Source organism: Astatotilapia calliptera, chromosome 16, assembly GCF_900246225.1.
Source record: "Astatotilapia calliptera chromosome 16, fAstCal1.2, whole genome shotgun sequence".
Lineage (NCBI taxonomy): Eukaryota > Metazoa > Chordata > Actinopteri > Cichliformes > Cichlidae > Astatotilapia > Astatotilapia calliptera.
This window is the reverse complement of record NC_039317.1, coordinates 14337306-14460125: the sequence shown is the minus strand read 5'-3', so window position 1 is coordinate 14460125 and position 122820 is coordinate 14337306. Positions and strand designations below refer to the sequence as shown.

The 122820-nt window shown below is 41.4% G+C and overlaps 8 protein-coding genes across 16 annotated transcripts; 3 read left to right on the top strand and 5 right to left on the bottom strand.

Annotated features, from left to right (window-relative positions):
- Positions 1-6891: 6891 nt before the first annotated feature.
- Positions 6892-20961, top strand: ildr1b (immunoglobulin-like domain containing receptor 1b). The gene is made up of 8 exons (XM_026145749.1): positions 6892-7161; positions 12892-13062; positions 15224-15373; positions 15473-15592; positions 15704-15850; positions 17547-17672; positions 19094-19962; positions 20483-20961. The coding sequence occupies exons 1-8, from the start codon at positions 7113-7115 to the stop codon at positions 20519-20521; spliced, it is 1671 nt and encodes a 556-aa protein (XP_026001534.1). The 5' UTR covers positions 6892-7112; the 3' UTR covers positions 20522-20961.
- Positions 20962-25919: 4958 nt separating this feature from the next.
- On the bottom strand, positions 25920-35079 carry cracdla (cracd like a). Of its 3 annotated transcripts, XM_026145721.1 has the most exons (11): positions 33401-35079; positions 32803-32978; positions 31869-31928; positions 31529-31673; positions 31296-31431; positions 31053-31205; positions 29510-29761; positions 28320-29394; positions 26872-27788; positions 26378-26492; positions 25920-26273 (listed from the first exon to the last, which is right to left on the bottom strand). In XM_026145721.1, exons 3-11 carry the CDS (start codon positions 31915-31917, stop codon positions 26077-26079), a joined length of 3039 nt encoding a protein of 1012 aa, XP_026001506.1. In that variant the 5' UTR covers positions 31918-31928; positions 32803-32978; positions 33401-35079; the 3' UTR covers positions 25920-26076. The 3 variants fall into 3 exon arrangements, with proteins under 3 accessions (XP_026001506.1, XP_026001505.1, XP_026001507.1); XM_026145720.1 differs by lacking the exon at positions 33401-35079 and having other exon boundaries at positions 32803-33304; XM_026145722.1 differs by lacking the exons at positions 25920-26273; positions 33401-35079 and having other exon boundaries at positions 26392-26492; positions 26865-27788; positions 32803-33307.
- A 922-nt stretch (positions 35080-36001) lies between these two features.
- mitd1 (MIT, microtubule interacting and transport, domain containing 1) lies at positions 36002-39014 on the bottom strand. The gene is made up of 7 exons (XM_026145122.1): positions 38706-39014; positions 38499-38600; positions 37771-37907; positions 37013-37099; positions 36801-36913; positions 36583-36643; positions 36002-36492 (listed from the first exon to the last, which is right to left on the bottom strand). The coding sequence occupies exons 1-7, from the start codon at positions 38848-38850 to the stop codon at positions 36397-36399; spliced, it is 741 nt and encodes a 246-aa protein (XP_026000907.1). The 5' UTR covers positions 38851-39014; the 3' UTR covers positions 36002-36396.
- Positions 39015-39174: 160 nt separating this feature from the next.
- On the top strand, positions 39175-42272 carry mrpl30 (mitochondrial ribosomal protein L30). Its single transcript, XM_026145125.1, has 5 exons — positions 39175-39463; positions 40860-40946; positions 41274-41420; positions 41765-41838; positions 41986-42272. Exons 1-5 carry the CDS (start codon positions 39422-39424, stop codon positions 42116-42118), a joined length of 483 nt encoding a protein of 160 aa, XP_026000910.1. The 5' UTR covers positions 39175-39421; the 3' UTR covers positions 42119-42272.
- Positions 42273-43442: 1170 nt separating this feature from the next.
- On the bottom strand, positions 43443-46196 carry txndc9 (thioredoxin domain containing 9). Of its 2 annotated transcripts, none has more exons than XM_026145123.1 (5): positions 46087-46196; positions 45108-45293; positions 44649-44767; positions 44101-44355; positions 43443-44012 (listed from the first exon to the last, which is right to left on the bottom strand). In XM_026145123.1, the coding sequence occupies exons 2-5, from the start codon at positions 45279-45281 to the stop codon at positions 43898-43900; spliced, it is 663 nt and encodes a 220-aa protein (XP_026000908.1). In that variant the 5' UTR covers positions 45282-45293; positions 46087-46196; the 3' UTR covers positions 43443-43897. The 2 variants fall into 2 exon arrangements, with proteins under 2 accessions (XP_026000908.1, XP_026000909.1); XM_026145124.1 differs by lacking the exon at positions 46087-46196 and adding an exon at positions 45682-45816.
- An 854-nt stretch (positions 46197-47050) lies between these two features.
- rev1 (REV1 DNA directed polymerase) lies at positions 47051-60169 on the bottom strand. 4 transcript variants are annotated; one of them, XM_026145100.1, is made up of 23 exons: positions 59934-60169; positions 58062-58647; positions 56886-56960; positions 56212-56344; positions 55351-55519; positions 54800-55255; positions 53442-54298; positions 52933-53031; positions 52714-52830; positions 52500-52626; positions 52294-52422; positions 52047-52201; positions 51842-51961; positions 51527-51747; positions 51238-51410; positions 50883-51112; positions 50613-50803; positions 50262-50528; positions 49840-49939; positions 49485-49690; positions 49232-49382; positions 49022-49124; positions 47051-48903 (listed from the first exon to the last, which is right to left on the bottom strand). In XM_026145100.1, the coding sequence occupies exons 3-23, from the start codon at positions 56949-56951 to the stop codon at positions 48792-48794; spliced, it is 4182 nt and encodes a 1393-aa protein (XP_026000885.1). In that variant the 5' UTR covers positions 56952-56960; positions 58062-58647; positions 59934-60169; the 3' UTR covers positions 47051-48791. The 4 variants fall into 4 exon arrangements, with proteins under 4 accessions (XP_026000885.1, XP_026000887.1, XP_026000886.1 ...); XM_026145102.1 differs by having other exon boundaries at positions 53451-54298; positions 59934-60168; XM_026145101.1 differs by lacking the exon at positions 58062-58647.
- A 1324-nt stretch (positions 60170-61493) lies between these two features.
- On the bottom strand, positions 61494-79694 carry aff3 (AF4/FMR2 family, member 3). 2 transcript variants are annotated; one of them, XM_026145782.1, is made up of 19 exons: positions 79476-79694; positions 77584-77628; positions 74151-74228; positions 73253-73286; positions 73086-73143; positions 70673-70724; positions 70401-70435; positions 70064-70253; positions 66030-68006; positions 65766-65884; positions 65487-65652; positions 65298-65401; positions 64702-64765; positions 63140-63276; positions 62978-63049; positions 62781-62874; positions 62640-62689; positions 62323-62528; positions 61494-62207 (listed from the first exon to the last, which is right to left on the bottom strand). In XM_026145782.1, the coding sequence occupies exons 1-19, from the start codon at positions 79545-79547 to the stop codon at positions 62086-62088; spliced, it is 3675 nt and encodes a 1224-aa protein (XP_026001567.1). In that variant the 5' UTR covers positions 79548-79694; the 3' UTR covers positions 61494-62085. The 2 variants fall into 2 exon arrangements, with proteins under 2 accessions (XP_026001567.1, XP_026001568.1); XM_026145783.1 differs by lacking the exons at positions 70401-70435; positions 73253-73286; positions 74151-74228; positions 77584-77628; positions 79476-79694.
- A 6134-nt stretch (positions 79695-85828) lies between these two features.
- arhgef7a (Rho guanine nucleotide exchange factor (GEF) 7a) lies at positions 85829-121785 on the top strand. 2 transcript variants are annotated; one of them, XM_026144494.1, is made up of 24 exons: positions 85829-86119; positions 86233-86478; positions 91675-91758; positions 97701-97785; positions 97883-98016; positions 99602-99803; positions 101917-102005; positions 102702-102796; positions 102991-103086; positions 103337-103459; positions 105662-105800; positions 105887-105946; positions 106060-106206; positions 106569-106655; positions 106770-106848; positions 106936-107075; positions 108967-109188; positions 109336-109429; positions 109738-109827; positions 110256-110435; positions 112140-112146; positions 114329-114418; positions 120717-120771; positions 120918-121785. In XM_026144494.1, the coding sequence occupies exons 2-24, from the start codon at positions 86314-86316 to the stop codon at positions 121038-121040; spliced, it is 2586 nt and encodes an 861-aa protein (XP_026000279.1). In that variant the 5' UTR covers positions 85829-86119; positions 86233-86313; the 3' UTR covers positions 121041-121785. The 2 variants fall into 2 exon arrangements, with proteins under 2 accessions (XP_026000279.1, XP_026000278.1); XM_026144493.1 differs by lacking the exons at positions 110256-110435; positions 112140-112146 and having other exon boundaries at positions 85835-86119; positions 114319-114418.
- Positions 121786-122820: the final 1035 nt, after the last annotated feature.

Genomic DNA, 122820 nt, shown 5'->3' with positions numbered 1-122820 from the left:
GCTTCAGTAATGTTGAGGTTCGATTTCTGAGGATGCCAATCCATGACTGATAGTGTTTTTCTATTGAGGTATGCTTTTACTGCATTTGCGGCGTGTTTGAGATCATTGTCATGCTGAAAAATTAAGCCAGATGTTCTCCAGATGGTTCTGTACAGTGAGACAAACTCAAACAGATGGTTGATTTCTATCATTTTTGTCAAGATCCACAGCACTGGCACCCGCTTCAGATGTTATCAGTCCAGCCCAAACGATGACAGAGTTTCAATCTGTATTTTACAGCTGGGTGTAAAAACTCACTATTGCACCTCTCTCCTGACCTATCAGTTGATTTGAACCAGCATTGTTTGATTTATCACTTCATAAGACCTGTTGCCGCTGATTTTCAGTCCAGTTGTTGCCCAGCCCATTTCCCTTCCTTTAAGGTGGCTTCTAGACAGCCACCCTTTGACTGGGACTGTTTCTGTTGAGGCTTCAATAAAAAGTAGACTCGAGGTCCAGATTTGCAAATCAGTTCCCATGTCAGGTCTTTCCTATTTCTTAAGGGTATGACTTTCAGATGCTGTTTATCTCTTTTATATACTTTTCAGGTCTGGTAATTATTTGTCTGTTTGACATTTTTCATAGATTTAACTAAAGAAATGGAAAGAAATTATGTGTTTTGCTTAGTTTTCTGTTATGTTTAGACAAAATTGGCTTATTCTTGATTCCAGTCACTTTTTTATTCTTAAAAATTACTAGAATGCTCCTTGAAGGAGGGTGGCTCCAGACTTTTTTACAGTACTAGTTACTCTAAAAAGTAGATGAGATTATGCCAATTCACCAACAAAACAGAAAGTACTCCAGCCTGACAGAAAATTGCATTCAACACTAATGTATCATCACTCAGCATGTGTATATCTGATCCCTAAATTATTCATTCATTGTTAACCTTCGCATATAAAAATTAAGTTGATATGTTTTCTTACACATATATTTTCACTCACGTCACAGTTTTCTGATTTTAATTGATATTTGCATTTTATTGCTCTTTCAGGCATATTTATGTGGTTTTAAACCTGCAGTCAATGAATCTAAAGCATTTAATCAGGCATGTGTCTGGCATGTGCAGCCAGTGTTTAATAAATTCAGATTTAATACATGTAAAGTGGTGCTACACGAGAGCCTGGAAACTGATTTGTTTTGAATGAGCTGTTTTCCATAGTGCTGAAAGAATTTTTTCACTTTCACTTGAGAATCACACTTCACCTCCAGACAGACAGACAGATAAAGTCATTATTTGTATTATAATAATAATACATTGTATCACTGGATCATCATTATAAGAAGATAAAAAGTACAAAGTAGCACAACGTAGAAATACCCTCTTATATTAAGTATTGTATTTGAGTAAATGCACTTTATATCATCATGTAAGCAGTGTCACTTATTATAATGTAAATTTCTATTGTCACCACAGAATTTGATCTTTGAGTGCTCATTGAGTCTGATAATGCATGTGTACCTTGGATGAAGCCTGTGTTTTTCTTATCAGAGCTTATTAAATATACAGAGCTGAGTAAACACTGACAACATTCAGTATAAAAATACACACAGTGGTGCTCATATGAGGCATGTGTTGGACTAATATAAACAGTTTCAGGGTTTGTGTGTCTTTCTGCTCCTTTTCCTTTGTGTAAAGTTATTTTGTGTTGTGTAGAATGATTTTGCTTGTTTGTGGATGTATTTTGTCTCTATTTTTTTGTTGTTCTCACTGTGAGTATTTCTTTACGTTAGAACAAAATGAAAGAAAAAAAAGTGCAGACAAAACCATAACTGGATAACATTTGGTAATGTAATATAACACGGGCCGCAAATAACAGTGTAAATGTTTTGTATACACTGGAGACTCACAAAGACAAAGGTACTTCATGTCCTCAGCAGGTACTGATAAAGAAGGAATTGAAAAATTAGCATGTAGTGAGCTTCAGAGTGAAGCCAGGAACATTTTTAAAGCTCTTTATTCATGAAGCTTTGTTTTTCACTGAATTTCAAGCACACTTGAATGAGCTGAGCTCAGCACTTGAGTCCACCTCAGGCACGCTTGTCTTCTGTTTTTACCATGAAGTCTGCAGTGGTGTACATCCTCAAAAGGAAAAGTAAACATCATTCAAAGAGCTCAAATGCTTCTACAACATGGCTCATCTGTGAACTTTACACTCTGGCTGCATGCCATAAATGATAAATGGAATGGAACTGACCTGCTTCTCCCTCACTCACTTTACACAGTATCCAAGCTTCCTTTTATACAGTGAGGGAAAACAGACTTAAAACTCCCATCATGGATCTTAACTTTAACATAAAGAATGCCTCCATCTAGGGTGTAAACTATAGTATAATGTAATACAATAAAGTATTGTATTGTATAAGGATACCATGAAGCAATCTGGCCATTCTCCTCTGACCTCTGACATCAACAGGGTATTTTCTCATCGAGAACTGCTGTTCACCAATATTTTATATCTCTGATAAACCTTAGAGATTGTGCAGGAAAATCCCAGTAGATCAACAGTTTCTGAAATACGTCCCGCATTCTGATACTTAGTTTGAACTTCGGCAGGTTGTCTTGACCTACATACCTAAATGCGCTGAGCGGCTGATTAGATATTTGCAACAGGTATAACTAAAAAAGTGGACAGGAAGTATATAACCACCATAATATGTAAACTGGGCCAATAGTTATAGCAAGTCACATATCCTAGTATTTTTTTTTTTCTTTTCTCCTTTTCCTCTCTCTTACATTCATTTCTTAGGTGCTGGGTGATTTAGATATTATCACCATCATATATTCTCAATTATCCCCCACTCCAATTATTAGTAATATCAGAGGATAATCCACAGCTCAGTCAATAATGAATCAGTGATCATTACTGCATATGTAAACTTCTTTTTATGATGCTTTATATATTATATTATATGAAGTAGCATCCTAATGATTAGGATGATCAGCTGAGGTGAGTATAATTCAATTCAATTCAATTCAGTTTTATTTATACAGCACCAAATCACAACAACAGTCGCCTCAAGGTGCTTTATATTGTAAGGTAGGTACCCTACAATAATACGTACAGAGAAACACCCAAAAATCATATGACTTCCCATGAGCAAGCATTTTGGCAACAGTGGGAAGGAAAAACTCCCTTTTAACAGGAAGAAACCTCTGGCAGAACCAGGCTCAGGGAGGGGTGGGGCCATCTGCTGCGACCGGTTGGGGTTAGAGAAGGAAGGCGGGATAAAGGACATGCTGTGGAAGGCAGAGATTAATAAGTATGATTCGATGCAGAGATTGCAAACTGGAAGCCGGTTCCACAGAAGAGGGGCCTGAAAACTGAAGGCTGTCCCTCCCATTCTACTTTTAAATACTCCAGGAACAACAAGTAAGCCTGCAGTGCAAGAGTGAAGTGCTCTAATGGGGTCATATGGTACTATAAGGTCATTAAGATAGGATGGGGCCTGTGTGTGAGGAGCAGGATTTTGAATTCAATTCTGGATTTAACAGGAAGCCAATGAAGGGAAGCCAATATAGGAGAAATATGCTCTCTCTTTCTAGTCCCTGTCAGTACTCTTGCTGCAGCATTTTGGATAAACTGAAGGCTTTTTTGAGAGATTTTAGGACATTGTGATAATAATGAATTACAGTAGTGCAGCCTAGAAGTAATAAATGCATGAACTAGTTTTTCAGCATCACTCTCAGACAGGATATTTCTCATTTTAGAGATGTTGCGCAAATGGAAAAAAGCAGTCCTACATATTTGTTTAATATGTGCATTGAATGTCCTGGTCAAAAATGACTCCAAGGTCACTCACAGTGTTACTGGATGCCAAGGTAATGCCATCCAAAGTAAGAATCAGGTTAGATACCATGTTTCTAAGATTTTCAGGGCCGAGTACAATAACCTTAGCTTTATCTGAATTAAGGAGCAAAAAGTTAGCGGCCATCCAGGTCTTTATGTCTTTAAGACATTCCTAGCAGTGAAAATGTACAGTATGCTATGCCTTCTGACGATACTGCCTAAGGGAAGCATGTATAATGTAAGTAGAATTGGTCCTAGCACTGAACCCTGTGGAACTCCATAATTAACCTCAGTGTGTGAAGAGGAGTCTGTTAGATAGATATGATACAAACAACTGCAGAGCAGTACCTGTAATACTTACAGCATGTTCTAATCGTTCTAATAGTATATTATGGTCAACAGTATTGAAAGCTGCACTGAGGTCTAGCAGGACAGAGATGAGTCCACTGTCAGAGGCCATAAGAAGATCATTTGTAACCTTCACTAAAGCTGTTTCTGTGCTGTGATGGGCTCTGAAACTTGACTGAAACTCTTCAAATAAGCCATTCCTCTGCAGATGATCTATGAGATCTTTGACAGCTACTCTTTCAAGAATTTTTGATATGAAACAAATGAAGATTGACCACTGGGTCAAGACATGGCCTTTTAAGCAACAGTTTAACTACAGCCAGCTTGAAAGCCCTTGGTATGTAGCTGATTATTAGAGATAGCTTGAAGCATTAATTAATGGCAGGACTTCTTTGAGCAGTCTTGTAGGAATGGTGTCTAAAAGACATGTTGATAGTTTGGAGGAAGTAATTACTGAAATTAACTCAGAAAGATCATTTGGAGAAAAAGACTCTAAATGAATGTCAGTGATGCTGACAGTAGCTGCAGATAATATTACATCTGTGAGATGATTATGGGTAATTTTTTCTCTAATGGTTAAAATTTTATTTGTGAAGAAGTTAATGAAGTCATTACTAGTTAACATTAAAGAGTTGGCTCAACAGTGCTCTGACTTTTTGTCAGCCTGGCTACAGTGCTGAAGAGAAACCTAGGGTTGTTCTTATTTTCTTCAATTAATGATGAATAGTAAGATTTTTCTAGCTTTACGGAGTTCTTTCTTATAAAGCAGCAAACTGATTCTCTAGGCTAAAGGATGATCTTCTATATTTGCTCTAAATTTGCCCATTTCCTCTCCAGCTCTTCCTCTCCAGTTGTCTATGAGTTATCTGCTTTAAGCTATGTGTTTGAGAGTTATACCAGGGAGTCAAGTAGGGGAGACTGGGGATAGTTGTAACATTTTTGACATTTCTGTCTGTAAATTGAAGCTCTTTTAAGGTAGTGGATTCAAAATGTAATGCAAAGTATTTACATGTCTCTGCTATTAAATAGTGCAGCTATTTTCTCTGCAGCACAATTACCCATTGCCTGGTATGGCCTCAAACACAAAGAGTGAAATGTTACAATTAACCCAGTCTGGGTTAGTTGTAACAAATCCTGGGGTAAAATGTAACACAATGAAATAAGGGTACTAACAAAACATTAACATGTAATCTTTGTTTATTTAACACATGAATGCACTTAGAGCCATTTATGTAGCTATGTGTGTGTGTGACAGAATGCAGAAATCTAGCTTTTGAACATATTCCAACCCCCCAAAAAAGACAAATTATGGATGTTGCATCTTCAAAAAATAAAAATACAATAATTGAGCCTTACACCGGAGTATCGTTGCACTGGTTTACTGAACCTTTCTTTCAGGGCATGTACAGAACATGAGCATCCATTTTCTACTGCCTCCTACAGGACACACACTTCTTCCACTTCCTTACACATTAATGTAACACAGAACTAATACTGCCTCTCCTGGCATTACCATTGTAACAACACACTCATTCTGTTTCTTTCAGAAGAATAACAGGAACTTAGGATGTAGGTATCTATGAATAATAACTATTATGTATACTCATATATTTATATAACCACTTATTTCTTGCGATACCACAATGGAAATTTCTGCAACTGAATATTTCATTCATTTTGGTTGGTCTTCCTTGAGTTTGGCCTCATTGGCTCAGTGGGCATTATAACCTACAACTCTTGCACCAATTTTGAACATAACAATGAAGCTGAAAAAATGTAGTTGTTCACCAGCATCACAATTCCATTACTTTTTATCATACCTTGGTGTGGTTTGCAAAGTGCTTCAGAAAGATGAGGAAATCTGTTTCTTGCACCCATCCTGATTTATTTCCACTACCAGTATTTCCTACTGGTCCATCTCTGACACAGTGGTCTGCATAATGTATGTGTGGTGTGGGAACGCAAACAGTGGAGGAATTGTGTTGCCAATGGCATTAACCGCATATACAAAAGCGACCAGTGAACCTCTCTCTGCTGATGTCGTTGCCCCAACTTGTTTAATATAAGTTAAAGTAATAGTGCGTTAAGTTGTAACATCTGCATTATTGTTACAACTAACCCAGACTGTTGCTGTTACAACTGACCCAGACTCCTATAGCCATGAACTAGCTAACATTACAGCCAACGACTAAAACATTAGCACTAAAGACCTACACAGAATATATCCCCATAGACATACAAATAACATAATTTAAGTTTGATGAGTTTAACTGCAAAGCAGATAATGCTATTAGAAATTGAAATAAAGTAGAAAAACGTACTTTTTGGTATACAAATTACTTTTTTTCATGTTAAATTGTCTGTGTTTGACAAAATGTGCTGATTTTTCACATGTAATAGCAGAACTGAATTGGGCATGCACAGGATGAGTCACATCATTTGAAACTTAGCCCTGATTGGAGAAATTGGAAGTGTTACAACTGACCCACGTTACAACTATCCCCGGTCTCCCCTACTTCTGATTGAGGGACTATTTTTCACCTGAGCTATAGTATCCAGTGTCATAGAACGTATATTAAGCTTATCTCGGTATCGTCCTATTTCTTTCTTTCTCTTTCCTTGTTGCGGCACCTGCCAAAGGGGGCGGGGCCACTGATGTCACCTGGAGCAGTGTGGAGGAACGGGCCAGCGGGGAGGGGGGATGATTCGCCTCTTTACTGGAAGGTTGTCGGTTGTTACGTTGTAACTACGGTACTCGCCTCTCATCGCAAACGAGCCGCACAGCCGAGCGGGCTGACGTTGTAGCTTAACTGAAGTCTCGTTAGTATGTGCAGCGGCGCGTGCGAGGCGGTTTCCTACAAACATTCCGGATTTTTGTGGATTTTCAGTCAGTAAAAGAAGTCGAGCTTCCGCGGGAGGATACAGAGCAGCAAGATGCGAAATATGATCCTGATGGCGCTTCTGCTGGTTCGCCTGCCAACAGGTGAGGCTTTAAAGGTTTCTCCAGCAAACGCACTTTCTTCCTCATACATGTCGCTCTAAATGGAGATGTGTGTCGACTAAAGCAAAAAAGTCGAAACTAGCAGTAATTTTTAAAAGTTAATTATTGGCAGGTGTAAACAGGACAAGGCCGACCTGTGGTCACGTGACCGCTCCACTACTTTTCCGTGGGGGGTTTGTTTAAGTTGCTGTAAACAAAAGAGGGCCAAAGCGACGTTTATGTTAACCCCTCTCTTTTGAGTTTTTATTGATTTTTAAAGGAAAGGAACTTTCAGCTAACAGTTTATTAATAATAATAATTTACTAACAGCGGTCATCTATAATTGAGGACTTATTTGGATTAATGAGTCAAAATAACAGATACAGACCATTTTAAACTTTTAAAATCCGATTATTCTAACCTTAAACCACTGGTTCGCCTTTTTCTGTAGTGCCAAGATGTTCATATGGGCTAATAGACTGTGTTCAACAGGATCTATGAAGGGATTTTATCAATAGAATTTAAAAATTACCTGTTTGGCAAGAGTGCTTATGGCTGAAATTATATACCACACAGGGACCTGGAAAAACTTATCCATGCTTTTGTGACCTCCAGGTTAGATTATTGTAATTCTCTCTACTGTGGTCTCCAAGCCTTCTCTCTTCGAAGGCTGCAACTCGTTCAGAATGCTGCGGCTCGCCTTCTTACTGGCACTAGAAAAATTTGACCCTATTACTCCGGCTCTTGTTGATCTACACTGGTTACCAATCAAATATCGCATTGAGTTTAAAATCTTGCTACTCACTTTTAAAATCCTGAATAACATTGCGCCCAGCTACCTCACTGACCTCCTCAATTTGTACACTCCTTGTCGTGCATTAAGATCATCAGGTCAATTACTCCTGGCCCAACCTAAGTGTAGACTGAACACCAGAGGCGATCGTGCCTTTGCTTCAGCTGCACCCAACCTTTGGAATAGCCTCCCTGCTTCTATTCGAGCCTTAGACTCTATCCAGTCCTTTAAATCAAGATTAAAAGCATATCTATTTGACTTGGCTTTCCCGACCAGTTAATACCCTTTTAAATCTTTTAATTTTTAAACTTTTAAATCTTTTATTAGATTTTATTAAATGTATTATTTTTATTAATTTTACTGCTGTTTTTGTCTTCGTAGCATATTTTGTATTTATCTAACTCTCCTGGTCTGTTAGTGCCTCTATCCTGTCTGTGCTTGTGCCCGATGTGTACCCTGTTTTTGACTTATGTTGACTCTCCATATTACTGTGAAGCACTTTGGTGTGCCTTCGGGTTTTTAAATGTGCTATATAAATAAAATTGTATTGTATTGTAATTGTATAAAATAGCTTGATATCGTTCATGAAACAGGTTCCCATGATCACAGGTGTGGCTCAGTGTAATACTGTGCAAGCTTTACACTGAATGTATCACATTATGTCAGCACACAGTAAAAAATAATCTTTGTCAGATAAGTAGCACTGCAGCTGACTTAATTATCACGTATCATCTTTTTAACATGCTTTCCACTTGTATCACAGACTGGTTAATATACCCATCATGACTTCCTGTAACTGTCCAAAATGACAGTTAATCTAAACATGTTTTGTTTGATTTTTTTTTAAAGACAAAGGGGAGCAGGAAATAATTGCAAATATTCTGTGGAGAACAGAACATGTGGAGAACACTCCACCGCTAGTGAAACTGTTTTTAAACTGTTGGTCAATGAAAACAAGTAATTTGAAGATGCCTTGTTTATTGGAACTGTAGTATTTTGTGCCATAGATTGTTAACGCAGCTATGATTTAAAGGAAAAAAGTACCAAATACTTTTAAGAGCTCAATGATCACAAACACTTTTCAGCTCAAACTTAATAAAAGAAGCAACTTCAACTATAAGTAGAAATATGAACATAGTCTCTGCTCCTAAGTATCTTCCTACTGGGTTTTGCTCATTTACACGTTAGCCTGACATGTGGGAACCAGAAAATCTACAACCTGTAATTCAGTATCATGTATTCAGTATTCATTATTTGCATAGTGTGTTGGCCAGAGGGGCCGATGGCGCGATATGGCAGCCTGGCTTCTGTCAGTCTGCCCCAGGGCAGCTGTGGCTACAACTGTAGCCTCCACCAGTGTGTGAATGTGAGAGTGAATGAATAGTGGAATTGTACAGCGCTTTGAGGTTCTCGAAAAGCGCTATATAAATGCAATCCATTATTATTATTATTATTATTATTATTATTATTATAGTGAGGAGATAAATTCATATTCATATTATTATTATTAGAAAGTGTCTTCTTCAGTTTAAAAATGGCTCTGTGATGAGAAGATATTAAGTTTTGGATTGAACAATCTCTAAAAAGAAGACTCGCAATATTAACTGCAGAAATGGTTTAAAGACATTTTTCACATAGTTCCTAACATTTAGTGCATCAACAAATTTTAGTTTATAACAAAGATAATGTTATCTTCCCCACCAGAGAGGTGACACCTCTCTGGTGGGGAAGGAGCCTGAGTTAGTGCGTGAGGTTGAGAGGTACCGGCTAGATATAGTCGGGCTCACCTCTACACATGGCTTGGGCTCTGGAACCAGTCTCCTGGAGAGGGGCTGGACTCTGTCTCAGTCTGGAGTTGCCCCTGGTGAGAGGCGGCGGGCTGGGGTGGGTATCCTAATATCCCCTTGCTACCGGTACGTTGGGGTTTTTCCCGGTGGACGAGAGGGTTTGTTCCCTGCGCCTTAGGGTCGGGGAACGGGTCCTGACTGTCATCTGCGCTTATGCGCCGAGTGGCAGTTCAGAGTACCCAGCCTTCTTAGAGTCCCTGGGGGGGGTGCTGGAGGGTTCTCCACCTGGAGACTCTGTTGTCCTGCTGGGAGACTTCAATGCTCACGTGGGTAACGACAGCGAGACCTGGAGGGGCGTGATTGGGAGGAACGGCCTCCCTGATCTGAACCCGAGCGGTGCCATGGCGGTTTGGCCATAACGAACACCCTGTTCAGCAGATCTGCGACCATATGTTCTGGACACTCGGGTAAAGAGAGGGGCTGAGCTGTCAACTGATCACCACCTGGTGGTGAGTTGGATCAGGTGGCGGCGGAGGACGCTGGACAGACCTGGTGCACCTAAACGCGTAGTGAGGGTGTGCTGGGAACGTCTAGCAGAGGCCCCAGTCCGCGAGATCTTCAACGCACACCTCCGGCAGAGCTTCAACAGCATTCCGAGGGAGACTGGGGACATTGAGTCCGAATGGACCATGTTCAGCGTCTCCATTGCCGAAGCTGCTGCATTGAGCTGCGGCCGCAAGGTGGTTGGTGCCTGCCGTGGTGGTAATCCCCGAACCAAATGGTGGACACCAGAGGTGAAGGGAGCCACCAGGCTGAAGAAGGAGTCCTATCGGGCTTGGTTAGCCTGTGGGACTCCGGAGGCAGCCGACAGGTATCGACAGGCCAAGCGGAATGCGGCTCGGGCAGTGGCTGAAGCAAAAACTCGGGTGAGTTCGGAGAGGCCATGGAAAAAGACTTTCGGACTGCCTCGAAGAGATTCTGGCAAACCGTCAGACGTCTCAGGAGGGGAAAGCAGTGCTCTACCTGCACTGTGTATAGTGCTGGCAGAGCGCTGCTGACGTCGACTGAGAAAATTGTCAGGCGGTGGAAGGAATACTTCGAGGACCTCCTTAATCCCACTGACACGTCTTCCGAGGAGGAAGCAGAGTCTGGGGATGAGGGGAATGACCCGCCAATTTCCGGGGGCGAGGTCACTGAGGCAGTTAAACAACTCCTTGGTGGCAGAGCCCCTGGTGTTGATGAGGTCCGCCCCGAGTTCCTGAAGGCTCTGGACGTTGTATGGCTGTCCTGGTTGACACGCCTCTGCAATGTTGCGTGGAGATCAGGGGCAGTACCTGTGGACTGGCAGACCGGGGTGGTGGTCCCCATCTTTAAGAAAGGGGACCGGAGGGTGTGTTCCAACTACAGGGGGATCACACTCCTCAGCCTCCCTGGGAAAGTCTATGCCAGGGTGCTGGAAAGGAGAGTTCGTCCGTTAGTCGAACCTCGGATACAGGAGGAACAATGCGGTTTTCGTCCTGGTCGCGGAACACTGGACCAGCTCTTTATCCTCTCGAGGATACTTGAGGGTGCATGGGAGTTTGCCCAACCAGTCTACATGTGTTTTGTGGACTTGGAGAAGTCATTCGACCGTGTCCCTCGGGGTGTCCTGTGGGAGGTGTTGCGGGAATATGGGGTGTCTGGCCCATTGCTACGGGCCATTCGATCCCTATACAACCGTTGCAAGAGCTTGGTTCGCATTGCCGGCAATAAGTCGGACTCGTTCCTGGTGGGTGATGGGCTCCGCCAGGGCTGCCCTTTGTCTCCGGTTCTGTTCATAATTTTTATGGACAGGATTTCTAGGCGCAGCCAAGTGGCGGAGGGCTTTCGCTTTGGTGGCCTCAGAATCTCATCTCTGATTTTTGCAGATGATGTGGTTCTGTTGGCTTCATCGGGTGAGGGCCTCCAGCTCGCACTGGAACGGTTCGCAGCCGAGTGTGAAGCAGCGGGAATGAGGATCAGCACCTCCAAATCTGAGGCCATGGTTCTCAGCCGGAAAAGGGTGGAGTGCCCACTCCGGGTCGGGGATGAGTTCCTGCCCCAAGTGGAGGAGTTCAAGTATCTCGGGGTCTTGTTCGCGAGTGATGGGAGAAGGGAGCCGGAGATCGACAGACGGATTGGGGCTGCAGCTGCAGTAATGCGGACGCTGCACCGGTCCGTCGTGGTGAAGAGGGAGCTGAGTGTAAAAGCGAAGCTCTCAATTTACCGGTCGATCTACGTCCCTACCCTCACCTATGGCCACGAGCTGTGGGTAGTGACCGAAAGAACGAGATCGCGGATACAAGCGGCAGAAATGAGCTTCCTCCGAAGGGTGGCTGGCCTCTCCCTTAGAGATAGGGTGAGAAGTTCGGCCATCCGGGAGGGGCTCAGAGTAGAGCAGCTGCTGCTCCACATCGAAAGGAGCCAGCTGAGGTGGTTCGGGCATCTGACAAGGATGCCCCCTGGGAGCCTCCTGGGTGAGGTGTTCCAGGCATGTCCCACCGGGAGGAGGCCCCGGGGCAGACCCAGGACATGCTGGAGAGATTATATCTCTCGGCTGGCCTGGGAACGCCTTGGTATTCCCCCGGATAAGCTGGAGGAGGTGGCTGGGGAGAGGGAGGTCTGGGCCTCTTTGCTTAGGCTGCTGCCCCCGCGACCCGGCCCCGGACAAAGCGGATGAAGATGGATGGATGGATGGACGGAACAAAGATAATAAACTGTGGAAAATAACTGATTGGGGACTTGTATTTTGAGATATAAATCTACTGAGTAAAGCTGGCATCGTTCAAGGATAACTGAGGAGAAAGTTTTTACCTTTAACTTTAACTGATACATTTGTCCATCAGCAGATGTTTTTTGTCATCAGCTTGTTTTCCAAAACTTGCCATTATAGATCGTGACTGAAGGCTGTTATTATTTGTAATAATAGAGTACAATCTGCGCACAGTTAAGCATTTCAAGCGTAAACTGTTAACCAGTTTGGTCAGATTCTTTTCAATCCATCACTCAGCAGCCATCGCACGAAGTCTTTTTTTTGGCTGATGGAATATCAATTCCAATTGTGTGTGTGTCAAATCAGTTGTTGCTGTTTAAGTTTTTAAAGTCCAATCTCACCATTCTCCCTTCCTGTGTCAGAGCTGCTGTCCGTTACAGTGAATGTTCCAGAGACGGAGAGGAGGACGATGCTGTTTGCCTCTGTGATTCTGCGCTGTGACTACTCAACCTCAGCGAACCAGCAGGACGTCCTGGTCTCCTGGAAGTTCAAATCCTTCTGTAAAGACCCCGTACTGGATTACTACTCCACAGGTGAGGCTACAGGTGGAAGAAGAGGATGGTACGTTGTTGATACACGTACTTTAAAATGAGCAGATATTAACAGATTAGACTCTTTCTGTGCTTTGTTGGTGTGTTCATAGTTTGTAGTTTCATTTTGTCAGCATCCACGCCTGAAGCACTTTCCAGCTTTGTAATGGCCACAGCGTTTGTTTTATTAGAATCACCTTCAATCTTCAGTTAAAATACTTTTATAATTTTGTGTTGACAAAAACTGCAACGTGACTTGCTGGTGAAGGCGTATACCAGCGAGGCAGTAATTTCTGCTTTTACAGTTCTAGTCTTCAGCCCGACTGGATGAATGACTCCTGTGGATCACCTTGTTTAATATTTAACTGAAACTTTGACCCCTTTTTCTTTCCTTTTGTTGCTCAAATCTTTGCCGCACAGGATTCAGGATATGAGCTCCCTTTTCTGGTCTCAGAATCCTGTGTTTCTATTATTGTAGACCAAAGGATTCAAATATGCAAGTCTTTTATAAATTACCAAAAATGTATTCAATATTGACTTAGATCCTGATACAAACCAGTCTTAACAGCAAAGTAAATCAGTTGTAGCTATCTGTGCACAAAAAGGTAAGTCAATATTTCAAAATGTTATCAAACAGTATGTTTTCCTTATTTTCATATATATATATATATATATATATATATATATATATATATATATATATATATATATATATATAACATTTTCAATAATTAAAAACTAATCTGAGACAAGCCCGCTCTGCAAGTTAACTGACACTGAAATGAATTAAAAGCGAGTGAGTAATCAAAATGAAATAAAAATAAAAACTAATTAGAAAATATAAAAATGTAATAATTTTGATAAATAATATGTTTCTAATATTATTGTTTTCATCTTCCATTCAAAATTAGCCGCTCTGCTCCCGGTACCCATCAGTGGGGTTAGTCAGATGCTGCCACTTTCACGTCAGCAAGCAGGGGAAACGATGGGTTTACTTAGCGAGCTGATAACCAGATTCACTGAATGCTTATCCAGATTGCCAGTGTTAGTTTAAGTGACTCCAGATAACAGAAAGATAACTTAGGTATGTTGATCTTGCTTTGTAGTATAGGGCCCTGGTTGTGAGAGCCTTGAGCCCCGGGTGAGAGGTGGGGAGCACCCTGAACACGACACAAGTTATTCAAAAAGTTACTAATTAAAATTTAATTCAGCTGGACAACATTTCAAATAAGTCAACAGTAATTTTCAAAAATATTTTGACAAACAGAAAGATGCACAGTGGATCCAAACATTGCATATCTGAGTTTTAACTTTGGGCTAAGTATTACTACGGTTGTTAGTAAAGGACCCAAATGCAAAACCTAAGAAAACAAAAAACAACCTTTTTAGGTTCATGGTTAAATTCAAAGTACAAAATCCACAGCGAGATAACAAATGACATCCAAAGTTTCCAGGGAACAACCCCAGGGATACAGTGACAGCACAATAAAAGAAAAAGTGTAATCAGGATTATTTATACACAGAGGACTGATGGGGGATGGGACACAGATGAGAAGTGAGATGTGAAAACTAATCAACAAAAGGTGAAAGCAACCAGGGTATCAGGGGAGGACAGACAGGGAACAAAACTAATCTTCAAGTAAAACAGGAGTTAACCTCCAGCATGTGCTTAAGAAGCACAAAACAAGAAAACATAAAGAGACCAAGAAAATACAAATACAAATAGAGGGGAAACCATTATGAATATCAAAGAATACAAAAACAAAAAACCCACAACTCGACACCGCTGAAAATCCCAGGGTCCATACCAGAGATCATGACAAGCGTGCAGTGGTTCCATTGTGTTTGCCCTGTTTCAGTGTGGTGTGCATATAGACACACCCGATCCTTGCATTCCTTTTCACACCAACACATACAGAATTACAGACATGTCTAATTTCAGCCTGCAAGGCTCTGCATTATGCATATTTTCATAAAAATTTAAATAAAAATTGTATTTTTTTTATTTTACACAGGTTTGAGGCATCAGCTGTGTGTTTTTAATCTTTGTGTGTACTGTTTAATTTTCCTTCATATTTTTAATTCCTATCAGACTGTTTTTCAGTGGTTTAAGCAGCATATGTACTTATATTCCTATTTAAATAATTTCCTTTTTTTCCTAAAGCCTATCAGGCAGCTCTGCAGCTCGGTCAGGACCCCTCCAATGACTGCCCGGACCGCCAGCGCACCGTTCGTACTGTCATCCAGAAACGGGGCATCAATGAGCCCATCCTGGGTGCGGAATACAGGAACCGCAGAATTACAATTCGAAACAGTATGTTTGATTACATCATAACTATAATGCTGCAGTACAGTCTAAATGTATTTCAATTTCTTTCACATTTCAGACTAATGTGATGTTTTCTGACAACAGCTGCTGATCTGGTCATCACTGAGGTGATGTGGTGGGATAACGGTGTGTATTTTTGCACCATTGATGCTCCCGGTGACACAACAGGGGACTCGGATCGTGAAGTCAAGCTCATCGTTTTCCGTAAGTCCCCTCAGTCGCTTCAAGTCGAGTTATTTGAGGTAGTAAAATGTAAAATATACTGCTATATCAGTAATGTTGTCAGTAATTATGTTTTACTGTCACTTGCTCCAGACTGGCTGACGGTCCTGTTAATCATCATCGGTGGTCTCCTGCTCATCATGCTCTTTTGCATATGCTGCTGTCAGTGCTGCCCGCAGAATTGTTGCTGCTACGTCCGCTGCCCTTGTTGCCCTCGGACATGCTGCTGTCCAGAAAAAGGTAGAAGAAATGCTTTTTTTGATTGTACATTTTTAGCTGTAGCTCTACATGTGGAAGATTCACTTCACTAAATCATGAGAAAGAAACTTCTGTTGCCAGAAAAGTATTCAAACATGTAACTATGTGGCAAAGTAGAAATACTGCAGCTGAATAGGCTTCAGCTGGAAATCTACGTCATAGCTCATCAAGTACACTGCCATTCCAATTGTAGAACGATCGCGCTGCGTTCTCGGGAAGTCCGGACTCCTGTGTGAACTTCCGAAGTCCAGACTAGCGAAAAGGCGAGTACAGACTTGCGTACTTGAGTATTTAGAAACGGCCTAACAGTCTGCAGTCTATGGACTAACCTCAGCCAACGCCAGCTAACAGTGTTAGCTTGGTGGCGAGTAGCCTTCATTAATAGTGATAAAAATCACACAACAATAGTACACCGAAGATACTGAAGTTTCACCCATCCCATTCTTGTTATGATGTGGTGTCCAAGTAAGAAATGCTGGCTCTGGGTCCATGTAACTGACGCCACCAACATTAACAGGACGCTTACATTAGAGCCTGTTATTGTGTGTTTTGTTTGGATTTCCAGCAATCAGAATCAGAGAAAATGTATTAATCCTGAATGGAAACTGAGAAAAAAAAGTCCGCAGGTTGCACTCAAACCCAGGCCGGCCTCTCTCAGCTATACGACATATGATTACATGCTCATCCAACTGAGCCTGCACCCAACTGTTTTTAATCACCTAAATTGGAGAAGGCATAGAGTGGGCATAGGCTAACATATGAAACAAGAAATGACCGCCGTGTATTCTATTTATTTCCACAAAGTAACTGTATTCTGATTACCACCTATTTAAACGGAAACTGTAACGGAATACAGTTACTCATATTTTTTATTTTAAATACGTAACGCTGGTACATGTATTCCGTTACTCCCCAACACTGTATATGAAACACTGGGATACGACTACATGGTAAATAACACATAGCCACTTAAAAGTATAAATGTGGGCAATGACGTCGGCGACTTACGTAGATCTCTGCAATGGCTCCCTGCAGAAGTCTAAATCAGGCATTAGTTAAAAGTTTAATGTTTCACAAGTTTTTAATAAACATGTATTTGTACCATCGGAGGAAACCACAGTGCATGGAGAGAACCCATACGCCGTATCTCATTATTACTGCATAAACCATTTTGCAATTTTAAACTGATTAATTATTTTTAAGTAAGCCTGTAGTCTAAGATAAAGAGAGTTATTATGAGTAGATATAGATCAAACTAATTTAAAATCCATAGAGAAAAATTTCTAAATGTTTGACGAGGACATGAATTGTAAATGGTATGCAGCACTGTTCTTTTGAAGGTCGCCGCAGCTGCCAGATGTGTCATTGTGTTTCATATAATCCTGTGTGTGTGCGCAGCCCTGTGTGCTCTCGAAAATATGTGAAATATGCACTCTGCAAACACATTGTAATTATGTGCCCTTCTCACGGCATGCTACAAAAGAGGAAATACATTAGTAAAGAAATGTAAGCTGAAATTCCCCTCAGTTTGTTTTAAGACAGAATATTTACTGAGATGGTCCAGTGTACTTTAAAAACAAGCAGTATTATTATTACCCTCTGCTGTAAATCAGTATCTGCTGGTTAAGTACCTATATCAGTCTTTTTGAACTGCTTGCTCCATGTGCTTTGACTTCAGCTGTGATGGAGCACAAGATGCTGAAAGAAGCTCGGAAAGCTATGTTACCCTGGATGAATGGTCAGCCCATTTATGCTCCCATCAGCTCCAATGCTTCCTCCCAGGGCGTTCCCATTCTGTATTCAGGTGAGTGAGGGGAAGCACAATAAGACTTGTCCTTAATCCTTTATTTGCAATGACGTAAAATAAACCCCCAAACAATGTGGAATTCTGAATATGGGCATCAGAGCTTTTATTCACTTCAGCTGGTGAAGGTAGTAGACCTGCAATAGAAACCTTTGAAGCAGGCTTGTATTGCAGTCATGCCCTTATTATTATTTATTTATTTTACCTCTGGTTGTAATGTGGTTTGTTTCCACCACGTGAACTCTTTTTTTGCAAGAAGCCTCAATTGTTGGAATCTGCTTATGCTGCCCTGTCTGTATCTGTGTTACTCTAACAGCGTTAAAACCATAGACTGTACATAAAAGACGATTCAAAGCTCCCTCATTGGTTTGTGCACTCTTGCTTTTTCACACCTGTTTGTATTTTTTTAAATCTGGTTTTGATATTAGTCAGAAACGGAGGGCACTGCATGTTCGTACAACATGCATCGTGATAATTTAGCACTGACCTGAAACATATTCTGCTTCATCTTCTCTTTTACTTTAAAGCTGATGATAAATCACAAAATAAACTTCATGTTGTATTCAGGAAGTGTTGAAACAAGGGATTGAGCACGTAAACAGAAAAATGTTTACTAAGGCAATAAAGCAAGAATAGTTATTCGGTAAAATTATATACAGTCTGATTTCTCTTTGCAGTCAGAGGAGTTGCCCCCTGCTGGCCAATAGAAAGAATACTGGTTTAAGAATCTTCTGTACTGGCTTTGTCTTTTTTATACAGTCTGTGTTTAATACTGGTTCAACACTTCATGTGAGCATTTCAGTGGTCACAATGCCTTTCATTGTAAAACGTTTACATGCAACACATATGCACCGGCCCTACAAGCACTGACAGCAGCCCATTCGTTCATTTTCATTACTGACACTGGATTGCTCAATCAAATCTCTTAATGTAATTGGGCCCACCCCTGCCTTCCCTGTGCACTCATGCACCTTGCAGAACAGACATCTCACGGCATGAGAATAGTTTCTTTCCCCAGGCTGTTGGACTATATGCTACAATAACAACCTTATTTAGTCAGCCTATAACAACATTGCACACCAGATTCAGTTAAAGCACTTAATCGTAGGCTTACTTATTTCTTATTTTCTAGTTGTACTCTGTATATCTGTATCTCTAGGTAGTTAGTATATATTCCTTTTCTGTGTTTTTGTAATATATATAAATATATATCTATACATATACTGCAAATACCATATGTTCTATTTCTGTACCACTGTTTTTTGCATCATGACACTGCGACAAATTCCTTGTTTGTGTACAAATTTGGCAATACTCCTCTAAACAATACTCCTCCCTTCAAATGTCCAGAGAATAACTTGAGTTCATGTAGGTTCAACAGTTGTTGTTTATCTTCTTAATCGCTGTCAGTTTGGTTTCAGATTCATACTCAGACTACCCAAACAAGCACAACTTTGCCATGGCTCCCATGCAGCTGTCACCCATGGGCCTACAGCAGCAGCCGCCACCTCCTCCTTTACACTATGGCAACAGCAGTGTGCGTGGCAGCATTCATGGTAACAACCAGGTGTTGGAATACTTCGAGAATCAAGTGAGAGGGCTTGATGTCATTGCACCAGGGATGGCTCCTCATGCTGTCCAGAATGTGCCTCCATTACAGGCTCAGCATGCTCCTCCACAAGTTTCCTACACACCAGGGCCTCCGAGTGTGTTGTCAGCACTGGATGAGATGGGGACGAGAGGGATGGAGAGAAGAGTGATCACCCTGCCTCCTATTATCCAGCGTGTACCCAGCTTTTCTTCACGCAGGGGCCCTGGTGGTGGAGATGGAGCTAGGGGGGCTCTCAGGATATCCAGCCAGTCCAGTGGGAGTACAAACCGCTCAGCAGGTGGTCTCCACCGCAACAGTCGTGGATCAAGAGACAGATACAGAAGTGCGTCTCCTCCCAGGCGGGGAATCCTGCGTGATTACATTGATGATTCGGATAGGGACAACAGGCGGGGAAGAGCATCTCACAGGAGTTCAAGGAATGAGAGAGGGAGTTCGTCCAGGCACCGTGCCCGAAGTCGCGATGACCTCATGGATGAGCTACAAAGCAGAGCTCCTCGTAGGCAGAGGAGCTACTCACCTCCCCTGCACCGCAACGGGTCCTGGAGCTCAGATGAAGAGGACAGTATGAGAAGAAAAGGAGGAAAAGGGAAGGACTGGTCAGAGTTGCCTCCCAGCTACCACTCCATCGACATTCAGCCTCCACGCAGTAACAACCAGAAGAACTACGACCGCCTTTCTGTAAGATCCACACACAGCTAGTGACACACTCTGACCCAGTGGTGTGTTGTTTTATTCTTCTTTTATCTTGCATGGCTTTTAATATCCCAGCCACACCTTTAGGTTGGCAGTATCAGTCAGTGCACCACTGTGATCCTACAACGACTCCAGAGTTATTGTATTTTAACTGAAATATGTTTAGAATCCTGACCGAGGACACAGAAAATGGATACATTTCATACACTGAAATGATGTAGTTTATGAAATGGTTTGAAGAGGTTTTATGCAAAACTATGAGAAAACTATAAAAGCGGGCAATTTCACAGAACTGCATTTAGGGGTTTTTAATTAATTGCAAATTAAGCAAAAGACTGATTTGTAAAGATTACAAATATACCTGAAGGTGTGGATGAAGTGCCATTCATTTAGTCTTAACTACTTTCATTTTTTATTTTCTTCTAATGTCTTGGTGCTTTTCTCTACCTGTGTGCGTAACCTCATCTTAAATTCTAATTTCACCTTTTTCACTTTTCTCTCGTAGGATCGAAGCTCCCATAGCAACACCACTGTAGTCATCTGAAACATTTCTGTCTTTTGATCTTTTCTTGAAAACGGTAAAAATGAAGATAAAGAAGTTGGTGCCTGTTTGGTCACCTGGAAGGAACAAAGATGTTGTTGATTCATTTAGTAGTGTAAATATACTGTATGAGTATAATTGTACCCTGTGGGTGATGGTGTATACTGCAGGTGATGTGCAGCTGCATGAAATCATATTATTGATTGTTATTAATATGATTGTATGTGATTCTTGTCCTAGTTCTCTTGAATTGTCTTACGTGTGGTGATGGATTTTTTGGGTTAAGTACATTTGTCGTTGTAAAAAGGTGCCTGTGCTGAAAAAGATCCAGGACTCGCAGAAGAGATCCCTACTTTCTAGTTTTACTTCCTGGTTAAGCATAAGTTTAATAAAGATACAGTGGTTATTTGTTTTTATTTTTGTTTTGCTGTCAAGTTTGTTTTTTTACAGTAATTTCTTTTTTGCCTTCCACTATTTAAAAATTGTATATATATATATATATATATATATATATTGTATATATATATATATATATATATATATATATTGTATATATATATATATATATATATATATATATATATATATATATATATATATATATATATATATAATTTTTTTTTATTTTTTTTTTATATCCATTGTACGTGGATAAAGCAGTAACGGTAGCAATGGAAACTACATTTGCGGGAAGATGGACTGTTTTTTATATCTGGATGCACCCACACCAAAATATAATTGTGACTGGATTTTTTTTAATAGAGATGTAGCTTTGTTGTAAAGTATGTGTTTTTAATAAAATCTTTACAATACTGCCTGCATGACGTGGATTTTATTTCATTAGTCCTGTTGTAGTAGCCCATTACCTCAGGGATGAGTGGATTACGTGGACATTTGGAATACTAAAGTCACATATCAGTTTGCATTATGAACTAGTATAGTTTGCAGTGGCAATGTTTTAGTCACATTAGTCATTACAACAGCACAATCGAACTGCCTGAGAAAAGAGAGTAAAATATTAAACCATGTAGGAGGAAAGTAATTCAAGTTTTTAGTACATCTGATGAATGGCCGGATATAGCACCTATTTACAGTGACTGAGCACTGCAACCCTCATTCACCCAATCACACACAGATTCCTACAAGCAGGTTTTTCCTAACCCTTGTCTAACATTTGCACTCGCACTCTGATGGATGCATCGGGGGCAATTCGGGGTTCAGTATTTTCCCAGAGGATACTTCAGCATGCAGATAGGAGGAGCCAGGGATCAAACCACAAACCTTCAGATTTTTAGATGGCCCACTTTACCACCACAGTCTCCGCAAAGCTGAAGAAATGCCAGGTGCTTTGGATCTACAAAGGTGGCTAATGTTCAGTTTTTGAATTGTTAAAAGGGAAAAAAAGGAATATGAATGTATACATCAAGAATTAAACAGTAATAAATAGAGATGTACCGATTCGATATTAAGTATCGGTATTGGTCAGATAAACTAAATTACTGGATCGGATATCGGAGAGAAATAAAAAATGTAATCCGATCCATTAAATATCAAAAAAGCACCTCACAAAACTTGCGACATGGCGCAACTCGGCTCATAACCGTAGCAGGTCGGAGCAGTGTGCTCATGTGATAGAGCGGCTGTGTGTATTTGTAGCCTCGCTACCAAACCAGCATTTCATCTCTGAGGAAGTTATCCCAGAGAGAAGTAAAGCAAGTGTGTAAGTTCATCTCTGAATGTTTGTAAAGCATTCCAGCGTTAAGCTTAACAACCGATATATGGAGCGACTGGCTCTCTCTCCCCCTCCCTCTCCTGCTGCTACTTCAATCGTGAAACTGATCAATGATCAGCTGATCGGCTTTTCTGTCGCGAGTCCGTCTCTCTTGTTTGTTTATTGCCCACTTCGCGCCAGAAAGAGGAAACCAGCGGCTGAACAACAGCAGCACGTTTAAGCTTGATAAGCTGTTGTTAGAATTTATTTAATATTACTTTCTACACCAGGATCTTTTTCTACGTAGCTGACGGCTGGTAAGTGTGCAGGGGCGGATCTAGCAAAGTTTAGCCAAGGGGGGCCGATAGGGCATTTACAGGGAAAGGGGGGGGGGGGGCACAAAGACATACTCTTCTTTCTTATTCTCATTTAAAATGTCTAGTTTTTAATAATTAATTATCTGAATCTTACACCCAAAGTTTTAATATGATGTAAAATGTATAGAAGTCCATTACTGTATATAGTAACTATTAAGCCTAATATACACTAGTAAGCTATAGTACTTTTTCCTTTGGGAAGGTACCATCTGTGCAGTCTGCAATTCTGTTGAAGAAAGATGTTGAATCTATTTAATTATTCTTGAAAAATAATGGCTTTCTGTGCATTCTTTTCCACACTGCATCAAATTAATGTTGATTACGTCGATTAAGCATCATGAGGTGGAGGGTGGTTCCCTATTTTTTATTTTTTTTTTAGTGGGAGTTTGCAACCCTATTAATTAGGTTGCTTATTCTTTAAAATACCAGAATAGGGAGGATGGAGTAGGTTTAAGTTTATTAGATTGATCAGTATTGCTGAACTATGAAATATTTTGGGTGCAGTGTATTTTTTGCATACAGGTATAACAGAATAGCTTTAGTGTTTGTTTGTTTTTTTAAAACTTGAATCTGAACTTATACAAAATGCAGCAAGATATTAAAAAAACAGTTTTAATTAAAAAACACACTATATCGGATTCATATCGGTATCGGACAATATTCAAATTTATGATATCGGTATCGGACATAAAAAGGTGGTATCGTGCCATCTCTAGTAATAAACAAACATGGCACCGTCTCTCTAATTCAAAGATATTGATTTTGTCAAACTATAGCTAGGAGTGATATTACTCTTTATACACATGGCTGAGACAATGACTGTGTAAAAGAAGGTTTCCTGGATGTGTCATTTGTCATAATTTTATTAACCCACAGGACCCCAAATCCACATTATAATCAACAGCTACATTCACCCTGGGAAAAAACGAGTGAGGGAGCCAAACTGGCTCTGGATGTCCCGGTTACTTCACAGTAAATAAGACACAAACACTCTTTAACTCACAATAGAAGTGAAGACCAATGACGTTACATCAGGTTTTATTTAACCTTGTCTTTGTTTAATCTTTGCTAAAGAACATGTGCTCTTTTGCTGGTGACTTCACTTGGTGTTAAAGACAGAAGCTGTACTCTAATATTAAAACAAGTAACTATATTCAGCATTTAGAGTGGACCTATAGGAGGTCTGAATCCAAGTAATGCAAAGAGAAAAGAATCATTTAAAGTTCATTCCTTCAAACGTGGAAGTCTGACTTCATGTTCTGAAGTTCTTACTTTTTTTACTCTTTCAATCTGCTCTTCTGCTAACAAGTGACAGTGAACTGTTGTTACATCAGTTAATGTCCTATAATTATCTGGAGTCTAATGCACAGGTGAGTTGTGTTGTTGTTGTGGGTGGCTGGCATGGTGCAGAACTGAATAGCAGACTGACGTGAGTGAGTCAGTTGTATTGTGAGTGCCTGGGCTGCAGGATGGTTAAGGTTGTGATTACCTTGGCAGTGAGTTTTATAATTATGATGATATTCAGGTGCCACACAGAGGACACATGACTGATGACTGGGAACAGAACTTTTGCAAAACTTACCTGGAAGAACACGCAACCTGACTGGGTTTGTGTGACGCAAAGAAAACTGTTTTGTGCCAGCAAACATAGCTGAGTCCTGTAGAAAAAGAAATGGCTTCTCCAGAGGCGTTATGTGGCAGCCAGATAACAGAGCCATGTGGGGATGAAAATCAAATCCAGGTAGAGCAGATTCTTTTTTTCCACTATAGATTCTCCATTAAAGCTGAAAATACCGGCATGATTGTCTGACAACCAGGTGCACAAGATTTTGGAGTAGAGTATTTATAACCTATAGCTAACAATACTTGTTGGCTTCTTTTTCATCTCCCACTTTAACTACAAGATTGTATCAGCATCAGTCGGGTTTGTTATTCCCTCCCTAATAATAATTTCCTTTAAATTGTTTAACCTTAAATTCAGAAAATGTATTGTCGTGACAGAGTTATACTTAAGGCCAGTCTGTGTGCTAAATATTTCAGAATGTAAAGCTCATTTAAAAAAAAAGTGTTACTCTGCGTTTCCCCAGACAACACTAATTTCACAGCTGAGCTGCTGTCTCCTGGGAGCCCAGTGCATTATGGGTTACATCCCAGTGTAAAAACTGTGACATCAGATAACCTTTTTCATACTCTGCAGTCTCCTGATGTCAAAGAGAAGTCCTGTACTTGTTCTTATTATTTGACGCTGCAATTATTACAAAATATATGACTGTAAAAAGGATTGAAAGTATAAACTGCCTAATTGAAAAAAAATTCAAAAGTTGTTTTATACATTAAAACTTATGAACTTCCAAATCTAGCCTCATTTATCTAGCAGACATTAGGAAGTCTAAATGTTCACACTGAGAATCTCTGATGCACAAACAAGGCTGACAGCGACGTCACCCACATAGTCCCAGGAGATGACTCACCTGTGTGGGTGTAGCATGGGCTAACATGAATTATTAACAATGGTACGGGGTTATTATAAGTCATGTTAACAGTGTAAGGCCATGAGAGGTCCTGAAAATGTCAGCTTTAATTGACTTTTTATTTTTTATTACTTTTAAATCACACCCATCTTTTTTAAAGTGTGAAAATAAGGTACCTGTTGATTTCAGACTTTTTAATAAAAAATACCATTTTTGAATCCATGTTTGCTGTAATGCTGTAGAGCTTAGTACAAGGTCTCAGATCTGGCCTGCAGGTGGGGCTGTGGACTAAGTTAGTGAAGAAGTAAACGTCCAGGAAACATCGGCAGACAAGAGGTTAATCTAACAGGTAGCTCGGGACATTTTTCAGCGTTGACTGTCGCTCTCCACATACTGTGTGTTATAAGAAGTTTATTTTTAGCAGTTTGATGGACAATTTCAGGAGATATTCAGGTGATACCAAGTGAATGACTATACTGCGATGTAATTTGACCATTTCGTTTTACTTGAAGTTTAAGTCATTCAATGACAACAACAAACTCGTCCTTACAAATTTATTATTTAACATAAACTTTTAAGAGCTGTGAAATGCTCAATCACATGAAATATTCGTCCTTAACTGAATAACAGCGATCATGATGAACTTTCAGAAGATATTCTGCTTCCCTCACTCTCAATTAAATAGGAGGATTAGGGCCACCGGGAAAAAAAGTGGGCAAAAGTCAGAATTCTGACCTTAATGTGAGAATTCTGACTTTTTACTCAAAATTCTTTTACCTCAAAATTGTTACTTTACGGTCAGAATTCTGACTTTTTCCTCAGAATTCTGGAAAAGAAGAAAAAAAGACGTGCCCACTTTCTTTTTTCCAGTAGCCCTAATCCTCTTCCGTAATTAAACATTAACACTTAAATCCAAATTAAAACGGCATCAAACAACCGGCTGTCTGACAGAAGCGGTTTTAGTCTTTATGATGGGCTCTTCATCGACTCGTGTCCTTCTTAGTCCATGGTCTTATCACTCCAGGCCATTGACTTCCTCTTGGCCAATTCCATCCAGGACGGCTGACCGCTGTCAGACATGGATTGCAGCACTGAGGGCAGTGTGGGTGATGATGACGGTGATGAAGAAGACGCTGCATTTTTCCGTGACCATCTGTCCTCACGCGACCTTTCTGCAACGTTGGTGGGGCTTAACTCTAAAAAACGAAACGCAGAAAAAATCTAGGTCAAATGGGTTCATTAAGAATATTAAAAAGGTGTTTGTACAGCAATGATTTATTATCACTCTGAGCAAACACACCTGCAAGGTTTACTGCTTGTCTTTCATCTGTATCTTTGATCACAGGTGCGTTTTTTGCCAAGGTAGGGGATTCACCTGATCCCTGCATGTCTGTATGCGTTTTCCTCAATTCCACCTAAGAACACACATTCAGGACAATCTTGTCAGTTCAAAAAATCCCTATTATCTGTTCATGGCCTGCATTTCAACCACCGTGAGAAAGTGCCATAAAAAGTCCAGAAACAATCATAAATTTAACCTGCTAATAAACCCAGTCAAAATCATCAGTTCCATTGCAATAAAACAATATGTTGGTAGCCACCAGGACACCAAATGAATGACGGACACATGCTAGGCTACTGTTATAGTTGCCAAATAGAGACTTAGAGATTTTTTAAACATTTATATTTTCAAATGGGCATTGATCTGACTGCCACAGACAGCAAGGGGAGGTCAGGCAGCACTGTGAGGATGGCAAATGATATGAAAGATAGTTATAAAGAAGTACCACAAACCCCCTTGGGTCCAGGTGGTGTGGTCCACTCTCCCCGTCTCTCTAAAAAAGCAGCCTTCTCGCTTACAGAACCAGACCAAAATGCTCTTCGGCTTGTGAGTGGCGGAGCCTCTTTTTGCTCACTGGCTTCTCTCTCCCCTCTTCCTGAGGCAAAAGCTGAAGCAGAACCAACAGCTGACGAGGCTGCGGGAGCTGAAGTCTGCGCTGAAGGTGTGGGCTTGAGCTGCTGGGCAGACTGGAGACCTCGATTGCTCCAGGAGGATTGCTGCTGGCCTGAGGAAAGGTAAGACTGCGCAAGAGACTGTGTGGCGCTGCCTTGTGCAAACTGAAACGAGGTGTCTGTTTGTGAAGGGGAGCGCAAAGGAGAATGGGTTGTCCACGGATTGGTGGTTACCACTGAATGTGAGGCAGACTTAGTTGTGTTCATCTGGTCTTCACTGGTGTGTTTTGACATTTGTGGATCTCTGGAGGCATTGGACAGCACAGGAGATGCCTTCTGTTGCAGAAATCCTGGTGATGTTTTGACAGTCTGTGCTTGGCTTCTGCTTTGATTCGTTTCTGCCGATGGCTGCTTTGCAGCTTGCACAGTCTGTGTCCGTACTTGTGTAAAAGTCTCTGTTGGATTTGTGGGCTGCGCTTGTGCCTGCGGTCGTGCTGAAGATTGCATGTTTGCCTGTAAATTTCCTGCAAAATCTCTGGGGAATCTACTAATGAAAAGCTGTTGAAGGCTCTTGGTTTTTTCCATGGCCAGAGCCATCCAGGACACCTCAGATGAGGTCGCCTGCGGGGCAGGTTGAGGCTCCCGGGGTGTAGCTTCTGCTTCTTTTAGGTTTGCAGGCGTCGTCTGAACGTCGGACGTTTCGCTGGCAAATGGAGCATTATGTTTGACTGGAGGAGAGAAGCCAGATGGGGTTTGATCTAAGGGAGACACACAAATCTGTTAGATACGCTCGGCAGCACTGTTACCGTTAAAGTTTGCCCGGGTGGTATCTTAATGAGTACAAAGTTCCCCTGTGATCAGTAAAAATCTTATCTTCCTAGAGTGATTATTTACCATGTTAAACAGCAACAACGGTGCACATCTGTGTAATATTAACTCTGTAATCAAAGAGATAATGGCTGTGAGACGCTGCTTCACTATCAGTGTAAATTTAAAGCAGATCTCCAAATTAAACATCAGCTTCTATAATCAGTGTGATTCCAGCGTGATATTTTGACATTATGTCAGCGTTATGCTATATTATTACATATTTATTTCAATCTAGTCTTCATTTTATTTTATTTTATTTTATTTTTACTTTACACATTTTGCCTAAATTCTTTAGCTTTTTCCTTTTAGTTCTAATTTACTTAGCTGGATTTTTCTGAATTTGCAAGACATTTTTAAAAACTATTTTAAGTACTTTCAAACCTTCTACATGGCAATGTTAGGAGCTCTGAAAGACTCACCAGCTGGTCTGACCTCTCCAGAGGAGGATGGCATCCAAGACGCATTTTCTTGCAACTTTTTTTCACTTATTTCTTGGCATTTTTGGTCACCTTGGTCCTCACCCAGTGCTGACTTTGAATGTCTGTTAGAAGATGTATCAAGCCGAAATCGAAGTGAATGAGATGTGGAGCGCAGTTTGACACCGAAAGCTGTTTTTCCTTGTTCCTCCTGGGGCTCCTTTGCTTCCACCGCCTCTTCCACCTCTTCCTGGCTGCTCTCGATCTCCTCCGCCTCAGCAGCGCCTGTGTCTGCAGGTGCATCTTTATATGCTGTCACTGATTCCACCTTTTTGAAGCTGTCACTCCTGTCCCAGGGAACAGCTGAGGTTTTAGGTGGTGCGCCTTCTTGACGAAACCTTCCTAAAGCAAAAGGATGCTCTCTTGGCTCTTTAACTTCCTCCTTTTCCCTGTTTTTCTCCTCCATTTCCCTACTGATCCTGTTCCTGGCTTCAGCTTGTTCCAAAACTCCCAAAAAACTGCCCGATCGGGGTCTTTCTCCATCTCTGTTTTTCGATGCAGTGACAGAAAAGTGGAAAGAGCCAGATCCTTGGGCATATCGTTTAATTCCTCTTGTGGGTTCGCTATCACCTTGAACCTCCTGGCTAGCAGAGGAACACCTGAATGCCATTCCTGAGGCATTATCATCATGAGGCATTAGTTGCTTCTCCAAATCCCCTTGTCTTTGTTCCTTCAGTCCTGACTCTATGAAGGACGAGTGTGGACGTTCACCAGATGCTGAACCCACACGTCTGCGAGGTTTAACTCGAGGTACTTGGGAGGCTACAGTCTCAGGAAGAACGTAGTCCTGTTTGGAGAAACTTTGACTTGTTGGTTTGGGTACCGCCTCTGATGTGACCGGTGCCATTTCTGCACATTTTGAAGGAAGACGCTGATGTACAATGGGAACAGCAACTTTTTCTTCTTCTTTTGTTTCCACTGTTACTTCTTCTTGAGCACCAAGATGGTGTTTTAGTTCTTTGACAGGCTCGGGTCGGTCAATGTTGTTCATGGTGTCTAAATGAGACTGAGAGACAGTCTGAAGATAAATAAAAAAAGAGCGAGAGATATGAAGGGCAGGAAAGTGAAGTGGCGGTGCACTATTTGCTTATACAAAGAGCATACAAGAGAGAGAAATAACTACAGCAACTTACCGCGGCAGCTTTCATCTTAGTGCTGGCCCTCTGGTTTCTGGGTTTGATAGACATTCGGTGGCGTGCGGCAGAAGTGTCTAATCGGGAAGCGAACTGAGCCGGTGTTCTAAAATCCGACGGGACCTCAGCAGCAGAAGGAGAAACAGAGGGGACGGAAAGAGGAAAAGCATGGGATGGAGTCGAGGGAAGAGATTTGATAGGTGCAGGTTTGGGGATGGGTGAGAGAGTGCGAGATGTTGGCTGAGATATCGCCTGCAAAGAAAAAAAGGCCAACAAAATCGCTGTACAATCCTGCAAACAATGGGCTAAGAGAAAGAACTACAAAATACAGTGTTTTGGATTATTATGTCAATGTATCACACATGGTTGTGTTAGGATGCCTGGGTCGTTGACCCAGGGGTTTTGAGTTTATTATATTATTTATACTTTCTAGTCTTTGGTTTCTTTGAGTTCTGTCTTATAGTTTATGTCTCTGTCTTCTCTAGCTGCTCTGTCTCCCCTGTCAGCTGTATCCCCTTGTCTAGTTCGCGTCTCTGTGTGTCCTTAGTGACTATATCCCCATGTCCAGTCAGTGTCTGTGTCTGCGCTGGTCCCACGTCTCTGTTCCCTCTGTTGCAGTGCGTGCGAGTCTGTGTCTTTGTTCAGTCTGTGTTATGTGTTTCCTGTTTTACTTTGAAAGTCCATGTCTGATGTTAATGTGTCTGGTTTTGCTTCCCCTTGTCTCGTTAGGCCTGATTTGCCCCAGCTGTGTTTCCCTCCTGTTACCCATTCCTTGATTGCTCCCTCTGTGTATTTAAGCCCAGTGTTTCTCTGTGTCCGTGTCGCGATCTACCGTTTTCCTAGCTGTGTGTTCTGTCATTCCTCCAGTTTAAGTTTGTTTTGAGTTTTTTAGTTATGTTATATTTTTGAGTACCTAATTAAAGCCTTTTTGAGTTCACGACTGTCTCCGGAGTCTGCACCTTGGGTCCTATTCCTGTCTGCACACAGCCTCACCTAACAGGTTGTTGATAACCTCTATTACCTATCTGATATTCTATATGGAGTGGAGCCAAAGAGGGGCCAGGCTTGCAGGGACACAGTTTAACAGTGCACCTTACATAAGAACCCTCTGGCTCCATCACTGATTCGACTTTTGGAAACAGCATTTCAGATGACAGATTCCTCTCTTGAAGTTTCTGTCCAGTCAATCCCACGTACACCGTAAATCCTCAGGATTTACGGTGCATTAATCTGTGTCTTAAAATAGTCCCCAACATATGCACCACTTTCTCCTGCTTAAATAAAACGTTTTACAGCGACCAGCTGTTTTAGGGTTTGCTATATACTGTTTTCTTAAATGATGCTATATAGGTATTTATAACCCCACTTTTTTCAGTTATAACTATAATAGGAAAAAATGGGGGTACAGCGCTGGCCTTTTTTTATGGGATATGCTGAGAATAAAAACATATGATCAGAACACTTTATGCTTGCTTGTTAAATTTAAACAAATGCAAATCCTGCTTTTGAATCCACGCATCATCTAATCAGCAGGATTATGCACCTTTGTAAGGGTTTCCTGAGATGTATTGTCTTCTCCTGAATCATGAGGAGGACTGTGAGGAAGTGACTCCTGGCTGCTCAGATCTGGTGGACGTCTCATTGGCAGGACCATAGGAGGTGGGCCCAAATGCATTTTCTGCTGCTGAAGCGTCATCTGTGATGACAGAGCGCAGCACGAGGATTTTAATAGAGTCACTGTTACCATAAGTTTAAACAACAGGCCTAAAATAAAGAAGTGCCGTACCTGGAGAGCTTTGATTTTGCTGTGAACGTTCTCCTGAGATAAGACCCTGGTGGGTTCAGGCTCTGTCATGACCAGGTCATCCAGAAAGATGCTGTCGTGGGACAGTGCCCGCGATCCCATGATGGCCTGTGCGCATCTAAGTGGAGCCAGAAGAAGGACGAGTCAAAGTAAGGACAAGTAAGTGAACCTGAAAGAGAATTTTTCGAAAGGCGTCGTGTCACGTAAACACTCACACCAAATCTTCTTCTGATCCGAGATCTTTTCCTGCAGTGATGTCACTGGCTGACTGGCTGAGTTTGGTATTTCCTTCTCCGCCTGCTCTCTTACTTTTCCCAAAGAGACGAGTTTTCAGATCCTTGATCTTGGATCTTTTACGTCCTAACAGAGATTGAGACCGAGACAGATCCAGGTCACAGCATTTCACGCGCACGTGAACAAGGAGAACTCACGTGCTCTCACACACTCTCTATTTTCTGTTTTCGAGACGTTCTATCAATGAGCATCTCTTTCATATTTCACTTCATGACGATGTGTTAGCACTCTCAGGTTAAACTACGAGACAGATCACCTCACCTGCGACGTCCTCTGCGCTTTCTTCTGCGTCTCCCGAGAAAGACTCCATCGGTCTGATCCCTAAAAGAAAAAAAAAGTGTAGAGCAGATGACAGTTAAGTGTTCAGTGGAAAACACTTCGCTTGTTGTCTTTGCAGGAGTAAACATGGACTCGAGGTTCAAAGGTTTATTACTGTTCATTATCAGTTGGGAGGGCTGGGTGAGGACAGTCTGTTGTCAAGATGAACAACGTCTTAATCGATGTTACATGTGGCATTGCCAAGAAAAAACACCCCAGGTACTGCAGAGTAGCAAGAACGTGGATTTGAAGCATGGCATCGCACTGTACAGCACATATGATGAACAAAGCAAAAGCTAAAATCTTCCTTCACTGCTTTACCATCTTACTGAGTTGGCGTGCTACTCTATGCTAAAGTCAGTTCCAATTTTTTTCATGAAGACCGGCCTGACATTAGTATATCCCACCTTTTGCAGGGTGCTGGTGTATCTAAGGAACTGTTGTCAACAGAGCATGAGGCTGTATAACTGCCTGATAAGACAAGATGTGCCAGGTTATGGACAAACAAGCAAAGTCCACACTGCACCTCTCATGTCACCGATTACACCCTTTTCACTCGATCCTCAAAAAAGTTGCGATCAGTTTAAGCAAATCGATTTAAACAGTATGTAAACCTCAGACTTGATTTCCTCTCCGCAGTGAAGTGCTCCCTGCGGTTTCACCGTTCACTGAGCTGAACTATAGCTCCCAGAGAAACAGAGGATAATCCGGTGGATTATTGACATTGCAGAGAGATTCTTGTAAGATTTCACAACGCCGTAATGATCCACAACGCTGCAACATTTCTCCACCAGGTGACATTCCCTGGGGGAAAACACACACGCACTCCAGATGGGGAAGGAGGAAGAAAAAAAAAGAAAACAACGGCTGAACTTACCAAAAATCTAAAACCAAGCACCTCAACTTGTCCCTCCTGATCGTCCTCCTCTCTTCACGGAGCGGTCTTGTATCAGCTGTGTCCCTGCCTTAATGATTAAACCTCAGACATACCACATCTGCAGACGTAGGGAGATACCGAGGGAAGGGAGTGAGGGAGGTGGGAAAAAAAACAGGCTGGGAGAAAAGAAAGAAAGGGAGAGAGAGAGAGAGAAGGTCACTTCCTGACAGGGTGAGCAAATGCACAAGAGAAAAGAGGACAGATGAGAATGTGTGTGTGTGAGAGAGAGAGAGTGAGAGAAAGAGAGCGAGAGAGATACTCTATTACATTAGTGGCACACTGTGGCCCTCTGTGCTAAGCTCCTTATAAAACGTTAACCTGATTTTAGACCCAGAAATGAGAGTAGAGGGTAAAAAAATAAAAAATAAAGCTCCAGCTGGAAAGAGGACATGAATATAGGAATTATGGCTCATAGAGCTGTTTACATATTGCACAGGCTCGCTCACGCCCTTCCGATGATCAAAGAGCGGAGGCTATGGGTGTGCTGTGAGCGTTCAGAAATGAAATAAATAAATAAAAACAAACAGGAATCAGCCACCTCCCAGCACGTCACATCATTTTCACCCAAGACTGTTTGGCCACAGTCCTGAAGGTGCGGTCTTTGAAATGTTCGCCTGGGACCTTTGCTCCTCTATAACTCCCGCACACATTTTTCACGATTTGTGAGACGACGCCTTGTTTCGCAGCAACGAGATGACACATTGTTCCTGCGAGTCCTACTTCCTGCGCGTTCACACAGGACAGTACTGGGAGATGGGAGAGCTAATCTAGGCCACTGGGCTACAATCGGCGAGAGGGAGGGCCTGCAGGAATTGGCATGCGAACGCTTGCATCTGCATCCATGTGTCTGGAAGCTTGGCTGAGCAGCATCTCCAATGAGTCTCCTTACAGATAAATCCTCGTCTCTCCCACCAGAACCCACATCCAGCTGGGTAACATCTGGATTACATCCAACGGGACACATGCACCGTGATAAGAGCCCACAGTGACATAACAGTCTGGGATGTGGTTTTATTTAATTCCCTCATTCATAGATTTATTGTCCATAATCTACACATAAAGGAGAATACACACACAGGCTTATTTTTATCTTATAATAGGGATGTAATGTGATTATGGCTAATATCTGCTATCATAGGGAGGCTGTTTGTAGATAATAAAGCATCATACACGTTTATTGCACTTTCTGCTTTTGTCATCACAGCATTTGTCCCCCTGACAGAAAGAAAGCAAAGGTACTGATTTTTAGCAGTATATGGCAGTCTCTGATTCATGTGGTGTTGCGATGGATTATAATTTCTTCCTCTCACAGGCCAGATGAGGGCTGTGCATATCGAGATTAAGGCCGATAGATAATCCGATCACAGCGCTGTTTGAAGTCACGAGGGTTACCATTCATTCTAGCAAATGTGAAAAAAATGTGAGGGAATTTTCTTTGGGGTTTTTCATTTTTTCACTTTTATAGACGACTTTTTTTTGGCAAGATGTTTCCATTGATTCACCCAAGAACAATTGGCCGATATCTGAAACCACTGAACAAGCTTTCCCCTGCAGCTTATCTGTATTTAGTTTGGGATTCTGGATTCAGATAAGAGTTTGATGGTAATCGTTAACTAGACATCAGTGTCTTACATGCATGAAATGTTGCACCAATACAGAGCCAGCAGAAACAGAAGAAGCTATGGCTACAATATAGCTTTGGGACATAAAAATCAGTCAAAGATATTAAACATGTACATCTCCGGTAATTGTAAGTGTTAATAACCTTATCCAGAATTCAATAATTGTGGAAATATGTAGGTTTTTAAGGAATCATGAGTTCAGTGCTCCATGACTGCTCAATCTGCTGATCAGTGTAATATGTATGAAAGCTATGAAGCAGGTGGTGAATGTGCCTTAAGCTTAGACTTTGTTGTAATAAGAGTCAGAATGGGATTTGCAATGTTTGTGAACTTGTTACAGATGTAAAGACCTATGTCTGAATCAAATACAGTGTGTATAAGTGAATGAGTGGTTTTTGATGGATATAATCTGACTGTGTGGAGACTATGACAAGGTCTGATCTGCACTGACCTGCATCTGCTCTTTTTTTTTTTTTAAGTCAGATTTTTATTGTTGGCAAATGTTTAGTTGAATCAGAGGACTCAGTCTTGTCTATCAACGCTTCATCAGACAAGCTACGATAAAATTTGACCAATCAGGAGTTGGCAGTTCGTCTTGTAATCAGAAGGTTGCCGGTTCGAGCCCTGGCTCCGACAGTCTCGGTCATTGTGTCCTTGGGCAAGACACTTCTACCCGTTGCCTACTGGTGGTGGTCAGAGGGCCCGGTGGCGCCAGTGTCCGGCAGCCTCGCCTCTGTCAGTGCGCCCCAGGGCAGCTGTGGCTACAATGTAGCTTGCCATCACCAGTGTGTGGATGACTGAATGTAGTGTAAAGCGCTTTGGGGTCCTTAGGGACTAAGTAAAGTGCTAAACAAATACAGGCCATTTACCATTTTTTAGTCAGTTTTCCAAGTTCACAAAATCTTTTCAGTTAGTTTAATTTTTTTCCAAGTCTAGTTTTTGTTTTTTAGTTCAATAAAATGTTTTAATTCTAGGTTTTAGAGTAATCCTCCACCCTAACCCTATAATAACCTGGAAAACAACCAGCTGATTACCATAAACACTTTCTGTAAGTGCACCTTTCTGTGTAACTCTACCCACTCTCGTCCTCTTGGTCACTGTTTTCATTTTATCTGTGTCTTGGACTTTTTTATTCTGTAGAAAACAAGAAAGCATCTCACAATCTTTCAGCACACTTTGGTCAGTTTTAATATTTATTCTGCATTTATGTATTATAAATAGTTTAAAAACTGTTACATTTTATTCATTTTTCAGTACAAAACGATATTCAGGGCCATGTTTGGTTTCTTTAATCTACTAATAGAATCAGGACGGTACATTTCCAGTCAACTGAAAAGGGCCTAATGTTTCATTACCTAGAGGTCCAATTACCCATCATAAGCAATTCATTTAAAAAGGGCCTAAAGTTGGCAATCCTGTAACACATTTTACTATTAATGCGTTTTAAATATGTTTTGGTTTTGTATTTTTAAATTTAAATTTGATTTAAACAAAAATACATTTTTAATTGTGTAAAGTAATCTAGAAAAAAATGTTTTGAAATAATTAATTTCCCCCCAAAAAGGTCTCTGTAGAATTACAATCTGTGGAAGTAAAAAAAAAAAAAAGATAAAAATATCCATATTTTTCATAAATATCATAGAAAACGGAAAAAAAAAAATCATAGAAAACTGAAGAACTGAAAACTGAACTTAAAAATTCACCAATAGCAGCGGCAGTACAGTTAGCAGAAATTTAAGACGTTCCAGTGCAGCAGAAATCAAACAGTAACCCATCTTGTTATAAAAGTCAGTCCCCAGACACCCGCAAGCTAAAGCAAATCCTACAATACTGTAGATCTGCTTGTGTTTGGAAGGCAGGTAAGTAAATTAAACGGCTTGGCAAAAAAATAATCATTTTAGCTTTGTGAGTCTCATAGAGTTTTTGTGTGTTTGGTGTGGAAAATGTCTACGGTGGTCTCCTGGCACTGCCTGAGGTCATAGTCACAGTATCCAACAGAGAATCGGCCCTGCGAGACAAACGACAGAAAGATCTCGTTCACTTTAGCCACTCCATACTTACAGATGAATACTAATAAGTATATAATGCGTAGTCTCACTTTAGGTCTCTTGAAGTAATCCAACCCTCTTCCAATTTTTACGATCCAACCATTATCGAACCTAAAAATAAAATCAGGTTTAATTTACTGGGATAAAAGAGACCGTATTTTGAGCAATGGAGTGTTAATGTAGAAGTGAACATCAGATGTCACAAGGATGAACTTCCTCATGCTGCACGTATGTGGCTGCTGTAAATGAGGAAAATCTGCAGGTGTACCTGATCTCCCGGTCATGGATAGTGGAGGAGTACTGCAGGTCTAGAGTCACTCCGTGAGCGCTGAGACTCTCTTTCAACTCGGCCAGAGCGCCGCTCTGCTGGCCACTATCAGCCTGCGGGACGGGAAATGACAGTATAAACTAAACAGAGAAGACAGCAGTGGCTGCTCAGCTTTGACTATAAAATGCAGCTCTATTGTGTGAGTAACTCACTTCATCCTGCGACGTGAGGAGGTGGATCTTGTTCACCTTGCAGGGGGCTTTTAGCAGCATCTCACAGAACCGAAGGAAGTTGTACAACTGTTTGTGAGAGGAAAGGCGAGGGCTTTGTTTGGCATATTATATAAGGTTGGTACAGTTTAGGGCTGATTTTTAAATCATAAACATAAAATTACAATTATTTATTATAAAGTCCTAGTCAAACTAATAAGGAGAAAGCTGCTTGCTTGCAGCTTGCAACACATGATCAGAGAAAAAAAAGATTTTCAGTATATGCGTTCAGGCTTTTATCAAACACATCATCCACATCATAACTGAATGTGTTCCTCCTTTTCCCATACACGACCTCTACAAAAAGTTTAATTAAAGTCAGCTTAGCAGTCTTTTCATAACCTACCAGACAGATTTTTATAACATTTGTTTGTTTAACTTCAACTAATCTGTGATAGTTCTATTAATCAATAAATCTTTCAGCCATCTAAATGTTGAAGGCTTTCTGGCCACAGAGAGACCCTGGCGCAGACCAGGACATGTTAAAGAGATTATGTCCCCCCTGTCGGCTGCTCCTGCTACCCAAGGCGGAAAATGTATACGTGTATTGCAGACTTAGTCCTCTAGTATCATTCTATTGGTATCAAATTAATGGATAAACTCATTAAAGATAAGCTCCAACCTCTGAACAAAGCCTGATAAAAGACTGATGACAGAGTGGAATGAATAAAAACCCCAGTTAATGAGGACAAAACTCTTACTTGGTGGGTGTGCCGTATGTACGGGTCCTCCACCCAGACTTCAGTGAGAGCGCTGCTGATGTATGGCTTGAACAGAACCTCATAGCTGTAACCAGTAGCATCCTCTGATATTCTTATCTGCTCGTGGTACTTCCCATCTATCAGGGAAGATAAGAGAAACACAAATTTTGAAAACCCCCTTCTTTAGCTGTGGCTCTTACCATATATTTTCCCCCTAAATCTAAAAACTTAACCAGCACAGTCCTACACTGGAATAGGATCCTGCCTATAAGAGATACTAGACATAATTAGATTTATACATAAATGTAAGGGATATAACAAAACAATAAACAAGATTTTGGTTGTTGAGAAGATCGCACAGTCAATATTCAGCTAGAGCTGGATTACAGGGCAAAGTGGGCTTCAGCAACCCAAATCAACAGGGTCAGTAAGATTGTGCAAATTATTAATTTGGTCATATGCAACACTGAAGCACCTTGTTCACCTGATTTGAGTTCTTGCTTGTGTCAAAATTACCACAAAGTTCTACTTCTTGTTCCCTTTCGGGGTCGCTACATCTACCTCTGCCCCTTGGAGCTCCACTGTTACACCTGTCTCCCTCTCATTTACACACAGGTGCTACAGGTCTAACAGTCAAAACCACTGCAAACAAGAGGCTCAGTCGATCAGGGTAATTCATCTTTGCCCGGCCCACTTTGCCCTTTTTTGCTCCATTACTGGCAAATTACCTTCCTTCATCTGATTCACATGAACTTTGATTTGCTCTGCTCTGTCCATGTAGCCCTTTATCTTCTCTCTGTAGTGTCCTCTCTTTGAGTCATCTTTTACAGCTGCTCACAGGACAAAGAGAACATTAAAAAAAAGACGTTCAGCGTAATTCAGGGCAATGTTTAAAATATGTAATTATTAATATTTATTTATTTTTAAAGGAGGACCTTTTAACGCGTCCATAAGCAGCTGGATGCCTTCCTGGTAGCAGATGAGAGACTCCTGGAAACGTTCGCTCTGGTCCAGCTCCACCGCTCGCTTCAAGACAGACACGGCGGACGCCTCCATTCCCGACAGGTGGTTTTGTGTCATTGTTCTGTCTTTCAACTGTCTTTTAAGACCTATATAACTCTAAATAAACCTCACGTTTCACCAGTGACAGGAAAGAAGCTGAGAGAAGTAGCTCTACCCACGAGTGCCCCATAAAAATAACTCCCGGAGAAACGTAATGACCTTGGTTAGAAAATTGATGGTTATGTATTTTTTTTTTTTATAAAAACACACAGTTAAAGTATTTTCAGTTTTTATTAAGTCCAAATTTATTCAAACAACATATTTATCACACTAGAAAAATTAGGGTAGGAACAATGTGCAAATTGCGGTGCTCTCGAAGAGGCGATGCTCTTTTAATGTAACTCCCCGACGTTTCCGGTTAAGACGGCGGAGAGAGAGGGCTTGACAGCAGCGTGACTCTCCTGTTTCACTGCTGTTTTCAGTGCCGAATTAATGTTTAAATGTGCGAACTTGGTAAATTTGGTATGATTATAGGTCAGTTTTTCATAGCGGTTAGTTAGGCTCGAGTTCCGTGTTATTTAGCGGTTAGCAAGGCTGTAACCTTGTCTCGTAGCCCCTGTTAGCTAAAGAGCAGCAGAAGGAACACAACATGTCAGCTGTCTGTCGCAGTTTGAGCTTTTTATCAGTAAAGGTGGGTACATCACTGCACGTTTTTAATGTTTCAGACTTGAACTGTCTACAAAGTGTTTCGTACATCTTGAAGTTGACATACGGGCTCATTTAGTTTAACGCTGCTTGAGGAAAAATCCAGCTAAACCTGAAACCCAAATCAGGGATGGGACTTGGAGAATAGTTACTGGATTTTTCTAGGTTTACTGGATTTATTTATTTTGTTTGCTAGATGACTGCAGTGCTGAATTTTAGGACGCGAAACTTTCAAATATAATGACCAATGTCCTGGATACATATACAACGTGCTCAGTTATGTAAAAAAAGAAAAGAAAATGAGGCCATTGTAACTAACTCAGCATTAATGAAACTCACTTGTTGTGTGAAGCCACTGGGCTTCTCTGCACCACTATCCAGTCAGCTGTGATGTGCACTAGGCTACATTTGCTGCAGAAAGTGCTCCAAGTATTAAAGTTAGAACTTTAATACTAATATTGTCATCTAAGATTCAGTTCAGGTTTATTTTATATATAGCACCAGTTCACATCAAAAATCGCTTCAATATGCTTTAATTCAATTCAATTCAATTTTATTTATATAGCGCCAAATCAAAACAAAAGTCGCCTCAAGGCGCTTTATGCCGTAAGGTAAAGACTCTAGAGTTCAACTAGCCCCCATGAACAAGCACTTTGTGATGGTGGGAAGGAAAAACTCCCTTTTAACAGGAAGAAACCTCTGACAGAACCACCTCATGGAGGGGCAGGCATATGCTGTGACTGGAGAGGGTGATAAGAGGAAATGGAAGAGAGAGGGGAAAAAAGCAAAGAGGTAGGAAAAAGCAGACTAAGGGAGAGAGGGAAGGCAAAAATGTATGTATGCAATAATGACTTGGTGCAGTGGTGTGTAAACAGAAGGGGAGTGAAAAGAGACAAGTGGAAGTGCTCAGGTGTATCAGATGTATGTAAGGAGGAAGAATTTTATATCCAATTCTAGATTTAACAGGGATCCAGAGATGAAAAGCTAATATGGGAGGAATGTGCTCCAACTTCCCTTTTGCTATTAGCTGTTTGGAGTAACACAAATCCAACAACCTGACCAGAGTCAGGCAAAGCATAAATCAGTAAACGGATAACTACACATGACAAATGTTAGGGAAATCTGTTCATATTTTGTGGATCTGAAAGATAAAAACAAAATATCTGCTGATGTGTCAGAATATCAGATTTTTAAATCATTAAAAAAACAAAAACAAAAACTTTTGTTCCCTAAAGAAAAGAATATCTACCACCAGTAACAGCAATCTATCTCTGAGACTTAACTCTACAGAACTTTTTAGATTTTCTACATATATAAGTAAACACATTTTCCTTGATACTGGGCTTTGCTTTTTACCTTCTCTCTGTTTGCATATGTTACAGACCCTGACAGAAGCTCCAGTTTTGTCACCTTGTGCATGGTATGTGTCAGCAAGAAGCAAATTCTCCAAATCCAGAATCCCACCAGAGGTAAGAATAAATTTAGAATCTATAATGTTGTACATTTGTAAAGTAATTAGCAACACTCAAAGTATGTAACGTCTTGTGGCCCTACCCATGTGTGTGTCAAAATATAATTCTTTTACATTAATATTTATTTGGATTAAGTAAGTTTGGGTATAATTCCAGCAGGTCCAGTAGACACAATGGTTTAGGTGGATTATTAGCTACTCAGCATTTTTTTTTTTTTTTTTTTTTTTTTTTTTTTTTTATTTAAAGTGTTGCTTTAGGCCCGTCATTACAGATGAATCCTGCCATGGAATAATGATAATCCTTTATTCTGTATTTTCTTAACAGATTTTTGCTGAGCGATCGAAAGAGCACGAGAAATATGGTGGCGATCCAGACCAGCCGCACAAGCTGCACATAGTGACGCGGGTCAAAAGTGCGCTGCGAAGGCCATACTGGGAGAAAGAGATAATAAAACACCTCGGGCTTCAAAAGGTAAAATTTCTGTCATGGTACAGGACCCCAAACTGGGTTCCCTTTTTGTAAAGGCTACAGATCGTTTTTGTTTTCCTTTTGGATTAACTTAATGTAACCGGATCATGTTCAATGGTTTTTTTTTTTTGTTTTTTTTTTTGCACATACAACAAAACACTGCTGTCAGCTTTAGTTCAGGAATTTCCATGTAATTCTTTGCGTCTTTCAGCATCTTTCAACAGTGACTTGTACCCTGAAGGAGCTCTGATCAGGATAAATGATCTGTACAGAGTGTGTCACCTCATGCAGACGCTCACAGCCTTTATCTTTTGGAATAATTTTCTCTGCCTTTGTCTCGCACTTAGGCTCACGTCCCTGTAATTCATAAAAATACTCCTGCAGTCAACAGCCAACTGAAGTTTGTCAAGCACCTTGTAAGGTAGGATTAATTAACCAAAAGTAGTAACACATCACTCTTAAAGTACTATTAAAAAAAGGTGAGTTTTTTTTCAAATTGAGGTTGCCTGAGATGCCTACATATCTATACTGTTATATCTCCTTTGCCATCTCTTTCTGATACCTTCAGGATACAGCCACTAAAGACTCCCTATGGGCTCCCTGCTGAGCATGACATGGCCGATGCATACATCAACAGCAAAGGAGAACTTATTGTACACCACCTCCTCCAACCTGTAGACAACAAGGCAATCGAATCTTAGCTCCACTGTTGCGTGTGTGAATGTCCTGGAAAATGTCCTGTTGTCATTCTCTCTGCAGTGAGAGAAAGCTGTGGCACCAACCAGACTTCTTGATTGCTGTTTCCTGTGTTTTGATGCTGAGCTGCAGATGAATATGATTAAATGTTCTCATCAACCTGTCTCTCAAATGATTGAGCAAAGTGCCATCCTGATGAAGCAGGAATACTGACATTAACGTCGCATCTGAAAAATTCAACTCTGTGCAAACCCACTGTTCTAAGTTTGAGTTAATTCAGGAATTACTCAAACTTTTCCAGAAAACTTGATTTATTTTTATTTTTTCTACATATCAACAGTTTAGCAATTTGAATACCAGCATATTAATTTTACAGACAGCTAGTAATTTGGTAAAAAGTGTAATTTGGGTTCTGAGATAATTCAACAACAGTTAGTGGTTCAGATTGTTAAAATTAAAAATGACTTCCTAAATCCCAAAGACAAGTTTTTTGCTCACCACCTCAATTGTATCAGACTGCCAAACAGTTATTTATAGAAATCGAGGGCCCCCTTTTGTGTTGCGGTTTTTAGTTTTGTAGTAATGCTCAACGTGCTCAGCATAGCACCAGCCAGTCTCATCAGCTACAAATAATCCACGCCCATAAAATGTTTTTAGATGGTTATAGTTTTCAGTTTAAAGACAAAAACAGCAAATGGGAACTCCACCTATTTTGTTTTCTAAGAACAAAGGCTCACATAAAAACATTGCCAGTAATTATACTGGCCACTTCATTAGGTACATATGGTACACTGCTTGCTAATCCAAATATTTAATCAGCCAATCACATGGCAGCAACTCCATGCATTTAGACATGGTCATTACAGCCTGCTGCAGTATCAGAATGCCTCAAGGTGATTGAGTGTGCCATGGTTGTTTATGCCAGACAGTGTAGTCTTGAGTATTTCAGAAACTGCTTATATTCTGGGATTTTCCAACACAACCTTCTCCAAGGTTGTGTACCAACAGAGCATCATTTAAACACTACAACCTACCCAAGTGTTGTTGATCACAGTCCACAAATCTTCTGATGCTTCCATCTGTGTAATCTTGTGAATATAGACCAAAATCTCTGAGGAATATTTCAAGCACCATGTTCAACCTATGCTATGAAGAATTTAGATTGTTCTGAAGACAAAAGTATCCAGTGAGTTTAAGGATGTATTATTTTCATCCATAAAGGCAACATACAACTCTTGCAAATACGCTGCCTCTAACCCTGAAGAAGTAACACAAAAAATACACAAGCAGTTTTTTTCCCCATCTTTTTCTTGTTTTTATTAAGTCTGCATTAGTTAGGTCAAACTCATGCTACCATGAAATGTCATGTAAAAATTTATTTTGCTCTTCAAAGATGATCTTGGCACTCACATGCACCATGAACTTGGTTCCAACACGAGACGTACAAAGGTTACAGGAAAGTGCGTGAGACAGCTGTCTACAATAAATGATTACACCTGTAAATCAAGAAAAACAAAATACAGCTAACAGCTAGTGGTTGCTCAGTGTGCTCCCTTGTTCATGAACCATACATTTTATTACTCAGATATTCCAATATAAATCATGGTGGATAAGTCCTTAAATAAGGCTGAAACAAACATGCTTTTTAAATAAAATGAATCAGTGGATTGCGTTAATTAAAAAAATAGAAATTACTAAGAGGGAAAAAAGGAAGTGGGCTGTCTGCTGGAGTTTTAGTAATGAGGTAGCCCTGAGAGAGTAAACCCGAACACTGTCAAGCCTCTTCAGTCATCATCAGAATCAGAGTCGTAACCTCGCCCTCTGATGGTTTTCTTCTCCACTTTTGTGAACTTTGTTCCTGATCTCTGTGTCGCTGTTGGGGGCTCCCTCAGGTTGCCACTAGAAACAGGAAAAAGGGATCATGTTAGATAAAACGTTTTCATTCACAACACATAAGGTGCTCGAGTGAGTCTACTGCACATCTCACCTGTAGTTAATAACGTCCGCACAGCCAAGTCTCCATTCGAGCATCTCTGTGGTGAACTCGTCCGTGTTTCCCAGGTCAGTGAATCCGACCACATAGTCCTTTGTTTTTCCATCAATAAGCAAAGCCAGAGTCGGAATAACTTTGATGCGCAGCCTCTCTGTCAGAAATGGGGCTTTCTCTGCATTCAGTTTGATGAATTTGGTCTCAACGTGCTTCTTTGCCAAGATGGCCAAGTGTTTGTCGAGGATCTTACATCTAAGGACAGAGCGACAAGTTCAGATGTCTGACATCAACAGATTAATATCTTGGCGACTGAGTAAAAAAAAAACTGACGCTAAACAAGGCACAATGTTGATTGTTAAAGGTCAAATTCCCACACTTCACACGTAGGAAATGTCATTTTGTCTGAAAAGATGATTTTAATAAATAAATTCATTAATTTGCAGAACATATTAATTTTCTATAAACTACCTCTGATTCTTTGTTTTGTTTTTTGGACTACATTACATTTCTAATTCATGGTCCTGTTGCATCATTTAGTGACTTACCTGAAGGTTGAATTTCTGTAGAAATGGCACACGACATTCTTGCTGTCTTTCACTTCACTGAAAAAGTCTTTCTCACTGGATATGTCTCTGTACTCCCCATGACCTTTAGACAACCACTCCTGAAAAGCAAAACAAAAGATTACAAATACAAGAAAAGCTATTATAGTGGAGTACAATGAAAACACTCTTTAAAGGGTTTGAATAATAGACCCAAATGCTGTGTAGCCTAACTTCAGAGCAAGGCAGTCTATAAACATGACACCAGGTGTTTTATTATGATCCTTCAAAGAACTGAGTGACTTCAGTACAAATTGTAGTGTCGAAAGTTTCATTTTTTAGACTAGGTTCTGCTGATGGTGCGGATAAGAAGTGAATCTTCTCAGTGATTCAAATTATTTTATCTGCTTTAAGAAATTAACACAGCAAAATGTTACAGTGATTATAAATTGTCCCACACACCTGCTTCTGTTTTTGGGCCTTTTTTAGTGCCTCTAATCGCCTTTCCTTCAGCCTCTCCAAATCATCTTCATCCATTTCATTCAGCTTGGCCAACTGGGCATCCACCTGCTCCTCCACCAGATTGGCTGACTGCTCCAAAACTTTTGCTATGATTTCCATTGATTGGTTAGCCATGGCTGCCTGACTCTGTTTGAAAATGGGCAGATAAACAATGGTGAGACATGACACCAGACAGCAGGACAATAACAACATCACAGTGCCTAATATCGATATCAGCTGATACAGGCTTTCTGCAAATGTCAGTGGCTGATGTGTATCCGTCATGTGACATCCACACTGCACTGGCTACAAGTTCAAAGGTAGCGTGATGGAGCGCATGACGACTAGGAAATAGTTAACTTATTCATACGACTTATTTATAAGCTTTCTTTTGCGCAAAGACGCAAAATAAAGAGAAAGGAATCTCGACATCGCCTTTGTTCCCAAATTTTATAATGGGGAAAACCCTGTTTTACCCCTACACTGTGAGCTGGTGTGATATGTACAACAATGTAACGTTAGCAACGTTGCTTACACAGAAACTGGTCCGAGAGCTCCTCTTTTAGCTAGCTAACGCCGCAGACAAAGCCAGTAACGGCAGGGGGCACACCTTGTTTCTGCCCGGTGGTGCCTACAGTTAGCTGGTACAGGCACAGACCGTAACTGGGTACCTCTTACGTATCTACAGCTAACTTATACAAACTAAGAAACGTAGCTACACGTACTTCTACACGCCAGCAGTTCAACAAAAATCTCCCTATAAACTCTCAGTCTGCGTTTGCTTGCTATCTTAACTAGCTAGCATTAGCCCCGCCATTGTTAACAAACGTTACAGCAACAGTTTTGGAAACAGTTGTATTGATCCTTTTTTTTTAATGAACGTCAACTGTGCATTTTGTCGAAAATATAAAGTATAACCAAGCTGCTATTAAATTATTACCTAGTAAAGTGACAGATGCTCGTCAACACCTCAGCCCGCGCACGAAACGTTTCTCTGCGGATACAACGTCACAGCGGGCCCGTCTGACGTCGTGGGAAGTACATCCGGGAAACTCGTGAAATACTACGGGTTAATTTTTATTTATTAATTTATTTTGTGTGTGTGTGTGTGTGTGTGTGTGTGTGTGTGTGTGTGTGTGTGTTATATTTTTTCACGTTGTACTGCTGCTTTTGTTTATAGCGACCCAAAAGCTCAGTTGTCATCTGATGTATTAAAGAAAAAATATATTGTTTGCAGTAAATCCCGTGCTGAAGAATATTTGTAGTTTATATGCAAAACCAAAACATCATGAATGAAGTCGAAATTTCGAGGTAAGACTTGAAATAGCATTTTAAGAGGGGCGGGGGAATCGAAATTCTATTTTGAGAATCAAGTCGAAATGTGAAGATTAAAGCTGTTGCCATGGCTTATACCCGCTACAGCTCCAAAAGCAACCTCCTTTGTCCTATATATTCATTGATGATATCATCAATTCTTCATATAATCCCCCATCTTCAAGCCATCTGTCACTCCTGCTGCACACCTCACCACTGTCTCACTGTCCTGCACCACCTTCACATACTTCTTTACCACTTACTCTTTAGTGAGGTACCACAGTTCCTCTCCTGCCATCCTATCATATGCCTTCTCTAGACCCCCCCCCCCCCCCCCAAAAAAAAAAAAAATGGTGTGGCTTGTCAACTTTATCCCATTTAAACAATACAAAATAAGTTATTAAATTCAATGTTTTTTGGCATCAAAATAATATACATCTCTAACAGACATGTCTAGCATATTTATATGCTCATCACTGTCAGACCTGGGAATAACACAACAGACACACTGAAGATAATTTTCATAACCATATTCTATCAGCTGAAAGTCCTTTTGAAGGCCAGTTTATAGAAAGGCAAAGACAAATAAATGAATACAGAATTTACAGTTTATTACCAAGGTTTAGAAAACTTACAAACAAGTTTCACAGCTTCAGGTCTTCAGGCACGAGCCAGATTAGACAAGACAGGCCAATTTATTATTATTATTTTTATTTTAACTTCTGGCCATTCCCCTCGGGAAACACGTGAGAGGTGAAGAGAGGCAACGTCTTGAAAGTGAATCACACATTCTAAATTACATTCATTTCAACAAGTTTCAAAAGATGACCGATTGATTTGGTTTGCATATCAGAATTATCTTTTAAAACACGCATTTTAACTGCAAGCAAATTATCCTCCATGGTGCGATCACAAGTCAAGCAGCTGCATCTGCTGTTAAAGTCAAACCTCACACAAATACTGCGACACAGCTGCAAGCTGTACAAAGTGTCTCGAGGGTGTGAATCAGACACTGTGGGTGACAGAGTTAAAAATCAGATCGCCTCTTCCTATGCACATTCAGCATAAACACTAAATGCTTTATTTAATGTTACGTGGTCTTGAAGGGACATCTCATTGTTATGTGAGAAAAAATAGAAATGCATAGGCTACTCATTGATTGCCATGACCCCTGTCGACATCCTCCTATATCAGAGTGCTACTGAGAATCAACAATTAACCTCACCTCAAGTGCTTTGGCCAGCTTCTGACTTCCATGTTGGAACATTTAGAAACATTTAAAGAGTTACAATTTAGAGACAGTTACTAAGAATCCACTACCGGTAAACAATACAAGAGGTAATTTTTCTACATACATGTTTTTTTCTTTTAAAACTTTAGACAAAGATCTTTAAAACATTATTTACACAGTATAATAACAGCGTTTGGCACTTCTTTTTTTGGAAAGAAACGAGAAACAAGAGAAAAAAAAAAGAAAAAGCAACACTGCTGCACGCAGCAGTAGATGCTTCACAGATAAGTGCTAGTGGCAAAGAGCACCGATAAAACAATGATGGGGAAAACCCCCCCCCAAAAAATTCTCCAATCATTTCTGAAAATGTCTTATGTATAAAGAATGCTACAAGGTAAGCGGTTTGTAAAACTGCTGAAATATACTTTTTGTTTTAACATGATCACGTATCCAAGCGAGGAAAATTTAACATACCAGATTCTAACGCTCAAGACGGGGAAAACCCCAAAATGAAAACAAAAAATACATTTCGAAATCAGGCCTGGATGGAACGGATGTTATTGTTTGTCTCAGAGTCCAGCTACGACTCAGAGATCTAACAGCAGCCTTCGTTGGTATCGAGCCAGAAAGCCGTCTCCAGATCTGACTCTCTGTGACTCTCTAACCCAAAATGACCCTGAACTGTCTCTGGAAACAGATCTCTGGAGCAGATCTACAGCACCAATGCTCAGGTCACCACAGGAGTATGCGATCTAATACCAGCTGAAAGTTTTGCAGTGCTACAAAAAACAGATACCCTTAATGCTTTTTTTGCCCTTAATAAAATCTTGCATATGAAAATGAGTCGTAGGAAAATAAGAGTGAATGAAAGTGAGTTTCCAAAAAGCTGCTACTATCATCATTGTTCTGTGATAAAAACAACCGCTTTGTCCAAAATACTTCAAAATACTGTCATGGCTCTTTCTCATAAAAGTGTAGCCATTATTTGTATCTTTCATAAGTCAGAATTTAGACATCATGATTTGTATTGTGAAATTAACAAATCAAAAAAGTGTTGTTTACAACGATCGCATGTAGCGAGGAGAGCACCCCGTCTTTCTTCATGCTATCTTCAGAGTGCTGCCGTAAGTCTGCTGCAAAACCACCTGCACGTTGTCTAAGATGAAGTCAAAAGCCATACTCCAAACAGACTCCACTGACTGCTGCATGAGCCTGCAGGGAAAAACAAAAACAAAAAAACGAAGCTCAAGCGTAACAAGCAAGTGAAACCTTGAAAACAAAGAAAGAGGAAGACAGTTAAATTGAGGAATCTTAACTCCACAGAACTAACCTTTTCATGTATTTCATAGTCAAATCCAACTTCTCCAAATCTTTGTCCTCAATTAAGTCAGTGCAATATTTCACCACCTGCAAGATGTCCTCCTCCATGGGTTCTAAAAAAATAAACAAAAAATAAATAGATAAAGATGCACTTTTGGAAACCCATAAAAATCAACAACAACAGCACCACAGGAAACGCCATCATAACACATCTGTGTACCTGTTATGGTGGTAACCCATTCCCGTAGTAGTGTTTTAATGTCTGTCAAGTCACAGGCTCCTGCCAGTGCAGGAGGAGGACGAGCAGCCAATTTAACCACAGCTGGTGGGATCTCTGGTTTCGAAACTGATGTTGAGGGACCATTTTCAGTCTGGGAATGAAAAGAAGTTGCAATTTTTAAAGATAAGTCAACTAAATCACATGTTTTCACGTGTTGGCAGCATCATATGCATAGAGCAGAGGACAAACTTGCCTTTCGATTGTTTATTGGTTCCTGTGATTTTCCAGTAGGTGGCAGGCTTTTGGCTGGGCTGTTTGTTGTTGGACGCTTCTTGAGTGGAGAAGCTCCTTTTTTAAGAGGACTGACTGCGTTTTTTCTCTTGTAGCAAAGCTTTACACGACCACTGCCGATTCCGGCCCCAGACTGTTTTAGCTGCAGCAGTGGATTCTTCTGCTCCACTGCAGAGAAACCAGAAGGGCAAAAAAACAAAAAACAAACAAGAAACAAAATAAAATCAAATAATAAAATCAGGGTTAAAAAAATAAAAAGTAAAAACAACCAATCAAAAGGAAAAGCACTCCTTCAGGAAATTCATCTGCTGACTTACACATTTTCACCTGAGGGTGGATACCAGTTGCGCGGCTGTAGGCAGCCTTCAGCTCCTCCTGTAATTCTTTGGGAAGGGCAGCAAACACATCTGGATCGACCTGCAGTCAGACAGATGGGAAGCTCACTTACTACCAACAATGAAACCAGCTTTTGTTTTCTTTAACTTGTGGGACCATCTGCTTCAGTCACAACTCATGTGTTCATGGCACATTTCCAGTAGAGAAAAGCGCTTTGTGCTGTTTAAAGGCTCCAATAAGCAAAATTGCTACAAGCCAGCAAGGCACTACATGTTTCTGTGGAATGGAGTACAACAGAAACTACAGTTTCCAATTTTTCCTGATTTTCTCTCTACTTTAGACTGTAAAATTAAACCACCGGCAAACCATCACCAAAAAAAAAAAAAATCTATAGCATACACACCTGTGAGAAGTTGGGCAGTTCCAGTACAATTCCTGGACTTTCTGGCTGGTTTGGAATCTGCAGGACCAACGTTCCTACAGGTGGATAATTCAGTGCAGGTACGGTTGCAAGGGGAGGACGAGGGGGAGAGGCTGGATGAGAAATGAGAGGGGAAAGCTGCAGAACAGGGGAATGGCATTTATTTGGCCTCCCATCTCTCCTGGTCCACGACTGCTCCACTTGTTCTCTCAGCTCTGCAGGCAGGGCCTCCAACACAGAACGATCCACCTTGGACAAAATTAGGAGACAGTTAGAGGCATGTTACCGTTTAGGTTTTGTTTTACCAGTCAGACATTTCACTCCAGTCCTGACCTGTGAAGGGGAGGGGACTTCGATACTGAAGTTGAGACGTGTCCGAGAATGCTTTGGAGTTTGTCTGCACGCTGGTTGTTCCTTGCTTGTTCCGGGTACTGGCTCAGCAGGTGACAAAGGATATGGCGCGGAGTTTGCTGTTGGGACTGTTGTAGAGGAAGTAGTCTTCTCCTGAAGCGCGTCTGCAGCATCTGTAATAATATTACAAGACGTAAGTGATTTTTACAGACAGCAATGAAGACAAGCGGAACCAAAAAACACCGAACGCGCCTCGGTTAGTAGATCTGGCACTCGATGCCTGGCCTAACAGCATCTCTTTGATGGAGCGTCCTCGCAGGCCTCGGCAGTCCTGTGTTGCAGACTGATGTCCCTCAAGAAGCTGAACCTGAATGCCAACTCCTCTCAAGTCTTGCACCTCTACCTTCATGGCGTGGAACAGCTTGATGACTGCAGCAGCGATTAGCTGACCACTGTCAGTGGACTGAGCGAGCATCACGGTCCTGATGAAAAGGGAGACAGATAAAGATAAGCTTACAAAGAAACAGTGGTAAGGATAAACAACAGAGGAGAAAATATGAAGATTTAGTTGTAACACACAAGGACAGCATAACGATCTCTTTCTTACTTGGCTAAATGATCACATATGCCATGGCCACCGTATTTAGCAGGTTCAAGTGGCGCTCCAATTTTGCGAACCATGACTTTCAGAGTGACTCTTCGACCCCGCAGACCTGCTTCTTGTAAACGTTTTTGCACTTCCATGGACAAATTAGTGAGGAAACACTCCGTCTCATCAACCTGGTAAATGATACATAAGAGGATTAGAAGGGGAAAAAAAAAAAAAAAAAAAAAAAAAGCTGCCATGTTGAAGTAGAACACATGACACAGAAGGGAGGACAAATAGCAGGTCTAACCCGAGTAAAGCGGATGTTGTAGTTCATCTCAGCAGAGACAGATTTCCTTTCCTTTTCATAGCGGACTGGCCGGTCGTCTAGACCCCTACAGAAGCGGAACAGAGTCTGTCCAGTACGGGGTCCAAACTTCTTTTGCAGCTTAGACAGAGAAACTTGTTGGAGGTCACCACAGGACCGCACACCCATGAGGGCCAGCTTTCTCCCCATAACAGGCCCAACACCTTGAAAAAGTAGCATCACCATCATTTGACTGAATATTTTACCACACAGAATTGATATCAGTGGATTGTCCAGAAGGTGGTGCTGCACACCTACCAGGCAAGCTTGTCACCGGGAGGTCCCTGATAAAATCGTCCACTTCTTCAGACTTTAGGAAATACTGGCCGTCAGGTTTGGCCTTACGAGTCGCCAGCCGAGCCAAAAGGATGTTGGACCCTGAAGAGACCAGATTAGTCAGACTTTGTAAAATGCAGCGGCCGCCTTGATCTATTTTACAGTACGAACTAGGCAAACAAATTACCCATGCCCACTGAAGCACAGCATCCCGTTTTCTCCTTGATGTCTGCTCTGACCGCTTTGGCTAGATCTTCAGGGCTGGCGCCCACTTCAGCTAGCAGTGCAGAGCCATCTATCAACACTTCATCACAGCTGAGGGCCTCGATGTCATGGGTATAACTGAAAAGAGTAAAATCATGAATAAGTTATGCATATTAAGAATTAAGGGAGAACATAATTAGTGTGAGTAAAAGATAGCGCTGTTTTTCTACCTGGCCAGAGTCTCATACATATTGAGGGCCACCTCTTTATAGGCCTCAAAATCATATGGGACAGACTGCAGTGCGGGGCACAGCTGTTTTGCTTTCCCAAAAAACATGCCGTTTCTTACGCCCGCTTGCCTGTGGAAGAAAGAATATATGTTCATATTCTTATTGTTACGAAACTAAGGCAGACCTGATCTGTTTTTATAGGTTACCTGGCCTCATAACTGCAGGATGCAATCTCTGCCATTGAGAGAGCAACAGCATCCTGCTCTACTCCATTGGTACGAGAGTCAGGGCTTTCTTGTGAAGGAGTTGTGTGTATCTCATCCTCTGCGCTCTCTGAAAGGTGAACAGAGAGGGGACGCTTAGTTACAGAAGGGCTGGACATGTAAAAGCCTGTGAAAGCCACTGTTATGACAATCTCACCAGCTTGTGGATGTGTGTATTTTTTCTGGTAGTATTCCATCTCCAGCTGAGGGTTAGCTCCTGGTCTCACAGGCCCTCTGCCCTGTCCACGATTACTGGTCACAGCTACAGGCTTACCTGGAAGAACCAATTTTAAACACGAGCAGCGAGTGTGTTACATCCATATTTTTTTTTTAAATTTACTGATAGCACATTTAAACAGACAAAAACGTGGCTTGCCTTTAAGATCTGGTCGATTTCGAATCCCCACAGACACAAAGAAACAGTCCATGTCCACATGGAGGATACAAGATTTAACACTGACTTGGGCTGATGAACCTGACACATAACAAATACATACAAATATTGTCAATGGGCAGTTTTTCAGATTTAAATAAAATATTAATGCACAATTGTGGTGCATGTATGCAGTGCCTCAATGATGTCGACGGCCTACCAATTAAAGGTATTCACTGCTATACTCAATATATACCAGGTTTTCTAGCATACAAGCATATAAGTCATACAACTGCAAAAAAAAAAAAGGTAATTGTAGAATTATAAATCATGATATACTGCTAAGCTTTTTTTCCCCCTTTATAGGGGATCTAGACCTTGACTGACATACAACCAAGGTCCCCAGCTGGAGCAGGCAAGGGCACATCTTTTATCCCTGGTCCAAAGTCTTTAGGCAACATAAAGAAAAGAAGCCCTCAGAAATGTACAGAAAACAAACACAGCAACCCTACCTTTCCTACCTTTAGTGTCTATAGATCGCTGGGCCGCAGATTTCCTCAAACGCTCTTTCCCAGGAAGGCTGGCGCCCCCTGCTCCTTTTCGTTTGCTGTGCAGTTCATTGACGTACTCAGAAAAGCCACTCCTCCACGTGGAGATCTGGTGCAAACGTGAGTGAGAGTAGAACTCGGAGATCAAACTGCCCGTATGTTCTAGCAGCTGTGCTGAAGACTTGGATGATGATGACGATGACTCGTCCATGGGAGGTTCAGATTTGAATGTTACATTATTTGTGCTGAGGGAGGCAGAGTCAGATGTAAAGGCGTTGTGGTGACTTCCGTTTAGTCGAACTGGAGAATGTGAAAGAGAGCGAGATGCAGGAGAAAGAGTCTTTTCAGAAATCATATCGACCTGAAGGGGTGCTTGAAGCTGCTTTGGGAAGAGGTGGCTTTCAGTGGCTTTTATAGCCTCTTGATAGGTTGGTGGTGGAGGCTTAAGTCTTTTCTCATTGGCTCTTTGTGAGCTGGATTGCTGCACGAGGACAAGGGACTGGTCAGATTGCTTTGGAGGGCTTTGGGGAAACTCGTAGGGGTCAGGCTTGGCCTGGAACTGTACAGAAGGACTTTGAGGTTTATCTGGTGAACTCCTAACCCTGCATTTGGACAGGCTGTTGATCAAAAATGGTTGATTTGTAACAGGGGACAGGTCCTCTGAATTTAAGGCACCATTAACAATGTGAGTGTGTCCATTGGTCAAGGGGGCATCCTTCACATCTGAGGCCCCAGCGAGATGAGGTTCTTCTTTGCTACACTCTTGGATTTCATTCATTTTCGAATGGCTCACATCCACTGAGGTCTGCAAGTTTCTATTTCTGTGATAAAAAGGACATGAAGAGTTTTTAATCAATGACATTTAAAAAAAACTTCAAGCTCTTTAAAGATTTCTGTTCAAAACCTTAAAATGTAAAGTTAGTTTAAAAAAAAAAATCTACAGAACTTACTGAGCTATTACCTAAAGTGGACCTATTTTTCACATTTTCAGATCCTTATTTGTGTTACTTGAGTCTACCAGAGTTGCTTGATTCTCAATTCAAATGAAACCTCATTTATCTTACACGATCTGAAATTAGTTGTGCTAACACATCTCCCTTTAAGCCAACTTCATTCTGAAAAAGACTATCTGAACATCGAATGTGTGCACAACAGGAGCCTTGTGTCAAACATATTATAAAGGATAGGCCACCTCTATGACATCAGAGTGGTCTGAAAGGAGAACAAATGTCTGAAATATAGTGTTTCGATGCTAAATAATGAATAAGGAAAAATGCACAAGAGGTCCACTTTAAGTGTAACTACTTACTTTACATACTCACGTTTTTAATTCTGCTTCCTGTGGGGAAGCAGACTGCGGAGACTTGTGTGGGTGCTTTGTGGAGTTTGGATTAAGCAGCAGGTGTGTGTGCAAAGGGCTTCTGTGGCTGGGATCTGTAATGAGGTGGCCGGATGCAGAGTGACTCGGTTCGGGGTTAACAAAGCGAGCTGGAGAGCTGTGCTGAATGGACTCAGGTTGAGGTCGGGATTGGTTGGGGATGTGGACGGGGATGGGGGTGCTCTGAGCGCTGCATAAAGACTTCTTATGATTGAGAACAGGGGGTTTAATTTTGCATTGCGGCAGATTTAGTTTTAGATGGGTACTTGATTGAAGCACCCCATGGCTCGGTCCAGGAATCTCTGAGGTCTGACGAAGAGTCATGCCAGGGAAGAGCGGGCCTTTGTGTTTGCCATACAGCTGGTACTGTAGATATGGCAGGAGGTGCCCAGCTTTGATACTGTTTTAAACAAATGACAAGATAAACAAGGTTTTCAGCTAATACTGTACAACAAAATATGAAATATAAACATTATCATCTTGCAATGAACAGACCTGTCAGTGATCCACTCTGGCCTGATGACCTTCTCCCCTTTGAGCTCCTGAATTTTGCTGTTAGGCAAGTTAGTGGCGATGATGTGGGTGGTTTTGGAGCGTGAATAGTAGACATGAAACTGACCCCCATGCAGCATCATCAGTCTGCGTAGTTCATCTGCACTGGGATCTGCTCCCAAAAATATGAAAGTGTGGCAAAAATGACAATGTCAACTTACTAAAAGGCAAAAAACACCTTAGACAGCATCTTGATGCGCATCATGACAGCTGTCAGCTCATCAGGATACATCACTGTCATATTTCCCAGTGCCTCAAAAAACAGCAATTTTAACACAGCCATAGTCACTGTGTGGATAAAAACTCCCAAGCTACTGCACTTTGGCATCTTTTGCCTGTGAGATGAGTCTCCAGTGTGCTGCAGATGTCATCAGGTGATGAGCCTGATGTTTATTTCAGTTTTTCCAAGTTATTTTTTCCCTTGATCATTTTTCATATGATGATTTTGAGCTACGAAGCTTTTATGAAAGCAAAATACAATACTACATCAAGCATACACTAACCTGTGATTTGATCACAGTGGAAAAACAGTACCTTGAGTTATAAAATCAAGACAGTCAAAAACTGATTTATGAAACTATAAATCAAACCAAAAAAAACTAATAAATCAGTGTGAGAAAAATGCCAAAGAAGTCTGTACGTACTTTTTTAATTTCTGAAAGAAAACAGCATTCAGAAGACTGTTTTCATCAGTTAATCCTCTGAGAGAGAAATCTGAGAGAATTTATGGTCTTCATGCTGGAGCAGCTGAAGAAATGAGGCAAACCAAATTTATAATCTGCATAAATATTTACAAAGCATTACCTGTGTATCCGTTGACAAAAATAGCCACTCCGGTGAAGATGCTGGAGCACGCTCCTTCTTTTTGCTTTTCTCTGGGGGCGTCAAGTCTAAACTGCTCGTCCAGCTTAGAAACTTTGGCGGCCATGTAGCCGCCCTGCATGCAGTAATTAGAGCAGTTATAGAAACAAAAAGACAAACAGGAAACAATTAACAAACCAGATTTTTATGGTTTGCACATGACCAGCAAAAATATGAAGATTTTAAAATATTTTATGTGATATCTATATACAGTCATAATATTGCACACAATATCTAAACATACACACACACATATATACACACACATACACTGGAGGTTTTCTCACTCAGTTATTCTGCACAGATACTGATATTATGATATATTGCTGTCTACTTGAGTTTTCATTATTGCCTTGCCTGTATATTGGACTGCTATATGGAGAGGTCACTCTTCTTATAAAGCATAAATGTGAATGCCAGTCTTAACCAATTAGACAACTAGTGATCTAAATCCAGCTCTTAGCTGTTATAATGAGTGTGTGGGAGGGCGATGGGGTGTTCCTAGTGTCCCCATTAATGCTGGAAGGCACACAATGCACAAACCATGTAATACCTTTTAACTGACTATCCTTACACACAGCTCCATTCCATACCGAGCTGAGTTAAATAAGACTCACCCTTTCGCCCCAACCATTGTCATCGCTGGCATTGGCTCTTTTCCTCATCCAACCATCTCGACTCATACTGAGTATCTGAAAGCAGAAGAGAGACAATTCCTAAGTACAAAGACAGAACAACTCAGAGATGCACAATCACTGAGTTGTGTTGGGAAGCGTATCTGTAACCGGAAGGTCGCCGGTTCGATCCCCGGGCTCTCTGTCCTGGTCGTTGTGTCCTTGGGCAAGACACTTTACCCTACCGCCTACTGGTGTTGGCCAGAGGGGCCGATGGCGCGATATGGCAGCCTGGCTTCTGTCAGTCTGCCCCAGGGCAGCTGTGGCTACAACTGTAGCCTCCACCAGTGTGTGAATGTGAGAGTGAATGAATAGTGGTATTGTAAAGCGCTTTGGGTGCCTTGAAAAGCGCTATATAAATCCAATCCATTATTATTATTATTATTATTAATCATAAATGCACACAATAAAACTGCTGACTTAATTTCACAGGTTATGGTTAAATCCAGGAGGACAAGAAAATTACCTTTGCGATGCATAACAGCTTTTTATCCAATCTGAAATGAACCTAAATGTCATAAATGCTGCTCAGATGGTGTGGCAGTTATTTTAAACACCAGGTGACAGTAAAGTCAGTCCTTCCTGAGTGATGTCTCTTGTTTACAAAACTTCCCCATGTGCAAACCAAATGGCAGGAACAATGCAACCAGTGTTGATGACTGATATTAACAACAGTTAAACCAATCAATGTTAAATGAGCTTAGATGCCATGGTACTGGCCGCACACTTTAAGGGAAAGCCGTCCGTGCCAAAGGACATGCCCGGGCAGATTCTCTGCGGTTGACAGGTAGGTCACAACGAGTCGGTCACAGCATAGCCCCATGTGCCACTTTGTCACTTCTTCCATGTACGAGCTAGGTGGACGGCTAGCATTAGCCTAGCAACTCTAAGCGGTTTTAGCTGGTTAATAATGCATGTCGCTACGCCACTAAATGGTATTATAAATCAAGGATCAGGAACAGTTTGAGTGTTTTGCAGACTCTTGCTAACAATACTGATAGAATTAGCAACCCAGCGTTAAACAGCGCTATAACACTATGCAACTTTAGTGTGGCGATAACCACGGCTGTAAACAAACCAACCTTCCTGAGTGATTGCTCGCAAAGAGAAGTGCTTTACCTTGTATCCTGTCAGACTTGGTTGTTAGCCACAGACTTCTCTCTGCAGATACTGCTCAGCTGAAACGTTGTGTGCCCACTGATTGGGTTAAACGAGGTAAGACCAAAGCAAAGCGAGATGAAAATCCTCTGACAGTCAGATCGAGTCCTCCGCCTCCCCGATTCTGTTATTCCGAGGACTCCTTTTGGTGAACCGAGGTCCCCTTTATTGTGTCATGCTGCCACGCCATGTCTCTTGAACATTTTCACTCACCCTCCCAGTCCCTTCGCTCTCCATTTCAACCGCCTGAATCCCTTTGCTTTCTTTTCTCTCTCTCAGCAAGCACCAATGAGCAAGGCAAAAGTAGTTCCGGTAGCAAAACTTTCAAAATAAAGGTTGTCGACTAGGCTGTTATGGTTTTCTGGAACAAGGGTGTGCAGAGCTGCCATGAGGTGTGATAAATAGAGTCAAGATGGGGGTCGGATTACATTAGAGATCAGCTCTGAGCCCTTTCTTGTTTGTAATGATAACGACGGACAGGTCAAGCAGGAGTCTCCGTTTCCAGATGACATCATCTGTAGTGAGCCTGGACAAGTGGAGGTATGCTCTGCAGATGGAAAGTCAGTACAAACAAAACAGAATGCATGTCTGTGAATGAAAAGGAAACTGCTTTGTGGAAACACTAACAGTGAAGCTGCAAGAAGCAGGTGAAGTGAAGGTAGATGAGGTTAAATACCTGAGATCAACCATCCAAAGCAATGTACAGTGTACAAGGGAGGTAAAGAAAGAAGTGCAGGCGGTTTGGAATGGACAGAGAGAAGTGTCAAGAATAATTTTGAGATAAAGATAGCAACAAGAGTGAAAGGGAAGTTTTATGAGATGCTATGGTATATAGTTTGGAGATGGTGACACGAAAAAGACACGAGCTGAATACGCTAGATTTTCACTGGGACTGACCAGGATGGACACGACTAGAAAGGAGTACACCATAAGGACAGCTCAGGTTGAGCGATTTGGAGACAAATGCAAAGCAAAGCTGGCATGGCTTGGACATGTGCAGGGGAGGCACAGTGGATATACTGGACAAAGGATCTTGGACATGGAGCTGCCAGGCAGGAGGAGATGAGGAAGACAACAGACAAAGTTCTTGGAGAACATGGAGAGTGTTGTTGTGACAGAGGAGGATGTTAGGGACAGGGTGAGATGGAGGCAGATGATCCACTGTGGCAACCCCTATATTGAGCAGCCAAAAGTGGTAGAACAAAAATAGACCACTATGGTAACATTTTGTGTAAGGGAGCAAAATTCTGTGGAATTTAATTGACCTATACCTCCAGTGTAATTTCTTATGGTGTGTATGATTACTCACATATATACTGCACTGCAGACATGAGCTTATTTTACAATATCCAGACTGTTAACACAGTAGTTTTATGTTATATTTTAAACTTGTGGAAAACGCACACTCATAAGCTAAGATAACCGTTCAGCATATTCAAACATGTGGACAGCATTTGATTTTCTATAGTTTTTAAAAATGTATTTCTGTATGTATGATATGTAGTGTAGAAAAAATACCAAATTATAATTAGTGCGCTTTCCTTAAAATCAAACACATTTCTATATATCTGTTGATTTAAACTGAAAAATTTGCCTAGCATAAACCGCTATTTTCAAAAACAAAATACGCCCAACTTCCGGTCGTCGTGTACCCTTTCAGGTAGCTTGACGCATCATCCCCGGCTTCTTGTTTTCAGCACTGTATACAGTATTTGCTTGAAGCTGCGATGCTGCCACTACGCGGACAGTCACGTACATGTCACCTGGATTGTCTATAACAGTACAGAAAGCTCTGTGCAGTTTTTAACCCACTGGCGGTGCTAGTTTACTCACTCGGGAGCCGAAAAACGAGTCGCCGTTGTGAAGCCGCTATTTTGTCGCGGCGACAGTCGGTTATTTCAGAGTGACGCTGCTCATTTGAACTCAGGAGGGTTTGTGTGCAAGGTGTCCGCTTTTCTGCGACACAACAGCGGTTGGCGGAGCAGTCTAGGGACACACACACATACACGTTTTTTTTTTTTCCGTGGTGTGCGTATACTGTCTGGCCCCCAGCACGGTTGTCCTCATATGGCCGTTCATCTCATAGGCAACTGACGGCCGTGACGCAGAGGCACGTGCAGCACGAACGAGGACGTGAACACTCATCCGCGCGAACCTGCTATCTATTTTTTAATGTAGTCTTGCATAGTATTAAAAACAGCGCTAGCAAAAGCAAAGACGGGGTGGAGTTTCCTCCATCGCTAGCAAAATAAGTGAGTTGGACGCTGAGGAGCATAAAAAAACTAGTCTGGGCCCTGTCTCCTTTGCAGTACCTTGTTTGATTTGGACACTTAATCAAAGCTTTCTCATCTTTGATCGGTTTGTTTAAAATATAGACTGCAACAAAGGAGCCTGCGTGTTAAAGGAAGTGTAAATAAAGTGGGTCATATTTTTCAGGGGGATAAACAAGTAGTCTGCTACTGATTGTGTTTGGGGACTTCGTATTTCACTGAAAGCAAGGATGCTACTGACCCAAGCCTGTCCCAAAAAGCACTCACCCCTCCCATCCCCACACCCCTTATTGGTTGTTCTCTGTTGCTATGGTACCAGACATCGGATGCTGAAGCTTCATGTGCGACATCTGTGTTGGTGCAGCAGGAAGTGGTGGAGTGGAGTGATGGAGAGTGTAACTTGGTGACTAATGAGGCTGACTTTCACTCAGTGTGAGTGTTTGTGTTCATGACTCATGTTTTGGGGAACATAAATCTGTTTACAGTCACATTGTGCGGACCTTCTTCTCTTGTGTGTAAATCAACTATGACTGTGTGTGCGTGCATGAGTGTAATGGAAAAAAAGCCCAGAAAAGATCCTCCTCCAAATCATCAAAGGAACTAAGTTTCCTAATGAGAAACATTCATAAGAAAGTGTGTTCATCTGAGCAGTCCTTATTCACAAGTAAGGTCAAAAATATGCAAAGTAGCTTTCTATAAACGTACACCTGCACTTATTTAAAGGTTCATTAAGTACACTGAAACACATGCAACACATGTTGCCTCTGATTAGCCACCTACATTTTTTCTCTCAAGTAATCTCAACATTGGGGTAGAGCAGGCAGTCTATTAATCAGAAGGTCAGTAGTTCAATTCCCAGCTACTCCAGTCTGCATGTTGAAGTATTCTTGGGGATGATATTTAAATCTAGTGCATCCACTGGAGTGTGCAAATGTTAGACAGGGCGTGCTTAGGTGTAGAAAAAAGCACTTGTAAGAATTTGTGTGTTATTGGGAGAATGAGGCTTCTAGTAAAATGCATTTTGAGTGCTCAGAGTAGAAAAGCACTATATACAGCCATCATCCAGTGGTTTCTGATGGGTTTCACACGCTGATTATTAGAAGAAATATTCCTCATTGAGGGAAAAGATTATCATCCTGTATGTATTTCCATGTAACCCTTAACCAGACCCAATTTGTAAACCGACAGAGGGACGTCTTCAGTACAAAGTTTCTTTATGTAACTCCACACTCAAAAATAAAAAGGGACAAACATTTTATTCTCTTGCAAGTCTTCCTCTTTTTTTTCTAAAAACAAACCATCCATCAAATATTGCACAGTAAAAACAATGAAAAAAAGTACATCATTACAACCCTCATTAGCAAAAGATGCAAACAAGTTCTCTAGTTGTAGGTCTTTTTTTTTTTTTAAGGATATTCTCCTGCTTTGGCCCCTTGAGAAAAAGTCCGCTAGATTAACGATTACTTCCAAAGTATGAAAAAGGCTTTCCGGGTGAATTTGAACATACATGTGAATCCTCCAAGGTCCGAGGGACATTTGGCAAATGGTTAAGAGGCTCATTTAATGTGCACACAGTAAGGAAGCGTATGCACCAAAACATACTGTGGGGGTTATTAGGCTCTGTGGGAGTTCATCCATCTCAGTGCTCTCCAGAGTTTTACCTCCTCTACCGTCAATGAGATCCAGTGGGCAGGTTATAGTGAATCCTTTCTAAGTTAGTTGAGTTTGGCACTAATGCGTATCCACTGAAGGGCCTGCCTGGTGTACTGGACAGCGTGAGCGATGCTACTGTGAAGAGTCAATGGCCCAGACAAAGTATTCAAGTAGTTGAAGAACTCTGATGAGGAAGAAAAAAAAGATATTGGTCTTAAAACATCTGAAAACCAAAATGCATTTGACATATTTTCATGGTAATCTCTCCCCTTTTTATTTCCCATTTAAATCACCACTACCTTTATTCTCCTTTGCAAGGTTGTCTGCCACCTCCCAGTACTCATAGCTGTACAGCACACTGTTGGTAATGTTCAGGTGAGTTGCTGCCATCTGGTGGATACGGTGGGGAATGCTTATGAGGGAGGCAGAGCTGCTGCCCTCGTGGGAAACCCGTGCGAGGTGTTTGGTATTAGGCGAGAGTGAAGAGGGGGGTCCTCCTGTACCCCTAAGAGTGAAAACACACATACACAACAGAGTGATGGGCAATCAGCGGTGGTTTCAGTGGACTAAATGGGCTGAAGAAAAGGCCGATCATTCAAAGTTATCATCCACCTACTTCCCAGAGTCACTCCAACCGGGTGGGGTAGTAGGCACTTTAGGAGAGCTCTGTAACAACATGCAAACAAGGCTTATTGACGTGTCATCCACACATAAAAGTTGACTTGTTTTCAAGTAAATGACTTGTTTTTAGATGTACCTTAAAGTAATCCAGCAGCACTTTGGAGTATTTCAGCGCGTGATCCTTCTTCAAGCGAAACATCTGCCAGTAAAGGAGGGCCAGGCATCGGAAACTGTGGGTAAGAGTCGGACATGGCGCAAAATTATCCTCAAAATGCACGTCCTTCAGTATGATGATAGATGTGGCTTAAACAGATGAGATGAAGAAATATGTACCACAGAACCGCCAGCTGTTTGTCTTCCTGTCTCGCCCCGGGGCCAGAGTGGCTCTTCAGCTTCATTGCGTACCTTAAGAAACACCAGAGCCACAATTTGTGTTTATGCACATATCCAAATCCAAATGACTTGTGACCGCTTTAGCATTGAAATGTCATTCACCTAATGAGCTCCACTGTTTCCGAATACATGGTATAAGGAGACTTTGCTTCGAGCGGCCCTTCCTCCATTGCCTTCCCACATTCCATGAACGAGAGAGCAGCATCAACATAGTTCACAGCCTTCCCTAGCTTGTCGACCTGGAAAGAAATAATCAAAAGAGGCAAAATATTATTTTATTTGTTAATTTTTTTTGGGCAGCCCAGTGATACATGTTTAGCACTGTCACAGAAAAAAAGTTCTGGGTTTGAATCCAGTAGCTTGCTTCCTCCCACAGTTGGAGAGGCAAAAGAAGCCAAAATGTTAGGTTATTTAGTGATTCTAAACTGGCTGTACGTATGGCTGGCACCCCAATCGCCCTGATATAAACCAATTTATACCAGAAGATGGTGTCAGTGTAATCTTTATTGTAAGGGTATGCTTCAAAGTGCTGTAAATGTTTCATTTCAGATGGTTCTTGCAATTCCTGGATTGGCCACTTAAAAAAAAAAAGTCAATCCACAAAGACCCCAATGTTAAAATGTCTAACTTGATAGGCATATTTACACTATAGCACTTAAAGCCTGGCACAAAAAAAGTTTTGGTCTCTAATTTGTTTGGGATGATCAGCTGCTCCTGAGGTTTCTAAACGAGAAAAAGAAGAAACTGAGAGTCTGTGTTCATTCGATTCCCAGGAAAAGGCAGCAGCATGGAGAATTTCAGGAGGTGAAGCTGTATCGCGGCCGCTGTCGTGCATATTTCAGGATGTCAGTGGGGCAGTTTGAGCTCATGTTGGCAGAGTTGGGAACACATCTTAGGAGGGAGAGAAATCATTTTAGAGAGCCGACTGACCCAGAGCAGTGTCTGTGTCTGAGGTAAAATTGGATTATTTCACTATTTGTATATTCAGTATTGGTGCACGTTTATTGCTGAATGCAGTGGTCTGATTGGTCGGAAAAATCTGAAAACTCAAGCTCAGTTTGAAAAAACAAATGAATCCATCACGCAGTCGTTGTGAACGCCTGCATTAAGAGTAGTTGTTTTTTAATTTTTACTTCTATTATCCGACAAATAACAAGTAATAATGTGAGCTACAAACTGTCGAATAGTTTTGCGCTGTTTCACTGAGTGAAATTTTGGATTGTGTATTTTATTTATATGTAACACTGATTTTGCAGTGCACCCACAAAGTTTTTGGGTGCTGCATCCAAACCAAGCCTGTTAACATTAGCTGATAAATTAGCATTCCCTACTCTCATCCAAGTATGGTCACTTTGTTAACAAGGGTCTTCCATGTTCATAATCCAGATGGGTGATGTCACAGTAGCTATGCCCATCTTTTAAATGCAGTCTGTGATTTCGGAGACACTGTAAGCGAGGAGCTACATCACAGTCCAGAAATGCACAAAGAAGGATTATTTTGAACTGTGAATCATGCAAAGCTACACAGAGACAAAGAACTGCATGCTTAATGAACACAGATTTTAAAAAATAAATAAATAAGCTCCAAACTTCTTCCACGTTATCTGCAATAACTATAATTTCAATATTAAGAATTTATATTCAAGCAAAGATCAAAGACTCACCATGGCATCAGCACGGTGCTTCATCCTTTTGGCTTCATGTAAGTAGTACTCAGCATGGTGAGGACTAGGAAAAAAAAAGACAAACACACAATAACGTTGATTACAGACTGTAAAGAGTATTTTATGAGATCATGCAGAGCATTCGTGATATAAGGGAAAATGTAATGGTCTCAAAATGAAAGTACTGAATGTTGGTGATGTTTTTCAATTAAAAAGTGTATTAGCAAAGCAAATTAAATGTATTTTGAATATTCAGCACTTACACTTGGGTAAATCAAATGACCTTATCTACTGTGAAACATGGGGTTTTGTGTTTATCGCAAAGGTTTCCTAATTTTAAAGTATAGTTCAAAATTTTAAAAGACATGAACAAAATGTAATCACGTGACCCCTGACAACTTCATTATGATCTAATTACACATTGTCTGAAATGCAATCTGGGTTAATTATAGTGATTTTTGTGGAATCTTTTTACATAATCCTGTTTACATATCATCATTAAGATTACATAGACTGTCAGTCTGTGTTTTTATATGACAGAAAGGCAGTGTGGGCTGTGCAGGAATGGACTGTGTGGACTACGCGGGATCGCTCACGTTTCGTGGTTTGGCACAGTCCCCCTTTGTGCTGCAGTGCTCCAGGACTCAGGTGGTGGCTGGGGCTGCTTCGACACTTTCACACACTCCACTTCCATCTTGGGCTGAGTGCACGAAAGGAGACGAGGATGAGCAAAAATGGTTGGAATAAGTGGAGTTGGCATTATTTAGAGTAGCTGTTTATGCTACCTTTATCGCAGAATCTCTGTTCTTGTCTTTGTTCTTGTGGGTGTGATGCTGTTCTGCAGCTTTTGTTTTGGAGTTAGACTTGGGGATCTCGGGGCTCTGGGGCCGGGGAGACAAGGGAGACAGCGGAGACAGCGGCCTCTTACTGTCCAAATCGTCCTCCACACACCTGATTGATACAAATGCCACATAATATGGGATTAAATTGCATCGGTGCAACTGGGTGTGCATGCCACGTGGCTGTATGTGCAAACTGAAGTGTGTCGTCATAGTTTTTCTTACCCACTGTCCACGGTATCAGTCGTTACGGTCTCAGCTGTGAAAGATGACGACTCTGTGTGGCCTGAGGTTTTGTCTGCATAACTCCTCTTGTTTTCTCTGTGTGACACACCATTCTCCAGCTGGTCACACACAAACACACATGTACATCATGAGACCATACAAAAGTATTCAAATGACATTTTTCCTGCAGAACACAATGATTTATTCCATTTCTGTGGACATGCACGTCACATTTGGCAAAGAATGAAAGGAAACACTGTCTACCTTGCGCTTTCTTGTGCTGTCTTTAGTCTGTGTCTCAGGGACGTGCAGGTGTTTCATAGTCTCAATTTGCTTGTCCTTGGCTGATAAGGATGAGGAGGAAGAGGAGGTTTTTTTAGGAGTGGATTGAGTAGCAGTGTCTGGGACCCTCTTGAGAAGACAGAGGTCTATGTGCACCACCAGATTTCGGAGCCCTCGCTGGGAGTGGGGTGCAGCCTTGTTCCCTCGTCCAAAGGGGACGAGGGTGTAGAGTTTTTGCTTCCCCGCACTTTGCTGGTCCTCACTCGGGTTACCTGAGCTCGGTTGTCTCTGCTGCACCACCTTAGGCCTGCTGGCGTCAGGCCTTCCTGGGCCCTGTTGCCCTGGCTTGGCGAGTTTCCTCTGAGAGGTGGAGTCTGCTGGGACTTTGGTAATCGGAGCTTGAAATTCAGATTCAGAATCTGAACTCGATGAGGACGAAGAAGAGGATGAGGAGGATGTTCTCTGAGGAGTTGGGGACCGTGAAGATGAAGGAGGCGACGGGTCTGGCTGGAACTGTCTCTCCTCCTCACTTCTTCCCCGCTTTTTTGTCCCCCCTTGCTGATGTGAGTGGTTGGTAGGGACTTTATGTTTGGCCTCCCATTTATGTCGCTGTTGTTGCGCCTCCCTCTTCCTCCGACTTTCCTCTCTTGCCGTCTCCTCTCTCCTCCTGTCCTGTTCCGTCACTCCTTCCTCCTCTTCCCCCTCCTCTTCTTCAGCCGAACTCTGGATCCAGGACCGTCTCAATAGCTGCTCCTCAGCCAGCCTCCTGTCTTCCTTTTGCTCCCGTTTCCCTTGCTGTTTTTCCTTTTGTCTATCTTCCTTTCTCTCGTGTTTTCTCCCCTCTCCTGTGGTCAGATGATCTCTTCTGCGTTCCACCTCCTGTTTCTTAGTTTGAGGTTTTTTCGGTGTTGTTTTCGCGTGATTAACATTCACAGTGGTGGGGGCAGTGGCCTCCCAAGACTTGGACCTGTGTTTTTTGAGGCCAGGGATGGACTGAGAGTTTGGCCCACAACCAGGATTACTAGCAGCTCTGGAGGTAGATTGAGAATTATGAAGAGGATTGGTTTCACGAGCAGTAGGGACTAAATGCTTTGCTCTTGTGGGGCTATGTTGAGAATTTGGTTGAAATGGAGGTCGGGGCTTGTGACTGGACCTGCTTCCCTGGATTTGCGCAAGCTGTGATGTGTTTCTAGTTTGGGACACATCAGCCAGCTGTTTAGAGCTTGGATAAAAGTTAGGCTTGGGTCTAGATGTGTGGCTTTGATTCTGACTAGAGGTTAAAATGACAGAAGCCTTTGATTTAGTCTGACTTTGGCCTTGGTCCTGTGGTGGTCGAGTCTTGGGTCTGTGTTTGTGAGATGGCTGAAGATGAGTATTACTCGTGGACTTGATATTTGTATTAGTGTCAGACACCGGGGCGATCCATGGCCTAATTTTTATCCTGTGGGAATTGGTTGATTGACTGGGTTGAGGTTGATTCTGACTCTGAAACTCAGGGTAGTGACAAACCCTGGAAGGAGCAGGTATACTGGGACTCGGGCTTCTTGGAGGATCTCTAGCTATAGGGCTAGGACTACGGCTGTCTCTTAGTGTCCCACATGGACTGGGGCAAATACTTAGAACTGGACTTGGAATTGGGCTGTGCCTTGGACTAGGGCTGGGACTTTGACAAGTGCTGGTAAATGGGCTCGGACTTGGACAGTAGCTGTAACCAGGGCTTGGAAGGGGGCTGTTGTTGTTGCTGTAACTGAACTGTGGGCTGGGAATAGGGCTTTGGCTAGGGCTGTATTCCTGATTGCTGTCAAATGACCTTGCTGGGGATGGGGCTCGGTGGGTGTGGGGAGAGTGCAGGCGTCCTGGAATAGTCTGGGAGGGATTTTGCTCAGTGCTGGCACATTTTTTCCGCGACTTCTTCAGCCATTTATCTAACTGCCACTGGGCAGCAGGGGGGTGATCAGGCTTAAGAAAACACAGAAAAAGAGAGAGATAAAAAGACAAATTAATCATAAAATATTGATGACAGTCGGGGATTGTGAGGATTTCAACATACAGAAATAGGCTGGAACAACATAATAAAAATGCTATTATGCAGCTATAGCCACTGTAGATCTGAATTATTATTACTGACATAGCCATATGCACACAGCATTTTATCACTGCCACTGGCTGAATTAATTATAATTCTATTTTATGTACTTTTTTCAACTACTTCCAACATAAAAAGGCAATGCTGGCTAAAGAGGTCCTTAAAAGTTGTCATCAACCTATTCTTATTTACATCAACCTGATCTGAATGTGTCTAGAAAGCAGACACAAAAGGATATAAAAAGTGAGTGAACAATTCAATCATAAAAAAATAATTTTATAGAACAGAGTGTGGAATGATTTCAGTAGTTTGAGGAAAGAAACAGCTCGATGCTAAAGCAGTGGAGACTTGCCAGATTGCAGGGGCTTCTAATAAAGCAAGAGGTTAGGACTTTATTATGCAGTAAATTTTTTGCAGGCTACACGTGCAATCGAAAGGTCAAACATTAAATCATGAAATACTACTAAAAAAAAAAACAAGATATTACACTACTACTATAAGTAGGAGAGTAATTAAACCTCCTGACCTATTTTGCATCATTATGGGCTAATTTTGTGATAATCCAGGGCGAACAGACGATTCCGGATCACTTAATCTTACATTCAACCATCGTAAGGAATGATACAAGCCTCACCCAAATGTGTTTATATCACACTATCTGCACATTCTAATAGAAACATGTAAAACTGTAATACTTTCACAGCACATGAGAAAATACCTCACCGGCTCAGCTGTTGTGAAACTATTTAAAGTCCAAATGACAAATCTGGATTATGACTCATAAATAAATTCCAACATTAGAACCTTTCAACAGCATACTTTCCAACGCATGCTCAGTGGACTCGGACTGAGGTTACAGTAGCTCAACCCCTCATCCACTTATACCAAATGACTCACTTAATGTTTGCTCAACAACTGGCTTGCTAACCATAAGAATCAGAAGGAAAGTAGGAGCTTTTTACTCACGTAAAAAAACAACAACAACAAAGAGTTTACTCACAGCTGGAGCGCAAACGTCTCTCTCTCTTACGTGCTCACTTCTTTTCTGTCTTCGCTGACCAGGAGCTAAATTAAACCTCCACTCCTCAAGCCAAACAGTGACCCCTCTGCCCTCCTACCCTCATCCTTCGCTCCCTTTCCAGAGAAGACACTGCATCTCTTGTGCCCTCTTGACTGCCTCCCCTCCTACTTTTCTGTCCCTCCCTTTTTTTTCTCACTACCTGGAACTCTGGATTTGCTGCTTCCACAACTCCAACCCCCCATCTGTTCCTTGGGAGACACTCAAATACTTGACGTAAATGAAAAACACATGGTTTACACCCCCCCTCCCTCCCCACAAACACACTCCCTTCCTCTATATAGGGGCCCAATGTTGTGCATGTTCAGTAATACAGTCTATGCTATGTCATACAGGGCCTTGCATTCATAGAAGAGAAGCTGGTTTCCCCTTCATTTCCCACACAACACACATCTACAATGCCCCCCACCTCCAACAGCCCATACCCTGGCCTACACCCTATCTGTATTTATTTGAGATAATAACAAACAAGCAGTCCACATTATTTTTACTGTAATATCTATTTTTTGAAAAAGGTCTAGTTGTAACTGTCAACCCGAATTCAGGTTTTGATGACTTCCACATCCCGAGGGCTTCTCTCTTTAAGAGTCACACTTTTAAAATGACACCTACGCACTAGTTCTCCGAGCTACCTCTGCCCCTCAACCCCCAAGTCCTCTTCCTCTCCCACTTGCATGCATTCCTCATTGCTCTGTCCCTCTCCACACCTGCTGTCAACTGCCTTAAAGCCCACAACTCCCTGCAGAGAAATCACCCTCAGGCTCATAAACAGAGAAGGAGAGAAACAAGTGAGACATGGGCAGAGAAGACGGAGAACGCAGACGGGGAGGCTGTAGCTTCAGCATTTGGTACCTCCTTGTTGTTGCACAGTGGCTGGATGTTGGCAGGCGACTCGGGATCAGGGTGAACTTCTGGACTCCGGCTTGGGCTCCGGGAATGAAAGCTACTGCTGCCTGACTCATTGGTGGAGTCTGAGCCTGAGGAGTCTGAGCTGGAATGTCTCACCCGCCTGCCATGTGTGTGCGCTCGCTGTGCTGACAGGCTGTCAGTCAACACACACACAAACATCAGAGAGGGGTCAGAGGGGGTACGCAGGCATATATACTGTTGTTATTCACAATATTTAACTCATATTTACAGGTATACAGAAGAAAAAGGAAAAGGAAGTGAAGGATTTGTAAGCAGGTACCTGTGTCTGTCCCAGGAAGCTGACTCATGAATCACCTGTGGGACACAAAACAAACACAGTAATTTGTTATTATACACATTAGAAAAAGTGTCATTCAAGAGGAGAAGCCAGGCACTTTTTCTTTCCCTTTGGCTTTCTCTGTCCTCACACACTCTCCCGCATAGTCTCTCTGTCTCCTCAAGGATTCTCAATATCTTCTAATCATGTCCGCCTCAGGCCAAGACTACTGACAAAGAAATGATCAACAATATGGGAAGATGAGTGTTACCTACCGTGGGAGTTTCCTCATCATCACTGCTCAGCTTCAAGTCATCGGCGAGCATGCTGTAAACCAACAAATACACAGTCACAAAGCCAAGAACCAACTGAAACCTAATCTCTCCTGCTGGACAACCACCTTTCACAGCCCATACTTGATTCGATCTGATACATTTTTTTTTAATCAGTCTATCAGAATGATGCATTTCAAATTTTCAGCACTTCCAAACGTTTGTGTTCTTCTTTATTGAAATGATAAGTTTGAACACAGCCCACAGATCTTCAGACATATATTCATTAGTGGAAACTACATGAGGGTGCAACCAGGACATGATTTAAATCCACTCACTTATCTGGATGGTTATCTGCAGTGTTCTCAAATGGGCTCAATTTGACATTATAAGGTAAACACTTCAACGGTGTTTAAAGTCTGACATTTGCATTTCCATGAACAGCTCCGTCTATTAATGTCTTCAAAAATTAAGAGCTGCAGTGCAGTGAAAAAGAGTGTGAAAGTCTTCAGCCACCCCTCATTATTTTTCATCTGAAAATTCTACACTCAGGACCCCATATAGACAAAATGAAACGTTTGTGTAAAATTCTGGCAAATTTATTAAAAAAACAAAACAAAAGTATAACATGTATCAAATACATGTTGCCATGACACTCATAATTGAGCTCAGGTGGATCCTGCTTCCCTTGATCATCTGTCAGATGTTTCTCCAACTTGTATTGGAGTAAATTCAGCTGACTGGATAATTTGGAAATTTGGAAAGACACACGGCAGTCTATATAAGATGCCATCGCTGACTGTACCTCTCAGAGTATAAACCAAGCCAAGAAGTCTAAGAATTGTCTGCAGACCTGTAGAATTGTATCAAGGATCAGACCTGGGGAATGATACTGAAAAATTTCTGCAGCTTTAAAAGGCCCCAGTGAGCACAGAGGCCTCCATCATCCGTAACTGGAAGAAGTTTGGAACCAGCAGGAGTCTTCAAGATCTAGCCACCCTGCCAATCTGAGCGATTGGGGTAGAAAGGTCTTAATAAGAGATGTAACCAAGAACCTGATGGTCACATTGACAGAGCTCCAGCATTGCTCTGTGGAGAGAGGAGAAGCTTCCACCAGCCAGCCCTGTGATGTAGAGTGGCCAGATGAAGACACTCCTCAGTAAAATCACATGACAGCTCAACTGGAGTTTGCCAAAGGACACCATAAAAAGCAAAATTCTCTGGTCTGAGCAAAAACAAAAAATTGGTGTGGCTTTTTGGTGTGAATGCCATCATCACCTGAAAATATCATCCCTAAAGTGGTGGCAGCATCATGCTATGGGGATGTTTTCAGAAGGAGGACTGAATCCGGACACTAATCAGGGTATAGAGACATTCTTGATGATAACCTGCTCCTGAGCCCTTTGGACCTGGGGCAATGGTTAATTTTCCAACAAGACAACGAACCTAAGCACACTGCCAAGATAACAAAGGACTGACTTTGAGACCACTAGCCTAGTGTTTTTTGCAAAACCAAACAAAATATTCCTCTGAAAATGGTCAGGTACAAGGACTAAATAAAAAAATCAACCAAAGTCCAAAGAAAAACATTGCAAGACTTTCAAAATGACAAGAAAGTCTGGCTCCTTGGAAATAAAATATAAAGAGTTGAGTGGTGGTTTAAGTCTTTTGTACAGTACTTTAAGTTTCTTTTGATTTCAAAATTAAATTTCAATGCAGTTATTTCTCTCCCCAAAACAAATAAAACTCAGTTTCAAAACCACATAAATTAAGCACCTTTGGCTCTTAAACTATACAAAGATAACTAAGTCAGATTAACCAATCACTGCTAAACCCTTTACTCAATATTGTCTTCAGTAAAGATGACTGGTTATGTATTGGTTATATTATGTAACTGCACAAGCTTTATTTACATTGCAGAAACATGTTCAAATGTTTAAAAAGAACTTTCTATAAATATTTTAGTAAAGTCACCCCCCCCCCCCCTCAAAAAAAAAAAAAATTCTGTCTTACATAACAAAGGTTGTGAAATTGTATAGTTGGCTTACACCACTCAACATGTGTTTCACGTTAAAAGGAGGATGTAAAAAGTTAACAAACAGCAGCACATCGGTCTCCACTGACAGCTTTCAGGAATGTTCAGTAACCTTTAACCCGACTTGTAGCCTGGAACACCGTTAGCTGATTGACCTGAGATGTCTACATCTCTCGCCCCTCTTTCGCTATCACTCGTGTTTTTCCTCGCAGCTACTGACACGATGAGGTTGATGAATACAGTTTACAGAAGTTCTCGTGACACGCACGAGTATTTGTGATGTGTTTCATCACTCTGTGTGTGTGTGTATGTGTGCGCGCTACAGAAGCAGCTCAAGCTTGAGGAACATCAGAGGATCGTGTTTCCTTAGGCCACACTTACGATTTGTGGGGGGCCACATGAGGGTGACGGGCCATTCGCAGCGGAACATCCCCTCGGTCTGACAGAGAGAAAGAAACCAGATTACAACACTAATAACAGGGAGCTGCTTGTAAATGATGACAAATGTCAGATATTCAAATTTGACAGAAAAATCGGCAAAAACATACTTTGCCTTTGTTGTGTAATTGGCTGTTTGGTATCCTTTGGAAAGACAGACAACAAAACAACTGTAAGTAAATCTCACTTTTAACAGTTAAAAATGTGTCGTCCCTATAGATAAACATTGACTCATAATATGCAGGAAAATCACCAGAAGTGATTGAGGTTTGGTTTTTTTCACACATTTGTTTTTCCTTGTCAACCACAGACACGCTGATTCAGAAACAGCGAGCGTAATCTCAGTCCTTCAACCTCAAACACAGATGAGAACCAGGAGGTGAAAGTCTGAGCAGTTGAACAAAATTTTAAAACCTGCAGATCTTCCCAGGAATTTACATCCCAACAGCTTCACCTCCAGGTCAGATCGTGCAAACCTCTAGAAAAATAGTAACAAACCAAAGAGCAATATCTACAGGCCTTAGTTAACATGTTAAATGTTAAAGTTTGTGACACTACAAGTAGAACCGGAGAAAGCCTCTTCTCTCTAAAAACAACATGTTACATCTGGAAAAAACCACAAGACGTCTGTAACACAGTGCTTTGGACAGAGGAGATCTAAGTATTTGGATGTTTGGACATAACACAGAGTGCCACGTTTGGAGAAAACCAAACAGCAAATCAGCACAAATATCTCATATCAACTGTCAGCACGGTGGTGGATGGGTGACGATTTGGGCTGGTTTTGCAGCCCCACAACATGGACATCTTGCTGTAACTGAGTCAACTATGAACTCTGTATATCACATTATTCTAGAGTCAAATAGGAGGCCATCTGTCCAACAGCTGAAGTCTGAGTAAAACTGGGTCATGCAACAGGACAAAGATCCCAAGCACAGCAGCAAATCTACAACAGAATAGAATCAAGGTTCAAACGTCAACCGGATCGAAATGCTGTCACAGACATACCTTAGAGTTGTACAGGATTCGTTGTGCTGGGTCACGCCTCAAGGAGTCCCCAAAGTCCCTCCAGGACTGGGTCATGTCCTGTTTAGCAGAAATGCAGATTTGGGGTCAAAGGCCAATGGTGAAATGCCACTGTGATGGATGAATCTTCCTGAATACTAAATCAGCAGAACTTTCTTCATTTCTCTACAGTCCTGAGCACCATGTTTAACAGCTGACTCTAATTATGAACACTGTTCCTCCCCACCAGGGGGAGCGTGTCTGGCTGTGAATATGGGTTAGCGTCCCTGTCTACTGTAAGTTGAGAGATGTGAATTGCACGCTTGAAACATCTGTGATCAGTGTGCAGTGAATTAAAACCCCCGGCTCACCAGAGCTGTCGGTGTACAAAAACAGGTGCATGTAACAGCGGCTCACTAGCTTTGAATGTGAACAAAACGGAACATTTTGGGCTCAAAGTGTGATCTAATAAAATTAGAAATAGACATGATTTTGCAGTTTTCAGGAGGACTGCACCATAGAGCTGTTGCATTTTTCATTCTGCATTTTCAAAGGTATTCAATACGTGAGTCAGAACACACACAAAAAGCTCATCACAACATTTGTTGTGGAAGGAAGCCCTGGGGAGAAGAGCATGAAAGACATCTGGAAGCGAACCGCAACGAGTGCTCATCAGTGCTGAGTGCGCCGGTACAATCACCAATTGTAGAACATGCAATAAAAGTGAAAACGTAGCTTTGCTGGATTGATCTGTTTTAAATATCTCCTCAAAGATCTTAGAAGGAAGTAAGTAAAAGAATCATCGACCCACCCGTCACGGACTGCTACAGGAAACACTGCTTTACTTACAAAGTGCAGGGTCTTCGGTTCACTCCTGTGGCATGCAGTGTTTCAGCTATTACCACAGATTAAATGTGCTCCCACAGTGTGTGTGTGTGTGTGTGTGTGTGTGTGTGTGTGTGTGTGGGGGTGGGGGGGGGTTGTGCTATTCAGGTTACTAACTGTTCACCTGATAACTCATTTATACAGAAAGAGAGATCAGCATTCGCTTTTGATTTCCTGTACACTGAGACAGTTGTACTAGTTTTAGACACAACTTCATATTCGAGGAACTTGTGATGGACATTTTCTAAACTTCTCAGACTTTAAGATTACATGCATTACATTTTAAAAAATAAATCTTGGTCGACCACAGTTGAAGCAGTTTTAATGGGGATGTCTCATAAAATCTGTATATTTCTTGGTTAGTATAACAGATGTCAGGCCTGTCAGTCTGATGAGTACCTGTGCATTATGTTGTTTGTTCTAATAATAGCTTCCATGCAGACATTAGATGCATGACACATTATAGTATATTTCAAATGATTAACTGTGTTACTACTTACAGATTAGACTGTGATGGTGTGTGCGCGTTTGCGTGTGTGTGTGTGTTGCAGCTCGCCCTGAGGTGACATGTGAAAGTCTGTGGTAAATACACACTATTATACACCTGGACTATTACGAGAATGTGCGCCATTTCTTATTTGTTCTCTCTGCACAGCGCTTGAGAGGAAACCAGGCACACGCAGGAGGCAGTGCATCCACAGAACACCGCCTTTGCTCCAGCTCTGATCATAATCTCTTCTGATTAGATTGCCCGCAGTCAGACTAACCAGAGCTCATAGATGCTAACAAAACGTCTTGATTTTGTACCATTCATCCCCCATTTTAGCTCATGTGATTCCTCAGATGTGTCCCAATGTGGAAGCATGGCAGCTCTGGCTCTAATATATACGTGCATGCAGCAATCGTTGGGTAAAGAACAAAAGCAGAGGGTTTCTTGGCTGCTGAAGCGGTGAGCATGCTCTGGAAAAGGTCATGCTTTATCAGATCTGATGTCAGAAGATCTGCGTGAGTGTGTTTTTGTGTGTGTGCGGCAGAGAGTTGGTGGAGCTGATCTTAAAGGATTCAGCTAACATTTTGGTTAATTTGCTGCACTTACTCTGTTTAAGAGTTCAGGTAAGTAAATTATCAGCACTCTTATTATCTGTGCGTTTAATAAAACCCACATCCAGTTAGCTTAGCTTGGCATAAAATCAGGAATTCGGGGTAAACAGTCTAGTCTGGCTCTTTCCAAAGAAGAAAAAACAAAAGATAGAGAGAAGACAAAAAATAATAATGTATACACACACACACACACACACACACACACACACACACACACACACACACACACACACACACACACACACACACACACACACACACACACATATATATGTACATTAAATTACTTTTTTTCTCTCTCCCTCTTCTCCTCCTCCCTCTTCCCACCCTCAGCATTAAGCCTTGGAGGGTGTGTGTTTCCTCTCTCCGCTCATCCTTTCACTTCATTATCTCTTCTCCTTTAGTCACCAAGGACACAGCACCAGCCCTCACTCCCTTTTCTCCATTAAAAACAACAGTATCTCCCAGGTGGAGTATTATGTGTTGCTATCTTCCTCCCACCTTTCCCCAACAGGTCCTCTGTAACTCTATTCTTCTTCTTTGCCCTGCTCTTCAGTCTACACTAGTGACCGTCCACAGGGTAGCAACTTAGACCAGTGGGCCGCTCGGCACACACTCAGATCTGGTTAATTATGGTCAGAATGATTAGGTGGTATCAGTCAACAGTAAACATTTAGTAACTTTAAATAAAAGAAAAATCTGTGTATGTTTTTGTAATTAAAATGCTTCTTGTTTTTGCACTACGAGGAGTTTCTGTTTAATTTATCATATAACTTCCTAATTGTTAAAGGTGAGAGGTGTGGAAAACAATTGTAACTGTAGAAAAAAGGTGCACAAGAGAAGAGTTACAGCTACTGGGTGGTGATAAGGCAACCAGATGAACTGATACACAAGCACAAACTTCTGGTATCAACCTCAAGGTGCAATAATAACCACAATCTACTACACACTAGTGTCGACCAGATAGCATCTGATACTGGATTATTAACCATGTTATCACATGTGTTCTATTAAAATATATCAATAATAATCATCAATGCTACTGTATCCTGAGATCCCAAAGTCAAAGACAAAATGACATCTAAATGTTAGTGTAGATTGTGGAAAAAAGCTGGATATCTTCCACTGTTTCCTGACATTTATGACAGAAGTGTTCAGCAAATGCAGATGAACTGATAATGCATATATATGCATATATGCACAGGCTGCAGTCCACAAATGAGCTGCTGCTGGCATTTTCTCCTCTTAAGCATTAATGTAATTGTAATCAGCCTTCTGAGTCTAAAGACAGACTGAAATGACTCTGCAAAAACATGCAATCAAATGAAAGAGCTGTAAGAAGTGCAAGACACATCTCAAATATGAGGTGGCAAATTTAATAAGGCAGTTGTAATACGTGCTAATGCTTTAAAAACAAACCAACTGAAATCAAACTTGAGCTATTTCTTACCTCAAATATATCTTTGGCACAGCTGTTGTGTTGGCTTCCTCTTTCCTGAGGAAAAAGAAGGACAGATGTTTGGTAATTGAGGAGAACGTGACTAAGGGTTAGGACTGACAGATATTCCCTGACAGAGGGATTTTTTTTAAACACTTCAAAGCAAAAGATGCAGGTTTAGTTACCAATTAGACAATGAATAAAGAGCTATTGTTGACTGTGCACACAAATCATATTTGAGCATCTTAGTTTCAGTTAAGTGAGGCGTGGGTGTATTCATTTAAATTTCAAATACTGCACACTTAGGCGCGCTGATTAGCAAACATGGCGATGCACATGCAGTCAGCGCACACACAGTAAATACACGGGCTAGTTCATTTCTCGCTCTGGGCGTTGATCACGGGTTTTACGTTTCAGCCTCCATCACAAGGATGCAAACAGGCTTAAAAAAATGAAAAAAGAAAAAAAAAATCACCTTCTGCATTCTGCTTCCCGCCTTTTTGCTGCAGCTGCATTCATACCTTAGCGTAGCACTTTACTGTAAACCTGAGAGTCTCTCACATGCACAGTAACTGTGAGAGTTGGGATGACTCTGAAGCTTCTTGATGACTCATATCTTAGAAATCACAGCTGCAGATAATCAGCCGGATGCTGATTCTTTTGCAAGCAACTTTCTGTTTCCATCCACATTAGGCAACCCCACCGTCTCTAACTCTCACACACATACATTTATCCTTTTAAACACTTGAGCTCACAATTTAAATTCACACTCACTTGTATGAAAAACCCAGAACCACGCAGCTCAAGCATTAAGACGAAGAATAAATGCTTCACGCTACTTTCACTTCCCCATCTGTGTAACCGTGTGTGTCGTGGGAGTGGGTTTCGTCTTGACTGTGAGTTTTGGTTTTCTTCGTTTGTTTTTTCGTGTCTGCCACAGATGACAGTGCTGCACCAAGTATCAGCAGAAATACTGAGTTCAGATGTTTCGAATCAACCCCGACCTGCAGAACAATGATCTGACTCTATTTCACAATTTGCTTTTAGACAATTACACATTTAACTTTTCCTTTGCACTTTATAATTCATTTCAGTGCATGTGTGTAGCGCAGCAAAAGCATTCATGTGTGTGTGTGTGTGTCTCTGCTCGCATGCATGACTCACTATGGTGTCTGAGTGGCTGAAGTGTAAGCCTGCAGAAGGAAAATAGTGTGTGTGTGAAGAGCTGTCTCATTGCTACACCCACAAGACAGTTATGAGGCCTTAGGTCTAAATGAAAAACAAACACAGAAGGATAGTATTTTAGTACCTGTGGCGGTGCACAGGAAAAAGTCTGCCCTGCTTCATCAGCTAACACTTACAGTCACACAGTGCTACTTTACGTGTGCAATGTGTTTAACAAGTTCATGCCTACTAACATCACAGGCTCCAGCTCTGGTGCAATACCCAGATGAGTAAACCCCCTCTGGACCAAACAAACCACAACCCGTCACAATACCTGCAGCAAACAGCATGCAAGCCTACAAGGCTGCAAACCACCTGTTACATTCTTAAAGTATCTTCAATTACTGAAGCTATGCTCAATTTCAAGGTATTTTTAGCCTTTTTCTATCTGAGCTTTAAACGGAAATTTTACAGATGCTATATATATATTTTTTAAAGGAGTACAAAAAGCACGATTCTGCACACAGTGATAAATATTAACTACACAGTTGATGTAGATGAACCTGTTATTATTCACATAATATTTTCGAACTACTTCAGGAACAAATCTGTGACATTTTAAATGCGAGGACGAAGCGCAGCATTTACATCCATGACATTTATAAAATAAGCACAGTGACATAAAGCTGTCTACTCCTGTTTTCTAAGTAGGACCTAGTCCCTGCTCTTTGCCCTCTCACCTGAGAATATGCGCATCGGAGCAGAAAGCAGACAATGGAAAGTTTCCCTTTGCCAGCGAGGACAGTAGGCATGGTTCCTGGATAGTCAGTGCTCTCCTCCGGCGTCCATACCAGTGAGGACTGGTGTTAGCAGATCCGATCCTTCCCTCACTACCATCACCACCATCATCACGCTGGCATCGGTCCCGGCTCGTAGGTCCACCGTACAGCAGCAGCAGCAGCGGCAGCGGAGTCTCACCGGAGAGGCAGACCGAGGGCGAGGTAGGCGGTCCGGCGACGTCACGGATGACACGCGTAGCTCACACCAGAGAGATCACGACTCAGTGGACCTGTGGATGTGCGAAAAGTTTGAAGTGCGTAAACGGGAGATCATAGCCGTCAGCTGTCGAGTGCACCACTGACGACACACTCGATGATGTAGAATTAGAAAACGTTTTGGGACATCCAGTCTAGGGTGAAGGTATGAGTAGCCTTATTTATCATTTCAGTTACTTGGGGCATTGCAGCGAGCACAAAATAATAGCATGACATGATACGGGAAGTTGATAACAGCTAAAGAGTAAGAACTTGGTTTCTGCATACACGCTTTATCAGGCACACCATGCTAGTATCAGGTTGGACCCTCTTTTACGGTCAGAAATGCCTTAATTCTTCATGGCATAGATTCAGTAAGGCTCTCAAAACAGAACCTTGTTGAGATTTTTGTCCATACTGACAGATTAGCATCACACAGTCATCATAATGTGAATCTACTGCTCTACTACATCCCCCGGGTGCTCTACTGGACTGAAATTTGATGACATTTGAGAACTCATTGTCATGTTCAAGAATCCAGGTTCAAGATGATCTGAGCTTTGTGAGACTGTGCTTTATTCTGCTGGAAGTAGTTATTGGAAGATAGGTGTGTTGTGGTCATAAAGGGATGGACATTATCAGCAACAATACACAGGTAGGTTATGGCGCTAAGGTGCCTGAAGTCTGTCAAAAAAATACATTACCTCCCCAACATTATATCTCAATATCTTTGAAACATTGATTTGAAAAAATAAAATAAAATAAAATAAAATAAAATAAATGTGCCACACCATTGGTGTGTTGCATCAGAAACCAGGACTCATAAGATCAAGTAATGTTGTTCCAGTCTTCGATTATCCAATTTCTGGCGATCCTGTGAGAACCGTAGCCTCAGTTTTCTGTTCTCAGCTGACAGGAGTGGCACCTGGTGTGGTCTTCTGCTGCTGTAGTGTAAATGCTTCAAAGTTCAATGCGTTGTGTGTTTCAATGTGTTTTAGAGATGCTCCTATGCATACCTTGGTTGTAATGAGTTTAAATCAATTTGATTTATATAGGCAAGGCAAGGCAAGTTTATTTGTATAGCACAATTCAACAACAAGGTGATTCAAAGTGCTTTACAGAGACATTAGAAACAAAAACAAATAAAAAGCATGATTTAAAATTGATTTAGCACCAAATTACAACAACAGTTGCCTCAAGGCACTTTATATTTTAAGGTGAAAACCTTAGAGTAATAGAGAGAAAACCACAAGAATGAAACAACCCCCTTTGAGCAAGCACTTGGTGACAGTGGGAAGGAAAACCGCCCTTTTAACAGGAAGAAGCCTCCAGCTGAATCAGGCTCAGGGAAGGGCAGACATCTGCAGAGACCGGTTGGGGATCAGGGTAGCGAGACAAGATTTGAAGACAGTTGATTTAAGCTTTGCAACACTCCATCCTGTTGGAAGCAGCCATCAGAAGACAGGCACACTGTGATCATAAGGGGATGGACATATTCAGCAACAATAATCAGTGACTCAGCTTCACTGTCCTGCATTTAGCTGACAGAGCTAGCACCTGGTGTGGTCTTCTGCTCCTGTAGCCCATCTGCTTCAGGGTGCAATATTTTATGTGCTCTTCTGCATTCACAGGTTGCAATGAGTGGTTATTTAAGTTATCCGTTACTTTCCTATCAGCTTTAAACAGTCTCATAGATTCACACATATTATAGCTCATAGAAAATCAGCACACATATAGTTGTCTATGCAAGCATGTTCGACAAAGTAAACATGCATCACTTTTATATATTAGTAGTAAAGTTTGGCAAAAAGGGAGCCAAATCAAGCACATTGTGTACATTGTTTCACACGCCTCTTATGGCCATAAAGGGACATTCATGTTGCACCTGATTTACGCTCCTGTGTCTTGTTTTGATTTTACTCTTGCTATAAGATCAGGTAAACATGATTATTAGTTTTGCAGCAGGCAGTTCTACATGCAAAGCTTTACCTCACATGGAAAAAAAATCTTTGGCTGAAAGCATGTTGTGAGGAAAATTGAATTTGTCATGTCCTGCTGTAGGCTTCAACCCCTCCACAGAAAATGTACTGTATGTCTGATCATCTCTCTTTCTGACATTTTGGCACTGTGTGTTTGTCTAGCCCATCCATTATTCTGCTTAATGCATTCTGGCCTGTGAAGTAACTCTGGCTCTTGGATGGACTTTGCCTTGTCACAATAAAATATGAGCTGTCTCTCTAGCTCAGATGGCTTTCGGGGGATGCCGGAAGAAGAATGAGATATGGACACAAAAAGGCTGATACGTTAGAGTTCTGACTTCATTGATTTAAAGAAGCACAGGTGACACCATGATCATTCAAACCAGCTATTTCCCTGTAACAGCAGCATATTCTTTATAAAGAGGGACAGAGGGAACATTTTAACTGATTAAATGTGGAGTTTGGTTTGGGCTGCACACACTTCAGAGAACACAGTGTTCCTGGTTTTGTTTATGGCAGCTGTCAAAGACCGAACACGGGAGCAGTCACAGATAACTCTGCGACTCTGTCACACGCTTCAGTTTTGCTTGTTTATGAGCCCACATGAAGAAACTCATTTGATCTGCCAAATGCTGAAGACATCAAAAACTTCGTGCACATGAGAAGACTGCGCTTGTTTGTGAGTTCATGTGTGCTGTTCTTTTGTTTAGATTTGACATGAGCTTTTAAGAAGTTTTTGAGACTTCTACATCATGAGTATGATCCCCCCAAACCCCCCTCCCCAAACAAACAAACAAGCAAAATAAATAAATACTTTGTAAAATGCATATTTAAGTGATAAGTTACAAAAAAAAGTTAAATGTAGCAAATACGATAACTAATATGCTTCCAGGCTACTTTTCCAGTAGCCTTGAAACATGTACATAGAAAGAATAGTTTAGCTGACCTGAGAAGGTTTGAACACTGGACTTCCTTTAAAGTGATGGATAGGCTGTGAGGCACAAATCCAAAGCAATGCATAAATACATAAAATGAATAAGTCATCATCAAAATGAAAACTGCATTTCAAGCTTCTAGAAAAGTGTATGGATAAACCAATGAAATATCTCCTCAGTAGCCAAAAAAGTGAGTGAATTGCTAAGATGCTAATAATAACTCAACAGCTGAGTGTAATTAGTGGGAGTAAATGTTCCTATCTATAAATAAATATCTAATAAATAAGCAAACAAATAAATAAACAAACAGTTCGTTTCCAAGTTTATTTGTAATAATTTCCATTTTTCAAATAATGTGAGCAAAATTCTGTGTAAAGTGAGTCCAAATGAACCCAGTGGTTTTAGCAATGAGCTATTTAAGTCCATCTGAGAAGTCTGTGGGAGTACCTCTCTGAGAATCTGACTGGTTTATTCTAATATTACATAAACTATTCCTGGTTCCTTCTGCATGCACACAAAGGCAAAGAGAATGAAAGTACAGAATCTGCCTGTGGAACAGAGTGGAAACTGTACAGATGAACTGGGAATGGAGGGATATGAAATGCCTGGAGCTAGTCTCCACAGCCACACAGTGGCACCCTTGGTTACAGGCCCATGGTGACAGGACCTCAAAGGTACAGCGGTATCCCTCAACGGCTGCCTGTTTAGAACACAGCTTGCCTCAAGAGTCACCCTTCCTGACAACACATGTGTGCGCGCACATGCAGGCATGCATGTACACATTTTCACCCACACACACTCCTTTTCTGCAAAATAAGGGAGATGGAGAAGGTGTGAGGAGAACAGAAGCGGGGTGAGCTACACTGTTAGTGCATTTTTGTACAGTGCTCATATTTCTCTAAAATACAATATCTAATTGATTTAACAGTCCAGCCTCCCTTTCCCCCTCCTTTGTAGTTAATAAATGATCTACTGCTGCTTTATAACAATAAAAACTTCACTGGAGTAAAGACTCTGAAACATCCCTCCGACTGTTAGAAACTGTGGCAGGAATCACAGAATATATAGAAAACGATCATGACACATTGCTTATGGTAATGATGATATAATGATACAGTCATTAAAAGATAGTTGATACATTTTAACACTGTCATGCTTAAATATCTGTACAGCTATAAAAGAACCCCAAAACACCCCAAATAGGCAAAAAAGAAGGAATTATGTATTTATTCACTGTAATGCATCAGTGAATAAATACACAACTCCTTACTTACTCTAACTTGTCAGAGTAAGTAAAGAGTTACTCTGTGTCCCACAGTTTCAACTGTTTTTTTTTCTTTGGTCCTCACTGTTAACATCCCTCCACTTCATAAACTTGACAAATGCCACCGCCAGGAGTCATAAAGTCTGCGCTCTGATCAGTCAGACTGGCGAGGGAGTCCATTTAGAGTGCCTACATGTATTATTAAAAATAATGGATACCCATGTATCAGTAATGCATTGCAGATGGAAGCGATAGGCTATATTGCCATATCAATATTTTGGCCCACGCTTACTTAGAAGTGTTGACAGTTATTAATAAAGTTTTGATGAAAATAACTTTTTTTTCCAGATGTTGCGCAATTTAAAAAAAAAATCTATTTTAAAAAAAATTTATTTTAAAAAAGTCTAATTAAGAAGCACTTGTACCCATGCTGCCTCAAATTTATACACTGAAGACAAAGCAGGAGTTGTATTCATATTTTTGTGGGTTATTATTAATTGGCTGCTTGCTTACCTTGTTCACGCCGTGTTAGTGTAGCATGCAGCATATAAGCCACCAAGAGGTGTCTCGTAACTTAAGCCAGAAGGCATTCATGCGACGCTGAGAAGATTAGAACAGATCAGTGAATAGAGGGCGCCGCCTCGTGGCCAAAGTGGAAACTTATGCACTCCTCTGCTACAGTGCAGGGTGCAGTGGAAATATGAGAGCTCCCCTAAACGTTTTCCCTGTTGCCTTTGCAGGACAAAAGAAGTGAGAGAGCTAAATAATATTCTCTTGTTCAATAGCACCTTATTTACACATTATTTAATCACATTTCAATGTTCTTCCTGGTCAGTTTGATGCCATATTTGGCTCATTTTCTTCAACCCCCCTCACGGCCAGTTTAATGGCTAACCTAATATTAACATGGTTGCATGATAATGTTTCGGTCTGAGTTCTTTGTAGTTTCAATGTTTTTTAAGATCAGGTGGTTTTCCTTCATCTAATGAGTCTAATTATATGTTTTGAATGTGTGGACGGTTTAGGCAAGTCTTTAAAATGAGACACATAAGTCAGCGTTTATTTAGATTCTCAGTAAAAACGGGATCATCTGGTGGATTATATTTGTTGACAAATCACTCAGTGTGTGCATTTCTCTAAAGGCGTAGAATGAATAGCTGCCTGAGGGCATCTACTGAATCTATCACCTGTTGAGGCAGATGACAAACTCTTTTCGGTAGCTCTTCCATTAAACTCTTCTCAAAGCTTCAAAAGTGCAGGAAAAATAACTGGAATGTCCCCACCAACCTCTCTTTGGGAGATATTTTAGGACTATGTGAGGAGCTGGTGAGGAGGCAGAGCCTTAATGACACCTGTAACCCAAACCACGTTCTGTAAATACAAAGAGTATGAGCTGATGCCCTCAGGGTAAAATTCACAGTGTGCTGTTTACACTGAACCAAACTGTAAACAGAACAGGGCTATTTTTTTCTTTACCGGTAACACTGTTTAAAAGTAGAAGATTAGTGTGTGTGTGTGTGTGTGTGTGTGTGTGTGTGTGTGTGTGTGTGTGTGTGTGTGTGTGTGTGTGTGTGTGTGTGAAGGTTGTTTTTTTTATGTTACCTCCAATATATATTATCCTGACCCCATAATTGAGGGCTACACCATAATAGTCCATGCAGCAGCTTGGCAGCATGTCTTTATGGATACATAGATCGGTGTTATGAAGGAGCTTCGGTGAAAATATATTTTATGTTACCTTTCTTCAGAGCTTGTCTTTTAAAGGACATCAGTAAGCCGATTTGTCTGCTCAGCTGCTTCCCATTTTTTTTCCAACTGAGGCCTGTCCAAAAAAAAAAAACCTCCAAAAAACACACAGCTTACAGCAGATAACAACGGATAGCCTGTGGCGTGGTTATAATAAAAACGGATGAAAGGGCAGGATATGCAAAGCCACGCAGTAAAAGCCTATTCATGACACGATAAAAGTGCCCCAACAACTGGTTGGACAGGCTTGTCCCTCTCCTGTGATGTCATCCAATAGACAAGCGGCTGGCGGCTGCGATGCGCACGTATGCAGTCCACTGCCTCGACGCATTACAACGAACCGCACTTGACAGCTTTCCAGGTTAGAGGGGGGGAAACAGACTTGCTGAATTTCCACAAGCCAGCCGTCATCCGCATCCACCCGAGGTACAGTTCCCCCCCCCCCCCCCTTTCTTCCCACAGCACACCCTACACACACACTCTCTCTCATATCATGCATCATATGGTTGGATTAATGCTGTTCCTGTTCTAACGCACAGATGACAGCGTAACCAGGGCGCTGAGCTGCTGAGATACCAAAACACAGCCGCTTTGTTGAATCGGATCTGCTGTGACTGGACATGAATTCGGCGGAACAGACGGTTACATGGTTGATTACGCTCGGGGTGCTGGAATCGCCAAAGAAGACCATCTCAGATCCCGAGGCATTTCTGCAGACCTCCCTGAAGGATGGGGTGGTCTTGTGTAGACTCCTGGAGCGGCTCAGCCCGGGGTCCACGGAGAAGGTAGGGAAATAGCCGACACTCACTCCCCGCTCTCCTCCGCATCCCCAACCGCCCGCCCGCGTCGGCGTGTCTCCGCGTTGCCCAGCACAGGGAAACCGACGCGGTTTGTTGTCTGGCCTCTCTTTCTGCCTACTGATCCATGAGGAAATTTCTTTTGTAGGTCACGGCAGCCCGTGTTATTGTCTGCGATGGAAGTACTATGGTTGCGCGTATGTCAGCGTGTAAAAAGAGGAGAAAAAGGGAGGGGGAAAATACAGGTCGATGTCTGTACCACCCAATAATAATCTGCTCTCAATAACGTAACACTACAGCAAAATGAAGACTGATCATTCTTTGGGAGCTGTTAGATGCTTTAGAGGCTTTCAAATAAAGGCCTCGACATATGCTTTTAATGCAGCTCTAACCACTCAGCAGATCTTTGCTATCGTTGAAAGAACCCGTTTTATTTTCTCTTTAATCCCGGCGGATGCGGCTTGTATGTCAGTGTATTTTGATAGTGCACGCCGATTGATCCGCCGGGGATGAGGGGCTTTCTGTACACAGACCATTGCTATAAGAGTGGGCCGCCATTGACTGCAAAGGCGCATAGACAGCGATAGACCCTCTCCCTTTTTAAAGAAACAGCGCAGTGTTTGTGTCTGTCAGCTTACCAGCAGCGTCTGCTGGTTTCAGCAACAACCTGAAGGAGGCCATTTGTTTTCCTCAAAAGAGGATGTGCTGCCGGAGGCTATACCTGCACCCTCACAACAACAAATTTGCCTGCCAATGCCCAAATGGGTTTTTCCATTTTCCTCCCTTAAAATGACAAATATCACTCTGGGGTGGAGGTTATGTTTGATCATCAAGCATGCAGGAGAACATCTGAGGGTGGCTAAAAGACAGCCTCCCCCTTTTCTTTTCTTTTCTTTTTTTTATTTATAGGCTACCTATCCTTATATGGTGATGGGTGGAATCCTGTGTGGGCAAATAATGTCTCAATAATGTTAAATCTACTTCTGTCACAATAATAATGTTCTTTATTTTCATTTAAGTTTTTTTTTTGTGTGTGTGTAAAGGCTTGCAGTGATAAAGTAATCACTTATGTGGCCACAGGTATGCCAGCATATGAATAATGTGCAAGCACCACATAGAGTAATGAGCTTTATTCATATTAATAGAAGGAAAACAAAAAACAAAACCAGATAAAAATATGTATTTTCTCTCTCTCGGGCTAATTCTTAACTGCTTTCAGATCCAATGAGCCGAAACTGTAAATGAATAGAAATATTATTATTATTATTATCATTATTGTTATTACGTTTTTTTTAAACCAAAACATGCACCAACCAAATAATGACATATTAGCCAAGTGTGATGAAGGAATTTTTAATACAGTGTGTCTGCTAAATTATTATGATTAATATACACTATCCAAGGAACAATTTTTATTTGAAAAACAACTAAAACTATGAAATGAAGATACTTTATCTATCTACCTATCTGTCTTGACATGTTTACATTTTTTTAATAAGTAGGGTGTCTCTCTGTGACCACAAATTCAGGCTGACCAATCACTATCATTCTGGGCTGCACTGTACAGTATGGCCATGCCAAAATCGGAAGATGTGTGGCACAGCTGGACCATATGTCAGTCGTGATAGCTACCTAAAAAGCCGAAGATGTGAACAGGAGATAGCCCTTTCCATGTGTTGCAGCCCGTGCTAACATTTTACGAGGCCCAAGAGAAAAACAAGATACATTTTGCTCATTAACAGTTCAAGTCACACTAGCTGCACAGAACAAAGGCATGGGGGGCACCATAGTGGATTTAAACTTAATTTAAATTCATGCAGTGACTCCCCATTGATACACCTGTTTCCTTATTTTATGCTTGTGACCAGGTGTGTCTGCATTGCTCTGCCATCACAAGTGAAATTTCCATTTGGTGCTAATAAATCTTGAAGCGTGGCCAAGAGAGAAAAGTTACTACACTCACAGGCCGTTTATAGGAACCCCTTGCTAGAGTCATATTGGCCTCCCGTTCACCTTCAGAACTGGCTTAATTCTTCTTGGTACAGATTCATCAAGGTGCTGGAAACATTCCTCAGAGATTTTTGTCCATATTGACATGAACTCGAGACATATTTGCAACAGATCCGTGCATATGTTGTGACCCTACCATCTGAACGTCACAACAAACGCCGAGCCTCATCAGACCAAACGTTCTATATTTAGTGAGCTCATGTGAACTGGCACCTGAAGTGGTTTTCTGCTCCTGTAGCCCATTTACCTGAAGGTACACTGTCTGGTGCATTCAGAGATGCTGTTCTGCATACCTTGGTTGTAACAAGAGTTATTTGTGTTACTGTTGTCTTCCCAACAGTTTGAAGCAGTCTGTGCATTCTCCTCTGACCTCTGGCACCAACATGATATTTTCTCCCAGAGAACTGCCACTCACTGGATATTTTCTCTGTTTTTCTGTCCTTTCTCTGTAAACGTTAGAGATGGTTGTGTGGGAAAATCCCAGTAGATCAACAGTTTGTGAAATACTCCGAATAGACCAGCTCCTGTGGCACCAGCTAGTGTTCCCCATTTAAAGTTGCTTAGATCATCTTTCTTTCCCATTCTCATATACAGATTAAACTTCGGCAGGTCCTCCTGACTATGTTTACACCCTTAAGGCACTAAATTGCTGCCATGTGATTGGCTAATTAAATATTTGCAAAACAACCAGTGGACTTAATAAAGTGGCCAGATGTGCCACTAGATACACACTAGATACAGCTGCAGCCTATTACAGTATGTTTCACAGAGGGATTTCCCTCCTTAGTCTACTGTGTTTTTACAGCACATATCAGGGCTTTATACTAGTACCAACCATCAAGCATTAACTGCCCCCACAAAACAGCTGATTTGAAAAAAAAAGTCACCTCAGAAAATTACAGTTTCCAACATAAACAAGCTTCCTGTGAAGAAGCATATTACAAAACTAATGAGAAGTGTTTGATGTTGTGAGTTTTTTCGTGTGGAACCTTCACTCATATACCAGATCCTTGAACTGGTACTCACCTTGAATACTCTGTCATTTTACATTTGACATTTTTACATATATTGATAAACTTAGCAGAAAGGTAAAATATAAAGTTTGGTCAATGATTTATTTGTTGTAACAATGCTCCTTAGCAATAAGTCTTACACCTCTGGAAGGCCTGTTTATTTCCCCTTAAATGGTGCGAAATTTATAAGAAAAATGCTTTTGTGAGTTGAGAGGCAGAGTTGAGTATGTAGCGTATTTTGCTACTGACTCTTGTTTTGAGCTTCTGGCATTGCAGGTACCGACAATCAGGTGCCTGATTGTCAGTACCTGTGAGCATGGACCCTGCTACAGCGGTCAGTTGCCGTCTCCTCCAAGCATACCACATTTGACTGATCTTGATAGGGCCTGTGCCAAAGGGCAACTTCAACCTAATGTTTCACCAAACCAAGGTGCAGCATTATTTGGAGTGAATCTTACTACCATTTCCAAACTGACTTCCATATAACAGGGGATGTCAGAGACAGGCTACCAAATGGGTATCCCAAGAAGATGACACCACATGAAGACCGTTTTCTCAACCTGTCAGCACCTAGGAACCACAGGCAGTCTTCTACAGATTTGAAGTCTAGGTTTGCAGGACAATATGGCCGACGACTCGCTATCTAGACAATTTCTGGTCTCATAGAGCTGCTGGGAAGCCTGCCTTTCACTGTCAGGCTCATTTGCGCTTTTGTTTGCAACATGTGCACTGGAACCTGGATGCCGAAGAACGTTATGTTCAGCGATGTGTTCATATTCTGCTTTCAGCATTTGGATTATTGGCTCAAAATGTGGAGAAGATATGGAGAACGCTATGCTGATTGATGCACCAATAGGGTAACAGCTTTTGGTGTATGCAGTGTGATTGTGAAGGCGGGCATCTCCCTCACTGGAAAAACAAGGTTTCCTTTGAAATTGCCTCCAGGTCACTGGAGAGAGCTTGAGATGAGATTCTGCAACCAGTAGCAATCCCACATCCCCACAGTCTGAGGCCAAACTCTATCCTCCAAGATGACATTGCTCACTCCCACAGAGTGATGTATATCAGACACTACTTCAAGAATTTGCGAGTGGAGAGGATGGAATAGCCCCTGTGGGATCAGCCTGGATGTGCTGCTCCTGCCAGAGTGACCAACACAACCACACTGGCTGACTTGTGACAAATGCTGGTCGAAGGCTGGGACGCCATTCCACAGCAGTTCTTCCACATGCTACTGGAGCTCCTGTTTGTTAAATGAATAAATTGTTAAACTGCCAACACGTGTTGTTTTTATTAGACTTCAATCATCCAGACCAATAAACAACACCAAACAAGATCCAATAGCAGAATAAGCTGTTTGGCACTGGCAGAGGGGATCTGGCGAGGGCAACAACACACTCAACTCTGCTGCTCAAACCGCAAATACATTTTCCCCACAATTATGGCAACATTTAAGCAAAATAAACAAGCAAATGTCCTTAATTTTTGTGCTAAGTTCATTCATATTTCTCTGCAAGTCAAATAAAAAGAAACGGCAGTACAGGAATGCTGCAGATATGTTTGACCAAGAACGACTGCTAAGCTTGATTTCATCTATAAAATGTACTAATCAGTAGGCTAAAATAGAATTTATTTGATTAATTCTATGTATTTTTTTGTTAGTAGATTGAACTTTATCATCATGAAGATGATCATGTTTTGAATATTTTACTGATTCAACATAATTTTGCAGTCCTTTGGATAAAATCATATTTTTGCTTACCGACACCGCCCACTATTTTTGCCTTATTTTATTCTTCTTCTTTACGAATTTAAATGGGACAGGAATAAAAACCAGTGCACTCACATGCTAAAGCAACATCAGAAGTTGGTGGGGTGGGGAAGACGGGGAAGGGGGGCATCCCTATTTGTCTACGTCATTTCCCTCGACCCAGCGCTGCACTCTCTTCCACTTCCCCGCTGAGAGGGGGGGTTGTGTTCAGCCTCCCGGAGTGTCAGGCCCGGTCAGTGCTCACACACGGGAGACAGTAGAATGCGCGTCGTAGAAGAAGAAGGAGAAGAAGATAGATTTTTAAGGCAATGAAAGCCGCACGCAACCGCAGTGAGAGAGGCGAGCGTGAACTGGAAGTTTAACTCCTGACCAGCGTTTCCGTTTTTTCAGGTTTACCAAGAACCGAAGAACGACGGCGAGTGCCTGAGCAACATAAAAGAGTTTCTGAAGGGCTGCACGGCTTTCCGCGTCGAGGTGAGTACCCTCTCGGATTTATTTTAGGTGTGCGTAGAGGGGATTGCAATCACTTAACCACGTAGAGAAGCTGTATGAAACGTAGAGTTTGCATGTTCAGGAGGAGACAATGGACAATGCGTCCATGGAGTGGAGGGACGGAGCCCCTGACAGAGAGGGAGGAGGAGTGAATTAGCAAGCGAGAACAATCACCCATCGCTCGGCTGAGAGCTTTGTTTTTTGTTTTTTTGTTTACCGTAAGGTGGATGCATGTGCAGTATTTTAGCCACTTCGGTGGGCTCTGATTGATACTGTGGAAATATCCACGTTCCTCACGCGCAGTCTCAGGAACGTGTTGTGTTTACGCTGTCTGATTAATCCAGATAGCTTTGTCCTCGGGCTCATGCGTGGCTTTACCCTCACCACCATTTCACACTGGCCACCCTATAAACATGTCTCTGAGAACAAGTCACTGAGGCTGGGGATGGTTATGTAAGCCAGTCTTGTCCCAACATGGTTATTAACGCGTTATAATAATAACAATAATAAGGTGTAAAGTCTTAACATGTCCCCGGATTAAGCACCTCACTCCTGGGCCCGTGTAGAAATATCTGGATAATTTTGTATAATTTCCAACCCCACTCTTCTGCAAATTAAGGACAGAGTGCTGTTTATGGCTGAGTATCAGCTGGGGCATAGAGGGGTCATTGAACCGTCCCACTCTGACAATGCAAGTCAGTGTTCCTCAGCATTGCTTCTCCCTGGTGAGTCTTCCAGCTACAGAACAAGAGGAGGAGCTGGGGGAAAAGCACTGTCAATTTGAGTGTGTGAAACATGCCATTTTAGTAGTAACAGACGAATGAAATGCAAGTAAAGCAAGCTGAGTGCATGCATGGCTTTATTGGTAAAGACCTTTGCTTTGGCTGACTGCAGGGACAGGTCCTGACAGCAGTGCTGAGCAAGGATCTGTGTTTCTTTCTCGTATAGTCCTCATCCTATCTCCTCTTTTGTGTCAGGCTGTTACTTTACCTGAGGATGAACCACTCACAAATACCACTTTTTTCTTTCTTTTTTTTAAAGGATGTTCAATCCTCGTGTGCACATGTGTGATCAGCTGTTTGCAAATTGTTTTTGAGTGAACTGTAGAGAGCAGGATTACAGTAATTTGGGACATGGGAGTCCTACTGCTCACCAGCTGCAGGGCAAAGATGGATGTTATCCAGAGCACTGCTGGCTCGGACCCCGGGTAACTGGTCCGATGGTAGATTAGAGCAGTGGGCGCTTGCATGTTAAAGACGGGGGGGGCACTGTGCTTTTGCAGTTCTGGCCGACCTCTTTTAAATAGAGTTAAGCTGGACACTTGGCTGAGTGGGGACATCCCAGATTTGCTGCGGTCCCATGTGTGGTTGAAATATCTCACCAGGAACGATGTCGTTTCGATCTGATTGTTAATAATTCTGCTTAGATGCTTGCGACCACGTCTGATATTTGGACGCCTGCTGTTACTTATCCATCAACATTAATGCCTTTGACCACAGGAAGAGGAATCATTGGAGTTCCCATAACCCCTGTGGTCCCTCAGAAAGAGCAAACTTATCCCATCTAGCTACCCCGATAAAACTAAAAGTTCCATATTCCTACAGAAGTGATGATATCCCAAATAGAATCTGGAAAAGGCAAAGCGTTTAGGATTTAGCGTTTTATGTATCCGTGCCATCAAACTGCAATCTTGGTACCAGCTTTTTGAGTGCTTGCCACAGAGATGAGCTCAAGATGCAGCTTTCCTGGAGTCCAGCATGGTTTATTTAAGGTTTCCAGAATATCAGTGTGCTTCGGCTTCAGCTTTGTTCTGTTTAATGTCACTTGGTTGAAAGCTGAAGAGACAAATGTTTTTTATTTGAATTCGTCTTGTTCTTGTGCCACATTAAAGAAAATCAATAGGTTTTTGTCTTTTTAAGCAAGAAATTGTAAAGCAAACGCTGAAAATCAGACTTGTTAGCCTGGTCTTTATTTTCAGTGGATTTCTGTGTTGTGTCAGCTGTCTGAGGGTCTAAGCAGAACCTTGGCAATACGGCCCTTTAATGATGCTATAGAGGAGGAAATACAGTTAGTACAGCTCTCATTACCCCTCTGGCCCCACTGGAATAGTAACACTATGCCAACCCGGAGACTAATAACAAATCCACCTGTCTACACCAAGTGGCAACCCCCTGGGCTGAAAAATGAAACCGGTGAAGTGGCAAAAATTCCTCAAATGACCACTGAAGGGTGTTGAAAAAAGAAAGTTATAGACTCCCATGTTGAGACACCCATTTATAGCAGAAATAAACATGTTTAAGACCAGCTACAAAAAAGTTTTATGTCCCTATAACTGATGTCTTAAAAGCTTGCATTAATAGGGGTGTTACAGCTGCTACCTGTCTGCTAGGATTTGCCAAAACCAATTCATATCAGTGAACTGAACTTAATTGTATTTGTGTTGTTGGTGGCATTAGGAGTAAATGCTACCATTTTATAAGTTACTCAGCACCAGGTATCTCTCAAACAGTCTATGGTTGCTAGTGTTGGCCACAGACTGAATATAAGTGATGGACACAGTGTTTGGGTCTGAAACATGAAGACAAAGTGCGAGGGCTTTAAACCTGGATCCTCTGCAGTGGCCGACTGGGTGACTCTGGTTAGTTCTACAGTTAAACAACCCTTAGATCCATTGATCTGCGATCTCTGCAAACACTTTCCTGATGACATCATGGGTTCGATTGCTAATCTTACTTCTTAGGACAAACGTGATGATGATTTCGTAAACTGTTGTTCCCATTAGAGTCAGAATTGATCATGCAGTCTTACTCAGACTGGGCAGGGATAGCTCAGTAGGTAGAGTGGTGGCCCCATGATCGGAAGGTCGGGGGTTCGACTCCACTGAACGGCTACCCTGAGGTACCCCTGAGCAAGGTACCCCTGAGCAAGGTACCGTCCCTACACACTGCTCCCCGGGCGCTGCACTGGTGGCTGCCCACTGCTTCACTGGGTGAATGGGTTAAATGCAGAGGAACTATTTCCCTATGGGGACTAACACGCACACTTTACACTTTACTTTTTTTTTTTTACTTTTACTCAGACAGCTCCACTCCTCGTTTGTGATGTCTGGTTTCAAAACACCAATTGGGTAACACTCTCCAGTCAAGGCATCAAAATGGGTGAAGTTACAGTGGCTTTGCTCATCTTTTATATACAGTCTGTAGGCTACGCTGATCTGATAAGTTGATTTCGGTTTTATTGTTAAAAATTATCTAACAGTTTTAAGGCACTAAAAGCGAGTGAGATCTTTAAAAAAGGCATGTATCGTGCTATTTAAAGCCTTCAATTTGCTGTAAGCACCATGAATCTGCAAGGCTAAAGTAGCTAATAAGATTTTAAAAACTCTTGTTGGCCTGTAAGCTTGACTTTTTTGTCAGGGGCCTTTTGTCCTGAGTACAGTCTTCATGAACTCAAACACATGATCAGCTGGATTGAGATCAGCTGACTGACTTGGCCAGTGAAGAGTTGTTTGTTGCTGTTTTGCCAAACAGGAAACTGCTTAGCTGCCTTGCCTGTAAGTTTACAGCATCTCTAACGCTGTCCGCCTAATATGAGCGCTTTTGTTTCAGAGTTTTGTTTCGGTGTTGATTTGTTTTCAGTATAATCTACTCGACTCATCCTTCAGTCTCATATTACCCGTAGTATATATGGACCAGGTTGTTCTATCATCCTGTGCAGATAACTGCTCATTTCCTCAGCTGTGACGGTGTGAGAGCAAGTGTATCACTGCTGTAGCGTGCTGAGTCACAGAAGGGTGTTGGACCATTGTTTCAGCCTGCGGGGATCATTACCTGGCTATGATGCTGAGGCTCAGCAGACAAGTCGGAGCTCGTCACGTTAGTCATGTTAATGATCGCCGTGCAAAAATCTTTAATATACATAACTCGTCATGTTTCACCGTGAAGCAAAAGCTGTTGTTTAAACTGAAGAAGAAATCTTAAGGGTCTAAAACTGAATCTTAAGATGTTAGAGAAGTGGCAGCGAGTCTTGTAGCTTTTAATCACAAGCACACAAACACCTACATACTCTATGTTCCACACCACTCACTCAAACAGTCATCCACATTTTCCCTGAGGACATGTCTACAATCAGAGCGGAAGATGAAAGAGACTTGTATCTCACAGTCGCTCATCCTCTGTGCTACCGAAGCGAGAGTAACTAATCACTTGGAGGCACTGCACAGGAAGAGATAGCCTAAGTCATCAACAGAGATACAGTCACATACTAGAGAGGCCAGTGTCAGGGTGGTGGTGGGACAGACAGTGCTTTTTGTTGTTGTTGTCACGAAATTCCATGAAAAGAGCCAAATAAGGGATACTTATCACATCAGTCTTCTGATTCTTCTGCTCACGTTCATTCTGTTTCATTTACATCTGTATTTCCTTGAAATTACCAGATTGAATAAAGGATGTATTACAAAAGAGGTCAAAGACGTATTCAGTTCATGTCATTTTCCAAAACGGTTAGATGCTCTAGTTTTTTAGTAAACGTCACTCACACAGTAGACTTCACACTAGCCTGAGGAATTCTGATTGAAAATGTTGTAAACAACATTATGTTCCCTGCGTATGTATATTAAATGCAAGGTCTGCAGTTTCTGACACTTAAGGCGTTTTCACAAATGTACTGCAGCCCACACATTAAGGAGTTGATGTACGAAAACGCACTGATCAAAATGAAAGGATGTGACACTGCAGCGGTTAGCATCATATCCTCACAGAGACGGTTGTGGGTTCAAATCCCCCAGCTGACTGAAGCCTTGCTCGGTGGAGTTTGCGTTTTCTCTCAGCCTACCTGAGTTCTCTCTGGGTACTCAGGCTTCCTCCCGAAGGTTAAAGACAAGCAAAGTAGGTTAACTGGTGATTCTAAATAGGCCATAGATGTGAATGTCAATGGCTGTCTGTCTCTATGTGTTCGCCCTGTGACGAACTAGCAGCCTCTCCTGGCTCTTAGCCACTGAGCTGGGAGAGCTTCCAGCCCACCCGTGACCCTGAAGGGAAACAACAGTTAAGAATAATGATGGCTGGAATGGATGAAAATGAAAAAAATAATTCTATATAAAGAAAATTATTATTATCTTTTTGTGATTTTTGCTAACAATAATAAAAATACACATATTAGCTATTTGGCGATGTTGGTGTCTGCATTTATAACAGCTGATAAGATAATAATTACACCTCATACACTCCCCTTCTGGTTGTCTGTCTATGTATGATCCCCTGGCACTACAGCTTGTTTGTTCTCGTTTTTCTGTCCCACCCAGCTTCCCTTTTTCAATTCATTGACTTCTCATTACGGTTAGTAGATGGGGATCTGCTCAGGAGCCACCACCAGTCCCCAAATTGCGGCTTCAATTCATGCTTACGCCATCTGCCATTATCTACTAGGAATGCTGTCCAACCTAATTGAGGATGTGGTCCCAGCTAGTGAAATGACAATCTAAAAAAAAGTAAAGAGATGTGAGAAACACCCTTCAGCTATGTAATGAGTGCTGTCGTTGCATAGTTTATCCACCAGAGGGCACTCTGCTAAAACGAGCCGAGTTAGGCAGAACTGTTTTAACAGTAGAACAAGTTTATTGTTTATACAGCATTGATATATCATCTTACTAAGGACTCATAACTAGTCATGTTAGGGAAATATTTATCTCTTTTAAGATAAAAAAGTTTTAACTCGCCAAATAATGGCCTCTGTGTTACTCTGTATCCTGTATGGTTTGGCTTCTAATAATGAAAAATCATCAATATTTGAGTTTTATCCTCTCTGTGTTTTGCAATAGTGTTTGTTATGTACATTATTCAGCTGACTGTTACTGACTGATTGCTCGGTGTTGTCATCGCTGCGGCCGACTGTCAGGCTCATGTTCTTTTGTCTCTCACCCGTAGCCATTCGAGGCCAGTGACCTGCTGCTGGGACTGAACTTCTCCAAAGTGCTCAGCAGTTTGGTTACTCTGAATAAAGTGACTGCAGGTCAGTTAAAAATGTGCAGTGTGTGTGTGTGTGAGAGTGTCATTATGGACGTGGGAGTAGTCATGAGGCTGATTTATATTTCCCCGCTCTTGCGCAGATATCGGTGTGGGCAGCGATTCGGTGTGCGCCCGACACTCTTCAGCCCACCGCATCAAGTCGTTCGAGTCGCTGTCCTCTCAGGCTTCACTGGCCCGATCCTCCAAGCTGCTGCAGAACCAGTTTCGCAGCCTGGTAAGGTCAACACGTGCTTCTGACCCGTATTGACGCAGATTTGGTGGATATGTGTCAAAGGCATATGTTATTTATCATTACAGCTCTAACACTCTAGAGAACATAAATAAAACACTTAACATTGAACTTCTGATGTGTCACAAACAGTCTGTTCTTATTCTTTTTTTCTGCTCACTGGTTTCTGGTCCAGACACATGACTCCAGTATTACATGCTGCCATTTTGAAAAGTGCTTTTATAGTGCCTGAGCAGAGTTTGCTGCAGGCAAATGACTCAGGGGTAGATGGAGGCAGCAGCAAATTTGCATGTCATCCTCATACACGGAAAGAGGCGTACAGTTACACCTAAGCCATTTTAAAGCATAAAGGGAACATAGTCCTGGAAGAAAAATCTAGTCTAAAAAGTATTTGATGATGATGATGATGATGATGAATAGAGAAGTTTTTGGGGATTTGATCTAGGGCTGTGCAATATGACCAAAATCTCATATCCCGATATAAGACATCTATTGTCCGATAGCGATATAAATCACAAAAATTTAACATTTTCTGTAAATTCTGTGAATCTCAGGCAGCTCGACTTGCGTGAAGTGTTTCCAGCTGTGCGTCATGTACCTGGAGTCGAGTGTTTTAACAGATGCATGAAACTATACATTTTTAGACATAAGTTGTAACGGCCGCCGTTTTCTTTGTGAGTATTTATTACACGGCGTGCTGCGGGGAAAAGCCTGTTCTAACGTTTGAGTCTAAGGTTTATTTTTTAGCACCTGGCGGCTCTTTTTTACTTCTCATCTGTAAAGACTCTGCATCCTCTTTCACGTGATTCAGTTTATTTTGAAAAGTCTCAACAGGATCTTGAGCTTTATGGTGAAAGGTTTGTGTGGAACATAAACAAGCGGACACGAGATGGTTTTAACATCGTTGTTGCTAACGACGATGCATAAAAACAGGTGCTTGTCCGTCTGTAGTGTGGTTATATTAAATATAAGAGAAAGAGAGAACTTTAAGAAATTAATATAAGCCACTACAGTGACCATCAAAACCATGAAAAAATATTGCCGTAAACAGTTTATTTTGCGACACCACGAAACAAACGGTACTGTAAAATGAAACGATAGACGTTTTTATATCGTCATCCGAAATATATCGTTATATCGAACAGCCCTAATTTGATCAGTGCCAGGAGAGTAGCCTTTATAATGAAGTTCATCACCCGAGGTATGGCAAATCACAGAAGCTTTCTTTTTTTAGACACTTGCTGAACAAGTGTCTAAATTTTATGTCAGAAATTTCTAAGAAGTAGGAAACTTAATGAACAGAAATTATCACCAGAACTGTAGAAGTTTCAGGTTTCTACTGCAGGAACTGTCTCTTACTGAAATCCATCATTTTGCACCAGTTCAGGTCAGCCTGTCTGTCACAACATATTAATAGCAATAATCAGTTTATCACATTTTAGTTAAATCAGAGCAAAGACTTCAATAGTTATAGATGGTAAGATTTGCTGTATAGTAGTGGTTACAAATGCTATTTCCATTTCCGTTGGCTTCTCCTCCTCCTTGCTGACGCTCCCGCCTCTTTCACCAGGACATGTCAGAGAACAGCGGACAGCAGCTGCTGGTCAAGGCACGTTTCAACTTCCAGCAGACCAACGAGGATGAGCTCACCTTTGCTAAGGGCGATTTCATCAGCGTGACTCGTCAGGAGGAGGGCGGCTGGTGGGAAGGGATGCTTAATGGCAAGACTGGCTGGTTTCCTAGCAACTATGTGCGTGAGGTCAAGGGCTCCGGTAAGTACCTCGGCTAACCTGATGAGTGATTAACAGGGTCTGATTAAGAATTTATGGGAGACGCAGAACTTCCTGATGTGCTTTTAATAACTAACTGGTTGAATTTCTGAAACAAATTTCACATTTAGAGACACTCATGCTATTTCCAAAATTGGACTCACTAGACCAAGATATTAATACCTTAGTGTAGTGATTCATCACACTGTGTTTGTTGCAACATAAAAAATTGGCAGTTGCATCCTTCAGTCCACGTATTTCTAAATAAATCTCCTGCCCCTGCATACCTTTGTGGAAAATAGTATACTAAAGAGAAATCTCTGTCACGCTAACCATTTGCACGGCTTCACAGCTGCCTTTGTCACCATCTTTCCACCCGATGCCGTGACAGTAATGTAGTGCCACATCTGCTGCAGTCTTTTGTTTTTCCCGCTTGTGTCGAGATGCCAGTGACACAGCGCTGCCACTGTGAAGATGTTTTCGAGTAACACAAGATGTGCTTTCTCTGCATGAAGGGTTCATTTTAACAAGCTAAAACTGTGGTTCGGAAACTTGAGGCCAAGAGAAGTGCACCGTGTCTCGTATTTCGAATATTTTAACCTTGGTGGGAGTTTAAATGACTCTGCTTGCACTGTGACCCAAAACATGGCGGTTAATTGGCTTGGGTTGTTTTCTTTATTTACGTAAGGAATAAATAAATGTATGCCCAATGGTTTCTGTATAAACAATTTATATTTTTAGTGGTATCCAGATGGCCTGGTCAGAGTATTTCAAAAACTGCTGATCTACTGGGATTTTCCCACACAACCATCTCTTGGGTTTACAGAGAATGGTTTGTAAAAGAAAATGTCCAGTCAGCGACAGTTCTTTCGGAGAAAATGTCTTGTTGATGCCACACTTTAGAGGAGCATCTTTCAAGCTGATACCAAGGCAACAATAACTCAAATAACCACATGTTACAACCGAGGATAACGGTAACATTTCACAACATATCAAACATTATAGCAAATGGGCTACAGCAGCAGAAGACCACATTGGGTGCCACTATTGTCAGCTACGAACAGGAAACTGAGGCTACAATTCACACATGCTGAAAACTGCAACATAAGATTAGAGAAATGTTGCGTGGTCAGATGAGTCTCGATTTCTGCTGCTAAATTCAGATGATGAGGACAAAAAAAAGCATGAAACCATAGATCCATCCTGCCTTGTATCAATGTTTCAGGCTGCTGATGGTGTAGCGATGGGGGCAATTTTTCCTAGGCACGGTTAGTTGAGTGTAATTTAATTTAAACACTACAGGCTAACCGACTATTGTTGCTGACAGTATGCATCCTGGCAGCACGGTGGCACGGTGGTTAGCACTGTTACTGCACAGCAAGAAGGTCCTGAGTTCAATTCCACCATCAGGCCGGGATCTTTCTGTGTGGAGTTTGCATGTTCTCCCCGTGTTTGCGTGGGTTCTCTCCGGGTACTCCGGCTTCCTCCCACCGTCCAAAGACATGCAGTTTGTGGGGATAGGTTAATTGGATAATCCAAATTGCCACTAGGTGTGAATGTGAGTGTGAATGGTTGTCTGTCCCTGTGTGTTGGCCCTGCGACAGACTGGCGACCTGTCCAGGGTGTACCCTGCCTTTCGCCCTATGACAGCTGGGATAGGCTCCAGCGCCCCCCGCGACCCTGAAAAGGATAAGCGAATGGATGGAATGGATGGAAGTATGCATCCATCCTTGTATGATTATGATGTGCACATCTCCTCGTGGCTGCTTTTCAGCAGGATAACGTGCCATATGGCGAGGCTCAAATCAGCTTAAACTGGTTTCTTAAATATAACGGTGAGTTCACTGTACTCAAAGGCTACAGTTAGAATCTACAGCAACTGTGATGATTCCAGCACTTTGAATCTGAGCCACGAAGAATTAAGGCACTTCTGAATGGATAAGGGGGTCCAACCTAGTGCTGTGACGGTGTACTTAATAAAGTGTGCAGTGATTTATAAACTGTGGGTAGACAAACTGGCTTGTTGATGTGGTTTGTGTAATATTGAATTCAAAATAGCTTGAGGGTCAGTGTATACTTGCATCAATCACATCATTTGTTTCCCTTCTGATCGCAGACAAACAAGTGTCCCCCAAGTCTGGCACCCTTAAGAGCCCACCTAAAGGCTTTGACACATCTGCAATCAGCAAGACGTACTATAATTTGGTAAGCAAGCAACTTAACAGTTTTTTTTTTTTGCTTTCTCCTGTTAGTATTATTTTCCTCCATGCACCTCTGTGGTTACTATCTTTGGCTTTTCTTGTTTCACGTCTTCCTGTTTTTGTGTGGGTCTTTGCTTTTTTTCCTTCTGTTAATGACCTTCACTGAAAGAAGCTGTCCTCTCAGTTATTTTGCCTTACATGATGGGCAAAATTGTTTTATCACACTGCATCTTTATCACATAGTAGCTACTCTGTGTATGGTTATCTGTATATGTGGGTCTTTTGGCTGATTATGTACAACCGACTGCATTAAATGAATATTTAAAAAAAAAATACTGATTTTATTAAAAAAAAAACTGCCCCTTATTGGAGTTATAAATATTTTGCATTGTAATCCATTTTTAAATGTAATGCTGGAGGTCAGCACTGAACCCAAAGCTATGTTTTTATTCATTTATTTATTGTTGAAGATCAAATTATGTATGCATCTTCTGTTCTTGTGTTATTAATTACCTTGACAGAAATTGTGAAAATAATTGATACACTGTGTATTTACATCCACATTTTAATCTTGTATTTTGGTGTGCACTAGAAAGCAATCAAATAAATATTTAACAGAATGAGTGTTATAGCCGTTCTGAATGACTATAACAAGTCTGTTATTATAGATAATAATTTAATTTCTCTCCTTTATTTTTAGGTGTTACAGAACATTTTAGAAACAGAGACTGAATATTCCAAGGACCTTCAGAGTCTCCTGATGAACTACCTGCGACCTCTTCAGAATATTGAAAAGTATGACTCACTTAGACATAATGCGACATAACATGCAGTTCTTTTGAAATGTATAAAATTCACGTGAATTGTTTGTTTTTGTTTTTTTGCATAATCTAAAGGACTAAGTGGGCAGAAGTCCTTGGCTTACTTGTACGTGTTACTGAATAATTTTTTTTTTACCAATCTCCGTACTTCATCACTTTTTCTTCCAGACTGAGCAGCTCAGATGTGGCTCTGATTCTGGGAAACCTGGAAGAGATCAGCACCTTCCAGCAGATGCTCGTCCAATCACTGGAGGAGTGCACCAAGTTAGTCCCTCCCAGCACACACAGCCCCACTGCAGCAGCATCTTCACTGTTTCTCAAGACACAGAAGGACATCTAGTGTTGGGCTGCATGTACTACAGGGATATTGGGCTAGACTGTACTTAGACTATGGAAATTTACGGAATTACACTGCATATGTGCATATTGCCTCTTCTTAGTGTGGGAGAGTTAATATAGGTGTATTTTGACCTTCTGCGATCCTATTTTTTATTTTTGTTTTTTATCTGTTTAGGCTTCCAGAAAGCCAACAAAGGGTGGGCAGCTTCTTCCTCAAGCACATGCCACAGATGAAGGCTCTCTATGTTGGTTACTGCTCGAACCATCCCTCTGCAGTTAATGTACTCACCCAATACAGGTATGCTCATATCAGCTGTATTTAGTATCATTAAACAGTGACGTCGGCCTTTCCCACACGTGGCACAGCAGGTCGTACAAATGACCGTGTTAACAAATCTTGTTGACGTTAAATTTGGTCTTAGCTTCCTCTTGTTTAGGCTTGTCACTGTCATCATCACTGTCCAGTCGATATTCCATTGTTACACACACTGCTGTTGAGGTGTTTTTTTTTAAATTTAATGTATTTGCAGTAGTAAATTACAGACGGGACATCGTAAGAGGCTTAAGGTGGGGCACACTGAACCATTAAGTTTGTGAGATGGCTTAATTTCACCTGATGCATGTCAGCTAGTTATTAAAACAAGTGACCAGAAGATAGCCATTAGCAAAGTAAGTAGATCCAAGAACAACAAGAATGACCACACAGGTAACAGTTTAATGCTCCATCAGTGTTTGGACAGATTGTGCTTTAACAGAAGAGGAAGTGCAGTATTCTCTTTCACTCATGTGTCTGACGCATTAGCACAAACTCTATCTGGAGGTGATAGGCTGAATGTAAATTTTGCTCAGCAGTCTTAGTAACATGAAATTTAAAGGAGCTGCGAGGACCTCTAGAGGACAGAAAATTGAGAGAGATTATCTCGAGTGAGCTGTAGAAGCTCACCTGAGTCGCATCTGAAATATGAAGTTTGTCAGCCTTGTAGATACTTATTGAATTATCCGTCATTCTAAACGTGTCCATAGGCTTTCTAACGTTACTGCCTGGATGGATTGTAACAAATGCTGTCCATATGGAGGTGCTGAAAAGGCAGTGTGTTATTTATCATTTTACCCCTCAGCCTGAGAGCCTGATGGATGTAATGTCGTTACATGAACACAATAACTCGAATGAGGCGATATAGGATATCAAATTGATATCATAGGTGCGTCTATTAAAAAACCCTTGAACAAATTTGAAACTCAGTGACTTCGACCTCAAAGTGTAGGTAAGAGGTCAGGTTTTCTAAAAACAAATCTTGTGAATGTGATAACTCACTAAGGATTTTCAAATTTATACCATATGAGACAAATGGGTAGCAATTTAAAAAACAAAATACGGACTTTATAAAGTGGGCAGCACTGTTGCCTCACTGCAAGAAGGTTCTGAGTTTGACTCCACCATCTGGTCAGGGCTTTCAGGGTATAGCTTGCATGTTCTCCCTGTGTCCGTGTCTGGGAGGGGTTCTCTCTGGGTGGGTTCTCGTAGTCATTCAGGTAGTGGGGTTAGGTTAATTGATGAATCTTATTTTGCCTGTGAGTGCAAGTGATTGTCTGTATATGGTCTCTCTGTGTTAGCCCTGTGTCAGCTTGGCAACCTGTCCAGGGTGTACAGGTAGCTATGAGAGGTGGGTTTTTTAAAACTGGGTTTTCAATTTTTTTATAAAAATGTGTTTTTAGCCTTTTGAAAGTGGAGGACTGTGTATAAAAAAAGCTAAAAGCAATTCACATATTGACACATTGTTTTATGTTTGATGAAGTCCTCTGTGGTAGTGAACAGAGGCAATATTACCAAAAAAGTATCTTTGTTCAACAAATTATGGCTCTAAGTGAACATCTCACGTTGGGCTTTAAGTCACAGTGAGAGGAATAGTCAAGATTTTCTGACATTCTTACAGAGCATTGATGAATTCATTTCAATTTAATTTTATTTATACAGCGCCAAATCACAACAACAGTCGCCTCAAGGCGCTTTATATTGTAAGGTAGACTCTACAATAATACACACAGAGAAAAACCCAACAATCATATGACCCCCTATGAGCAAGCACTTTGGCGACAGTGGGAAGGAAAAACTCCCTTTTAACAGGAAGAAACCAGAAGCAGACTCAGGGAGGGGCGGCCATCTGCTGTGACCGGTTGGGGTGAGAGAAGGAAGACGGAATAAAAGACAAGCTGTGGAAGTAAGCCAGAGATTAATAGTCAGTCAGATTAGTCAGATTTTAAAAAAAACAATGTGCAGATTGATTGAAATAATAGGTCTAGCTGCCTCCATAAGCCTCCTTATGAAGGTAACAGGAGTGAGCAGCACAATCAGAATGCCAATTAGGATGGTTTGACCTTCAGTGGTTCTTAAAACTATTAAATAACTAACAAAGCCAACTTATGTGTTGCGTGCAGACCCTGTGATGATGCTGTTTGTGGTGTAGCTTAAATGTTTTGTTTGTCTTTGGTTCTCTTGCAGTGATGTATTGGGAGATTTTATGGAAGGGCGCGGTGCTGTCAGTCCCGGGATCCTCACCCTGACCACAGGCCTCAGTAAACCCTTTATGAGGCTGGACAAATACCCCACACTACTTAAAGAGCTCGAGAGACACATGGAGGTGTGTGTGTCACTGGATAGCCATTTTTCTTCAGCTCCTGTGTTTAGCTTTTTTTGTTAAATGTACAACGTGCCTGCCCTTTTTAGGAGAATCACCCAGACAGACCAGACATCCAGAAGTGCATGTCGTCTTTCAAAAGTCTGTCGGTAAGCTGAACTCTCTTCCTCTCCAGACAGACACAACACGTAACCAGACTTTCTATGAAATGAAGTGGTTTAAGAAAAGATTTTGAAACAGCCGTCTGTCTCTTTCACGCCAGGCTCAGTGCCAGGAGGTGCGGAAACGAAAGGAGCTGGAGCTGCAGATTCTTACAGAATCCATCCGGCTGTGGGAGGGGGATGACATCAAAACCTTAGGCTCTGTGATCTACATGAGCCAGGTCTTGGTCCAGAGTCAGCTGTCAGAGGTATTTATTTGGCTCCTTCATCTATACTTCGCTCTGCTATAAACTGCTGCAATATTCGCTTCCTGTAAATATAATATTAAAGTGCATAAATTGTAGTCTTTTGTACACATAGTACAAATAGTTAGTTCAATGCAAAGAGTCAAAATAATTACTGTTAAAGTTCAAGTTAGTGGTAAAGAAATGTGTCCCAAAACTCGCAAAATTTAAATTAAAGCTAAAAACAGTTACTGTTTATACCTGCCTAACGTTTGCTGCTGCAGCCATTTGTTCATCTGTAGACTTTGAAGTGGGCTATACAAGCTAAAGGCATCCTATTTGTACAAAGAAATGCTTACTCATACTCTCTACACTTTCTGCTTTAGGAGAAAAATGAGCGTTACCTCATGCTCTTCCCCCACATCCTCCTCATGCTGTCTGCCAGCCCCAGGATGAGTGGCTTCATATTCCAGGTCAGTAGTCTCATTTATTTATATATATATATAAAATAAATTTAAAAAAAATTATTTGTTTGTTTTATTTTTTCTTGCATGTCATGTGTATGATGTGGTTATTTCACTCTCCAGGGAAAACTGCCCCTGGCAGGCATGACAGTAACCAAACTAGAAGATTGCGAAGCCCATAGAAATGCTTTCGAGCTCAATGGTAAGGGCACGTTTTACAAGCAAGATGTTGACTCATTCCTGTGGATTTTTATTAACACTTTAAACAATACTGTCCCTGTTCCTGCAGGCACAATGTTTGACCGTCTCCTGGTGATATGCACCAACCAGCAGGACCTGCAGGACTGGGTGGAACACCTGACCAGACAAATCAAACACACTGCAGCCACAGCGCCCAGCCACAAACCACTCACTGTTCCCTGCCACACGGTCAGAACTCAGTGATTAACATACCCACATGTAGATCATTTTCTTTCTATTCATTGAAACCCAGAATATATTGATTTCTCACTGACTGTGACCCTTTAATTACAGTGCATTATACATATAATCACCTCAAATGATGATGCAAACCCACGTGAAGTGGCTGATTACTTTTACTGGAATTGACCACAATACACAATTGCATTTACTGAAATTAACTTTAAAAATGCATAATATTTAGCATTTATCCTTAGAAAGAACAAATTGATATAATTCTATTTTTGGTGTACCCCTGTGCATGTTGGTGACACCACTGTGAAATGAGTTAAATGCCATACATAGGGCTGTGTCACAGATGTATGTAGTGGAGTTTTAGCATGTCCAACCAGGAGTAGATCTCTGGACACTCAATATGGAAGCGTGATATACCATATCTGGTTCAAATATGAATATGAAGCTGCCAAACAGGAGGGAAAGAACTTTCTACACACTTTCTGCAGAGAAGCTTTGTGGATGTAGTAAAGGAGAGGACATGCAGAGGGTTGTTGTGACAGAAGAGGATGCTAGGGATAAGGTGAGGTGAATGCAGGTGATGAACTGTGGTGACCCCTCACAAAATAAGACGCTGCAAACATTTAGTTTTCTTGAAGGAGGCATTTTTTGTCTTAAGTTTGTGCCCACAATCAACCGAACATTTATTCGTGACATTTTTCAGTCCGCAGTGCTCAGTCCAGTATGAATTACACATTTCCTGCTCAGTTGTTTGGTGTCATGATTATTTAATTGTGACCGCAGTAACCATGTTTATGCCCACCCCTCTTTAGTTAATTTCTCCAGGTTCCTAAGGTTTGAGGGGTTCCTTCCCATGACCTGTAACTCTGTCAACAAACTCTCAGTAGTGTTCAGGCCGAAGCTCTGGGTGTGTCACTCCAAATCCATTTTTTTGTCATTTCTTGAATAATTTGGCTCTGTGTTTTGAATCGTTATCTTATTGGAAGGTTCATTGCTGCTCAAGTCCAAGTTTTTCGGTAGCCTGGCTTATGCTTTCATTGAGAATCTAGATATAATAGTCCTATTTCATGACTCCACCAACTTTTACAAGGTTTCCAGGCCCATTTGCTGAAAAACAAAGACCAGTGCATTATACTCACACCTCAGCGTTTGACTGCTGGGAATGTATTTTTGGGTTGAACGCTTCACCTTTCTTTCACCACTCCTCTGCTCCCGAAGAGCAGTGTCTGTTTTGAAATCGGTTTTCTGTAGGTTCGCCTTGGTTGCGACATGTGGGTTACTGTTGGCCTCACGTAACACTTTTCTTGTGAGAAGGGGCATCATCTTGGGTTTACTATTTCTTTGGACCTTGACTGTGTGGAATTGTACCTATTACTGATCTTTTTAGGCTGTGGCTGCAGGCATCTGCAATAGCTTGGTCATGGCCTTTGTAGCCCACGCCATCCTTTTGAACTCTCACAATGTGTGACCTGAGGTCCTTCACTTATTCATCTGCTTCTGACCGTGACCTGATTGTTCTTTTTTAATCAACTCCCCTCAATTTATAACCCCTAGAAATTTTCTGAAAATCAACATGGCTTGCATTTATTGCCTCACATTATAGAAACATCTGGAACGCCCTGGGTGTCCTGCACTGTAAACAATTGTCTTGATAGATACTGAGGCATGTGAAGATAATTTGGAACAGGGGTAAAAATTAAACATTAGTATTTTTATTGCTTTTTGTTGTGACGCTTGTTTGCTATTCTCATGTATGAAACAGCAAAAACACCTTTTTGTAAGCGCCAAACAAATGAAGAGTAAATCCGTACAGTTATTGTTCTTCTTTGCAAGCTACATATTCATTGTATAATTCACTCACTTTGTTGCTTCTCGTCCCCCTCAGCTCCCATCTCACCCTCTCACCCCATCCCGACATGGTGAGAACAGGGCCTTGACAGTGGCTCCTACCTACCACACCCTGCCTCACCCATCCTCCCATGGGACACCTCACAACACCATGATGTGGGGCCCACTGGAACCACCAAATACCCCCAAACCATGGAGCCTGAGCTGCCTGCGACCTGCACCCCCACTACGGCCCTCTGCCGCCCTCTGTTACAAGGAGGTAAACCTGATTTACGTTGCTTATGTTAAAACTATATAATCCTAATGCTAAGAAACTGTATGTGCTAGTGAAATGAATAATGATCCTTTTTTAAAAATTAATATAGCCTGTTTATAAAGTATTCTACCGTTTGCCCTTCATGTGCAGGATCTTAGTAAAAGTCCTAAGAGTGTGAAGAAACTTCTTCCCAAGCGCAAACCCGAGCGGAAACAGTCTGAAGAGGAATTTGCCTTGAGGAAGAGTATGTGTAAAGTCTTTTATTTTCATATGCTTAGTCTTTTTTGCCTCCATAAAAAGTAATAGTATGACATTTAAGAAATGGCTGAATTGCTGCCTGACTCTACGGAAAACTGCATATTGTTGTGTATACCTCCTTTTCCTTATAGATTAAACAGTGCTGCTAAACTAATAGCTTGTTCTCTCCCTACATTTTACTCACTAGACGGCTAACAAAGCGGTATCAGTCTTCCTATTTCTTTCATAGTGAGAGAACAAAGACATTAGCATGTGAATTAAATGTGCTTTTTCCTGGCACCGTCTCTTTCTCAGGCACAGCTGCTCTGGAAGAAGACGCCCAAATCCTGAAAGTTATCGAGGCATACTGCACCAGCGCCAAAACCAGGCAGACTCTTAACTCTAGTAAGAAAAAAACAAACTCTTACCCGTCCAGATATACAAACGAAAGAAGAGAGGTTCATACTGGATCTTGCTCTCTTTGTAGCAGCTGCATCTGTATTCTGTACTCAGTGCCTTTCTTTAACTTTATTCTGTACTGACCCCTCTAACAGTATCTCTTCTTCTTCCTGTTTCTCCTCCATTCCTTTACTTTTGGCATTATTTTCCTTGAGTTTATCCTTTCCTCATCTTTTATTTGATGCTTTTCTATAATTTTATCCATCGTCTCATCCTGCATCTTCCATTGGTTTTATGATTTGCCATTTGTTGCGTGTTTGCGTATGCTTCCTCCTTCCTCCCTCCCTCCCTGTGCCGTCACTCGTCTTTCCTCGACCACCATTTCCTCCTCCTGCATTCGCAACATCACTCTCAACCCCGCCCACTCCACCCAGCCTGGCAGGGCACCGACCTGATGCACAACCACGTGCTGGCCGACGTGGACCAGTCCTGCGTGGATTCGCCGGGCCGCCGTAGCAGCGTGTCCCGGCCAGAACTGACCTCTGACCTTTCAGAGGACTCAGACTATGACTCCATCTGGACCACGCACAGTTACAGAATGGGCTCAGTGCCACGCAAGAGCTGCATCTCTCACCAGAACTGAAGACCGTACAGTACTGCCAAGCTGTGCTGTGAAGTGAAGTACAGCCTGCTTACCTCTTTTCTCTTCAATGTGTTTGAAAAAAAAAGATTTTTTTAATTTATCTATTTATTTTCTATTATGATTTTTCAATTTTTTTGTTAATTTATTTGTTTTATTTATTTTTCGACAGTTTGTTTGAAGATGTTTCAGGCATCTCCCTGTTGCCTTTGCCATTTCCCCTTTTATGTGCCTCCTCTCTTTCTGTAGTTGTCATGCAGTAGGTGTTTGATAATTTATTGTTAATTTATCTTGAATGTGACCACTCCCCTGGTTTGAACATAAATGGGGTAAGCTCTCAGGAGAGAGTACAGGGATTTCAGAGTGGAATATGTGGGAGGGAGACCCAGGGGTGGGAGAAGTGGGGACTGAGCTTTTCCTGTCTGATATTCAGATGTATTTCAGGAACGACTGTATTCTATTTACCATGTACTACTCCTCTCCAGTATGTGTTTCTAGAGTATGTATGCTGAAACATAGCACAGATGCTACACAGGTACAGGCACATATCCCCCTGCTGTCTGAAAATATAACGGAATGCAAATGCAATATCCAAATTATCGACGTTTAATAGAATTTTCAGAACATGAAGTTATACCCGTGTTGCAAACCCGTGACAGCATGAAATTTAACATTCCAGATAGCTTTTGTGTGTTCAGTCCAAACTGAATATTCAGTGGTTTAATTAAATATTCAGCGCCTAATAGTTTGTCAAATTCAGTCCAATTTTTTTGTCCTTTGTCCATAGCTGCTACAGAAAGAGAAGATTATCACTTCACTCTCTGAGTAAGGTGTTACTAATTTGATTAAAGTCGTTCTACCAAGACTGATAAATAATAAGGTTCTGACCGTCTAAATGACCAAAAAACTCAATTTCAGACTTGCCTATAGTAGTATGCAGATGTACAGATAGTTTTAGTACGTCTCTTGTGACCATTGCAAATATAATTCTAGCTCTTTGGTATCAGGTGGGGGGGACAGACTATCTGCAGGACTACATACCACCGCTGGCATTAAGTAATTGGACATAATTTGTTTTCCTTTGATTTTTTTTTTTAAGCGAAGAAGTGACTTTTATTACTATTCCTTTTGATAGTTTACTCCTAGTGTAGTCTCTAAGGCATGATCCTCAGTCTGATCTTAAAGTGGATCCATTATGCTTTTCCCAGTTTTCTCTTAAATATACAGTTTCAACTTTGAAATACAAGTCAAAATCTCAGCCTTCAGGATTCAGTGCTCTAAAAGCTTAGTTTGACATTCATTTGTTCTTTTTTCGGGATACATAACAACACGTCGAGATGTATGACGATAAAGAGAGGGGTCTTCTTGATACATCTTCTGTTTGTAAAGACAGCCAATAAGGAGAAATTTGGTGGCTTAAAAGGGAGAGGAGCTAAAATAACTTGGATTAAAGTCAAGACCACACAAAGGACCAGTATAAGCTAAATAAGGATTATTATGAGCAATAATCATGCAAAGACACTCTAGTAGAGTCAAGGAATAAGAATAGGATTTTAATTGGTCCCCTTTAATGTCTAGTTATGTTTCTGTCCGTATCACAGGGTTGCATTTATATAATGGTTTAATACTCAAGTTAATGAATTATTTAAATAAAAGGTTTCATATAAAACAAGCAAAGGGTGTCAGTCTGTGAGCTACAAGCTAAAACGGTTACAATCCTATAGTAGAAATTGAACGCCTTCGTTTGATGGGGGATATGTGTCCCATACGTTAAAGAAACAACTTACCATTTGGGGAAATGCACTCACTACATTTCTTGCCAAGTTCTGTGTGAAGAGTGATAACACCCACGTTCAGTATGACTCTGAAGCTTAGCATAAAGAACGAGAAGAGCTAGTCTGCCTCTGTCTAACGGTAATAAATCCAACAGCTAGGACCTTTTTAAATGTCACCGTTTTAATAAACAAAATTAAGCAGGTTAATTTTAGCCAACTAACTGGTGCTTGTTGACTGACAGCCCCCCCCTTTTTTTTAAGTTGTGCTAGGTTTTTATGCTAGTTTTGGCTAAACATGTTGCAGCTCCAGCTCTAACCCTGCAAGCATGAATTGATATCAGTTTTCTTATCTCACTCATTCATGGGAAGAAGCATTTACTTGCGTCCAACTTTGAGTCATGAAGTCGCATTATGTTCCAGGAGAACAGCTTGTCAGCCATGTTTACTAGCTTTCAACGTCAACTAGCTTGACAGGCTTCTCAGACAGGAGAGGATGGTTATAAAATCACAGATGAAACTAATAACTCTGGGTGTAGCTCTTGTTGTATGCTCTGACAATTTCAACCACACAAAGATGTTCAATGCCATTTGAAAACATCACCCCTTTTCTTTCTTTTTTCCTTTCTTTTTCTTTTTTTGTTGTTGCAACAAACTAGCACCTATGCTGTGGCCTCATTACCGAGACTTGCCTTCGTGTTGTCCGGCTTGTGAGGCTTCCCATACTATCTAGCGTTAATGACTATTTTTATGAAGAAGTATTTTTCCAGTCTTGGATATTAAAAGTACAGGCTGACATCCTCTTACAGTAAGCAATGTAAGTGACATAGAATATATTGGTCCATGTTACAGTTTGAACTGCTCTTTTTTTTCTTCTTCTTCTTGTATTTATTATTTGGTATAAATGCTCCTTTTTAAAAAATTTATTTATATTTTATTCTGTATGCCGATGTTTACAAAATGATCCCTGGAAGAATCGTTTGTTTTCTTTTTGAAATTTTCTCGGTCTGTATCAACGTTTACACAGAATTTATGACATGAAGTGTTTGAGTTCTTTTGCACAATCATGTAACAGGCCAGTGGGTGGGTTGAGGGATAGAATCTGTTAAAATTCTGTACTTTTTGTCGTCTGCCTAGAGTGTGTATGATATAATCCTAAAGGTAGACTTAAGTATTCAGTGTTACTGTAAAGTAAATGCTCATTTGTGGTGTAAATGCTCACCCTCTGTGTTTTGATAGCATTGAGGGGTTTAAAAAGAAAAACAAGCAAGAGAGAGAGAGATCATGATTATACAGGAACATTTCTATGTGAACTACTTGTTCAGCTCAGAATACTGTCAGAGTGGACTTGAAATCTAAAGAGCACATAATGACCCTTTCTGTAAATACTAGTCATCTTGGAGCAAGGAAAAAAACCCATTCAATCTTCTATGAGTATTTGAGCTAAGAATATCACTGTCCTTATATCATGTGCTATATTTTGTGACAGGTGTATTCTGTGGTTTAAGAAACTAAGTCGAACTGTGGGACAGGCAGGGTGACGAGACTAACTGTCTTTAGCCAACATTGTCCTCTGTGTGCTCAAATGTTGTATTCAGTTCACACATGTAGCCATGTCTTATCTGCAAACAGCGCCTTCAGTGTATTTGTTCTACACTGCTGAAGTGTTCAAGTCCCAAACGCTGTATTATGAGTTTTGAATAAATCTGTCATTTGGTAGACGTTGGCATTCATGTGACTTTGTTTTTGCAGAACAAGTATGTGGTTTCATTTGGGAGAGATGGTGAAGTCTTTGCTAGTTTCAAATTACCAAGGTGTATGACGAATGGTCACATGACTCTGTTTTTGTGTCTCCCATTTGCTTTCACTATCCTCTGTGTCTTCTGTCTGAAAACTGGTCTGTGCATGACTAACACACAACTACAACCAGCTGTGCGTGTTTGTGTCTCTTGGATGCTGTGTGTCATTCCAATAAAATTCGGATTTTGGTCTTAAAAAAGGAAAAGTCATTTACCAAAGATGACTGCACTGGCTTACTGCGTTCGGAAGTATCATCTGTTGAAGAGCTGTTCTGTGTTGAAACAGGGCCACAAAGGGAAACAGGGCTCCATGTGATCATCCCCGGTGAGGAGAAAGTACTTTTGGAGGATCCCAGTCGCAATGGACAAAGTACTTTGGAAGAAAAGTAAGATGATGGATGACTCTCTTTTCCATGCTTCTATCCTGGTTTATGCCTAATGTCTTTAAATCCTGTAATACTCAGCTTAGTCCTTGCTGTATTCTGTATGCGGTGCTTATAGAGCTGTGGAAAAAGTATTTGCCCCCTTCCTGTTTTTTTTTAAATTATTATTTATTTTATCTTTTTGCATATTTGACACACCTACCTGTTTCAGATAATCAAATTTTACCTACCTGACCCTGTGTGGAAAAGGCTAATAACATCTTGTGCTACGCGCGGGCAGCAAGAACTGCTTTCAAGCAAGGGATTTAGGCCCAGTCTTCTTTGAAGAATGGTTTTGATTCAGACAGATTGGAGGGTTTGTTTATTAAAGCATGAACAGCCTGTTTAAGGTCATGCCAAAGCATTTCAATCAGGTTTAAGGCTGGACTTTTGGTCAGCAGCGGTTTTCTCCTTAGAGACATCCAAGGGAGAGCTCCTTATTGTTGAATCATGAACTCTGACCTGAACAGAAACGAGGGAGACCTGCAGTTCTTTAGATGTTGTTCTGGGTTGTTTTGTGACTTCCTGGATGAGTCGTTGATGCACTTGTGGAGTACTTTTGGTAGGCTGGCTCCCTCTGGGAAGGTTGCCCCAGTGTTCCAAGTTTTCTCCATTGGTAGATAATGGCTCTCACCGTGGTTCACTGGAGTCCCAAAAATGGCTTTGTAGCAATTTCAACACTGATAGATGTCAATGACTTTGTTTCTCATCTGTTTTTCTTTAAATAATGGTGTGAAGTGTTGCTTTTAGACCACTTTTTCTGACAAGTTCTATTTTAAGTGATTTCTTGATTCACAGTTGATTCATACTAATATAGAAAACTGTTGTTGGAACCCTGCGTCATTACTGCGAGCTAGCTGAAGGCTCTCCTCACCATTTGAGGTCTGTGTTGAAATGACAGTTGTGTTACAGTTTTTTTTTATATAACCGTAGTCTAGTGAGGAGTAAAATAAGTTGTATAAGGGTATGTGTCAGTAGGGGTGGGCGGTATAAACAGTATACCGTAGAAACTATGAATTTGGCCAAAGGTAGAGATTTTGACTATACCGCTCTGCCGCAATAGCGCATGTTGATGGTGTCATCAAGCTGCGCCTGTTTTGGTCGAAAGCATCGCACCGTCTGCAAGCAATATTGTCTGCAAGCAATATTGTCTGCAAGCAATATCGTCTGCAAGCAATATCGTCTGCAAATTGGGCGACAGTAATAGTGAAGAGACGAAGCACGTTTTGGAATATGAGGAAAGCGAAAAACTGCGCTTCCTCCACTTCCGTACCATTGATTGATTCATGCTGAATTCTCTCGCAGCTGCTCTATTCCCATGTTGTTGCAGTATATTAATGACTAACCTCGTATTGTGGATGGATTATCTCAGTTGTTGTCCTGACTAGGGATGGGTATCGTTTAGGTTTTATCCGATACCGGTGCCAAACCGGTACTTTTGAAATGGTGCCGGTGCTTAACCCTTTAAAACCGGTCGGAGCGGGCACGCTCCATTTTGCGCAACTATTTTTAAATTCCTGTAGAACTGCAACCACGTAAGCTAGCGCAATAATTTTTTTTGCATATGAAACCGGAGGAGTTGTACTTACATCTTATGCCATCAGCTTGTCCTAGGTCACGGTTTCCTTCCACATATAGCTTTGCAAAAACTGCATAAAAAACGCTTGCAGCAACAAAAACATAATATCCCAGAAACACGCTTTGCTGATCCGATCAGCTGTTCGTAACACTTCCTACGTTGGAATAGACGTCAGCGCGAACTATCGCATGTCCGCCATTACCTGCCCGAAACCGGAAGTAACGTCATTTTTGGGATATGTCTGTGAAGGTTCTCAGTCATCCAGGTCATCGTAGTCAAAGAAGCGTCTGGATGAGAGGTGAAACGTCTTCAAGTAACTTAAAGAAGTCCAGACGCTTTTCTTTGCAAGCTCCCTAAACCTAGTGGGAGTATCCCCCCACAGAGGGACAAAAGGACCCCCTAATGATCCTCTAATCATTGGTGTCGTAAACCACCACCTCTGTTCAAAGATGGTCGCTCACAGTGGACATAGATGGCACTGTGAGCGACCATCTTTGAACAGAGGCGGTGGTTTACGACACCAACTCTCTGCCATCTATAATCCAGCTTTGAGTTCCCTCCCCAGATGCCTTAACGCCCACTCACATCCTGGGCCATCTGACCTCAGGAATTCGCATGATAAGGTGGGGCCAGGTTTCACAATGAAGTCACCCGAAACTCTGGCTGATTGGGACCCACACCCAGTTTCACACCTTGGCTCAGGCGATTAGAGGATCATCAGGGGGTGCTTTTGTCCCTCTGTAGGGGGAAACTCCCACTAGGTTTATATCTGGGACTCCCCACCATTTGACCTTAGAACTGAAGAAGCTTCTCGGATGAGAGGTGAAACGTCTTCAATTAACTTAAAGAAGTCCAGACGCTTTTCTTTGCAAGCTCCTTTGACGACTGTACTCTTCGGTTTCTTGGGGGATGTTGCTAACTCCAGGTCTGATAACAGGCACCACACCAGCAGTAGATGTGCTCAGTGTGAGGTCTTGCAGCAAGCTATTAAATACTGTGCATTTCTCGGCTTTTAAAAAAACGCTATGCATTGCCAGGTGTTTCATCAGATTCGAGGTGTTACCTCCTTTGCACAGTATTACCGTAAAGCACTTGTTGCAGGCTGCTGAGTTTGCATCTTTTGCTGTGAAGTACAGCCAAACTTTTGACCGCTTTGCCTTGGGCATTTTTAATCTGTAGCTCTGCTCTAAAAGAACGTACGTACCTGGGCCCACCTACTATCCTTGGAAAGGTAAAATTATTGGCTAGAATCCAAAGTGTATGACATCTCAAGAAAAAAAAGCACCGAAATGTGCGCTGCTTTTCGGTCTGGTTGCTACCGTTTATGTCAGAACCTATCGGTATCCATCCCTAGTCCTGACTGAAATTTGGTCCGTTTACAGCATTATGCCATGCGATTGCATTTGTCCCTAGCCATCAGACCCTCACGTTAACTTTTATTGAGTGGAAAAAAGCTAGCGTTCATCCTCCAGCTTCACTGTTTATGTTATGCTAACATAGCTCGCTAGCAATCATATAGCACTTCATTAAATACCAGCTAGTCCAACTTCAGTAACCCTACAAACGTCACTGCTGTTTAGTTTTCTGTCTTCGTTAATGTTGGAAGTGATAGCAGAGCCATATGTTTGTTTGTTTTTTCCAGAAACCTCCCTGTCAGAACTCTGCTATATCATGTTTAGGTGGAAACTAGCGAGCTAACTTCCTGCTAATTCATAGCTCTGCTCGGTTTTCATGGATGCCTGAATGTTAAACTTAATTGTTACACCTGGTAAAGCAGCAACGCTGATCATTTTATTAAAGATAAAAGAATTTAGACAGTTTTTAATGCTCAGTGATGCCGCAGTGTTTGTTTGACTTTGGGACCTGAAGCGGACAGAGTTTTGGACCCAGATTACTCCGCGAGGCTCCTGACTATGGTAGCCGTTAGGGGTGGGTTTTTATAATCGATTCATCGATTAAAATCGATTCTGGCTTGGATAACGTAAAATCGATTCATTAAAATCCTGAATCGATTTTTTTAATATAAATTTATTTTGCCCGAAATGCCAGAATCTCTGGTGACATCTCACAAAATTTCAAGAACCACCAAACAGTTAAGACAGTAAATGAGAGCAGGTACACGGATTCTGCACATAGACTTAAACACACAGCGCGACCCGCGGATCAGAATCAGTGAGATGTCACCTTTCTCACGGTCGGGGCTGAAAGCCGACAGCTCGCTGATTCTGATCTGCCGGCGGGTCCGCGCTTTGTGTTCACGCCCTTTATGAGCTGATTCTAAAGCTGTTAGTTTGATCTCTCTCCAAACAATATTGACCGAACCAGCAGCAGAAGAAGATCCAAACGCTTCACATAAACATCGTCATGAATTCACTCTGACTTTTACTGTTTACGATGCACAGCTCTCTCTCTCTCTCTCTCTCTCTCTCTCTGTACTTCAAGAACAGTTTCCCTTTCTTCATTATTCGCTTGCTTGTTACACAAGTCTACTGTTGTTTACAGCGCTGTCAGCCGCTGTTTTTTTCCCTTTTACATTCTTCCGAAAAGAAAACCTCATTTCTGCTGTTCAATACTGAATAAATTTAAACTTTTTAAAATTATTCAAAATGCAAAACGCTTAACCATGTCTCTAATAAAACCGCTGTAACTTCAGAGGTAATGTTCATATGTTGATTAATGGTTTTCTTTCGTTTTTGATGTACTGCAGAATATTTTTATAAAATCCCAGGCCAGGAAAATCACCTTCATGTTTTTCTGTGTTTTATCTTCAGCTACTTTGACACAAAAGCATCTGCTGTGACGCTCACACCTTTGATAAAGTCTTGCGAGTGTCAGCTTCCTTTTTATTGATACAAAAATATGTAAATGTACTGATCTGAATTATAATATTTCTGACTGTCAAAATTTCCCAGATTTAAATCGAATCGAATCGAATTAAATCGAATTAAATCGAATTAAATCGAATCGTGGATCGAATCGATTCGGGACCTTGTGAATCGGAATTGAATCGATTCTAGAAATCAGTGACGATACCCAGCCCTAGTAGCCGTAATTAGTGATGTGCAAATCATGAACGAATCGTTCAATACTTGAGAATCACTTTACTGACTCGTGAATCATGATTCACAAGCCCAACTGTCTCATTCACTGACTCATCCCTGTTGCTGTTAGCAAACTAATTTCACTAGCAGAAATTTATCTACCTTATAATTACAATTATGGGGGAAGAAACAACAGCCAGTTTCTTAACTGAACTGCTCTGCTCTGAACTGGGGAAAAAAGCCCTGAGTAGAAAGCTCACATCAAGACAATAGCTCCTCAGTTCAAAGTAGCATCGCTCTGCTAACATGCCAACAGCACATTTGAGTTACTCACCCCGACCCTTCCTGTGCGGAATCATAGCGTAAGCGAATCACTCACTCACCCCCTCTTTTCCTGTGCTGAATCGTAGCATGAACGAATCACTCACCCCCTCCCTTGCTGTGCTGAATTGTAGCATAAAGGAATCATTCACTCACCCCCTCCCTCCTGGCTCACAGCTTCTTCTTCTTCTTCTTGGTTGGAAACCAATGTTAAGGCACATTACCGCCCTCTGGCTTGCAGCTCAGTGGACATTTAGATGAGAAAATATATATTTGACACATTTGAGCAAAATACTAATAAAATAAAATAACAATAAATAAAATGAATTTTCCCTTTAGAAATCGTAATTTTTTTGCTCTTTTTTGCTCTATAAAAATAGTTGTTTTTCTTTTTTAATCACTCATCTTAGTCGTAGGATATACATGAAAAGAGAAACAAAGTAAGTTTGAGTGAAAATGTAAATTTTTTGCACTCTCTGGGCAACTGACTTAGTGACTCAAATGACTCAAAAAACCCGATTCATTTTGGTGAGTGACTCATTCAAACTCGATTCAGTAAAAATCATCGAATTTACCATCACTAGCCGTAATGCTCTGACAATCACACCAAGCGGTGCGGCTTCATAGCTTACCAAAGTCGTACTAAAACATTGACAGATTTTTGAGCGCCGTGTTCCACATAAAATCGGTTCGAGGTCATTAAGCACAACCAGAATTCATACATAAGGCACACTGGATTATAAGGCGCACTGTCAATTTTTGAGAAAATTAAAGGATTTTAAGTGCTAAAATACGGAAGAAAAGAATATATCGTGATATATACTGTGATATGGATTTTACGCCATATCGCCCAGCCCTATGTGTCAGCCTTCCTTGTAGGAAAAATAAACTGTTGGTGTTGTTTTGTCTTTTTTTTTGACTGTTTGTTAGCAGTTTTAGAGATATCATTTTCAAATTTTGTGTGATGGTAGATAACAACAACAGCTTGAGTTGATTTAATTTGGGTGAAAATTTTGTCAAGGTCAGACAAAATGTGAAAATCAGTAATGCTTCATCTTAAAACTACAATACAATTGTCTATGACTCATTGTTAGCACCATTGTTTTTTTGCTTTGTTTTTTTTTCAAGTACTTCGCCCTACCACCTCACAATGATGCCTTAGCAGGCCTTCCACATCTAAAAAAAAAATAAAAAAAAATCACAAAACATCAAAGTCTCTTGCACTTTGGGGGAAGTTGCGCTCTCTAAGTGCGTTTGTTGTAAATATTTTTATTAATTTCTATAATTATTTTTAAAATTTTATTTATTTATTTTTAAATAGGAGCCTGGTGGACGTGGTATATGCCCTGAGGGATGAGGTTCAAGAGCTGAAACAGGTGATGTTGGATGTTTGTTGGGTAACTCATGATACTGTGTTTATAAAATTATAGATGTCAAAACTGGATAATTTTAAAGGCTGAGTGACTAAATGTCATCTTCAGATTTGTTTTAAAATGTATTTCATGATTGTTTTCCAACACAGGATAACAAGAAGATGAAGAGGTCACTGGAGGAAGAGCAGCGAGCACGGAAGGATCTAGAAAAAGTTGTTAGAAACGTTCTGAAGAGCATTAATGACCCAGCGTGGGATGAGACAAACCTGTGAGGCTCAAGTTAACACCCATGTGAAGCTTGTAGAAAGAAAGAACTTGTACAGTACCTGTGGACTTGATTGCACTGTTTGAAAGACATGAATTAAGCTCAGTTGCGTGAAGGTAAATGTCCATCTTAAGGCAAGTAAATGTGGGCTTGTTTGAGATGGATCCACCAGTGCACTTTAAGTGCCATTCAGCTTAATAGACAGGCCTTATTGAGATGACTTGTTAAACTTCCTCGACCATCTGTCCCAAAATAACATTCCTTGATCACTAAGCAAGCATGACTGTACTGAACCATCCAGCATCAATGTCTGTGGCTGTGTTCACGAAGCTGGAGGATAACTGGAGAGAGTTCCTCTCCGTCTGTTTACAATCATTTAACGGCACAACTATCCACTGTACAGAATGGTACTTTAATGGTGTTAATGGTCCAAAGGCTTTGACAAGTCTTAACTTGAACAAAGCCATTTCATAACCTCTTTATTTAATTTTTTATGAAATGATTTTTTTGCAGGGTATCCTCCTCAGACTCAGGCTAAGCCTGATGTTTTTAACCTTTAGCAAAGCTTGTGCCAGGAAACTCCTTTATGTCTGTTTTTAATCCATTTTTTTCTTTTGTTTTTGTTTGACAACTTTACTTTTTCATTTTTCCTAAGGGAACTGTACAGATATTAATGTTGTACTGTATATTGTAAATACTGCTAAAAGATGAGCCTTTGCCCGTTGGGATAAATAAATGTGTTTTTTGAGGTATGCTTTTGAATGCCGCTACTAAATCTACACCATCCCCATTTAGTATTATGGAAGGAATATATACACACACGCGCTCGCACTTGTGTGCCCGCTGGGATTAATACATGTCTGTCAGGAAACCTAATAAGAATACCAATATTTAAATTCAAAATTTTACTATTAAACTTTTAGTTTATATTTAACTTGCCTGAAAGCTTTAGGTGACATAGAAAACCACAAAATCAGCTTATACGCCTTTGTGTGACTACTTCATTATTTCTTTTCAGCACCTATGCACAGAGGCTGTGGATAGGTGCTGGTTTGAAGCCTTTTTGGGAATCTCGCCATATTTCAACAGGTTTGAGAACCAATAATTACATGATGCTACGAGCAGAACTTATTTCTATCCCAAGAAAATCACAACAAGTTAAGTCAAAAAATGACTCTCACCAAAGAGTATACCTGTCTAAAAACTTTTTCCAGTGGTAAGATGAAGTAATTTATATATAAATAATTTTTCAAAAGTCCACAGACTTAACAAGTTATTATTTTAAGCTCTACTTTGGTTAAATGTTGTTTAGTTTCTGATAAAACATCTTCACCTGAAAATGTGAAGTAAATAATTCTAGTGTTTAAAAGAACAGTGGTTTCCACTGAAATTTAGTAGACTGAATGAAACAGTATGTTTTCTATAGTATATCGTTACTAAAATATGGGCTTGTGAGATTTAACAGTGACTGTAGCTGAGTAATATTAGATTGAAATGTATCTAATTGGCTAATAACAGGCCAAACACTAATATCATGAACACAAATATGTGCCTAAACCATTATAAACCACTATATTCTTTCCTTTTGTGCTTTAGTATATTAGGTACTAAACAATAACATGTAATTAAACAATATTACATTTTATAACAACAACCACAACCCTGTTACTGTTCTTCTTACAAGTCAGTATATAAACATTTTAATGCAGAGATTTTTATGGATTTATTACAAGCAGTTTATCAGTAGAGTGTATACAATATACTATGCTATTACTGTAACTGGTTTT

What these genes read in the sequence shown, in the direction of transcription:
- ildr1b (XM_026145749.1), top strand. Translation starts at nt 7,113, where the DNA reads ATGCGAAATATGATCCTGATGGCGCTTCTGCTGGTTCGCCTGCCAACA. An exon ending in ACTGGATTACTACTCCACAG is followed by an intron (nt 13,063 to 15,223) that starts GTGAGGCTACAG and finishes TTTTTCCTAAAG; the next exon opens with CCTATCAGGCAGCTCTGCAG. An exon ending in CGTTCCCATTCTGTATTCAG is followed by an intron (nt 17,673 to 19,093) that starts GTGAGTGAGGGG and finishes GTTTGGTTTCAG; the next exon opens with ATTCATACTCAGACTACCCA.
- cracdla (XM_026145721.1), bottom strand. Translation starts at nt 31,917, where the DNA reads ATGGAGTCTTTCTCGGGAGACGCAGAAGAAAGCGCAGAGGACGTCGCA. An exon ending in GCAAAATCAAAGCTCTCCAG is followed by an intron (nt 31,206 to 31,295) that starts GTACGGCACTTC and finishes CTGTCATCACAG; the next exon opens with ATGACGCTTCAGCAGCAGAA. An exon ending in ACAAGCAGTAAACCTTGCAG is followed by an intron (nt 26,274 to 26,377) that starts GTGTGTTTGCTC and finishes TTCGTTTTTTAG; the next exon opens with AGTTAAGCCCCACCAACGTT.
- mitd1 (XM_026145122.1), bottom strand. Translation starts at nt 38,850, where the DNA reads ATGACACAAAACCACCTGTCGGGAATGGAGGCGTCCGCCGTGTCTGTC. An exon ending in GCTTATGGACGCGTTAAAAG is followed by an intron (nt 38,601 to 38,705) that starts GTCCTCCTTTAA and finishes TCCTGTGAGCAG; the next exon opens with CTGTAAAAGATGACTCAAAG. An exon ending in ATCCATGACCGGGAGATCAG is followed by an intron (nt 36,644 to 36,800) that starts GTACACCTGCAG and finishes TTTTATTTTTAG; the next exon opens with GTTCGATAATGGTTGGATCG.
- mrpl30 (XM_026145125.1), top strand. Translation starts at nt 39,422, where the DNA reads ATGTCAGCTGTCTGTCGCAGTTTGAGCTTTTTATCAGTAAAG. An exon ending in AATCCAGAATCCCACCAGAG is followed by an intron (nt 40,947 to 41,273) that starts GTAAGAATAAAT and finishes TTTTCTTAACAG; the next exon opens with ATTTTTGCTGAGCGATCGAA. An exon ending in AACACCTCGGGCTTCAAAAG is followed by an intron (nt 41,421 to 41,764) that starts GTAAAATTTCTG and finishes TCTCGCACTTAG; the next exon opens with GCTCACGTCCCTGTAATTCA.
- txndc9 (XM_026145123.1), bottom strand. Translation starts at nt 45,281, where the DNA reads ATGGCTAACCAATCAATGGAAATCATAGCAAAAGTTTTGGAGCAGTCA. An exon ending in AGGCCCAAAAACAGAAGCAG is followed by an intron (nt 44,768 to 45,107) that starts GTGTGTGGGACA and finishes TTTGCTTTTCAG; the next exon opens with GAGTGGTTGTCTAAAGGTCA. An exon ending in GCGGACGTTATTAACTACAG is followed by an intron (nt 44,013 to 44,100) that starts GTGAGATGTGCA and finishes TCCTGTTTCTAG; the next exon opens with TGGCAACCTGAGGGAGCCCC.
- rev1 (XM_026145100.1), bottom strand. Translation starts at nt 56,951, where the DNA reads ATGAGTCGAGATGGTTGGATGAGGAAAAGAGCCAATGCCAGCGATGAC. An exon ending in ATACACACATCCACAAGCTG is followed by an intron (nt 52,627 to 52,713) that starts GTGAGATTGTCA and finishes TTCACCTTTCAG; the next exon opens with AGAGCGCAGAGGATGAGATA. An exon ending in ATGGGTTACCACCATAACAG is followed by an intron (nt 49,125 to 49,231) that starts GTACACAGATGT and finishes TTATTTTTTTAG; the next exon opens with AACCCATGGAGGAGGACATC.
- aff3 (XM_026145782.1), bottom strand. Translation starts at nt 79,547, where the DNA reads ATGCCTACTGTCCTCGCTGGCAAAGGGAAACTTTCCATTGTCTGCTTT. An exon ending in ATGATGAGGAAACTCCCACG is followed by an intron (nt 70,436 to 70,672) that starts GTAGGTAACACT and finishes TGTGTCCCACAG; the next exon opens with GTGATTCATGAGTCAGCTTC. An exon ending in ACAGAGATTCTGCGATAAAG is followed by an intron (nt 65,402 to 65,486) that starts GTAGCATAAACA and finishes TCGTGCACTCAG; the next exon opens with CCCAAGATGGAAGTGGAGTG.
- arhgef7a (XM_026144494.1), top strand. Translation starts at nt 86,314, where the DNA reads ATGAATTCGGCGGAACAGACGGTTACATGGTTGATTACGCTCGGGGTG. An exon ending in GCAAGACGTACTATAATTTG is followed by an intron (nt 102,006 to 102,701) that starts GTAAGCAAGCAA and finishes CTTTATTTTTAG; the next exon opens with GTGTTACAGAACATTTTAGA. An exon ending in CCTCTTCAGAATATTGAAAA is followed by an intron (nt 102,797 to 102,990) that starts GTATGACTCACT and finishes TTTTTCTTCCAG; the next exon opens with ACTGAGCAGCTCAGATGTGG.